This window comes from Ylistrum balloti, unplaced genomic scaffold, assembly GCF_031769215.1.
Source record: "Ylistrum balloti isolate Yb309-2 unplaced genomic scaffold, AGI_CSIRO_Ybal_v1 Utg369810, whole genome shotgun sequence".
Taxonomy (NCBI): domain Eukaryota; kingdom Metazoa; phylum Mollusca; class Bivalvia; order Pectinida; family Pectinidae; genus Ylistrum; species Ylistrum balloti.
This window is the reverse complement of record NW_026781983.1, coordinates 100,822-221,650: the sequence shown is the minus strand read 5'-3', so window position 1 is coordinate 221,650 and position 120,829 is coordinate 100,822. Positions and strand designations below refer to the sequence as shown.

The 120,829-nt window shown below is 34.8% G+C and overlaps 7 protein-coding genes and 1 long non-coding RNA gene across 8 annotated transcripts; 3 read left to right on the top strand and 5 right to left on the bottom strand.

Moving 5' to 3' along the window:
- Nucleotides 1-21,490: 21,490 nt before the first annotated feature.
- Nucleotides 21,491-25,707, bottom strand: LOC132544823 (uncharacterized). The gene is made up of 3 exons (XM_060208470.1): nt 25,344-25,707; nt 23,785-23,949; nt 21,491-22,923 (listed from the first exon to the last, which is right to left on the bottom strand). The coding sequence occupies exons 1-3, from the start codon at nt 25,705-25,707 to the stop codon at nt 22,637-22,639; spliced, it is 816 nt and encodes a 271-aa protein (XP_060064453.1). The 3' UTR covers nt 21,491-22,636.
- Nucleotides 25,708-31,716: 6,009 nt separating this feature from the next.
- Nucleotides 31,717-36,987, top strand: LOC132544852 (uncharacterized). Its single transcript, XR_009554018.1, has 3 exons — nt 31,717-31,889; nt 36,158-36,221; nt 36,490-36,987. It is a non-coding gene; the product is annotated as an uncharacterized LOC132544852 (long non-coding RNA).
- Nucleotides 36,988-47,485: 10,498 nt separating this feature from the next.
- LOC132544836 (HCLS1-binding protein 3-like) lies at nt 47,486-55,651 on the bottom strand. Its single transcript, XM_060208484.1, has 8 exons — nt 55,565-55,651; nt 53,262-53,424; nt 52,860-53,067; nt 50,174-50,300; nt 49,623-49,735; nt 49,177-49,324; nt 48,699-48,933; nt 47,486-47,994 (listed from the first exon to the last, which is right to left on the bottom strand). The coding sequence occupies exons 1-8, from the start codon at nt 55,588-55,590 to the stop codon at nt 47,794-47,796; spliced, it is 1,221 nt and encodes a 406-aa protein (XP_060064467.1). The 5' UTR covers nt 55,591-55,651; the 3' UTR covers nt 47,486-47,793.
- A 2,366-nt stretch (nt 55,652-58,017) lies between these two features.
- LOC132544827 (activator of basal transcription 1-like) lies at nt 58,018-61,588 on the top strand. The gene is made up of 3 exons (XM_060208475.1): nt 58,018-58,219; nt 59,665-59,833; nt 61,180-61,588. Exons 1-3 carry the CDS (start codon nt 58,021-58,023, stop codon nt 61,583-61,585), a joined length of 774 nt encoding a protein of 257 aa, XP_060064458.1. The 5' UTR covers nt 58,018-58,020; the 3' UTR covers nt 61,586-61,588.
- Nucleotides 61,589-63,676: 2,088 nt separating this feature from the next.
- LOC132544806 (mitochondrial nicotinamide adenine dinucleotide transporter SLC25A51-like) lies at nt 63,677-67,895 on the bottom strand. The gene is made up of 2 exons (XM_060208451.1): nt 67,788-67,895; nt 63,677-66,218 (listed from the first exon to the last, which is right to left on the bottom strand). The coding sequence occupies exon 2, from the start codon at nt 66,142-66,144 to the stop codon at nt 65,203-65,205; it is 942 nt and encodes a 313-aa protein (XP_060064434.1). The 5' UTR covers nt 66,145-66,218; nt 67,788-67,895; the 3' UTR covers nt 63,677-65,202.
- A 3,633-nt stretch (nt 67,896-71,528) lies between these two features.
- LOC132544829 (mitochondrial inner membrane protease subunit 1-like) lies at nt 71,529-82,641 on the top strand. Its single transcript, XM_060208477.1, has 6 exons — nt 71,529-71,657; nt 75,654-75,836; nt 76,942-77,030; nt 80,595-80,703; nt 81,182-81,292; nt 82,219-82,641. Exons 2-6 carry the CDS (start codon nt 75,726-75,728, stop codon nt 82,270-82,272), a joined length of 474 nt encoding a protein of 157 aa, XP_060064460.1. The 5' UTR covers nt 71,529-71,657; nt 75,654-75,725; the 3' UTR covers nt 82,273-82,641.
- Nucleotides 82,642-84,532: 1,891 nt separating this feature from the next.
- LOC132544807 (60S ribosomal export protein NMD3-like) lies at nt 84,533-97,848 on the bottom strand. The gene is made up of 15 exons (XM_060208452.1): nt 97,714-97,848; nt 96,261-96,395; nt 96,030-96,126; nt 94,918-94,998; nt 93,346-93,474; nt 92,967-93,057; nt 90,664-90,742; nt 90,260-90,356; nt 89,738-89,855; nt 88,818-88,963; nt 88,449-88,564; nt 88,211-88,283; nt 87,775-87,872; nt 87,182-87,252; nt 84,533-85,320 (listed from the first exon to the last, which is right to left on the bottom strand). The coding sequence occupies exons 1-15, from the start codon at nt 97,755-97,757 to the stop codon at nt 85,184-85,186; spliced, it is 1,512 nt and encodes a 503-aa protein (XP_060064435.1). The 5' UTR covers nt 97,758-97,848; the 3' UTR covers nt 84,533-85,183.
- A 15,688-nt stretch (nt 97,849-113,536) lies between these two features.
- On the bottom strand, nt 113,537-115,720 carry LOC132544835 (uncharacterized). Its single transcript, XM_060208483.1, has one exon. The coding sequence runs from the start codon at nt 115,718-115,720 to the stop codon at nt 113,537-113,539; it is 2,184 nt and encodes a 727-aa protein (XP_060064466.1).
- Between the last annotated feature and the right edge of the window lie 5,109 nt (nt 115,721-120,829).

Here is a 120,829-nt window from a genome sequence, read left to right as displayed (position 1 = left end):
ACGTATACGTAAAGGTTAATTGTGTATCCATTTCCATTGTATATAGTTGATACAAGTAAGATATGATCAAATCAATGTACTTACCGTTCAATTCCGCAAGATTACAGATGAAAGACTGTATCTGACTGTCGATAAATATCTCCGTCTCGTTTTTCGTTGTGGTTATATTTCCGTGCAACGTGGAAAGATTCATATGTGGCATCGGAACACAATTCGAAATGTTATAACCTAAATAAATAAAGGCATCCCTGTCTATGTATTTAGATATCTTTTAACATAATATCGTCGTCGAAAATCAATATCGCTTTTCCTTACCAGTTTCGATTTATAAGTCAATATGCTAATTTTGTTTGGAGGTAAATAAAAACGTCAACCTAAGACTGATGTAAAGAATCCTGTAAAAGTACGTTGAAAATAAAACCAGGTTATCCAGATGGGTAACAGTCGCTTGCTTCAACGACGAAACCCATCTCGTAAAACTTGGTCAATCAAACAATTAATATCATGTTCACAAAGTTATAACTAGTCCCATTGGTGTGCCAATAGCCTGTTGGAAGATCTTACTGTAAAAAAAGAAATGGAATATTTCCTCATGAGATTATTATGACGACCGTAAAACGTTTTTTCATTATATTCATCAATGTGCATTTCTCGAAACCTTGTGAGTTCGTCTTTCAGTTGGATATATCTTGATATTGGGAACATTGAATATCAAGTCAACTGCAACATGTAAAACAATTTGACCGGTCCCAGAATATTTTAAATACATATATTTGGTTAAGAATTTGTTAACATTTTCAGTGAATAGCAACTATGAGTTTGTCAAAACAATTTTCAAAAAAAAAAAACTTTGCTCTGTTGAATTTTTTATGAACAATTGTAATGTTTTCCCCAGTTAAACTTCCATAACTTTTATTTGTAATACTTGGGTTCAAAACATGAAGAAAAACTTTAGTGAAGAGAATGTGACTCACTTTAATGTTTTATTATATTTTTGAACACGTTTTTGGGTAAGATGTGCACCCTGGCTCACACCCATGACAAGGATCATTAAATAGATCATAGTACATCTAACAGATGACTTTTGAATTAATTTAACATACATTGTTAGGAGTTTACTGGGGTACTACAAATAACACAATAAAAAACAAATTCGGATTTGGGCAAAAGTACATGGACCGTGAAACCGTTCCTTTGGTGTTTAATGTAAAGTTATGTTCACTCTCTCTCTCTCTCTCTCTCTCTCTCTCTCTCTCTCTCTCTCTCTCTCTCTCTCTCTCTTAGGTATAGAAAATATATCAGCCAATGGTTGGACAAGATTCTTAAATTTGCGTTTGGTAAGACTTTTGTGGAGAACCTGCTGTCAAAAATATTTTTCTTGTGTAGATTATTACATTCTGTACAAAGAGGTTTTGTAATTGTTTTAGTAAAGAAAAAGTTTATAGTGAGAGTATTTCATCAGTTGATAGTACCTTTTTATATAAATTTGTGTAAATTCGCCGTGTTTTTGTTTACGGAGGACAACACGCATGTCACAATCAGCGGTAGCGTAAACATCATGTTATTTGTCGACCAATTCGTTCCAATCAAATATATTATTCCATAATAACATATCATAAAGCACTAATACAACAAGTGATCAGATCTATTCAAAGAATGTGCAGACCAATAAATCTCGCCGAACCTTCCAAAAGATATTGTCTGGTAATACAAACCTTAATTTTGTTGTATAAAAACTGTTTTTTGTTAATATTACTTAACCATAAGAATAATGCGTTTCATAATTACCACGAAAAACTAGGAGACTAAAGACAAGAACGAAGATTGTAGCGATAACTGTTCTCCAGTATGGCCACATTTTCAAGCGAATAGACATCAAAAGCAAGAATGCAACGTCAGTGCATCCCACAGCAGCTGCACTGCTGAATACAGCAACTACCATGGTAATTAGACAGATGATGTAGCTGGCGTCCATCGTTGTGTGTAAGAATTCAAAGTTGGTGGGAGGTTGTATCCTGAAAGAAAGATATAAGACTTAGTTGTATTTCAATTCCGTGTGGAAAGATTTCAGAAATTTAACACAATTATGTAAAGCTGTAGGGGACACCCGATCCCGTTCAAGACTTTTTAGTACAAAAAACCCCGTGCAGACTATATTGAAAATATAATAGATTTATAGTAAGCATAAAGAATACTTGCACAGTATATCAAAATGTCATGCAACAGGATTGTTTTTCCGTTAATGATTCGCCGTTCAAACTTTCTTAGACATCATGGTTTGTGTACATCTATTTAATCCGGAATCAAAGATAGCAATATAACCCGAGAGAAGGGTAACATCATAAGACCCTATATACAATTTCGTATAAGAATGTTATTCAAAGGCTAATACCTGTAAGAGCAGATGAGGGGAAAAACTCTCTTTCAACTTACAGAAAGGAACTTTATATATTCAAAACGATTAGTGCAACGTATAATAATCAAGGTATTTTTTAAAGCTCGCATAGAGGACGTTAAAAATGTTTTACTTGCCAAGACGTTTAGAATAATAAAAAATCCGAATAAAATTATTAAACAGTGATGTTTGGAACACCAAAATCTATATCAGTTTTAAAACATCATAGCTCTATAATGTTACCTTTAAAATGTTTCATATTTCTTTTTTCCAAACGACAAACCAGACATAAGTTCATTTTGTTAAGATAATACGTAGCTGCAAAATACAAAATTGTAAAAATTGTACATATCTATTCTGCTAAACCACCATTTTGTTTTAAATATGTGATGAATGGGAAAACATTCTTGAATATATTGTTAATTTCTTTAAGATTATTTACATACGGTTTATAGTATATTTATTCTTATTAAAAGGTCAATGTATAATTTTGATATTGTTTAGTATTCTGTTTTAACAAAACGAAACATAATTATTGAAATTTGGTATGCATCTCTGTATCAAATAGGTTTCTGACGAGTTTGACAATCGAGCCGATTCGATCGTGAAATACGGAGTTTTTTGGATAATAAAGGGAGACAAACATGTATGCTTTAGTTCACAGAAATAACTTTGGAATTTCAATCTTCTAGACAGAAGTAGCGTTGGTGTGTGTATAAATACATATATATATTATTGTCCTCACAATAAGTGGACAATGTGGGGTTTCATCTTTTTCAGGATAATATTTTAGCTTTGTGTTGGAGATTACTATTTGGGCAGTCTCGAATCTGTGTCTACGCACCAAAAACTAGCTTTACAGGAAGTGAAATTTTCATAGTGTTCACATGTGGTCATGTTATGAAGAATTTCCGAGTTGGAATTTGCTGAAATGTAAGTACTTTGTTACCATGACAGTGTTGTTGATTGTAAGATAGGTGTTTAGAATTAAATTTCTCCTAGAAAGTTGTAGTGTTGGGTTGGAATTAGCAGTATTTTTGCATTTTTAGCATTTTTTCAGTAGGTAACCATGACAATCAAATGTCAGAAATCAGAGGAAATTTTTTTTTTACACAAATTTCATCTCTCTACTGTTAATGTAATTGTTATATAGTTTATAAATATATATACATGTAATGATGTATTTTCCATAACCAATCTGCTATACCTGTATATCTCAAACATGACAAATAATTTCAGGAAAAATGCAAATCAACTGTTTACTGTTACCTAAATGGCGAACAACAAGAACAACCGTTTTTATTACCCAAGAAAACAAGAGTTCCAAACCAGGAACGATAACTCAAATGGACACATAAATTTAGGTTTCACCGCATAGTTATTAAAGTTCACATATCAACATGACCGATAGGTGTTAGAGTAATTATCAAGGGCTATTTCCACTAACAAACTAAGCAGGGGAAATCTCAACCTCGCACCTCGAACGTGGATGGTTATACTTCAACAATCATATCAGCTTGCAACAAGTGAAGTCCATATAAGGGGAAATCGGACGGAATCGGTCAAGATGCTATAAATAGAAGCTAGATTCTGGGGATAGGACAGAAGGGGTTTGGACATCCGACTGCATGGTCATAGATGGCTTAGAGAAGGGGTTTGGACATCCGACTGCACGGTCATAGATGGCTTAGAGAAGGGGTTTGGACACCCGACTGCACGGTCATAGATGGCTTAGAGAAGGGGTTTGGACACCCGACTGCACGGTCATAGATGGCTTAAAGAAGGGGAAGTGGTTTAGACACCCGACTGCACGGTCATAGATGGCTTAGAGAAGGGGTTTGGGCATCCGACTGCACGGTCATAGATTGCTTACAGAAGGGGAAGTGGTTTAGACACCCGACTGCACGGTCATAGATGGCTTAGAGAAGGGGTTTGGACACCCGACTGCACGGTCATAGATGGCTTAGAGAAGGGGTTTGGACACCCGACTGCACGGTCATAGATGGCTTAAAGAAGGGGAAGTGGTTTAGACACCCGACTGCACAGTCATAGATGGCTTAGAGAAGGGGTTTGGACACCATAGATGGCTTAGACTGCACGGTCATAGATGGCTTAGAGAAGGGGTTTGGACACCCGACTGCACGGTCATAGATGGCTTAGAGAAGGGGTTTGGACACCCGACACCCTTAGACTGCACGGTCATAGAAGGGGTTTGGGCACCCAAATAGAAGGGGTTTGGGCACCCAAATGCATCATAGATGCTTAGAGAAGGGGTTTGGACACTGCACGGTCATAGATGGCTTAGACCAAATGCACGGTCATAGATGGCTTAAAGAAGGGGAAGTGGTTTAGACACCCGACTGCACTGTCATACATGGCTTAGAGAAGGGGTATGGAAAACCTACTCCACAGTCATAGATGGCTTAGAGAAGGGGTTTGGACACCCGACTGCACGGTCATAGATGGCTTAGAGAAGGGGTTGGGACACCCGACTGCACAGTCATAGATGGCTTAGAGAAGGGGTTTGGACACCCGACTCCACAGTCATAGATGGCTTAGAGAAGGGGTTTGGACACCCGACTCCACAGTCATAGATGGCTTAGAGAAGGGGTTTGGACACCCGACTGCACGGTCATAGATGGCTTAGAGAAGGGGTTTGGGCACCCAAATGCACGGTCATAGATGACTTAGAGAAGGGGTTTGGGCACCCAAATGCACGGTCATAGATGGCTTAGAGAAGGGGTTTGGGCACCCGACTGCACGGTCATAGATGGCTTAGAGAAGGGGTTTGGGCACCCAAATGCACGGTCATAGATGGCTTAAAGAAGGGGAAGTGGTTTAGACACCCGACTGCACGGTCATAGATGGCTTAGAGAAGGGGTTTGGGCATCCGACTGCACGGTCATAGATTGCTTACAGAAGGGGAAGTGGTTTAGACACCCGACTGCACGGTCATAGATGGCTTAGAGAAGGGGTTTGGACACCCGACTGCACGGTCATAGATGGCTTAGAGAAGGGGTTTGGACACCCGACTGCACGGTCATAGATGGCTTAAAGAAGGGGAAGTGGTTTAGACACCCGACTGCACAGTCATAGATGGCTTAGAGAAGGGGTTTGGACACCCGACTGCACAGTCATAGATGGCTTAGAGAAGGGGTTTGGACACCCGACTCCACAGTCATAGATGGCTTAGAGAAGGGGTTTGGACACCCGACTGCACGGTCATAGATGGCTTAGAGAAGGGGTTTGGGCACCCAAATGCACGGTCATAGATGACTTAGAGAAGGGGTTTGGACACCCAAATGCACGGTCATAGATGGCTTAGAGAAGGGGTTTGGGCACCCAAATGCACGGTCATAGATGGCTTAGAGAAGGGGTTTGGGCACCCGACTGCACGGTCATAGATGGTTTAGAGAAGGGGTTTGGGCACCCAAATGCACGGTCATAGATGGCTTAGAGAAGGGGTTTGGGCACCCAAATGCACGGTCATAGATGGCTTAGAGAAGGGGTTTGGGCACCCAAATGCACGGTCATAGATGACTTAGAGAAGGGGTTTGGACACCCTAATAGATGGTCCCTAAAGCCCACCAGACCAGCTCACAGACAGGTTATACCATGATGGATAATATAAGTAGTGGGTATGCTAGTATATACCTAGAAGTACTGTTTTTATACAAGAACAGTTTTGATACAGAGACTGTTTTATGAGACACAATGCGAAGTGGTGTGAATATATGTATATGTTGATGAGTTGTTGCCTGTGTATATGACTATTATTTAACATCTAAATAAACATGACTATTACCAACAGTAATTTGTTGTTACTCTACTGTGTTGCAACGAATAAAAGGATCGCATTAGACACAATTACGTCATGTTGCCTTTTATGGTATAGGGGTGATGGTATAAAAGGGACACGCAGTATCGATGTATGACGAATTAGATATATTCCGTTGACCCTTGTATAGGTAAGATCATAAGTTCTACATACATATAGAAATGACTTTTTAAAAAATTCCATGATGTAATGAGTTAAACTATTAGTGGAGAAACAATTATAAACATGTTGATTAATCGGTCATCCACCATACTCATTCGAATCGACTTTAAATCACTATCATACTTGCCAGCCCTCCCTATTTAAAAGGGAGACTCCCGATTTCAGTACCATAATTCTGCTTTTATCATTAAGAGAACTAAACCTATATTCTAAAATCTAAAGCTTTAATTTGGATGAACAACCCAAGAGATGCCATTTACAATTGTTATATCTTTACTTATGTTTTATTTTTGCACAGTTAAATCTCCCCCATAACATTCCTTTTAAAGTTGGCAAATATGCAGTATGTAATTTAAACTACGTGCACAGTTTATTGTTAACGCTATCCATAACCGGCTTATCAATGGTGTATATATTTATACATGGCCTTGACAATCACGCCAACACAGTAACGCGTAATTTAGCTTTACACTGGTACTTACTATATTCAACTCAATGTAGGAGACAATAGTTTAATGCCAAATAAACTTTTAAATGTGTCTTTTTTATAAGAGAAAACTTACATTTGCTCCCCATCGACAATATTCACACAACAAAACCATCAGTCGTTGACGCTGTCGTGTTGGATGGAAGAATCATATTGTATTTAATTGTAATGAATACGTCGTATTTATGTCTTCATCATAGTCTGGTGTTTTGTCTTATCTTCTGTATACCAATAAATGCATAATTATAATATCTAATACGACCCCTATTACAGTATTGGATCAAATATACTCACAGTTTTCTGTGTCGAGTTCTCTCGCCAAAAACTATTTATAAATCTTGCGTTGTGCAACCTACGTGTAGCTATATATGACAATACCTGACGAGCGTCTACAACATTCGACTTGTTCCCGGTAATATTAATGTGTACTAGTGCTATTGTATAAAGGTAGTAGATCCGTTGATTTAGCCACGGAATATACAACCAAGTATATGGCTTAATTAACTATTAAAGTGGTGTGTAATTAAATGTCTATTATGATTCTATATATTTTCGATATGGCATCATTGACTATTTAAACCAATAATTAGAAGAAGATATTAATTTAAGTATCACAAGTATTTGACTTCATGGTTTACGTTATAAGATACACATGCACAATACGTCTATAATTTTATCTAAAATTCATACTTTAAAACATACAAGATAGCTAAACATAAAAAAGTGAAATGGAACACGTGTTTTTAGATCCGGTGGTGAAAGAAGTTTGAGAGTGTTTAGTCGACAAACCTCTATCATCGGTTTTTTCCATAACCTACCAATTACACCAAATGTCATATAACATACATGGTACATGGATTATATTTACTAAAATTGTAACAAATGAAAGACAGTCAAGGATGAAAGCATCCTGGTGTTGTCCTCCTGAGGTAATGACAGGAATCTGATACAAAGACATTCAAACAGATACATGCTAAAAAATATCACATGATTTTAAAACTGGAAAACTGGTATTACACGACTGACAAGTTTACCTGTAGTATGGTGTAGATCTAGAATTATTTTTGTCCTATAAAGATTTAATATGACACCATTGTGTAGTGAAATGTGAATTCTTCTCACTGGTGTCACCAGTATACCTGAGCTATATCTGGACAAACTACCCGTCTACTTACTTTATCTTCTGTGTAATAGTCTGATAATGTAACCATGTGGCATGCTGCTGTTAGAGATGAAAAGGGACCTGGAAAAGGTTGAAGACAGAAAAATCTTGGAACAGATGGTGAAGATCAAGCAGGAAATGGATAATCTGAATGTATATAATCACAGACTACAGGAATCCCTACAGGTCAAACAGAAGGAAACAGAAGAACTTAGGGGACCATCACAGACTACAGGAATCCCTACAGGTCAACCAGAAGATACAGAAGACCTTAGAGAACCATCACAGACTACAGGAATCCCTACAGGTCAAACAGAAGATACAGAAGAACTTCGGGGACCATCACAGACTACAGGAATCCCTACAGGTCAAACAGAAGGAAACAGAAGAACTTAGGGGACCATCACAGACTACAGGAATCCCTACAGGTCAAACAGAAGATACAGAAGAACTTCGGGGACCATCACAGACTACAGGAATCCCTACAGGTCAAACAGAAGGAAACAGAAGAACTTAGGGGACCATCACAGACTACAGGAATCCCTACAGGTCAAACAGAAGATACAGAAGAACTTAGGGGACCATCACAGACTACAGGAATCCCTACAGGTCAAACAGAAGGAAACAGAAGAACTTAGGGGACCATCACAGCTTACAGGAATCCCTACAGGTCAAACAGAAGGAAACAGAAGACACTACCAGGCGCGGCCATTAGTGTTAAAGTTTCTGCGAAGAGAGGCGAGGAACTATGTGATAAGAAGGAACTACGCAGGACAATGAGACTGGTGGATGACGTAACCAAAGAAACTGCTGGACTTATCAACAGATTGAAAACTAACAGTCGCATTGAGAATGCATGGTATTTTAATGGACAAATATTCGCAACTTCCGATGTTGTGAAGGAGCCGGTGGACCTGTTGACTCTATTCAGGATGTATTTGGAAGGAGGTAAACTCGTTGTGTAATGTTGTGTATATATATATATATAAATGATTTTTGACAAAAGAAGAAAGACGTTACATTGTGCAAAATGTAACGTCTTTCTTCTTTTGTCAAAAATCATTTTTATTTATAATTTACTCGCATCTCGTCAAATCAAGTTTTTTCTATATATATATATATTGTAAACATGTATGGGAATATATCATAGTTATCTGCAAATTATAAATGGAGATCTGATAGTTATTCTATGCACTTTTCATTAACCCTTTGTGTCTCCTTGTCCACAGGTGATTATTATTTTATGTTATACATCGGGTGCATATGGTATATAGTTCATCAAAGGGCAGCATACGTATATACATTAATGCCTGTCAATCTGACATTGGGTATTCTGATCAAGTATAATATTTGCTGGAGTATTCTGAAATTCTGAATTTTTTCCCATCTCAATATTCTATTATTCAGACTGTCTATTGATGACACCTGAGTATTTGGCTATCCCAGATGTCTAATCTGACATCTGAGTATTTGGCTTACCCAGATGTCTTATCTGACACCTGAGTATTTGGCTATCCCAGATGTCTAATCTGACACCTGAGTATTTGGCTATCCCAGATGTCTAATCTGACACCTGAGTATTTGGCTATCCCAGATGTCTTATCTGACACCTGAGTATTTGGCTATCCCAGATGTCTAATCTGACACCTGAGTATTTGGCTATCCCAGATGTCTAATCTGACATCTGAGTATTCTGATATTCAGACTGTCTATTGTTGACATCTGAGTATTTGGCTATCCCAGATGTCTAATCTGACACCTGAGTATTTGGCTATCCCAGATGTCAAATCTGACATCTGAGTATTTGGTTATTCCAGATGTCTAATCTGACATCTGAGTATTTGGCTATCCCAGATGTCTAATCTGACACCTGAGTATTTGGCTATCCCAGATGTCTAATCTGACACCTGAGTATTTGGCTATCCCAGATGTCTAATCTGACATCTGAGTTTTCTGATATTCAGACTGTCTATTGATGACACCTGAGTATTTGGCTATTCCAGATGTCTAATCTGACATCTGAGTATTTGGCTATCCCAGATGTCTAATCTGACACCTGAGTATTTGGCTATCCCAGATGTCTAATCTGACATCTGAGTATTCTGATATTCAGACTGTCTATTGTTGACATCTGAGTATTTGGCAATCCCAGATGTCTAATCTGACACCTGAGTATTTGGCTATCCCAGATGTCTAATCTGACATCTGAGTATTTGGCTATCCCAGATGTCTAATCTGACACCTGAGTATTTGGCTATCCCAGATGTCTAATCTGACACCTGAGTATTTGGCTATTCCAGATGTCTAATCTGACATCTGAGTATTTGGCTATCCCAGATGTCTAATCTGACACCTGAGTATTTGGCTATCCCAGATGTCTAATATGTCACCTGAGTATTTGGCTATCCCAGATGTCTAATCTGACATCTGAGTATTCTGATATTCAGACTGTCTATTGTTGACATCTGAGTATTTGGCTATCCCAGATGTCTAATCTGACACCTGAGTATTTGGCTATCCCAGATGTCTAATCTGACACCTGAGTATTTGGCTATCCCAGATGTCTAATCTGACATCTGAGTATTTGGTTATTCCAGATGTCTAATCTGACATCTGAGTATTTGGCTATCCCAGATGTCTAATCTGACACCTGAGTATTTGGCTATCCCAGATGTCTAATATGTCACCTGAGTATTTGGCTATCCCAGATGTCTAATCTGACATCTGAGTATTCTGATATTCAGACTGTCTATTGTTGACATCTGAGTATTTGGCAATCCCAGATGTCTAATCTGACACCTGAGTATTTGGCTATCCCAGATGTCTAATCTGACACCTGAGTATTTGGCTATCCCAGATGTCTAATCTGACACCTGAGTATTTGGCTATCCCAGATGTCTAATCTGACATCTGAGTATTCTGATATTTTAGATGTCTTATTTATTATTAATATGCCTTATTAATTTTTTCATGTTCTGATATTATATTTGATGTCCAAGTATTTTGATATTCCAGTTGATAAGACATGTGATGTCCTAATAGCCTAATTTAAAATTTGAGTATATCTTAGTGACATTATAGAGTGTTCTGATAGGTCTGTCTGTTGATATATTACCTGACAGAGGGATTAATTTTTACATTTTTGTCATGTTTTATTGTTTGATAGTGTTTATTTCCTTACTTATTTAATCTATATACATAAACTAAAATTAATTTGATGATAAATCAGAGTATGCATTGTAGTCATAGTAACCATGCTAGACCAACAATACCTCTCTAATGTGTTGTTTGGAATGAATGTAGTGTGAATGTGTTGAAACAGATATTGCATGTATATTAACTCATTAACATATCTTTTGCCAACATGTTTACAAGATATGAGGCAGGTAGAGGGTGGAGAGTAGATGAGTTACTCTGGGATTGGCTAGCTGAACACTGGGTCACCACTTATGTGGCTAAGTGTAGTATAAAGATAATGTCTATGAATGTAAGGGGACTGAACTCACACAGAAATAAGAAAAGAGATGTATTTCATGGGACAGAAAAGAAAATTGTTGAAATCATATGTTTGCAAGAAAACACATTGTGTTGACAATATAGAAAATATGTAGGAAAGGGAATGGAGATATAAATGTATTTTTAGTAATCACACTTCAAGATCAGCAGGGGTAGCTATATTTCTGAGAAATACATTTCAGTATGTGATAATACATGACAGCAGAATAAATAACATTGAAAGGCCTATTGTACTTGATCTTTCAATAAATCAAAACAGATTAACATTAGCAGATATATATGGGCCAAATCAAGATTCTTCAATATTCTTTGAGAACTTTCTGTCCACTTTACAAGTCTTCACCAATAGTTCCTTGATGTTTTGTGTTGATTGGAACACGGTACAGAACAGAGAAATCGACACACATAATATTCTTCACAATAATTACCCAAAATCTCAAGAAGCAATCAAAAACATTATTACTGCTACATATGACCTTATCAACCCCTGGAGGTGTTTAACCCAGATTTGAGAAACTTTACCTGGCGGCAAAAAAAAAAACACTTTTGCCAAGGCAGACTAGAGTATATTTTTGTTTCAGAAGACATTTAATCAAAAACAAAATATTCTGTTGAGGGTAAATGATCAACTATTTTGTGAGGTTTTATAGGTTAAAATTCGTTCACTCTCAATTTCTTATTCTATCTCAAAAGCAAGAAGTATGAGAAAACTTGAGAAAGATTTAGAGATAGAAATAGAACAACTGGAAAAACTGATCAATCAAAGTCCTAGTGATTGTTTATGAGGAGAATTCAATACCAAAAAACAGGAACTGGATTCTATTAGGAAAAGTGAAGTGGAAGGTCTTATTGATATGTAGGAAAGGGAATGGAGATATAAATGTATTTTTAGTAATCACACTTCAAGATCAGCAGGGGTAGCTATATTTCTGAGAAATACATTTCAGTATGTGATAATACATGACAGCAGAATAAATAACATTGAAAGGCTTATTGTACTTGATCTTTCAATAAATCAAAACAGATTAACATTAGCAGATATATATGGGCCAAATCAAGATTCTTCAATATTCTTTGAGAACTTTCTGTCCACTTTACAAGTCTTCACCAATAGTTCCTTGATGTTTTGTGTTGATTGGAACACGGTACAGAACAGAGAAATCGACACACATAATATTCTTCACAATAATTACCCAAAATCTCAAGAAGCAATCAAAAACATTATTACTGCTACATATGACCTTATCAACCCCTGGAGGTGTTTAACCCAGATTTGAGAAACTTTACCTGGCGGCAAAAAAAAAAAAAACACTTTTGCCAAGGCAGACTAGAGTATATTTTTGTTTCAGAAGACATTTAATCAAAAACAAAAGATTAAAAAATCATACCTGGTAACAGAACAAATCACTCTTGTAAAGTACCAGATGTAAATGTCAGTACAGCAGAACGTGGTAGAGGACACTGGAAACATAATACTTCTCTCTTAGAAGATTTATATACAATAAATCAAGGACTGCATTACCGAAACGACAGAAGAAGATATTGTTGATGGAAATATAAATAATGTGAAAAATATTCTGTTGAGGGTAAATGATCAACTATTTTGTGAGGTTTTATAGGTTAAAATTCGTTCACTCTCAATTTCTTATTCTATCTCAAAAGCAAGAAGTATGAGAAAACTTGAGAAATATTTAGAGATAGAAATAGAACAACTGGAAAAACTGATCAATCAAAGTCCTAGTGATTGTTTATGAGGAGAATTCAATACCAAAAAACAGGAACTGGATTCTATTAGGAAAAGTGAAGTGGAAGGTCTTATTTTAGAGTCGGACACAAATCAGTATGAAAAGGGAGAAGAAAAACAATTTTTTGGTGATTTAGAAAAGCCTCATTCCGATATAAATGTATAACTGAATTAATTACAGATGATGGGGACATATTGGATGACCAAGGGGAGATAACTGAAGCAGAGACAATATTTGTTAAGAATCTGTATACATATAAACATCATGATTTTACACAATTAGAATATTCACATTTTTTCAACATAATATGTGAATAGATAACACTGATCAGAAAAGTTGTGATGGGGGAACTGAAACTGTCAAAACTAGCTAAAGCATTAAGAAATGTCGAGGGTCAGTTAGTTTCAGTGCTGACTTTTACAATTTTTCTAGAGGGACATTGGTTTTTTTTTATACATAGATCACTTAATTATGCATAAAACATAGGTCAGTTGAAATGAATTATTTCTTTTATTCCAAAAGAGTAAAGGACAGGGGTATCTAAAAATACTGGTGACCCATTTCTTTATCTAATGTAGACTACTACTTATGACTTAAGGCAATATGACCCATGTTTTTCTTTCATTAAGTATCTAAAGGTAAAATGGATGAGAAGAATATCTGATGGTTCTAGGAACACCTTCATAACTTTGTGGAAAGATATTCTACCTTTTGAAATTGAACTTTTGTATAATCTGGATGGAAAACACTGAAATAAATTGGAAAATATCTCAAAAATCCTTTCTGGAGATATATGGTTGATGCCTTGTCAAAAATCCAATATGAGCACATTCTGTCAGAATATTACAGCAAGAGCTTAGTAAATTCTGTGTCAGTTGAAAATATACAGTTAGGTAGTAGAAGGAAAACACGAAATGGTTTAGGTACTGTTGGGGATCTTTTCTATAATTGTGTAATTAGAGAATTCAATTATTTAGAAAAAATTCCCTCTCTTAATTTTATTCAATACTATTCTGTTGTAAACATGATAGACAAACATTGAAAGCAGGCATACAGAAATGAGATAGAAAATACTGAAGTTATAGTACCTTGTTGTTCAAAACTGACTGGAAATTTGTTCAACCGGTAAGGGGCCAAGAGAAATGGAAATCTATTATAGAAATAGATGAGAATATTAACTGGCATGAGATATATGCCAATACATTTAAAAATACAATGGATGGAATATTACAAACATTTTAATATGAAATCAGTCATAGGATTCTTCCTATAAACGATATATTAGTAAAAATTCACTTTGTACATTTTGTAATAGGGAAACATTGGAACATATCTTTGTTCACTGCTATTATGTACAGAGTTTGTTTGAAGAGTTCAATTTATGGTATACCAAACATGATGATAGACATCCATATTACAACTTTTAAGACACAAATATTCTTCTCAGAGATCCAAAGTATGGACAACTATTACACCATTTTCTAATTTTAATAAAACATTATATATATTACTGTCGCATGAAAAACTCCATTCCATATTTTAGAAAATGCAAAATAATTTTTGCTTAAACTTATTTGGAGAAATATGTTTGGAAAAAAAATGAATCATTACTACTTTTCCAAAATAAATGGAGTGTTTTTGAACAATCTTTAAAATAGCATATGCTCTTAGGGAAAACAAAGGGATACTTAGTTTCTTCAGTAGAAAAAGTTCTATCCCCTTTAAGAAGAAAGTTAATATATATATATTGTTTTTGTGTTGTCTTATGTGTTATATCAGAGCAATATTATGTCAGACTTGTAAACAAGTATAAACAAATAATTGGTATTTGCCTTTGAATGTACCTCACTGCAGGGTCAATTAATATCAAGTAATAAAGTGTTTTGATGAATGAATTACAGAATGAATGAATGAATTACAGAATGAATGAATGAATTACAGAATGAATGAATGAATTACAGAATGAATGAATTAATTACAGAATGAATGAATGAATTACAGAATGAATGAATTAATTACAGAATGAATGAATGAATTACAGAATGAATGAATGAATTATAGAATGAATGAATGAAATACAGAATTAATGAATGAATTATAGAATGAATGAATGAATTACAGAATGAATGAATTAATTACAGAATGAATGAATTACAGAATGAATGAATTAATTACAGAATGAATGAATGAATTACAGAATGAATGAATTAATTACAGAATGAATGAATGAATTATAGAATGAATGAATTAATTACAGAATGAATGAATGAATTACAGAATGAATGAATTAATTACAGAATAAATGAATGAATTACAGAATGAATGAATTAATTACAGAATGAATGAATGAATTACAGAATGAATGAATTAATTACAGAATGAATGAATGAATTACAGAATGAATGAATGAATTATAGAATGAATGAATGAAATACAGAATGAATGAATGAATTATAGAATGAATGAATTAATTACAGAATGAATGAATTAATTACAGAATGAATGAATGAATTACAGAATGAATGAATTAATTACAGAATGAATGAATGAATTACAGAATGAATGAATTAATTACAGAATGAATGAATGAATTACAGAATGAATGAATGAATGAATTATAGAATGAATGAATGAATTACAGAATGAATGAATTAATTACAGAATGAATGAATGAATTACAGAATGAATGAATTAATTACAGAATGAATGAATGAATTACAGAATGAATGAATGAATTATAGAATGAATGAATGAATTACAGAATGAATGAATGAATTACAGAATGAATGAATGAATTACAGAATGAATGAATTAATTACAGAATGAATGAATTAATTACAGAATGAATGAATGAATTACAGAATGAATGAATTAATTACAGAATGAATGAATGAATTACAGAATGAATGAATGAATTATAGAATGAATGAATGAATTACAGAATGAATGAATGAATTATAGAATGAATGAATGAATTATAGAATGAATGAATGAATTACAGAATGAATGAATGAATTACAGAATGAATGAATGAATTACAGAATGAATGAATGACAGAATGAATGAATGAATTATAGAATTAATGAATGAATTATTGAATGAATGAATGAATTACAGAATGAATGGATGAAATACAGAATGAATGAATGAATTATAGAATGAATGAATGAATTATAGAATGAATGAATGAATTACAGAATGAATGAATTAATTACAGAATGAATGAATGAATTATAGAATGAATGAATGAATTATAGAATGAATGAATGAATTACAGAATGAATGAATGAAATACAGAATGAATGAATGAATTATAGAATGAATGAATGAATTACAGAATGAATGAATGAATTACAGAATGAATGAATGAAATACAGAATGAATGAATGAATTATAGAATTAATGAATGAATTACAGAATGAATGAATGAATTATAGAATGAATGAATTAATTACAGAATGAATGAATGAATTATAGAATGAATTACAGAATGAATGAATGAATTATAGAATGAATGAATGAATTACAGAATGAATGAATTAATTACAGAATGAATGAATTAATTACAGAATGAATGAATGAATTATAGAATGAATTACAGAATGAATGAATGAATTATAGAATGAATGAATGAAATACAGAATGAATGAATGAATTATAGAATGAATGAATGAATTACAGAATGAATGAATGAATTATAGAATGAATGAATGAATTACAGAATGAATGAATGAATTATAGAATGAATGAATGAATTACAGAATGAATGAATGAATTACAGAATGAATGAATGAATTATAGAATGAATGAATGAATTACAGAATGAATGAATGAATTACAGAATGAATGAATGAATTACAGAATGAATGAATGAATTACAGAATGAATGAATGAATTATAGAATGAATGCATGAATTACAGAATGAATGAATGAATTATAGAATGAATGAATGAATTACAGAATGAATGAATGAATTATAGAATGAATGAATGAATTACAGAATGAATGAATGAATTGTAGAATGAATGAATGAATTACAGAATGAATGAATGAATTATAGAATGAATGAATGAATTATAGAATGAATGAATGAATTACAGAATGAATGAATGAATTATAGAATGAATGAATGAATTACAGAATGAATGAATGAATTATAGAATGAATGAATGAATTATAGAATGAATGAATTATAGAATGAATGAATGAATTACAGAATAAATGAATGAATTATAGAATGAATGAATGAATTACAGAATGAATGAATGACAGAATGAATGAATGGATTATAGAATGAATGAATGAATTACAGAATGAATGAATGAAATACAGAATGAATGAATTATAGAATGAATGAATTAATTACAGAATGAATGAATGAGTTACGAAAGAATGTATGAATTAGAGAATGAATGAATGAATTACAGAATGAATGAATGAATTATAGAATGAATGAATGAATTATAGAAAGAATGTATGAATTGCAGAATGAATGAATGAATTACAGAATAAATGAATGAATTACAGAATGAATGAATGAATTACAGAATGAATGAATGAATTACAGAATGAATGAATAAATTATAGAATGAATGAATGAATTATAGAAAGAATGTATGAATTACAGAATGAATGAATGAATGAAAATGAATGAATTAATGAATTACAGAATGAATGAATGGATTTCAGAATCAATGAATGAATTATAGAATGAATGAATGAATTACAGAATGAATGAATGAATGAATTACAGAATGAATGAATGAATTACAGAATGAATGAATTACAGAATGAATGGCATACTAATTACAGAATGAATGGCATACTAATTACAGAATGAATGGCATACTAATTACAGAATGACATACTAATTACAGAATGAATGGCATACTAATTACAGAATGAATGGCATACTAATTACAGAATGGCATACTAATTACAGAATGAATGGCATACTAATTACAGAATGGCATACTAATTACAGAATGAATGGCATACTAATTACAGAATGGCATACTAATTACAGAATGGCATACTAATTACAGAATGAATGGCATACTAATTACAGAATGGCATACTAATTACAGAATGAATGGCATACTAATTACAGAATGAATGGCATACTAATTACAGAATGAATGACATACTACAGAATGGCATACTAATTACAGAATGAATGGCATACTAATTACAGAATGAATGACATACTAATTACAGAATGAATGACATACTAATTACAGAATGAATGGCATACTAATTACAGAATGAATGACATACTAATTACTGAATGAATGGCATACTAATTACAGAATGAATGGCATACTAATTACAGAATGAATGGCATACTAATTACAGAATGAATGGCATACTAATTACAGAATGAATGGCATACTAATTACAGAATGAATGGCATACTAATTACTGAATGAATGGCATACTAATTACAGAATGAATGGCATACTAATTACAGAATGAATGGCATACTAATTACAGAATGAATGGCATACTAATTACAGAGATCTGATGAATAAACTGATGAATAACATGAATAAATGAATGAAGGGAGGAGTGAAAGACAAACTAGTTAAAGAAAGATCTGATGGATGAATGAATGAATGTCTTTACTGAGGTGAATGAGAGACCTCTTGCATGAGGACATATTTGTACAGATGCTGAATCCAGGATCCCAACCCTGGCAGTAGTCTATGTTGACTAAAAGACAGAACTATATATGGCAATTTGATTCTCTTTAATGGAGATCTTGTACATGTAGCAGGTGTCATTTAAGATATCACTGTATATACTAACTAGCACTACCTCCATCTGAAAGGCAATATATTTACTAAGGTTCATAAGCCAATAATATAAGAAATGAGTTAAGAAAAATGATACAGATCAGAAATAGAGCAGGAATATTACTACTGCAGTCCATCCTAGAAAATTGTCAAGTTTGTGGTAGGCTTTGAAATTTAGTGCCAGATGAAGATCACACAATGCAATAACTCATATGAGACCTTGTTTTAAAAAGACTGCATACAATCTCATCAAAATCCTTTATTTACTCAGGTTATTGTGTTCATAAGATCCAGTGGTAAAAAATGTGAAGGGCAATAACTCTGTAAATTATGATCACATAGGTCCTATTGTTGAACTTATGAGATATTTTTGTTGCAATTGATGTAGGACTGTACACCAAGATTCATTAAAATCTCATCATATTCATTCTAGTTACCATATTCACAATGTACAATGGTAGTAAAATTATCAAGGGCCATAACTCTCTATATTACAATTGGATTGATTCCATTGTCAAACTCATCAGATCTTATCCATATAGGACTGTGTATCAAGTTCCATCAAAACATGTTTTCATTTCCGCAAGTTGTGACATATGGTCAGCTTAACTAAAGTGGAATCGAGAAAATTTGCTGACAAATTTTAAGTAATGCATCTCAAAATGATGGTTTTCAATACTGTATTGACAAGAGACCTGTAGGCCCTGTATTGCTCACCTGCTTTTGTTTGTTGAAAATAATTAACTGAAACTAACGTCAAAGAAGTTTTGAATACTAGTTTCGTGAAATAAAGTTAAGTAAAACAAAAACTGCAAAACAAATTATGATTCTTTGATTAATTTTATTTAAGTTCGTATAAAAATTATTATCTATTAAAAATAACTGATAACTTTATACAATAATATACACTTATACCAGACAATCACTGTCACACAAATCATTAGTTATTGATACAGTTGTTTCTGTATAATGTAAAATCATTTTCAATTTTCTTTGATATGTAAAATGATGTTAAGCTTGAGTGGACATCATAAGCATTGAACTTTGGTCACCCTGAAATCTGTTTCTGGATATTCATTAACTGTATTGCATTAAATTAAACATCTTTGCTTCTTGTAGACATCAAACTTGTTATCTTATCCAGTAAAATATGTTATTATCAATGAAATACCTCCAGACAAGGAGCAATAACTCTGTTTATTATCCGCAGTAATAATGTCCACTCACAGCTACAAACTACTGATATGATCATTTCTGCAATTATCAAATATACATTGACATTTTGAGAATATCTCCTGTATGTCATAGATTTTGTCCTGTGTCAGAGACATATCCATTGTGTTTAGGGATTCAAGTAAACAGAAGTATTTTATCAAGAAAGCTTGTGTCAATATATTGATTGAACTTAGTCACACACATACTGGTTATAGTGATCTTGCAAAATTTAATATTTATCAAAATTATGAAAAAACAGGGTAGGAGTGAATGACACAATATAAAAATCTGTCAGTTTGAAACTATTACTTACAGTCTGGAATTTTTCCTAAGTTTTAAAATCAAAGTAGAATATTACAGTAATTCTGTGTATTACGTATTTAAAACAATCATTTCACACCAGTACATGTTAAGTGGATTGAAAAAAACAAAAACTCTGGATATCAAATTTACGGTAAACATAATCAGTGTTTAGGACATAAGTCATCTTACACAATTGAAACAAGGAAAATTTTCGTTCCAAAGTTTGATATCAGCATTTACTATTTTGTAAAAGTACAAATAAAATTTTTTAGAAAGTATGCAGTATGCATTGTCCAAGTACAAATATATAGCCTTCATTTTTTAGAGAGATGAAATTGGAAATAGAGCAAATTTGAATTGCTCTCTTAAAAGAAATTAAAAATATCTTTGTTGCACAAATTGACAAGATACTTTATACATATAATTCAATTCAATGTACAGCATACATTTTCCAAAAAGTTTTAGTCTCATCATTAATATGATCCTGAAATCATTTTCTAAACTGTGTGTAACAACTTGGAGATTTTTCTTTAGCAGAAGTTGTGCAATAGTCTGGAAGACTAAGAAATTTCATAAATGGTATATTTATTTAAGGTCATCTGATAGAAATCCAAGATTAGATGGAATGCATGGAATAGTCATTGATAAAAAACATGGAATGTAAAATTAGATAAAATGAAAAATAATCCAATGATACTTATATACATGAAATATATACATGTACTTATTTACACAGTCTTGTGATTCTGTTCTAAACATTCTATACAAAGCTAAAATAATGAGGTTGAAGAGATGATATGCACAATGCTAAGATGAATTTATTGACATTTCTGAATATATACAATTAAAAGGACATGAATCCACTCAGGATTACATATATGAAATTTCAATACATTATTTTGCGTTATACATAAGAGCTACATATATTTCATACTAAAATGGCATCTTTTTAACTTTAACAAATATAAATCTATTTTGTACAGTTTTGGTCTTGTTCCGATTACCTCCCTTTGATAGATACAATACATTACAACAAAACATTGTGAAAAATTGCGAAAAATGTTTGAAATTATTAGGAAACTTTGTAAAAATCTATCAAATGAGAAGAGGATCAACTCCTGAGGACAGGTTTCCAAATAGCATTCTACTTTCATCCTTGGTGGTTTCAGACAGTTTCCACATTTGTTGTTAGTAACTTACTGATGACCTTACATTCTATTGTGGTAAACATGTGGCCTCCACTCTCACTGATAATTGCGTGATGGCCTGCTAAATGCTGAAAGATGTTAGAGACCAGCTGTAATCTAAGTAGCAGAATATCCTGTTTGGGAACTGCCTAGCCCTAGATATAATCCCGAAATCTAGTTTATGAACCACAAAATTTGGCAGGAAATTGCTTCTTGGAGAATTTCTTCAACTGGAGATCTTGTGATTGTGATTTTATTTTTAGAATGTGTTTGCCATAAGTTGATAAGTTTTCTAACTGGTCTATATTGTTACAACGTCCTTACCAGTTATTATTTTTTGGAAAATAGGTTTAATTTGCAACAAAAATGTTTCAGCACAAATACAAACACATAGACACTGCATCGCATTTAAAAATCACCGCCTGAACAATGGATTAAAAACATACCTGGCCTATACTTGGACAATATCTCTGCAAGATTGGCCCTGGAAATTTTATTAAAAGATTGTTGTATATATTAGATATTTATTCTACATAGCATAATCTTTGGATAGTCAAAGTTTCAGATGTAAGATAGTTTAAGTTAAATATTGAAATAAAAAAATGATCTATCTAGTGAAATCAGAAAACCTTAACAATGGTACAATTTTTAGCATTGTTTTCTTGTCTAGACACATCTACACATTTGTGTTAATAGGCAATAGATTAAATCAAAACTCCATCAGAAAAGTAACCAATATTTGCAGTAGTATTTCATTAAAGACTAAGCATATGATAATAATGAAATTACTGTGAAACTGGTGTGATGCCGATAAAAGAAAAATGCATCAATTAAACAAAAGATTCAGCCTTCCCAGTGGTAGTGCTTCCAAGTTGACTGACAGCTGGAGGGGGTGGGGGGCGGTGCTTGTCATGGACTCTGGTCACACCTCTCTTCTTCTTTTTTCGAATGTCTGTAGATTTAATGAATGATGCAAGCCCACCAAATGCTGAGAAAAACCCAGATAGGACATAAAATCCAAACGAAAAGGAAAAGTAGCTCAACCATGGTCTTGGCATCCAGTTTGGATCTTTAGCTTTCATGGCGAACACAAAGGAGCAGATAAGCACAAGAACTCCTAGAAAAGCAAAATTGAAATATGCAATATATTAATGGCACAAAGTATCTATATATCTCTACCTTTCAATTATATATATTTAATATAGTACCATGTATCAGCCATATTGTGGACTCAGATATTTGAGTCCATGACTCATACATTTACTGAAACTCACTCAAATTTTGAGAACCTACTACACTTCATAGTATTAGGAAAATGTGGGAATTGGTGTTTTGGACTCTCATTAAAAAATCCTACAAAAAAGACTGCTATATAATTATCTTTTACTGTAAGAATGAAAATTGAAAATTTCATTTTTTAAAAAAAGACTTTTTACAATGCATTCTGAATAAATCTTTCATCCACACATTTGATTTTTTTCAACTATTCAAGTGTAGTGATTTTTAAAACTAAGATAATTGAGTCTTGGTTCTTTTCCTGTGGGAATCCATCAACTTTTGAGAACTAATTATAGCTCTAAGTAATCAGGTTCATCAAAATGTTGGAAAATAAGTTCTGAACTCATCTGGAAAAATCATACAAAATTCGCTGCAAATGTTAAACACTTGAAAAAGTGATGTTCATAGAATGAAATTAAGAAGCTAACTATACTGGTCATATGACTAACTTGACAATTATGACGTCACAGATAACAATCAGTAGGGGCTAAGAATTTTTGGTACTGTTAGGAAAGATTTTGTGATAAAACAATCAAAGAAAGCCTAGGATACCTATCAATATCATTATTAAACCTACCCATCTGATCATAAAGCTGTTTGCTATGCTGGAATCATCTATAAAGACGCGATAATATGTTTGTGCTAATAAAATGTTCAGATACAGAAAAAAATAACATTTAGCATGTGTATATTAATTTACCTGAAGCAAAGAAAAGAACAGCAATGATTGAAAACATCTTGAGTTTTCGTGGTTCATAGTATTTCATCCTTAAAGACCCGCACATGTAGAAACTCAGGAGGAAGACAACAGCCATGCAGCATAGCAGTGTGAAGATGACCAGAGCCTGGACAGCACGGAACCATGCTGGTGACAAAACAAAAACATTACTAATATGAAAATACAACAATACCTTCAATTTTATCATTATACAGCACAACACTTGTTTGCTAAGATTTAGGTCTACAGGCCAAGCAATGTCATTTTTAAGCGGGGTTTCTTGGTAGTAGCTGGCGGATACCTCACTAAACATGATGCAGGAGGCTCGTCCCCTGTCATCAGATTAACATATCTTTCCCAAGGTAGGACAGTACAAGACAGTCTAACTGCATAATATCTCAGCTTCCAAAGAAATATAAACTGCCACATTTAAGCATTACCAATGAACACACCTTGGAGTTCACCCAAGGTTTCAACGGCTGATCGCTACTGACAGTGCCATCGTATATATGGCCTCACTGCACAATACAACTCATTGGAATTGCAATATCAAATGTTGATATATGAATGTGTTAATTTGGTTTATATTAACATAATAATTTTTAACAGATCATCAATCTCACATTCAGAGAATTTTCCCCCAGTAAGTTTTAGAAATGTTCTTCTCAGGGTTTTAAGATATTCCTTACTTCAGAATGTTCTCGGAGAGTATTTAACAATTTTTACTGTACAGGGAAATGTTCATCAGATCGTTTTTGCTAATAACTCATTCATGTATTTTTCATTTACCAGTATTTTCAGTAATATTTCAGACTCACATATTTTAATCTGGAGCTCATGTTTCCTGTCTGGGACTCACTCAAATTTTGAAGAAATGAATTATGGGACTCAAAACATTTCTGGACTCCCTTGTTAAAATTCTATAAAAATTATTTAATTAATTTTTGTTATGGAATGAATTTAATTAGTTAATTAATGTTGTTGGCCCATCATTAGCAAGGATAAGCAAATGCATATATCTCTTTAACAGATTTTATAAACTTGCTTTATTTTTAAAATTACTCTTATACTGTTCCTTCAAAACCTTATGAAATAACCTGATACTAATATTGTGTCATACATTGCACTCTTGAAAAAAAAGATAGGAAAACACAATTATGTTTGGTAATCTCTCGTCTAACAAAAGAGCAAAACAGCTATAAAAACAAGGACTTTGACATATACTTCATAAGTCTGTGATAATAGTGTATATGCAGTAAGTTAATAAATCTACACAATGTACAACACAATATCTAAACAATAGTTATGTCCCTTGGCATCACGACAAATGACTCATTGTGGATTTATCATTGAAATTTACTTAACGTTTTATTTTAATTAATTACGGAGATTAACCGCGAAAATCACTGCTAGTACCGATAAAACGGGAAATTATTTTGAGGAAGGAGGTATAAAAGAATATAACGGATGATTCATGAGTGACCTACATTTGATCTCAGGTGTGTACCTATTATTTACACCTGTACAGGTGTTATACTTACGGGGCATAATATCGTCAAAAACCTCCTCAAAGAAAGTGGAGTGTATCCACCAGCATCCCACGTAGGATCTCAGGTTAGGATCCCTTGGTTTCACCCATCCTGATAAACAAATCTGCCACATGCCTACATTAGCAAGCGGGCTGTGAACCCGTCCCCAGGATTTGAACCAATACGGTGAGGCGAACGCGATGAAGACCAGAAGCAGGGACGCGATAGCACAGACATAGGAGAACCAGTATACATAGCCTAACCCTGCTTCTCGAATTCGTCTCCTCTCTGATGCAGTCGTGGTAGCTTCAGTTACCACGGATCCTCCTACATTCGAATCGTCTCCCCAATCTCTTCTCCCCTTTACCATAGCCATTTTGTTATGTCTACCTGTTTGTTCCGTTGGACGAGTCGATTTTCGCACCTGTTAGCTTCCTGTTTCCGCCGTTCGAGTTCCATCGGGCCTTTTACCTGTGCCTTCGATGAGAAGGAAAATTCCCAAGGGTAGGCAGGTTCACTTTGCATGAAGCCAAACTCATTTAAGAATGAAAAAAATGGAGTTGTATTTGGGTAGTGAAACGGTTGAATGTTAAGATATATTTTAACTACGAAGAAAGGAAAGTTTCACCAATAAAACAGCGGAGGTAAAGAATTTCCTACTTGCGTTGTTGACATTCTTGGACCCTGATATCACCCTGTTTTCTCGGATCTCATCGTATCTATTATATACCTTGTGACTTACACTGTAACAAGATTTGGCGGTATGCGATGCGGTAATGTTGGATTTTATAATGATAACAACACCTTAAAATTAATTGAAATTTATTGAAAACAATGTAATTTTTTATATGCTATATGATTCACACGAATACATATGATGTATTTGTCTTACAGTAGGCAGAGGTACACATCATATTCGGTATGTTCGGTATCCGATATGCAAAACCGATGTTTTAGATTTATATCTTGGTATCCTACGTTCACAGTATTATCTCCCTTTAATTACTCCGTTGGAGATCGGACATTAATAAGCCTTTTTCATGAATAAATGAAACCCAGTTCCCGAAACCACAGCTGCTGTCATCGACCTTTTGTTGATATCATGAATCTAAATCATTGAAGAAAATACATTTTATCTTTATTTATTTATTTAAATGTGTATCATACATCAAAAACATCTCTTGATTTCGAAAACGAGAGATAACTCCGTAGACTTTAATTCATCCGCATTGTAGAAAACGCTTCATGCGTTTTATTTAATGTGTTCCCGCGGACTGAGAACTAAGTCCATAGGTCCACGGTGTTCCTGAGGATAGAATGGATCCCGGATTTCATGTTACGGGAGAGGCACTTTTTATGGAAAAACAATCACTTAAGTTATCCAATATAATACGGATCACATAGGTTAACACCACCAATTACTCTGGGAAAAAAGCGAAATATGTCTATATTTTAACTGTCTATTACGCACTAGTGCTTATTACATGCATAAAAAATCTCGCTTGTCAAATAAAAAAGGATAATGTTTTTTTTTCATTATTTAGAAACTTTTCATAGAATTTTATCGTAGTTTATCATTTTTGAAAATTCATATCTTATCTCAAAATATCTGAAATATGCTAACCAGGTCTTTAATTTTCTGTACGGTTTACTAATTAGGTACCAACTTCCGTTTAATATAATTCACGTCCATGCTTTCAATCTCATAACTCTGTTGTTGTGTTGAAATTGCACAGTCTCTCCAAGCTCGCAAATTAGTAATGGGGTAATGCTGATTAAATACTTTTATATTTAAATAGACACACATATCTTACACATGTTTGTCTATGAGATATCTGATGCAATTTATCACACCAGTAACCTGTTATCCGGTGAATTCTCCCATGTTGCATTTTTGCCTTTGTCACTAGTGTAATGTACATGGGAGAATTTTTCATTGGCTGTTGTGATGTCGTAATATAGACAATGATATTATGTCATCAATTGAATATGGTGCAACAAATGATTGACTCCTTTTTATCATGTCTTTCAAATTATGACTTTAAAACCTGTCAAAATATAAGTTTTCTATGTTAAGAGATAAAAAGTACGCTTGGGCTATTTTTTTAAATCGAAAACTCGATTCATAAAATCTCGTATATGAAATGAGAACTCATTCGAGATCCTATTTATAACATTTCAATACAGAATACAATGTATATCATATTTGTTAATTATCTCACCAACGATATATCTCGAGTACTGTACTCTTAGATCGTTTTAAAGTTATCTAAATATTACATAAGGCATCTTATGAAAAAGATTGATAACATTTCATATATTTTTAAACAATTTTCGTTATCAGATATCCCTTTAAATCATTTATGATACATCATGAAAAAAATGTAACAGACCTTGATTATTTTATGAAATCTTATGATATTTTGATTTGCCGCAAATTTCCCCTTTCCTACATCTGTTTATATTCCATTGGATATTTAAGCGTTTTGAGGTGCTAAATTTATAGTTTTTTTCATTCTATGATATTAAATATCCTTAGCATTCGCAACTGAATCATGATAAAATACAAAGTAGCTTTCGATGAGTTTTCAATGTCACTTCATCATTTCTTAATAAACTAATATTGTGGCATTTGTGTTTTGTTTTTATTAATACTGGGATGTGGAGGTAGTCATGCATGGGTGAAATATATGTAAATAACTATGCCTCAGTCAATATGCGTTTTACAAACCTAACTGAATTTTTATATCAACATCAAGTTTAAACCCGAAGGCGCATATATAGAACAATTAACGTGTAAATCATGTGCAAATGTCACGCTCTCGACTACAATGTAAAATAATTATCTGGTTTTCAACACCTATTAAAGGATAGACACGACTGACAATAATGAATAATGCTACACCATACAGCCGTTTGGTCTTTATAGGACTTCCAGAATAAAAGATATGGTAACTTATAGTTCCGTCTATTGACTTGAAATAAACACATAGTAGATTTGATAAAAGTATCTACAATGAAAGTCCCTGATAATAGCAGTATGAAATGAATTATGATAATGAAACATCTATCGTTATGGGACACATCAGGATAACATTTAAAGAGTATTCCGCACAAGTTCAGATTTCTTAAGATGCTAATGTGTTATATTTAGATGTTTAAATCTATAATACAAAAGTAACTGGAAGTTTTAACACCAAATTCGCCTTTCCAAACTGACCACAGGAGATAACAATGGTTTAAAAAGTCATTAGAATGAATTCTTAAAAGGTACGGAACAGTCGCAAATTTTGCAAGCAGACAGAATAGCTCTTTAAGCGACTAATAAAAGTGAGTGAGGTATATTCCGGATGATTCTGACGATATATTGGCTTTCATTGTTATCGGTTTCGACGTCACAGACTTCAATCAGATACATAAAGTCTACAGAACGTCATAAAAATTCTGACTCATATAAAGATGATATACAAATTGATTTTACGACGATATGTTCTATTTATATTTTGTTATTGATTAAAAGTGTACAACTACGACACAAAACCCATTTAAATTACTATTTTATTATCATCAATTGTCAAAAGCAACATATGCCAACACTAATTAGTGATACATAACACAGATATGGAAAAGTTATTTTAAACTACCATTTATCATATAATCAGCCTATTTTCAAACAAGTTCGTCAAATATTTTCATGATTATGTCACTAGTGTTATATACTTGGAATTTTTTTTCATTGGCTGTGACAGTAAAAATCGATTGTGTTGTCATAACTATGAACAATCACGTAACATCATAAATTCAAAATTACACAACAAAATACCCGCATCCTCCAAATTTTAAATTTCAAAATCTGTCAAAAAGTATTTTTTCCTAGTTGTGTGAACGAGAAGTACACTCATATGTTTTAGGATATGGGATAAATGAAACCTAATTAACGTAAATTAGAGTGAAAATTAATTGATTTATAACACTCTTTAATGGTTTCATTTTCTTTATAAAGAACTTTTTAATAACTAGATGGTAGCAATCCTCCTTCCTCAACCCATAATATTATTTCTAATGTTACAATAAAAGTCATATGCTGGATTTTGCCCTCATAATGGCGATTTCTGTAACAGATGTCGAAGGTGAGAAGTGAAGATGAAGGCTCAGTGATAGTGTTATGTTTGTGATAAGGTAATTTGTAATATCAACAAAAAAATACCAACATGTGAACAGAATCATAACCAAAACTCAAAGTCAACAAAACCTGGGCAAAACAAGGCCAAAAGTATTAAAGGAAGACTCATGGAAAAGTACAAAGTAAATAAGACCATGTTTACGGGAAGGATAAAGGTCCTCTGCTTTATGGACGACACCCGCCATGTAAAATAGTTCGAGGTGTTCCATGCTCCTTACCATGAGTACTTTGTGAATTTGGATAATGTGATATTTCTAGGATTGAATTTGATTGACATGCCCGGCATCGTCAATTAAGTAGAGGACGCATGTACTTCCAAACCACCATGCCTTATTCTAAAAATACCATTTCAATGGCTCATGTAAAATATTTTCTGCTATTCATACATTTCAATTTTAATGAAATTTTGAGTAAGACTTCTCTGGTTATGTAAGCAATGGATTGTAACTTTATTTAGGATTGTTTTGTAATAATTATCAAAAGAAATGCCACTTTAAATAACATGGAAGATTGCATCGATAATATATTCGTGCTGATTACATGGACATGCCACGAAATACATATACGTTTATATATAGATGTTTTGTTTTGTTTTAATATTTAGCGTCCTATAAACAACCATGGTCTTTTAAGGACGACCTCACCTGTATGCGAGCTAATTGTGTGACACCTGTGAGTATGTTTTGTGAGAGTCAGGTACGTTTGTATTTATCTTGTGATAGCGCGAAACAGATACTGAATTTATAGTGCAGCCACACTGAAGTAAACTGCCGAAGACACCCAGCAGGACAACACAACCGGTCAACTTTTTTTCTGATAACACACGGACTTGCCATTCCACTCGAAAAATACTGAGCTTTAAGCAGGAGTAGCAGCTTTTAATTTTTAACGAATTGATTTGCCTTTGGCCAGGGGACGGAACATTTAGCCTACAAAAGTGAGGTAGTGTAAAAAGGAATATTAGGAAGAAGAAACTTGTTAAAAAGAAGAGAAAAAAATAACAAATTAAGTTGTTTCTTACGAATCGTGCAATGGGGGACTGCAGGTACAATTCTGATACCATACCTACAGAATGTATAGGTGTTAGGTGTCAGATGGGCAAAGTAATAGGTGTGTAGGTAAATAGAAAAAAAATAAGGTGATACATCCAGTGAGGACAGCAATGACCGACCGCAAAGTATAGGGCTAACTGGGCATGACCTTTAGATAAGGGAAGATTGTTATGAATGTTAAAATCAATCACAGTAAAGAAATCGAATGATTGTTATTTCTTTATAAAAAATAAAGACCTAATTGTCTATTTTGATCAACGTTTCAAACGATTGGTATGTATTTTGTAAAGAAAGTTTTGTATAGCCGCGGAATGAAATCACAAATTATTTGCTTTCACATCCAGTTTGAAAACTGTAACTTGTTCATTCGTTTTCTAAAGATAAATCATTCCATGTTTATGTGAAAACCCTCGTTTCTTATTTTCCATGAATTGTACCCCGTTAAAGACTAATAAATGACTCGATGTAGGAGGATTTCATTGTCTGCACTATCGGATTTTGTTTCTTTACATAATTTTCATCATGGATAATGGCTCCGACTGTTTAAGTAATCATTTTTCATACACGAAAATGAATTTCATGTTTGAAAAGGACATTTTAATTCTATTGCACATACATTTATGTAATTTCATATAACTACATAAATGGCTTGTCCAATACATGTTTAAAAAACATAAATAAACGGATTATCATAAAGTAAGTGATACATAGACTGAATCAGTATATCAGAGTACAACTAACCTACACACACGTACAATTAATCAGCTTCATTCGATTCGGTCACTGACACGGGCTACAGCCGAATAAGGCACAGCGTTCATTACCCTCTCGCGTAAACCACATTGCTTTGTAGAGCACATTATGCGGAATTTCTACTTTGATGGGTCAATGAGCCCTAGTTACACCATGACATTGCCTACTGACATACATGCAGGCCAATAGGAGCTCGCGTCCTTAAATGACTCCTCCTAAATAACCCGCAGTTATCATTTACGGTATAGACTAATTGGAAACCCATTCGAGTGAGGGGCGTTTTGAGTTTTTTTATGCTATATTAGATATATCCTAAATATTTTACGTGATCTTTTAGTTGGTAGAAATACCAAGTGTGTGGAGTTGAGCGAAAAGCGTTTGACGCCAGCGATGACGGTGTAATGAGACAGTGAGGTAACTTGTAGTAACCAGTCTGGAGCAAGGTGCCCGGCCAGATTACCAACTGATTGGCCGGGAGGGGCAGTCCATCGGGGAGGAGCAGCATGTCTGCCGGATATGCCGAGGTGTTACATCTCGAGATGGAACTCAATTGCCCGAAATATGAATGTGGTGAGTATTACATACATCCTTTTATCGAAACGTAATTGCACGTATCTATTGAACTTCAGTTATGGATATGAAAATATTTTATTATTTCTTAACGATCGTGTTACTAAACCCACCAAAATATGACCAAATACATGATCTTTCTAATTTAGACGAAAAAGAAAATTCATGGACCAAGTTGTATGCTCTCCGTACAACATACGTCCTGTATTTTACCATCAACAAATTGTATATTTCATTAAGGTTAAATCAATCAAACATGATATTTGATATATTCATTGTTAAATAGCAAGGATCAGATGCGATGTTTGACATAGTGAATAACGCCTAGACGTTCAGCTGAAAAAGTAAGAACATACTTCCCTTCTTCTCAATCAAGGTCACTAAAAAAACGGACGCTACTTAACATCCGCCATTTTTATACGATATGTTAGAAAACGAACGCCTTGAACATCAATAACAGTTAAATTTTCCAATACAATGATTACCTTTACTACTGACAACTATATAATATAATGTATACCTTTGGAATATAAACCTGTACAACATATACTTATATGATGTATAGTTATGGCTATGCAATGTATATATATATATAAACAAATATACAATGTGTACATCAGAATATACAATGCATACCTTTACAGTTTGTAACTTTAGAATATATACATGAACAATACATACTTACACAATTTATAGCTAAGGTCTTACAATGTGTATACAGGTTTATATACAATATATGCCTTTACAATGTATATATATGCTGTACATAAGTCAATACAATGTATATATTTACAATTTATAACCAGAGAAAATATCACTAGTCAATGTATAACTATATAATATATAACTATACAGTATATATACATCTCTATGCATCGCACTCTTCTGTTACAACGTAATATTGAGGCAGAAAAAGTATATCTTCCAATTATCCAATATTTAATTCCAAAAATAATTGGTTTCTTTCCTTATTTAAAAATATACAATTTTAGAGGTATGTAGGACATACATGAAGCATAGGTAATTCTTTTATCGCCAAATATATTAGGAATTAAATATTTGATATGAAATTAATTTTGAACAAATCTTTTGAAATTCTTAGCTGAGCTAAACAATGCATTATCATTAACGTTTAGCTACAGCACTTCAAAATATCGGGTACTGAAATCATGAAAGTGACGCGTCCGTTACCAATACTTGACAATGCATTAACCCTCTTCATATATAATATATATACGTTTGTGAACTAGCGGTCAGTGACCTGTATATAAACTGAATCAATGTCTCCCCACTTCTGAAGACCTTCATAAACATATAAGAAATCACGGGAGGGCGGAACGCATATAACTGGTTATAAAAAATAATATGCATAAAGTGTACTACAGCAGGAATACATGTCTTTTGTGAGTGATCCATTAGGCCTATACCAACTAAGGTGAATGACCTGAACACGCTCGTCCTGTCTACAATACACATGTAAAGTACCATTACTATTAATAGCAAACAGATTAGACGTTTTCTTCATTAAATGATAAGCAGACAAATAGCAGGTTATTTTCTAACAGCTAACAAAGATGACAGATAATACTATTTTACAAAATTAGTTTACTTAAATCAACACAAAATAATTAAGAAATATTTGATACAGAGATATAGATTAAGTTAATGAAAAAAGGCGTCGATTACATAAACATCATTTAGATGATATGCTTATTGTGCAGCTGAAAAACTGGAACACATTGTTAAAGAAATAAAACATGGCGGTACTCCTGAAGTAACACTGTCAGTATCAACGTTGTGGCATAGTATAAAGCAGGTGACTGACCTCAAAGTGATCGATAATAGTCCCCAAACCAATGCAGCCGTTCACTCCTACGTAAAGGACCCAAGGAGAGCCTGACCCAGTTTAAAGCCCACAGTGGACGGTCAATAGAGTCGAGATGTAGATAGGTGAATGACTTCTGCTCCACAGCTATGGTATTGATATCCCAACATTCGTTAAACAGACAAATGGTTCTTCATTTGTTTTTCGCACATGTAATCTATACAAATACTACCTTATATGGGCATACTACTGCTTGTTATATATTAGGAATGGTAAAGAATTCTCCAGAATAAGGCCTGCTGAGGTGAATGACTTTGACTATTAATTACCAATGAAAGTAATAAGTGCTGGGGGTTTGATGGCACGCCAACAGTTGATTAACAAACGAAAACCTATAAAAACGCGTTATATCTTATACTGATGATGAAATCGAATATAAGTAAACGTATATAAAACAGACCCTCCAAATTGTATAAAATGGGATTATTTCATATACCGATTTGTTTCTTTTCTCAGCAGACCTACGATTAAACCAGAAAATTGTAATATTTCAGGGACAGAAATCTTCGGTATAAAAACGATGAGATCATCAAGAAAAAGCTCACACATCTAATAAAAGTATTTGATATACAATTTTACCCCTTTGTTCCTTTAAACGCTAAACTTGTTTTGCAGTGTAGCCATTTGTAAAATGACGCTTCCGGTGTGAATAAACTATTTTCAGTTCACAACCAAAGATAATAAAATCACCTGAGGTGCCATTTCACATAAAAGAGATTGTTTTTTTTTTAAACAACCGGCATATATTGATAGGATAAAAACATGAATAAAAAGATAAAAGAAAAGAAAAATGAATGAAAAATATGTATTCCACATAAAACACAATTCAAATAATCCATGCAGCAAAAAGCTATGAAGAAACCATACTGACATATTGTTACAAAGATAATACAAAAATAAAGAATGATTTGGGCAAGTCTGAGTAACATGTTATACATAGTGCCAGGATGGAACAGTCTGTGTTGACCGCATCGGTCAGTGACCCTCTATACACATACACTTTAAGTATGGATGCGATCAGTACACTACACGTTACTGACCTGTAAAGTAATCTTAGTTGACTTATATTCAAAAGAAACCAAGTCCAGTCTTGTCATTAAAATAAACATAGAACATAAAATCACTCTTGCAGTTGTCTTTTTTCTAAGAGGTTTAATTAATATTAAAAATAAAGAAAGAAAGAAAGAAAGGGAAAATTTAGGAAGTGTTTACAACACAATTAAGTTGTAAGCTAATACAAAACGTTGTCAGACCCTTTCTTTTCACAACCAATACAATATCAAAATATAATACTATACTTCTATGTAGAAAGCAGACTGCTATAAGATACAAACAATAACATAAGTATAAGCATGCTGCTGCTGGCACATAAGCCACGACTGATGTGGTCAGTGACCTCAAGCACACAATGCGCATGCGTACATAAACACTAAAAACGCCAATACACAGTCAGGTGAAGTCACAGAGCGTTCGGTTTAACTGTATTCTATAAATAACATCAGGGGTAGTATATATGAACATATGGGCGGATGACTTTGGAGTTAACTAATATTACCGAAGCCGTCGACCTAACATTGGACATATGTCAGTGTAAAGTTGGATAACGAATTGATATTCTTTTGGATTTTATAATGTGTACATATGTCACAGTGGATTTCTTAAGATGTAAGTAACTATTCAATACTTACTTCTACATTTGAACTAAAAACAGTGAATTTCAATATCTATTATGTTTACAAAGTTATATGGATGCAGTTAAAAAACGAAATAGTATTTCAAAGTTCATAATTACGATGGAAATGATATTTTATCTGTCACCTTATTTTGAATGTACATTTCAAGGAATCATATTATCAATATACTATCAATGACAAGGATTGAACTTGTATTATGATCAAGAAATCTGTTATAAACAAGGTTGCTAAATACAATAGAACTTAGATAGCAAACTCATAAGTAAAATCCCTGACCCTCTGTCCCCTTTCCCACTCTCGGGGAATCGCAGCAACAGCGATAGCTAAAACAATAAGGATTAGTGATGAAATGTCGTACTAACAACATAATGTCGTTGTAGTAATCATGATTAGAAACATATCATATAACCAAGGGTTGTAATGTAGCTCTTAAGACAAGGATTAGATAGACACTGTGTCATCGAAACAATTTTTTCGCTATGGTGATCGGAATTAAAGAGACAGGATGTTATAGCAACAATGATAATAAGGTCGTTATGGAGATCAGGATTAGGAGGGAGATGTCTTTATAGCAGATAAGATTACTTATCGTAGCATATTAAACAATATTTCAATCCCAATCAATGTCTAGCTGTCATTTTGCTTGTTTCAATTTCGAATTAATTATACAATATTTAATTTATTCTCAGATGACGGCAAAGCAAAGACAAGGAGCTGCGTCATTGGTCAGAAAAGATGCCTAAATGTATGAAAGTAAGTATATCGGTGTATGTACTTTTTCGCCGTAGTAATCATTATTTGTACATATCTTTTTCTATTTTAAACCAATTTGAAATAAGAACCCCACCCTTCTAAAACATAATTGAATTGCATTTGACATTTAGAAACAATAAGAACCTCACCTTTCTAAAACATAATTGAATTGCATTTGACATTAAGAAGCTTACACTTTGCAATAAGGCCATGATAATAACTGAGAAAATAAGGTATATTTGATGTCGAATTTGATGTGTTATTTCAGATCTAAAAATGACCCAAAACAGAATAAGGCCAAAGCTCCATCGAGAACAGAAATACATCACTCAGCTGACAAAATGTCGCTTCTTAACCACACTTACATCAACATTTCTGCTCTTGTCATACGAGTTAGAGTATGATTAACTCCTTCCAAAAATATGTGATTGATGTGTTCGGCTGCAGATATTTTGAAGTATGACTTACCAACGAGGCAAACTTTATACCAGAAAACAGACATTCATCAAATGTAAAATATTATCGAAGATATGTAAAGGACAACATACGAAGGGACAAGATCACATGTATCTACTTAAATTCATCTTTTATACCGGAGGATTTAGAATGAAGGATGGAATACCAGTCTTTCTCTCTTTTTCATGAGACATACTTAGATTAATTTTATGAGCGTTTTTATTCATCTTTATGATATCACATATCAAATTGATTTATTCGTATAAAATGTTTGAATCTCGATCTTATTTGAAAAATATACAAAATTTTAAATGCTATCTTATATTAAAAATATATGTCTATTGTGTATCATTTGTCTTTAGATAATTATTTTTCCTTTGATTTTATATTTTAACATGGTCTCATTTATTTTGGAATGTTAAGTATTTAATGCTGTGAACTGGTATGCAATTAGAGTTCAGTAGTTGTACCATAATCAACATCATAGGTTTATCACGCCTTTCAATTTGAAGACACCGAAAAAAATTTCAGAAAAGCAAAATTATTATCATGCTTTATAAAATGCACATTGACTTCAAATTCATGAGTATCTGAAATCATAATTTCTGTGTTTAATTGCATGTACGGAGCAAAACATCACAGTAGGAACATATAACACTGTATATAGACCTAAGGAAGGTTGTTGTGAGTGCATGTCAAGGTGAAGAGTGTATGTTTGATGAGAAGTACTGAACGTTTAGATGTGTAGTATTTTTTCATATGTGGTAAATAAACGAAAAAGCTACTGGTTCGGAATAAGACCGCCAGTAAAGTTGTGGATGATTTCCCGGTGATACTGTACATAATGCTGACTTTCGTGTTTTTATCTATGCAAACCCGTGTAGCAATGTAACTAGTGTAAATAATGGTCCAGCTGTCCAGAACCTTATCGTCTTAACAACTCGTATACAAAATAGGAACAATAATGTAACAAACTCCAAAATACAATTTTCGAGACGATATTGGAAATGTGTCACTTTTTAAACACTATTCTAAAGTATCACTTTGCATCTTCATCAAATATGATCGGTTTTTGGATTTCTTCTTTTTATGCGAAAAAATAACAATAACATTACATAGTCGTTAAGCAATAGGGCTGTGAACAAAGGATCTTAAACTGGCTGACAATACTCCATATGTCGTGATAATAATTATTCTGCTTTGTATGTATAGATAGATAGAATTTGTACGGAAGGAAACATATAACGGTGTGATCGATGAGTGGAGGAATATCGTAATTGACGTGTAGATACATATATTAGTATTTTTTCAAATAATCATACGTCATTTACATGTGATTGTTATTTTTGTGCCAAACGCATTTTGTATCAATAATTATTCAAAATGAAAATACTACTCGATATGTAAATGTATTATTTTCATTTTTGAAAGATTTACTCTGCTTCATTTTGAAACTAATTTGCATTTGAAACAGTAGCTGTTTTATTTTCAAATTTATTTTGCATAATATTTATGCTACAGTGTATAAATTGTATTGTTAATTAAATAGTGGTAGCATATATTATGATTTAATGAAAAGGACATATGACAATTAACAGTCTAGTATTTTAAAGATTTCAGAAAATGTCTCCTAAAATTGAAATATCTATCGACAAATTATGTTATAGCTAATGTTTATTTATTTAGAGTTTAAGCAAATCAAATATATTTAATTTTTTCACTCTTAATCTTTAATCAAATTCAGAATTACTCCTTCAAATCCTTCAGAAAAAAGTATGGGAAATTTGTCATGTTTGTCAAGATACTAAATGTGATTGTCATGTGTCCCTTATCATATCGCTTGATATGGCTGTATAGTTCATTAACGTTATTTCAAACGTTGTTGTATCTCAGGGGAATGGCTTTGTTCCATTCACGGATGAATTATCAACCCGGTTCTCTTTTTATTTGTGCCATTTTATCGTTAAGTATATGTGGAATAGTCGGTATGTGTATGTAAGAGCGAATGGTGAGAAGAGTAAATAAACTTATGTTGACGTGTTTATTGTGAGATGTAAAAGTAAGTGAATACTATTGATAGATAGAATTGTTTGAGATTGTTTCAATTCAGGTTTTAAGTATACAGTATACGTAGAACTCTTATTCAAGGATGTTCAGTTTGTCACAAAAAACGTGTGGAGTGAGACTTTTATTGAAACTTGGTTCAGTTCCTTAATTGGTTTTTTTTTAGATTTTAAAATTTTAAAATGCTTTTGTAAATTGTTACATTCGTAGTTGATTAGGAGAAAATATCTCGTAGCGGTGGCCTACTTAAACAAAATTGTGTTCTTATGAATAATTCCGATTTGTCACAGGAGCAACATGATTAGTTAGACAGGCGTGTTGTGCATGTACGAAAAAATGAACAAATGAAATGTTTAACAGGTGTAGAAATTACGATTTATGGATAAAGAATAAGATATCATACTCTATGATAGACATCACTACCACCACCTAGCTAAGGTGTGTGAAAGAGGAGACTACTTGAAATTTATTAGGGTGAATTCAGTATGATAATTTGACACATTCCGATAAAAATCAAGATTGAAAAGTCGGTAAAACTGAAATACATATGTATACACGTAAAGTGAGGTGTGCGTTAAATGTAGTTAGGTTGAATTGTAAAACCCGGTGAAATGAGTTGGGTATATTCAAGAAAACAAAATGTTACATTCCGGAGAAATGAACGTGAGCTTCAGTTAGACTAGATGTTAAATCCTGGTGAAATGAATGAGAGAAATTAGATAGGATAAGATGTTACAACCCGGTGAAATGAGGGAGAGGAAGGAAGTAAGACTAGATGTTACAACCCGGTGAAATGAGGGAGAGGAAGGAAGTAAGACTAGATGTTACAACCCGGTGAAATGAGGGAGAGGAATTAGGTTAGACTAGATGTTACAACCCGGTGAAATGAGGGAGAGGAAGGAAGTAAATCTAGATGTTACATCCCGGTGTCATGAGGGAGAGGAAGGAAGTAAGAGTAGATGTTACATCCCGGTGTAATGAGGGAGAGGAAGGAAGTAAGACTAGATGTCATAACCCGGTGAAATGAGGGAGAGGAAGGAAGTAAGACTAGATGTTACGACCCGGTGTAATGAGGGAGAGTAATTAAGTAAGACTAGATGTTACAACCCGGTGAAATGAGGGAGAGGAAGGAAGTAAGACTAGATGTTACGACCCGGTGTAATGAGGGAGAGGAATTAAGTAAGACTAGATGTTACAACCTGGTGAAATGAGTGAGAGGAAGGAAGTAAGACTAGATGTTACAACCCGGTGAAACGAGGAGAGTAAGGAAGTAAGACTAGATGTCTTAACCCGATGAAATGAGGGAGAGGACGAAAATAAGACTAGATGTTACAACCCGGTGAAATGAGGGAGAGGAAGGAAGTAAGACTAGATGTTACAACTCGGAGAAATGAGGGAGAGGAATAAGGTTAGACTAGATGTTACAACCCGGTGAAATGAGGGAGAGGAAGGAAGTAAGACTAGATGTTACAACCCGGTGAAATGAGGGAGAGGAATTAGGTTAGACTAGATGTTACAACCCGGTGAAATGAGGGAGAGGAAGGAAGTAAGTCTAGATGATACATCCCGGTGTAATGAGGGAGAGGAAGGAAGTAAGACTATATGTCATAACCCGGTGAAATGAGGGAGAGGACGAAAATAAGACTAGATGTTACAACCCGGTGAAATGAGGGAGAGGAAGGAAGTAAGACTAGATGTTACAACTCGGAGAAATGAGGGAGAGGAAGGAAGTAAGACTAGATGTTACAACCCGGTGAAATGAGAGAGAGGAAGGAAGTAAGTCTAGATGTTTCAACCCGGTGAAATGAGGGAGAGGACGAAAGTAAGACTAGATGTTACAACCCGGTGAAATGAGGGAGAGAAATTAGGTTAGACTAGATGTTACAACCCGGTGAAATGAGGGAGAGGAAGGAAGTAAGACTAGATGTTTCAACCCGGTGAAATGAGGGAGAGGACGAAAGTAAGACTAGATGTTTCAACCCGGTGAAATGAGGGAGAAATTAGGTTAGACTGGATGTTACAAACCAGTTAAATGAGTGCGAGGGTTAGCATAGATGTTACAACTCAGGGTAAATTGTGCAGAATGTTGCAAAATTGTACAGCCTAATGAAATATTTGAGGTTAAGTTTTACAAAACAAAACATTTAGCAATGTTTGATGTAGATATTGAATTATAATCCCGGTGAAATGAATGTAAAAGTATGTTGAATGATAACCCCGGTGAAATGTAGGTGAAAGCATGGTGATTAATAGCCCCGGTGAAATGTAGGTGAAAATATGTTGAACAATAGCCCCGGTGAAATGAATGTAAAAGTATGTTGAATGATAACCCCGGTGAAATGTAGGTGAAAATATGTTGAATAATAACCCCGGTGAAATGTATGTGAATGTACGTTGAATCGGCCCCGGTGAAGTGTAGGTGAAAATATGTTGAATAATAACCCCTGTGAAATGTAGGTGAAAATTTGTTGAATAATAACCCCTGTGAAATGTAGGTGAAAATTTGTTGAATAATAACCCCTGTGAAATGTAGGTGAAAATGTGTTGAATAATAACCCCGGTGAAATGCATGTAAAGTATGCCGGATGCCACAATCCTGTAAAATACATGAGATATCTGATGCGGCATGGAATGTATAGATTATACATATGTATGTATATGTGAAATCCCTTTTAAGATACGAAATATATTAAGGCTAATATGTGATATTATGTTCAGATGTAAATATGCTACGAGGATGAATATCCCGGTGAATCACCTGTAATAACAGGTTAAGGAAACTCTTTGCATGCATGTATGAATGTGATTGAATGGTCGAGTCGACGTTAATGAGAAGCTTGATATTAATTGCTAAATACTTTCTGTAACATTTATATGGTAGCAGATTTTTGGCATCCGATTACTTTGGGTTGTTGCACAACCATTGCGCAACAATTTGATGATAATTATTACAAGTTGTATTATTATTATAACAAACGACTTATGGTCTAATTATATCTTTCTGTAGAGAAAAGTCGTGTTGCTATAATCCGACTTGAAATAAGTTGATTGCAGAAATAAGCCACTATACATTTGTTAGATGAAAGAAACTATTCACGTGTATATGACATTAAATTGTTTTAGTCATTTAGTAATGTCTTCTAAACTGTAGTGAAAGTGTCCATTGAAATACTACAAACAAATATCTGTGATTATTAGAGGGTTTCCATGTTTTAAGATCCTCAGTGAACATGTTCTTTTAGTTCATGTCATTCCTTTAAATATTTAACATCGACTAATAAATAGTGTCGATAATCGTGTACATAAAATAGATGCTCATGTATCACAACCAATTTATGTGTGACGTTTTGGTGACTACACTGTCATTTTCACCCGACAAATGACCAGTTCGAACCTCGATGACTACATTGGCACCTTCATCAGACAAATGGCCAGTGTGGAGTATATTTGCAACAGCGGCATACAATGACTGAGATGAAATCGCACTTGTTATTTGTCAGGTGAAGGCGACAGTATAATAATTAAAACCTCCCACGTTTTTTCTGTCTAGTTGTGATACAAGAATATCAATATTCATTACCGACCTAAAGAAAATTCTCCGTGAACTGTATAAATTCGTCACGATCAGAAACTTAGATGTAGCTGGGAATAGATTGTAATTCACGGTATATGTAGAAATTATGTAAGGGTCGATTCCATGTCTCTGAATACAAATGAAAACTATGAAAGTGTGACGTCAGAGAGTTGATTGTGACGTCAGAGACCTGATTGGGCCATATTGTGTCTATTCCGCTACAAATACATTTGTACATAGTGATTCCCAAAGCTTAAAGATAACAATATTTGAGAAGCATTATAGGGTTGTATTAGTTTAGTTTTTTTATAATCAGAAAATCAGTCATTGACGACATATTGTAAATCATTTCTCATTGTGATAAAATTGTAAATATATATATATATATTAGTTATTCGAATTTGTAAGCTTGTTGATAATTTCAGTATATTTTAAAGTAGTTTGGAAATTCCTAATGTAATGAATTTAAACCTTTCTTCAAATAAAGCCGTGAATCTGACAGTAAAATTCAGTCAAAATGAAAAAAGTCAACGGTATTCATTTAAAGAGAGGTTTACATCGGTTCATCGGTAAATGAACACAACCGCGGATTCGAGACCAGTGCCATATTTTGAATCAGCAAATATAACGATTTAGCTGTGTACCTTATTCATCGTATGATGTTTTAAATGTGTTACAATGTCTAGATTATGCGTGTATCATTCACTTATATACATATTGAATAGATGCATAATAGGTAAAATAAGGAAACTATGTAATTACATATTGTAGCATTGACAATGACTTAACAAGACATTAATTTTGTTTGATTCCTTCCTCGAATAGGTTTGTCAATCACGTAATTATGAAAGCATTTTCTGAATTATCTAAAAGTTATGTATAAGGTTAATCGATGTTTTCAATTTCAATTCGTTCGATTCTAATGAAAATGAAATTTATATGACGTAAATAACACAGCATATATGTTCCATCAAGCAATTCCAGTGTTTATTTCATCAAGTGTTTTTCATACTGTGCTTCTTGTCATAATGAGTTTGAATTATGATAATGAAATATATGATAAAGATATTTGCGTCAAAATTCAATTACAATAATTGCCCTTATTTACATCAATGTGGTATTTGATTAAAAGTCAATAAAATCTCCAACATTTACATACATTTCTTTGTTGTCATTCTCGTTTACAAAATTCATTGTATGGTATATATACGCACCGTTGAAACGTTTTGGTTCAGTATCGTCTCGAATGGAGGATTTCTTTTCTTCTTAAGACAGAACAAAACAAGAGAAGACAATAAATGAAAGCATTTTACTTGTTGATCTTAAATGTTCTATTCCTGGGGATAGTTGTGCCGGTTTTAATCCAGACACATGAAACATCCTACTTTTCGAATTTTTTTTCTAAAAATTTCTTCGGCACATAGCTTTGAGGATAAACATTTCTCAAGAATATAATTGTACTTTAAATTCATGTTCATATTTAAATCTATCGTGGGATATTGGTTTTTGTGGATTAAGGTTACCCACAAAATTAACGAAAATAAACCCCAACGAAAATCAAATGCTTTACAGTTCTCTGTCTTCAGTTGGCCAGTTTCAGAAGGAGTACGGATATTGAAAAACATATTGGTCAAGCATTAGTTGAAGTAATAAAGAATTTTAAGACATGTTGCATGTATAACTGACTATTAACACCAAAGAATTCACACATATTCATAGCATGCCTATCCAAATAACATAACACCTATTAATTCTATCTAACTCCTTTTTAAACTTATGTCAACTGTACCGGGTTATTGAACTATTCGTTGTCAGATGAAGGTTACGATCCTCTTATTGTGAACACCAATAATTCAACACTGCGTGCACGTCATTCAATACCTTATTCTAGTGTAAATGGTGTTCTTATTACGTTTCTATAATCATGACTTGACCCCATATGTTTCCACCACTTCATCACGCCTATAGTATAACTTATAAACTTAGAACATATATTCATGGAATGTCACAGACCTGCCTAGTAAAAGACATCATTCAATTGGTAACACACAGTAGGACACAGTGGAATTTCTGTAAGTGTCCACAACGCGCTTGGCATTATCGGAGAAAGCAAACCAAGAATGATTTAAATTCTCAAATTTGATGCACCAGTCATCGTCATCAGTAAACTTTCTCGGGTAATAAGATGCGAGTAACTTGATCCTTCATTTTGCATATATTTGCCTTTTTTGTAGAACAGAGCAGAATTGCTCAGGTTGTTCATGTGTGATTTTTTTGCAGAGCATTCGTACTATGGCCCTTTGAAAAAGTCTCCTTGGATAAGCTTTGTTAGGTACGACAGGGACACAGTAAGATATTTTATTGTATCTTCAGTTCCCCCTTTCTGCTTGAAACACCTTAGATATATCCATATATGTGCATCATTCTAATACCTCTCCTCAGGCATTACATGTATAATATATATTACACTATGTATTTATAAGATACATTTCACTTTAAATGAAGTTTATTTAATATAAATAGAGTATCTATTAATACATTAATGTACATCTTCAATTTATGTTTTTTTAACATGAAAGAATTAAGGGTATATTTTTTATGTTACAGTTGCATATGATATTTGAGTGTAGATATCTCATTTGGTACGATTAATGGACAAAAAAGGGGATATTCTAAAAATGAGTACTACTGACGTAACAACTCCATCACCCTCTCTCTCTCTCTCTCTCTCTCTCTCTCTCTCTCTCTCTCTCTCTCTCTCTCTCTCTCTCTCTCTCTCTCTATATATATATATATATATATATATATATATATATATATATACTTGATTGGAACTATATTAATCACATGATTCATCAATCTTAACAACTTAAATTACATACCATACAATTAGACACATGTTTTCACTTTAAAACAGGTCGATAACTTTTACAAAATGATGATTTCCCGTCGTTTGATAGCAGAGACATATAAAATATTCTTTATCAAAGTTCCTACTACAGCCAACAAAAAGCCTCAAAAGCATTATGATGTTAAACTTAATGGATAATTAAATCTTACTTATTTAACAAAGTTAATAAGTTATATATGTACATGATGTTGTAACGATCATTCCATTTACTGTTCTTCCCTCAGCATAAATTCTCAACAACAATCAATCCAATACACCTCTTGAAGAGTTTTCACAGCAAACGAGCTTGATTTTTTTCAATAGAAAGAAAATCACATCTATTTATGTTGCCTCTCTGGTGTTTTCGAGTCTTTTTTCTTCCAACAAACTTTAAAACTGTTCCTCAATTATTGTGGCAAATCTTCTGCCGTCTTCCATCTTGTCAACAATTTCATATGGGCACATGCTTTTATGACGTCAAGGAAAGTCCCTCGTTTCTATATATGGGTACGAACTAGTATTGTTGGATTGATTAACATTATGTTTGAGCAATGTGGGAATGTTTAGAATCAACCAATCATAAAACAGAAAAACACAGTCATATAATAAATAAATATACAGTAATGATATTCATACTGGTGTATAAAAATATTATCTTGTCATATCATATCAAAATTTAAGGTTATTATATAATTACAAAATCCATTCAAGGAATAAATTACCCAACCATTAATGAAGTTCAAGGTCACATTACCTGATAATAAATGGAATTCAAGGTCACATATATTCAATAATTAATGTAATTACAGGTCACATTACTTGACAATTAATGAAATTCAAGGTCACACTACTTAAAAATTAATGGAGTTCAAGGTCACATTACTTAACAATTAATGGAATTCAAGGTCACATTACTTTAAAATTAACAGGATTAAAGGTCAGATTACTAAAAAAATTATGGAAGTTTATATCTTAATACTGAATATTAATAGTTGTTCTGATTTTACTATAATCACAGTCATAAAAAGATAACACAGAATTGAATAACTAGGAAACATTTCAGTGATCAAACAGATGTACTGACTTGTGTGTACTGTAATCCTCGTGAACTAGCTGAAAGGGGACAATAACAAAAAAGTGGCTTCTTAAAAATAAAATAGCTACTTACTTGGTATACATCTTGGTCACAGCAAACAACAGAGAATGTACCCTAAGATAAAGGTTACATTACAAAACATTAAAAGTCACATCAAAATTACTTGATACATGTGAACCTTAAGATCACTTCATACAACAGTTAATGTACCCCAATATCATATCATACCACTTTTAATGGACACCAATGTCCATCCCACCACTTTTAATGGACCCCAATGTCACATCCCACCACTTTTAATGGACCCCAATGTCACATCCCACCACTTTTAATGGACCCCAATGTCACATCACACCACTTTTAATGGACCGCAATGTCACATCACACCACTTTTAATGGACCCCAATGTCACATCCCACCACTTTAAATGGACCCCAATGTCACATCACTCCACTTTTAATGGACCCCAATGTCACATCCCACCACTTTCAATGGACCCCAATGTCACATCACATCACTTTAAATGGACCCCAATGTCACATCACACCACTTTTAATGGACCCCAATGTCACATCACACCACTTTTAATGGATCCCAATGTCACGTCACACCACTTTTAATGGACCCCAATGTCACGTCACACCACTTTTAATGGACCCCAATGTCACATCACACCATTTTTAATGGACCCCAATGTCATATCACATCACTTTTAATGGACCCCAATGTCACATTACACCACTTTTAATGGATCCCAATGTAACATCACATCATTTTTAATGGACCCCAATGGCACATCACACAATTTTTAATGGACCCCAATGTCACGTCATACAACAGTTAATGGACCCCAATGTCAATCTCAATATTGCACCAGTGTTACATCTGTAATGAACCTCAAGGTCACAATGTCACATCACACCACAGCTAGTTGACCTAAAGGTCACACCATAGTTAATTGACCTAAAGGTCACAATGTCACATTACACCACAGTTAATAAACCTCAAGATCACAATGTCATGTCACACTACACTTACAAATTAGAGTATTACTCAAGGATATATCATTTAAGTATTAATTAATTTGCTTTATACTACTAGACAATTAATGTTTCTTATAGAAAAATTATATCAAATTGTATTATGTAAATACAATTAATACCACTACATAAGTCACAATGTTGACCAGAAATCATATGACAAGAGGTTGGCAATGCTGCATTGAAAATGGCAATAAAATATTTATATAAGTTATAAAGATTTTCTCAGTGCCAAAATAATGTCACCTGATTCTCATGTAAAAGAATATTTAAAAATATTTACTCTTTGAATTTTGTTCGGACTCAACTAACACCAAAATGTTGTAATTGAACAGAATGCCACAGGATTATTGTACAGTGTCATATGATTCTCATATCCAAAAGCACAGTAAATTGATACAAAATGTTCTACATAAAATTATTGTAGTACCACCAAAGTTATCTCCCTTGTTTCATGAGAACAAGTCTAGCTCATCATCTTGTGTGACATTTTCTTGAATGTACTGCATGATATCATCTGTATCGAGGTTTTCAACTGTTTGTTTTTCTGGTTTTTCAGTAGTAGCTGATTGATTCGGTAGGATTGGTTTGACCTCAGAACTTGCTGGTTTCTTTGGTAATACTGGTTTAGGTGACAATCCAGGCTTAGGTTTCTACAATAAAATTTTGATATAAGTTTACAGTTAAATGAATTCTATGACATAGAAGTAAGAAATCTATGACTTAATGTCTTTACCTTTACAGAATAATAAGAAGATGAATAAGTATGATATATATGTATATCTATATTATACTGACCAGCCATTTTCTAAATCAAAATAACATTGACAAGAATCAAACCTGACCAGATCTATTAACCTAATTCCTTACTCTGTAGTAGGGAGACAGATTTACAATACGATAATGATCCCAGGTTTTTTTGTACTTTTTTTTTAAGGCATTTTATATTATAAACTGACTTCCTATCTCAACAACAAGTTCATGATGATTTATTATGCAATAAATTATATTTTATTGTTCCATAATCATTTTGTCACTGTCTTAATCTGCAGATTTCAAATTTTGATGACTTGTTTTTACTGGAAAATTTGTCAAAGATAACGCTATACTGAAAATTTGGTTAACTGCAATTAAGTTGATATCAAATACCATATCCAAGCATATCATCATTTGTTGTCTTTTTTAATTTTTGTTCATTGCCAAGGATATAATCTTCCTTTGACAGAAAAAGAATTTTCATTGATCGACATCTTTTAACATAATACACATTTTTATAATTCAGTTACTGGTATGAACTCATACTATGAACAGCAATATTACACATGTTTCTGGCAGTATTAATATATGGAGTCCTTACTATTGATGGCTTCACAGCTTGACACTCGGAAGGATTTGCAGAACTCTTTGGTTTCCGTGTTGCTGGTGTTGGTTTTTGTGTTGAAATTGTCGGTTTCTTTTGGGAGACAGGTGGTTTCTGTGGGGAAATTTCTGGCTTCTCAGACTTTTCCGGTGGAGGATGCGGAGATGGTTTTGGTTTGGTTTCAGGCTTTTTGGTTTCAATATTTAAAAACTTATCCAAATCATCATCAATCCTGGTGAAAAAGAGAAACTTTGAAAAAATGTTTCTAATGGCTTCTGATTTTCAGACTTTCATAGTTCAAGACTTTTACATTTAAATATTTCAAGATTTTTGTGTTTACGTATTTTCAGATTTTCATATTTATGTGTTTTTAAACTTTCATAATTACATATTTCAGAACTTTCATATCATAATTACATGTTTTAAAACTTTCATAATTACATGTTTTAAAACTTTCCTATCTAATATTACTTACTGGAAAAGGTCAGAGTTATCATCATCTGTAAACATACTTAAATCTTCTTTGGTTTTAGGGTTCTTTGCATCAGGAAGGACAAAGTCATTAGCATCATCCTCTGTAAAAGCTCCAGTTAAATCTTGGTCTTCAAAAAGCTTGGTATCTCCTGTTTTAGATAATAGTATAGTATTTGCTTTTGATTCAGCCAAGAGAGAAAACAAGTCCAGGTAACTTAGAGACTAATGCTTAGTGAGCAGAACTCTTACAGGAAAAATTTAACGAAAGTTATTTGTTATTACTGGGTATATATTACCAGGCATTGGCATATTGCCAAATAAATATATCAAAGTTATATTTAGCAATTAAAACCAAAGCATGAGAAAAATTTGAAAATTTAGTGGTAATTGATACTTTCACAAACTTTCTAAGTAACATGTGCAATCTAATTTATCAGAAGCTGTTACCTTCAAATCTGTTTCTATAGTCATCTCCAATTTCGATATCTTCTCCGACAGCATCTTCCTCTTTGGAGAAAAACTTATCTGTATTCTCCTCATCATCATCATCATCAAATAAACTATGAACCGACATAAGAAGTTGGTTTTATAAACATACAAACACTAAGATGTATGAATAGACATAAAATCCTTCGACAAAGGTTTGAGTTACTATCAGAGAGGTGAAAATATAGGTTTAGTACAAATTTTAATTACTAAACTTAGTTTTCAAGTTTCCGGAATACAAAATATAGTTAAACATTAGTACTAAGAATGTATTCAGTTTTTTTATACTTGTAAATGCTAGATTTTAAACTCTGAATGCTGGTAGGTCTAAATTTTGTGCTAATCTACTATTGAAGCTATAGGTTCTTGTTTATTCAAAAAGATTCTGAAATCTATAATTCAAAGTCCTGATTTGAATATATCTTAATTGTAGGCAATGAACAAGCTTTAAATGGAGTTCCTACATAAATATTATATCAACTGATCAAACCATTTCCTGTGGTAGAACTTGCCTTTGTTCTGTGTCCGGTGCATCCTGCAAGCTTGAATCATCTTGATCTTCTGAACTCTTACTGTTGCCTGGGTCTTCTTCAAGCTCTTCATCCTTTCTGTACTTTCCTGCTTTGATTCCATTTACACCTGAAACATACTTCAACAACTTAATCATAAATTGAAACAACAATATGAATAATGTCTGCATTAAAGTTAACATGTATATGAAAATAATTTGATCATCAGCTTTCTTGGATAGTTAAGTTTACCACCACTAACACAGTAGTCATTGGCATCCATCTACCATATTTATCTTACAATAAGACATGTCTAACAAAAATTATCACCCACATCTACTCTAGTTTCAGTAGCCTGTATAGTTTGAGTGAGAGATTATAAGTTGGCTCCGGTCTGATAATAAGAGTGCCTCCATAATTTGAGTCAGGGATCCTGTGTTGGCTCCTGTTCTGTAATAAACCTGCCTCCCTACTCTGAGTCAGAAATTGTGTGTTGGCTTCTGTCTGGTAACAAGCCTATCTCTATAGTTTGTGTCAGAGATTGTGTGTTGGCTTCTGTCTGGTAACAAGCCTATCTCTATAGTTTGTGTCAGAGATTGTGTGTTGGCTTCTGTCTGGTAACAAGCCTATCTCTATAGTTTGTGTCAGAGATTGTGTGTTGGCTTCTGTCTGGTAACAGGCCTATCTCTACAGTTTGTGTCAGAGATTGTGTGTTGGCTTCTGTCTGGTAACAGGCCTATCTCTATAGTTTGTGTCAGAGATTGTGTGTTGGCTTCTGTCTGGTAACAGGCCTATCTCTATAGTTTGTGTCAGAGATTGTGTGTTGGCTTCTGTCTGGTAACAGGCCTATCTCTATAGTTTGTGTCAGAGATTGTGTGTTGGCTTCTGTCTGGTAACAGGCCTATCTCTATAGTTTGTGTCAGAGATTGTGTGTTGGCTTCTGTCTGGTAACAGGCCTATCTCTATAGTTTGTGTCAGAGATTGTGTGTTGGCTTCTGTCTGGTAACAGGCCTATCTCTATAGTTTGTGTCAGAGATTGTGTGTTGGCTTCTGTCTGGTAACAGGCCTATCTCTACAGTTTGTGTCAGAGATTGTGTGTTGGCTTCTGTCTGGTAACAGGCCTATCTCTACAGTTTGTGTCAGAGATTGTGTGTTGGCTTCTGTCTGGTAACAAGCCTATCTCTATAGTTTGTGTCAGAGATTGTGTGTTGGCTTCTGTCTGGTAACAGGCCTATCTCTATAGTTTGTGTCAGAGATTGTGTGTTGGCTTCTGTCTGGTAACAGGCCTATCTCTATAGTTTGTGTCAGAGATTGTGTGTTGGCGTCTGTCTGGTAACAGGCCTATCTCTGCAGTTTGTGTCAGAGATTGTGTGTTGGCTTCTGTCTGGTAACAGGCCTATCTCTATAGTTTGTGTCAGAGATTGTGTGTTGGCTTCTGTCTGGTAACAGGCCTATCTCTATAGTTTGTGTCAGAGATTGTGTGTTGGCTTCTGTCTGGTAACAGGCCTATCTCTATAGTTTGTGTCAGAGATTGTGTGTTGGCTTCTGTCTGGTAACAAGCCTATCTCTATAGTTTGTGTCAGAGATTGTGTGTTGGCTTCTGTCTGGTAACAGGCCTATCTCTATAGTTTGTGTCAGAGATTGTGTGTTGGCTTCTGTCTGGTAACAGGCCTATCTCTATAGTTTGTGTCAGAGATTGTGTGTTGGCTTCTGTCTGGTAACAGGCCTATCTCTATAGTTTGTGTCAGAGATTGTGTGTTGGCTTCTGTCTGGTAACAGGCCTATCTCTATAGTTTGTGTCAGAGATTGTGTGTTGGCTTCTGTCTGGTAACAGGCCTATCTCTATAGTTTGTGTCAGAGATTGTGTGTTGGCTTCTGTCTGGTAACAGGCCTATCTCTATAGTTTGTGTCAGAGATTGTGTGTTGGCTTCTGTCTGGTAACAGGCCTATCTCTATAGTTTGTGTCAGAGATTGTGTGTTGGCTTCTGTCTGGTAACAGGCCTATCTCTATAGTTTGTGTCAGAGATTGTGTGTTGGCTTCTGTCTGGTAACAGGCCTATCTCTATAGTTTGTGTCAGAGATTGTGTGTTGGCTTCTGTCTGGTAACAGGCCTATCTCTATAGTTTGTGTCAGAGATTGTGTGTTGGCTTCTGTCTGGTAACAGGCCTATCTCTATAGTTTGTGTCAGAGATTGTGTGCTGACTCCCAGGCTTATTATTGAATAATCACAAATTTTATCAAAGGAGACTTAATAAGTGTGAACGTCACTTCAAGCACACCACCACGTTTTTGTATCAGATAGAGTAATATAGTGTATGTCATAAGTAAAATGCTACAGTGTTGGATCCTATGAGTGCAGAATTTGGGTCCAAACTATGATTTTTAGTCATGAATCAAATTTTTAGAATCAAGTAACTTACGGAACACGACTAGAATACCACAATGTTTTTTAATTCTGTTGTTGACTTAGTATGGAATTTCCATATATATCTAGTAGTAACACTTGCTCTGGCTGGATGCACTTTTCTCTCTTCACTTCTCACAACAAGAGGGCAAAACTGTGCTGCCAGCAATAGTGAACGTAACTCCTGGTGTCTCTAGGTGATGTTTTACCCGTAATAATTTTACAGCTATTATTTTTATTGACAGAAAACCTAATAATAATGATAAAATCTCTGAACATTCATACCTAAGAATTCCAGTAAGACTGAAGAAGTACATAGTTTTGGAGTACAAGCCACAAACTTCAGGAAAGAGTCAAGATTCCCACGTCTTTCTTTGGTCACAGCAGCATTGACAAGGAGGGTTTTCTTTGATAAGGGAGGTAAGACAGTTCCTGAAAATTTAGCACTTAATTTGGAGTGTAGATCTTCAAACTCAGCAAATTTCTTAGACACCTGTAAATAAAAGTATTCAAAATCATTTTTTACCAATTCAGTTTCCCAAAATAGACTCCTTTAAAAAAACAGCCATCACAAAAAGGATATTTGCTGTTTCCATTGGTATTAGTGTAATGCATTACATGCAATATAAAGATTTTTGAAATAAATTTACATGCAATATGCTGCAGAAAGTATATTATTCAACTCACCATATACTGGACAACATCAGTTGGTTTATGTTTAGCAGACTTGAAGAATGGTAAGGAAGACACAATGACCACATGGAACTCAAAGGTTGACTGAAGCAATCCTTTGGTTTCTTTATAAGTAGGCACTGTAATGTCTACTCGGGTATCTTTGTTCTTTAACTCTCTGGAAGTGCATGAAACAAGATTCTATTATTGACAATGCACACATACATGTAGATTGTATGTGACAAATGTGTCTATTCTTAATCAGCTAGTGAACCAGAGGTCCTTGGTTCGATATCCAGTAGAGAAATAGAAATACTGACCCAAGGGATTCCACATTTGGCAGAGACAGAAATGAAGAACCAAAACAGCTCTCATTTTGTTCCACTCTTCTTTTTGAGGATGTATTGAGGCCAAAGTTATAGAGTCTGAAAGATCTCTATTTTTTACACTAAAATTTATTGTAATCCAAGTCAGCGTATGTGAATGAATTTTGGTATTATATTATTATATACAATAAAACCCTGATAAGTTGAACTCATGAAGACCCTTTCAACAGTTCGAGAAATACCAGGTATTCAAGTAATCAGACGTAGGTCAAAGATCATCGCGTATCGCTCATCTGTGTCTGTGAATAATGCACAATATTCGATTTATAATTCATTAACCAGTCCAACTCACGATGATTATTAAGTTTTGATTGACTTATAACTTCATTTTGTTTACAATTTAATGTATAAAATGTATAAATATGGTAACATGGCACCAACATCTATTCTGCAGAAAAAATGTCGTAAACAATTATGGTTTCTAAAGCCATTCTAAGTCCCTGCTTAATTTCAGTGAATGTAGAAAATAAGACATGAAAAGATTTACAGCATTTTATATAAACTGATGAATGATTAGTACATAAAGCCATCGAATTACAGTTAAAGCCTTTGAAACTATGATGATGCAGAATATAATGTACCTAATATGCTTTCGGTAAGTTGAATTTGAAGAGTAAAAGTAAAGATGCGAAAAGTTTTTGACATGAACATACTTGAGCATTTGTGTGAAGAACTTGCATGCTATTAATATGTTATTAACATCCTCAACTTCAACAATTGATAAACTACTAAATGTAACATTGTCTTTATTCACTCATACCCTCTCATTGTGTAGCACTCCGAAAAATGGTAAATGAACTTTCTGTTTAACAAAGTTGATTTTTACATCAAATAAAAACAAAATTTATTAGAATGTCCTAATAAGACAATCAACAGATTTCAGTGCAAGTATGTAAGGTTGGTGTGCAGCATACCACTGTTAACCTTGTACTTATCTGCTGTCCTGCCAGACACTTGTATAAACACACAGAGGTGAACGCAATCATTAATCTGAAGTTGGATGTAGTCGTGTGTGATACAGGTAAATTTTGGCTAGCATTTCACATATTCAAATAAAGGTAGAAATACTAAGAACATATGAAGAGGCAGGGACAGAAATTAGTTCAAGGAATGCTGGGTATTTGAGGAATACAAGCTTAAATACTAGAAATATAAGGATACAGTTGGGACGAAATGGCCGATTTGACGATTACGGGGTATTCAAGTTATATGGCTTCAAGTTAGTGGGGCTTTATTGTATTTTGAAAAGCCATATAATTTGTACATGTACAAAAAAGTAGTTACAGGTACACATGTAGGTAAGATAAGGTATACATACAATGTTCTTTTGCAACAAAAAAAAAGGAAAGAAAAAGTCCAAAAAAAAAAAAAAAAAAAGAAAAGAAAAAATTGTCACCTTTTTAACACGACATGACACCATATATATTTCACTGACTACAGTGTTACAGGTATTAAGATCAATATTGTAAATGGCAGGTGAACACAAATTATTTGTGTTCTTTTTTTCTCTTCATAAAAAGCAATGGAGGTATTCAAGTTTGTGATTTTCACAGAAAGCAAGCCTGAATTATTCAGTTTTTGTGTAAAATGTACAATGTAATGTTGCATGGGTTATTTGGCCAAGTCAAAAACGGGATCTCAGGCGACTTTGTTGATGCAAACTTTGTTAAAGATCCTGTAACTGAGTGTAAAATATCAAATGTGGGACTATACTATATATGTACATGTACATTGTATGTTGTGCCTAATCTAACAGTCCCCGCCCCCGGTATGTTCCATACAGGATCGATGTACCCAAAGCAAACGAATTACTATTACGAATATAGTCGTGATCACCAGCCGATGTACAGACATCAAAGTGTCCAATGTGCTGTTGATGCGCTGTGGAAATTTGTTACAAACACTCAATCGTGCATCATAGTATCTATTTACCGTACTGTCACAGTTGCTGAAGGCATCCTGGATATGTTGTTTTTGTTGCTCTACTCTAGTAGAAACACGCCCACTTATCCATGGAAGCGGCCATTACTTTGGTGATACTATTCACCGCCTGGTGTCAGCCAAGTCAATGGGCGTCTAACAAAGCACTACTTATTGCGACCACGGACTTATATACACAGTATATAAGTCCGTGTTGCGACTAAAATAAATCTTTACATGTGATAATGTTCACTGAAAATATCTTTTAATAGACTGTAACCAGTTTTGTGGTAATATCATAGGGACGATTCTGCGGGACCATCTGCTGTTAAGTACGTAGAAATCATAACTACTGAATATTTTTTTTTTATTATTATTGAATAATAGTTTATAAATATTACTAATAATATCGTTTCGACATCGGTTCAGAACTGTTATGCATTTAGAACTGATCATTGAGCTATATACGTACACTATTCAACATTCAGAAAGGACTTGTGATTCAGTACATTCCACACAAAACGTTATGAGCACAGTATAAATTTCATTAGCATTTTTTTTTCTAAACACACACTTTTGCATGTCCAACCGTTATCAACCTTCAGAAATGACGAAATAACCCATCACTCAATGTCCGGATGTCAGTGTACAATTGTCGTCTGTCAAGAGAATAAAAATCGACCATTAATAATAGGTCATACCTTCTTGATTCTTTTCGAAATCCAAACGCCACGGCGCGCGGCACCAGTCATTCCTACAGAAGAAAAGGGTCAAGTGATATTCTACACCAAATTTGGAGAAAATCTTGTCATTCCCACAGGGAAAAGATCACCTTTCCCTTTTTGTGTCCCATCCCTCAGACCCCGGGGCATCCAAATCCACCATTTATACATAATTTATTCATCTTCACCCAGGGATACTTCTGAGCGTTTTGGTTAAAATTAGCGCCTTTGTTCATTACGTTAGTGCTTTCCAGGGGAAACTTGATTTTCCAACTAAACTGTCATCGAGAAAGCACGATCTCGCTATAATAAAGTCTTCTAAGTTTGAATGAAATCGGTTGAAAATTTGGGGACATGATCAGGGTAAACTGAGGGTAAACAGGTCTAGAAGAATTGACTTTAACTCTTTCAAAACTCACGGATTTAAACAGTTAATGGGAAGAACAGTGCAATAGTACATGTATTTGTTTTCAAAAGATTTTCTGGACTAGATTTAAGTGTTTAAAAACACAAAAATAATACATGTAATTAAAAAGATACCTGTCCACTTTAAAGAGATTTGTTGAAGTTGTAGGAAGGGATATCTGGACAAATAAACGGACGAATGACAGACAATGCTATACCATACTCGTCGTTAAATAAGTTTGACGAGCGCAAGAAAGTGAACATTCTCTAAAATTCCAGGAGTTAAAATCCTGGTCGTTAGTGATCATGATCGCAATCCCTGGACTTTCCTGGATGGAAAATGGACGACATTTAAAATGTTATAATTATCAGCACTGAATATTCATTTGTTTCAGAATTCTTAGATGTACACGTCCCTCTTGAATGTTGACAGGGATGAAATTAGATATCGCCAATACATGAGAGTTTTAGTGCTCTGGGACCTCTTTCTGTATTTCACTCGTATAGACCCCCAGTTGTCATTAATTTTGGACCTGATCTAACATGGACATATTTCCACCTGTGATTCCCACGCCTGAAATTTGTCAAATGTTATTTAACTACATTTTAAGTAAGAAGGACTGTTTAGTATGAAACTGGATGTTTGTAGTTTCGCACATGTGACCAAATGAGGAAACAGTTGATGTATATCAGTTTTATCAATGTATGATTTTTGATGCCGGATTAAATCACCGGAATTGTTGCTTGAGTTGGTAAAGAAATCTCGGATTATGAAGACAACCTTAGAGACTACAGATTTGTATTATCTTGTTTTGGATTTTAAACTATGCCAAAGTTGACATGGCAGATCTAGTGAGTTTCAGGTAGGGAGTTCAAACTTGATGTGTGTGAGAGAGAGGGTGTGTGCGTGTGTGTGTGTGTGTGTGTGTGTGTGTGTGTGTGTGCGTGCGTGCGTGTGTGCGCGCGCGTGTGTGTCCGTGTGTTACAATAGTAAATTTTATGTCTTATAAGTCAACACAATCGTTGAAATATGACAACTGGGCAACTCGGCGACCTCGGTTGATTTAGCGGCACAGCTTTTAAGGAAATAAATTAAAAGTAATCAAATATAGTGACCCTGCTCTTAAATTGATAGTTACATATTCTTCTTTAAAATGTAGACCATGTCTGTTTCATTATATTCTATTCGTTGGCATCAGAGCAATAAAAAAAACTTTAGACAGACAACTTTCATTTGGCAATATTTTACCAGTCTGTTCCTGACCATATGATCATATCACAGTGGTTATTTCTTCATCGGTAGTAGAGCCTCTTTTTGGATAAAAGGGGAATTCCCATCTCATGAAGAGAAAGATGGCCGACACAGAACAGACGAACGGCGACGACACTATGATATCATCTATTACAAAGCAGAAGAAGAAAGAAGTTGTCCCTGGGGTGATATATCTCAGTAGAATTCCCCCTTTTATGAGTGTGAAAAAGATACGCGATATATTCAGTGAATTTGGAGAAGTTGAGAGGATATTTCTTCAGCCAAATGGTAAACTTTATCAACATTCATTATATACTGTCTCTGTAAATATAAGTGTTCTTTATTTTATGTACGTGCTTCGAATGTATTTACATAGGGGCAACTACATATCTTCTTAGTGCACGTTGCATAGGCCTAGACACCGGTAACCTGGCCTATACTAATCCCTTCTGGGATTCCTCCTTGGGTCTCCTTTATGTCGAACGTCTGATATCAATGTTTCCATAGAAGAATCCCAGAAAGAATTCAGGTTTATAATGTATTTCGAAGTCCGAAGGGTTCTGATTATCAGCGATTGTATTTTTGTCGACTACGGCAAAGACAAACATTAACTCGCGGAGAGATAGTCATGGGATTCCTCCTTGAGGCACATTTATGATAGACGACGAGAGACGCTTTCAAATGTATGATATAAATGAGTTCCAAGGACGTTTATGATAATGTCCCTTGTCCGACGAGGGGAATTGTCTAATATCATATATAAGTGAGTCCCAAGGAGGATTCCCAGAAAGGATTAGCAGACCAGGAATACTAGTCTCCTGTGGTTCAAATTTTAAGGTGGTTTAAATTCTGATCCTTATTTTTCCTATGATACATCGTACACAATTTACCCTCAGAATTTCAAATACTTGTGGATGTTTGCATGGAGAAAAAGCTAACAGGCACATTGTATCAGCACAGTAATGTCAGATAATCAATTGGCTGATCATCGGCCTCTGATGATATAGTAATTACGCTTACAGTAATGCTGATTGATATTGCTCAAACATCACTGACGTTCATTGGTGAGATGATACCAGACAACAGGAGGAGTTGTGGAGACAGGAAACATGTAACCAACTAACTAATGAACACACATCAACAGCACTAGTATAGATGGTGTACAAATGTATGTTAAACATTAGAACTTCCTCAGAGCACTACAGGGACATGTATAGTTTTATATTGTGTGAATAGTGATATATACCTGCACAGTCTTTATCTATTGGTGTTTATAACATTGTGTGCACCTTGATATAACTAGGCTGTATACAATCATGTATATGTCTAGTTGTCTTATAGAAGTTGAAATATATTTTAGTTCCAATTTTGTATTTCATGGCTTTTAAAATTCCATCAAATGCTAACAAATAAACAAATTTGAATATAGATTTAAATTTCCTGTATCAAAGTACACAATACATATCAATCACAGGGTTTTCCATAAGAGCCGGGAGCCGGCCAATTTGACCAGCTACTTTGATGATTTGGCTGCCTACACCAATCCAGTTCCGTAATAATGTTCCCTACACGTACACGACAGGCCAGCCTCCTACTTTCACTACACAGCCTACTACTAACAAAATTATGGAAAACCCTGAATCATGAGTATATCAAAACAAAGAAAACATACAGAAATATACATGTTGATCACTCGCAAATAGTTTAGTTAATGCATATTGTTAAACTTACAGAGCGAGGAGCAAATACCAAGAAAGGTAGACTGTTCACAGAAGGCTGGCTTGAATTCAGCAACAAGAAGATTGCCAAGCAAGTAGCAGTAGCATTAAACAACACCAATGTTGGGGGTAAAAAGTCAAGTCAGTGGTATGACGAACTGTGGAACATCAAATATCTGCACAGGTAACCATAAACTTCCCCTGCATGTATTACCATCTTTATCTTTATAAATGTAATAGAAATATATAAGAAGTTGATTAAGTGTTCCTTCCCTTACATGAACACTTTTATTTGTTTTTCTGTAAAAGAGGATAATATCTTCCCTTTAATTGAAGTGTAGGCTCTTAAAAATTTGCTTACTTCATAGATAATTATCCTATACAATTTTCAACATTCTATCTCTATTTGTTAAATTGTTTTTTACATTTGTTACCATAAATTTATGCCAGGACAAATTTTACATTGAAAACTTTTTGTGTAAAATATTTTATTTTCAAAGTGGAAAAAGCACCCACTTTCCTTGCTTTGTAACTGCACAGTGAGCTGAAAGGTCAAATCTGTTAAATATGTATAAAATGTGAATCTTAATCCCTGAAGAGATTTGGCTCATCTTCTGTACAGTGCATGGATTTATATACAATATATATAGGAGTTCTCTAAAATATGGTTAATGCTGGTAAAATGGAAGAATTAATTTACTTACTCTTTTGAAATCAGTCAGGGAAGGAAAAAATATCAATTCAAAAGTTAATGTATGCATATTGAGATAAGCTGTGGCCAAAATAATTTAGAATAATATACTTTTGTTAAGCTCAAGTTTCTTGATTTAAAAAAAAAAAACATTTTTGTTGACATTTGATTTAGTACACTGGAAATCAACTTTAAAAATGATGCTATCTTTTCCTGGTTATCATTTCAAGGACATATAAATTATTCATTGATTTATATAACCCACAATATCAACCAAAATCAATTCCCTACTAAAATGAATGATTTAAAAATATTGAAGTCCTAATCCTAAAAATTGGGGAAAAAACTTGAATATACTTTATGGTGTATTGTGTAATAAAGTTATAAGTGTATGTTTGTAAGCTTGATATATCCATTAGTGTGTGTGCAGAAAGCTGAGTGTATAATCTTCATGTTAAAATCAATGTGTTTTTATGTATAGTATCTTTTTGTATGTGTGGTATGAAAGAAATGATAGTGTAAGAATGTTGTTGTCTGCTGAAATGAGAACCCACCTGTGTGAGGAAATATTCAGTGATGTTACATATCTTTTCATGTTTTTGAAGCAAAAAAAAAAAATTTCTGGACGAGAGGAAAAATACCATATGGTTGAGGACAAGCGAGTATGATTTTACATACAGAATTAGGTATCAATAATTGTATGTACTCTGGGTAGTAAATGTTGATTTAAAATAAGATCTTATCCTTATTTCATTTATCCTTCACACAAAATGAATTTTGTATTATGACACTAATATTACACCATCTGCTTATATTTAATGTCCATCTTCCTTATACAGATTTAAGTGGGCTCATTTAAATGAAAGATTGGCTTACGAGAAAGAAGTACGCAAACAGCGAATGAGGACAGAGATTTCACAGGTAAAACGTCAGGCCCAATTCCATATCCGTAATGCTGAAGGAGAAGAGGTTAAGAAACACATTCAGGAGAGGAAAAGGAAACAGGGCAAGCCTGTCCATGGGGAAAAAGATGGTAGTGTCACTGAAACAATTTTTGTGATAACACAGAAAGACACCGAGGAAGACAGGATGTTAAATAAGAAAAGAAAGTTAGAAGGAAAGAAGGACACTTCTATCTCAATGACAAAAGGAAAAAAAGAGGTAGTGAGGAAAAAATCTGCAGCAGCACATTCATCATTTCTCAAAAACATTTTCTCAGGAGGATTAGTGGAGGGGGATAGCTGAATTAAAAATGTGTAAAAAAAATATTGTTAGTTTTATTTTACTTCAAATACTTCTTTTGCACTCTTTATCAGAGATTTAATTAATATCTGTTTGATTTCAACAAGATTCTATTTCATCTTTTATTGGCATTTGTACCAAGAAATGAAGAATTGTGAAGGGCACTTTAAGTCAGATGTTTTGGTATATACTTTTGTTGTCTAGAGATGGTTGCTAGATCAATACAATCACAAGACAACTAATTGCAGTCCCCAACAGAATGCAAAACTGCAAAAGATTGCACTGCACGTGAACCCATACCCAAAGTTAGAAGTTCCGGTGACTGGTAGTGTAGGAGATGGAGTCCAGACAAACAATTTCTTTGATGTAGGTAAGAGGTCAAAATGTTGGTCAGAGTGACCTACTTTTGATACAAGACGCACTAGGATGAACCTACATGTACACACTTAGTAAAAAGTTCTAGGGTTAGAAGTGTTAGACCATGGACAAAGGTTTTCTTGGACATAGATCAAAGGTGAAAATTAGTTCAGAGTGACCTACTTTTGATACACAACACTTCAAATATAAGAGTCCTTACAGTTTTTTTTCTATGAAGATAAAGGTCAAAATGTAGGTCAGAATGCCTAACCATACCACATGAATTATGAAGAAACAGAAAATTTAGTCCTCCACAAGTTCTAATAGATATATTTAAATCAACTAGAGCAGGTTTAGCAGGTATAGATCTCTTTGAAACAGTGAACAATGAATTTAATATTTATCAACACATCTGTTTTTGTAAGTGCTGAAACTGGTGCCCACTATCATATGATCTTTTTTGGTTCTTGTTTTTTTCCCCTTCTTTTATTTCCTGATGATGATGATAATAAATATTGAGTTGCTAAATCCAATAAATTAATCACAACATGCTCAAGTGTTACCAATAATTGGGTTTGTTGATTTTATTTCAAAACCCTGAAAGACAGAGGCGACAATTTTCTTTGAAAACTAAGAAGGTTCCACTAGGGACCAGAAATAATCTGAAAATTAAATGATTTGTGAAAGGTCAACCCAGTGCTTTCCAAGAAACAGCAATAACTAAATGAATCTTTTAATGGGCAGCAGATTGATGATCAAATGGAGCACCCTTATTGTTCATTCATTGCTTTGCTCACCTGTCTGAAACAACTTCATTTTTAAAGTCAATGCAAGATAACTTGTGTACTACCAATCGGACTGCTTTATCCATCAAACTGTTGTTTGTTCTGTCATTTACTGAGCTGAACACTGCCCACAGTTAAGCAAGGATCATGAACTTGATGTATACATTGATCATAATAAGGCAATGTGCAGTGTACAAAATTCAGGGTCCACAACCCTTTAATTACAAAATTATTGCCCTTAGTTAAAATTTCTTGTCCAGAGCATAACTTTGCTTTCATTTAAGCTAGGACAATAAAACTAATGTATACATTGATCATACAAAGACAATATGCAGTGCACCTATGTTCGAGCTTTCAAACCCATAATTACAACGTTATTGAATTTTATGTTTGAAGCATAAATTTGCCTGCATTTAAACAAGGATAATGAAAAGAGATTTATACATTGGTTATACTAACTGTGCAGTATATCTAATTCAGGGCCTGCATTCCCTTGATATCAGAGATATTGCCATTTCTTACAAGTTTGTGTCCTGAACATTAACTTTGCTTGAATTAAAACAAGGATAATGAGACTTAGTAATCAAAATCAAAGGGCTTAATAAGGGACCAACAGAAAGCTACAAAAGTATCTTTAGATCCGTCCTTTCCTAAGAAAGAGTGGTAATAAAACTTTCATTGTCATTTACTGATGGTTGCTTGACAGCTTTCAGTCCACAAAGAGCTAGCTGCTATGGGAAACCTACATCAGAGAAACCCGCACTTTTCAGGAAATTGTGATAACAAGAGTTGTTTAAAGATGGACACAGGGCTAAAACAGCTCCCCTACCTTCCCGAATCTGATGATGGTGGGCTAAATATTAATGACTTGTGTATCTTAATGATGTTTCAAAAGATGAGTGATTGAATGGAATAATTAAAGTTAAACAGATAATAAAAACAGAACACTGTATTATATCTCACATTGAAATTTATTGAATATCTGAAATTAAACCATGGGCTCGTAGGACACATGAAATCAAAACATAGATTTACACAGGGAAAAACACAGGACCCGTTTAAAATTAAGCTTAAATGTTTTAATGCTTCAAAAATATCTACCTCATATGTAATGTCAATTGATAAAAAATAAGGATCATCTTCAAAAATAAAACAGCTGATTTTAAATTGTGATGCACATAGCAATGTCTGTTTATAAATCAGAGCCATGATAATTAATGTATATATATTTCTTTCACACTGTACGATGTATATAAATTTAAAGAGGCACAATTTTTTTGTGACAAGCTCACAAAGACTTGATACAATTCCACCCCACAGTCTATATGCAATTGTATATACATATGTATATGTAGTATATGTTGACCCTGATAGTTTATATATTTTCACAAGTATAATTTTGTATAAGTTCAACAATATTTAATTAATTTCGTTCAAACTGACCAAAGGTTTACCATAAACATTTGTATCATATATGGACTGTGGGTTGGAATTTGTCTTGTGAACAAGCTGATAGCAAAAATCTACAAAGTTGTGAATATTTTTCCCACTCTGTAATAAAAACAATGAAATAATTGTGATTTCTCAGCTATCTTTATGAAATCAGTGTTGTGAACTGTCTGATGTGAATATTTTTCTCACTCTATGATTAAATATAATGAAGTGATTTCTCAACTATCTTTATGACATCAGTGTTGTGAACTGTCTGATGTAAATCACCATCTATATATCCTAGCACCAGTCCGCACAACAGTTACCTGGTAAATATGTATATCATAATCTACTGTGACCTATAGGTATATATGTTAACTTGTATATATTAGTGAATATATAGTTGAAACAAAATAATTATACCATATTTTGTATCAAAATGTGTGGTAAGTATTGCATTTACATATCAAACACCTGCTTACATAGCATCATTTGATTTATATATTGATATTTGATACCCTGGTTAACATTTCAAGAACTTAATATAATTAATATCCATCTCACACTTTCATTTAAAGTATATTCATATCTCATGTACTTTAATGTTGTTTACATTTCATCAATATGACACGCTGTTTACATAGTATTTACAAGTATACATATAACTAACAAACATGCACGCAGCTTTTTCCACTAATTTGGGATGGGACCTTTTTGTCTCATTCTGGGAAGAAAATTGGTACATTGGGAAGGCAAAATTTGCAAGAGTAAATTGCAAATTTTAGGAATTAGGCTTACGTAAATTTAATATGATTTCAATTGGGAACAGGCCCATTATCAGCCCCTAACATCCTGATAAAAAGCCCTGACGACACATTTCCTTAGTAACTGAATTCTGGATGGATAGCTTCTATGAATTTTACTTGTACGGATCAGCAGAAGTCAAATCATAATAATTCTGCAAAAATACATTGGTATGTTTATTAGAGTGTTTTAAAATGCTTTCAGCTTTTGTCAGCAAGTATACCAACTTCTATAATCTTATTGCTAGGATTCATCGTTTCGAACAGATTTGTTAAATATATGTTTCATTAAAAGTTCATAGACTGCATTGTTGATTCCCCAAGTGATAAAAGATCGAGTGTAGTTAACATGTACACCACGAAAGAGCTTACGAACACTATAGTCACGTTCTTTAAGCACAATGGCAAACATTTCCCAGAATCCAAAGAATCGACCACCAAGATTTGACTGTACACGTACCTTGACAACATTTAAAGGATAGCATGCAGTGCTGATGGCTGCACCAAGAAATGCACCGCTAAAAAAGTTAAGTGCAATCTGTCCATACTCAGAGCTTGCCTGAGGATGAGCTTCCATGAAATAATCTCGTACCAGGAAAAAGGCAATGTTACTGGAACAATTCCGGTAGAGAATGGCAGACTGGCCACGATAGAATTCTTTCAACCCTAAAACCCGTACTTCCTTGAAAGCATGAATTGTGTTATTGAATCTACTATGATAGTTTCTATCCTGCATCAAAACCTGAACACGTTCAAAAGGTGTCAAAACAGATTCAAAAACTCCTGCCATGATGGCTGCAGATGATCGATTAATAGGCGTCCAAAGATTGGGGAACTCTTGCTTCAGATTCCTCTGTATTTTGTAGTATGAGCCAAACATGAGAGACATAGAGGTTGTTTTCTGTAGAAGTGGGGGAAGAAATCCCCGGTACAGGTTACGAAGTCCTTCCTTTTTTAGTTGTCCCATGGCTCGCCAGACCCGTACACCATACAGTTGTTGGCGAAACATGACTTTATTGATGGGAAAAGTTGTTGTAATATTGACAAGGGCAGCTCCCCATCCACATACAAACTCACTCTGGTCATGAACAAATTGGGGAATGATGAACACATGATCATATGGGCCTTTCATTTTCGTTAAAGTACTTTCACATTCTGCAGCTGCAGTCGTACTGCTAAGTTTCATGTTATATCTGATCCATACAACAGTACAACATCAAAATGCTCCCCCATCTTCCTCACCGACTAAGGTTGATCGTCCTTCAAAACAAAGCAAAAAACATCAAATTTTAAAACTTGTGATTCAAACATGTACATTATAAATTTGATCAATATAATCTGAAAAAGCTTATCTTGATCACTCTTGTTGGCCATGATGGAAGGAAACTGGTATACCCAGGGAAAACTCATGTGGTCGTGCAGGTGACCCAATACCTTTTAACATCCATTTGGAAATCGATCCTGGATGTATAGATGAAACGTGGGTGCATTACCACTGCACACCCCCATCCATCATCCTTGCTTAAATTATTTTGACTCATTAATAATTAAGGTGAGAGAGGTCAAATGTTAAAATCTTGGAATAAGTTTCCTTTCCATACTCAACAGACCAAGGATCATTAGTGCTATTTGGAAAGTTACATGCGGAAAGAAAGGTCTACTAAATTTATTTAAATGAATGACCTTGTCCCATTACTAAAGTGACAGTGTTAAAATCTTAAAACAACTTCCTGTCCACGCCAAGGTACATGATATTGGGCCAGTTGCATAATAAGGGCTACTAAGTTTATTCAATTAATGACCTTGACCCATTTTCAAGTTCAAAGGATTTATTTGAATTAAAATTTGCACTTTTCTATAATCAATAAGTCCAGGGTCATTGTATTTGACCATTAGTGTGCTGGGGAAGGTTTACAAGTTTCTTCAAATGAATGACCTGGGTCAACTTTCAAGGTCACATTGGTCAAATATGTTCAAATCTTTTAACATCTTAACAATACCTAGCATGCCATGGGTCATGTTATTTATGTAGTAGAACGCTTTGGAAATAGAATTTCAATTCTGCAAAAATTGACTTATTCGTTTTCTTTTAAAGCTGCAACACAGGTCAGGAATTCATGACCATGAGGAAGTGTTATATATTTCATGGTATATTTACTCAGGCTGGGAGGCATCAACGAATACTAAATTCATACAAAACAATGATTGGTAAATTAATTTGAGGCAGCAATCAGAACTTGACATCTGCTCCATGTGCCCAAAGGTTAGCAAGCTTTAATTATGTCAATGTATGTGCAAAATCTTGCAGCGAAATAAAATACATTAAGTTTTCCATTTGATTATTTATCACTCATAATATTTCAGGGTTGTACTGCTTATTTGGACCTGGATAATTCATACTACTTCAGAATTTAGTGAGCTTAAGTACTGCGTCCCATTTATATTTACATAACAACTTGTCTGAATGATATTTACTCTGTTTAAATATGAATACATCTTAACGGACACGCAGTTTGTCATGCTGTCTGCGGTTTACTAGACAGGGGAGATAATTCCAGAGCAATTCTCCCATAGTATTTTTTTTTTGTTTGTAACTTGTTATAGCAGACTATACTCTATACTTCGGTATATATCATAATGCAGTTTCCGTTATTTCAAAAGGTCAAGAGAAATATATCTATGTCACTTTTGGTCCGTAATATAACCCATGGTGACCTTGGATATGATCTATCGCATTCTTTCCACCAGACCCGTGAATGAATCTGCAGACTGAAGTGACCATGCAATTTCATTATATGTCACGCATATTTCGAACATTTTCATACATACATGCTTGTGTGACTGTGGTCGTTTTTTCAGACTTGTTATTATATTCGAGTTTGTGTATGCTGCTGGGAAACCGCCTCGGCGAACAGAGGAGCTTGTCATCGTGTTACCACCGGCTGTGACGCCATGTTTACATGTGTTCAAGGGAGGTTACTCGCGATCGGAGTAGCTATTACAAGTTGGTAAGCTAGGCCAAAATGAGTTCGACGCTCAGCAGGAACATTTTTTGTCATATTCATTTTATTCACTTTCCTTATTTCAGTTTAATAATAAATCAAAGTAGAAATAATACAGACCAAAAATGAAACACTTTTGGTTCCCCGTAAAATAATCCGTGTTGTATTACATGGCCACAAACACCGAATTTAACGCAGTGAAATTAAATTTATTATAGTAATTGTTATTGTCCTCTCTTATTTAATCAGCGAACAGTTTTGATAAACAAACTATACTAGTATTACGATATTTCAGCTGAACAATCACTTTCTGATGACTCGAGTATTAATAAAGATGTCAATAGATAAATAACATCAACATCACTAAAAACATCACTGACACGTATGGAAAAACTGCACACAGAAACCAAATAATTTGATTTTTTTCTAGGGATTTACGATTAGTTGGCATATACGCTCCTTTTGAAGATTAAAAGGGAGCTACATCAAAATTTCAAAACCGATGGATGTAATAGAGACGTCGATATCTCGATATGTAGATGAAATGGATGTATTAGAGACTTTGATACCTCGATACGTAGATGGAATGGATGTATTAGAGACTTTGATACCTCGATACGTAGATGGAATGGATGTATTAGAGACTTTGATACCTCGATACGCAGATGGAATGGATGTATTAGAAGCTTTGATACCTCGATACGTAGATGGAATGGATGTAAGAGAGACCTCGATATCTCGATACGTAGATGGAATGGATGTATTAGAGACCTCGATACGTAGATGGAATGGATGTATTAGACACTTTGATACCTCGATACGCAGATGGAATGGATGTATTAGAAGCTTTGATACCTCGATACGTAGATGGAATGGATGTAAGAGAGACCTCGATACGTAGATGGAATGGATGTATTAGAGAACTCGATAACTCGGTATGTAGATGGAATGGATGTATTAGAGACCTCGATATGTAGATGGAATGGATGGAATGGATGCATTAGAGAACTCGATACCTCGATATGTAGATGGAATGGATGCATTAGAGAACTCGATAACTCGATAACTCGATATGTAGATGGAATGGATGTATTAGAGACCTCGATACCTCGAAACGTAAATGGAATTGATGTATTAGAGACCTCGATACGTAGATGGAATGGATGTAAGAGAGACCTCGATGTCTCGATACGTAAATGGAATGGATGTATTAGAGACCTCGATACGTAGATGGAATGGATGTATTAGAGACCTCGATACCTCGATACCTCGATACGTAGATGGAATGGATGTATTAGACACTTTGATACCTCGATACGTAGATGGAATGGATGTATTAGAGACCTCGATATCTCGATATGTAGATGGAATGGATGTATTAGACACTTTGATACCTCGATACGTAGATGGAATGGATGTATTAGAGACCTCGATATGTAGATGGAATGGATGTATTAGACACTTTGATACCTCGATACGTAGATGAAATGGATGTATTAGAGACCTCGATACCTCGATACGTAGATGGAATGGATGTATTAGACACTTTGATACCTCGATACGTAGATGGAATGGATGTATTAGAGACCTCGATACGTAGATGGAATGGATGTATAAGAGATTTCGATACCTCGATACGTAGATGGAATGGATGTATTAGAGACTTTGATACCTCGATACGTAGATGGAATGGATGTATTAGAGACCTCGATATCTCGATATGTAGATGGAATGGATGTATTAGACACTTTGATACCTCGATACGTAGATGGATTGAATGTATTAAAGACCTCGATATCTCGATATGTAGATGGAATGGATGTATTAGAGACTTTGATACCTCGATACGTAGATGAAATGGATGTATTAGACACTTTGATACATAGATAGACTGGATGTTTTAGACACTCCGATACGTTGATTTAATGGAGGAACAAACAACGTGTTATTAATAACTCTTCTTTCCCTTTCCTATCTAATCTCTTTATCCCCAACATCATTTTCCTGTTCTTAGAACCTTTTTTTGTGATATTCACTTTACAACCATAATTAACATATTCTGTTGCTTCCAGTGTGAAATATTCCTGTATGTAAAGACTAAATGAGGTGATAAAACTTGTGTCAAATCCTTTTGATTATTTTAAATCTCGTTTAATAACGAGTAAAGTACACAATTTCTATAGATTTCATTGTTTTAATTGATGTATATCCAATATGATTAGAATTGTTATGAAAGTTTAACTTGTATTGGATAAGGAAAGTTAAACTATGGTTTTTCACGAAAGGAATGGCATGGGGTACGTATGTTTCTTAAGGTTGATTTTTAGTATTTATTTCTGTTAAAATATAGATCGATTTAGAACATAAAAAATATGTTGCCATGTTATGTCACCGTTTGCCCCGGGTCCCCTCCTTAATCCCCCTCCAAGTAAAATATCTCAGCATTAAAAAACTTGTAAGGGTTATCTCCCTTTAGAAAATTGATTTTGGAAAAAAAAACACAACTAAACACTATAACACGATGGGGAAATGTTAATTCAGCTAAATGATAAATACAATTGAATTCTAGATCTCTCGTTTTGGTTACTGTACAATTCGTGTTCTGTGTCTGTGTTATTGTAGGTACTGAGAAATTTGTCCGGAATCCGATCCGTCATTTACAATTGATTCAACAACATCCGGTCAATGTGACGACCAAGGACGGAGTCCATGCTCAAGGTTCGTGGATCGGCTTATGTAAGTCCTGACAAGCAATTGATATATATCTAATATGAATAGGCCTACCATGTTACAAAATAGTATGAAAAAGACAAAGCCTTTAGAGAGCGTAGAATTTGCTAAGTAACTATATACTATATTCCTATATCATATGTTGCATGTACAAGTAATTACCGAAACCGGCATATACATGTACAGGTGTCGGCTTAAATAAAGCAAAGCAAATAATAAATCTAATGTTCTGTACACTTCTGTATGTTTATATACTTATAATGCAGTGCTGTAACGGACACGCAATGAAGCGTGGGGCGAGGGGGATGCGTGTTACTTAATGTTACTGGGGGATCTGACTGCAGTCTCGAAGGTATCGTGCAGTTGCACATGCATTTGTACATGTATGTGTCGATATTGACGGGATTTTTCTCGCCAAGCAGGTTCCAGGTGTGGTACGGAGAAAGAATGAGTTATTGAATTCTCCTGTTCTTGCATCTAGAACTTTGTATCTCCAATTGTGGTTGTTTAAGGGAAAACTTGAAATCTTTTCGGGCGTGTAGTCGTCTTTCGGTGTTTGTTAGGCAACCCACTTCTCTGCTGCTGTAGCCACCAGTAATGAAGTTAAAGTCGTTTTGAAGTATTGATTGGCTATGTGGGATTTTTACTTGCATAACTGTGTTGTCATTTCACAAACAGACAATGTTTCTGTTGACAAGTACTTGGTTCTATTTCATTATTAATTGTTATTAATTGCCTTTCCTTATTGCATAATGTAGATGAAAGCAAAAATGTTAATTTCAGAAGTTGTAATTATACATGTACAAAAAGTGTATTTTACTTCTCTAATCAGGTTTACCCAGCCACTTGATCACTTTTTAGCATTGTCAAGAGTCTGGTGGAACAAGATCATTCCTCTACAGGAGGATTACTTCCAGTTTCAGGACCATCAAATATAAAGACTACAAGACACATGGAAGGAAGGAAGGTAACTCTGTCCATTCTCTGATTTCAAAACTCTAGCTTTTGAAGAACTCTACTGAGTGAACTGTGGCGCTTAAGAGCTACACTTGTACTATACTTGAAATATGATAAAATGCCAATCTGCTATTTTACCAACTTAATTGTCAAACACGAGTATTCTTAAATTGTCAACCTATTTGCTCAGTTTGTCTCAACAATATAGCACTGAACAACAAGATACAATTCAAGTCAATGTATAAAATATTTTTAGTCCTGGAGATCCATTCAACAAGTAGCATAAGTGTGTAATAGGACCTACAAAATGGGCTTGGGCTAGTTTCCTGTAATCAATTAGCGATTGAACATATTTGCATGGTACAATCAATTTACCAAAAGTAACTGTGATTACTTTAAACTATTTTTCAATTACACAAGTTTTGTCCTCCATTTTTAGTATGATCTTTTACACAGAATACACACAAACATTATAAACATTTGATTAATTCTCAAAATCAATGACAATAGCCAGATCTGTATTGTAGCAGGTGGTATAGAAAAGGGATAAGTTATGATACAATTGTTTGATAATAACATCATACCTCTAATGCATCACATTTGAATAGCCTACATCTATCAGACCTGAAAATCATGGTGTAGTTTGTGCACTGCTAGATATAAATGAATGGCAAGGTTTCATTTCAATTTTGTTTTGAAATTTATGAAGATTGAAAGTCTTCAGGAATTCCAAAGTGTGCCCTCAATCCTGATATTTGTATGCACAGTGCTTGTCAAGTGTTGTGGTAATCAAACACCTAAAGAGTGTTGCATGTCACCTGGATTTAGGGGAATAAGTATTGTCTGTGTTTCAATCTGAGTGTTTAGATTGGCCAAAACCAAACACCGAAGAGATGAATGTAGGTTATTGTAATATATACCATGGGTGTGAAAGTTCATAACTTGATATCAATGTGATGACCAATCGTACATACTGGCTTAATCTTAGGTAGTACAATATATGTGTGCATGCTACAGGATGTGTTGTACCAGCAACCATTTACTCTTCTGATGAAGAATTGTGTTTTTTTCAGATGCAGTAGCTAATCACAAATCAAGCTGATTAATTAATAGATATGAAATATTTCGGTTTGACTTGTGTTGTTTTGGCTCATTAGAAACACAATGAGTTGCCGTAAAAAGTTAATTGTGACACAACTGAAACGACTGTAATTGTAATTGTAACCACAAAAAGCAGTGTATTTATATGTAGATATGGCTGAAACAAAAGTATGGGAATGTTTTAACATTAGATGTGCTCTAGAATTGAAATTAAATCATGATGAAGGCAGAGTCACCATGTAAGGTTACAGACTGAATGTCTTATACAGCGCTCACTCAACTTTACATTTACTATCAATATTGATATATTTGTAACATGGTATTTTTTTATACTGATGAGCTTCAACTAAGCTTTTCATTCCTGAAGTTTTACATTTAAGCTGCTGACAAGCCAATTTGTCTGCATAAATGAAAAGGTCCTGGGTAGCTTTGTAGAGTTCATGAGATCCTGGATCATAACTGAAACAGACGTGGGATAATTGTAATTGTGTAATGGTAATCAGTTGTAATCAACCGTAAATTCTGAAGTAATCAAAAGAGCATGATATAGTAATGGATGTATTTTATGATGAGTGTTTCATGGTATATATTGTATTATATGAAGAGTGTAGCATGGTGTGGAATACATTGTGTGATAAGTGTATCATTTTTTTATTGTATTGTACGATGAGTGTAGCATTGTATCTATCATATTGTATGATGAGTGTAGCATTGTATCTATTGTATTGTACGATGAGTGTAACATTGTGTTACTTGTATTGTGGGATGAGTGTAACACTGTATCTATTGTATTGTACGATGAGTGTAACATTGTGTTACTTGTATTGTGGGATGAGTGTAACACTGTATCTATTGTATTGTACAATGAGTGTAACATTGTGTTAATTGAATTGTACGATGAGTGTAACATTGTATCTATTGTATTGTACGATGAGTGTAACACTGTATCTATTGTATTGTACAATGAGTGTAACATTGTGTTAATTGAATTGTACGATGAGTGTAACATTGTATCTATTGTATTGTACGATGAGTGTAACATTGTGTTACTTGTATTGTACGATGAGTGTAACCTTGTGTTACTTGTATTGTACGATGAGTGTAACCTTGTGTTACTTGTATTGTACGATGAGTGTAACATTGTGTTACTTGTATTGTGGGATGAGTGTAACCTTGTGTTACTTGTATTGTACGATGAGTGTAACCTTGTGTTACTTGTATTGTACGATGAGTGTAACATTGTGTTACTTGTATTGTACGATGAGTGTAACATTGTGTTAATTGAATTGTACGATGAGTGTAACATTGTATCTATTATATTGGATGATGAGTGTAACATTGTATCTTTTGTATTGTACGTAAACATTGTGTTACTTGTATTGTATGATGAGTGTAACATTGTGTTAATTGTATTGTACGATGAGCGTAACATTGTATCTATTATATTGGATGATGAGTGTAACATTGTATCTTTTGTATTGTAAGATGAGTGTAACATTGTGTTACTTGTATTGTACGATGAGTGTAACATTGTGTTACTTGTATTGTACGATGAGTGTAACATTGTGTTACTTGTATTGTACGATGAGTGTAACCTTGTGTTAATTTTATTTTATGAAGAGTGTAACATTGTGTTAATTGAATTGTACGATGAGTGTAACATTGTATCTATTGTATTGTACGATGAGTGTAACATTGTGTTACTTGTATTGTGGGATGAGTGTAACACTGTATCTATTGTATTGTACGATGAGCGTAACATTGTGTTAATTGAATTGTACGATGAGTGTAACATTGTATCTATTATATTGGATGATGAGTGTAACATTGTATCTTTTGTATTGTAAGATGAGTGTAACATTGTGTTACTTGTATTGTATGATGAGTGTAACATTGTGTTAATTGAATTGTACGATGAGTGTAACGTTGTGTTACTTGTATTGTATGATGAGTGTAACGTTGTGTTACTTGTATTGTACGATGAGTGTAACATTGTATCTATTATATTGTACGATGAGTGTAACATTGTATCTTTTGTATTGTATGATGAGATTAACATCGTATTGTACAGTGGGTGTAACTTGTTTTGAACTGTTGTATGTGCGTTGCTCTCTACCATATCGTTGTATGATGAGTGTAACATCGTATTGTACAATTGGTGTAACTTGTTTTGAATGGTTGTATGTGCATTGCTTTCTACCATATTATTGTATGATTGTATTTTATGCTGACCTCTGGTTGCACACAATAGTGTGACTGAGTGAACTAATAAATCTTGAATCTTGATAACAATGAACAATTTAGTCGAAGCTTGTCAGACAGTAAAATATGAGTAGTAGATCCACCCACATATCATAAACAAACAGCCGTGGTCCGAATGGTCAAAGTAATAAAGGGAAACGGCACATGTCACTGACCATGTATGTAGCAACATATACATTTGTGTAAACATTATAAAATGTTCTATAGCTGCAAATACTATGTTATAATTACAATAAGCTGATGTAGATTTAGAAAGATACTTGGGAGGTATAGTGTACTAAAATTAGAGTAACAGCAGAGGTCAGGTTAAGTTTTATGAAATAAAAGTGTTGCCTTCCAACATGTTTGAAAGAAATGTAGATTATGTTAAGTTACTGCTGCAAATACTGGTATTCATGAAACATGAGTTTTATTAAGTTGAACCTAAATTCACGATTTTTGCACTTTCTCAATCTCTTTGTTTTGATGATGTCACAGTAAGTTATTACACCTTTAATCTATATATATATATTCACATAGGAAGGTGATAAATTATTTTCAGCCAATCAGAGCTCTGATTACACGTGTCATAAAAATAATGTATGTAATGTGTGTATTTTATATTCATCACGAAGTAGTTATGTGATTAAATAATTTTTTGCAGGAACTGCTTCAAAAATTCAGTCATCTTTACTGGCTTTGAAAATGAATAACTTATAGATGCGAAAAAGAAGGAATGGCATCTGTACAGTTCAACTGGACCAAGATTGGTAGAAGAGTGTTCACATTTGTGAAATACGGCTGTTTTCTCCACTGTGTAACAGAGTATGTGGGAACATTAGCAGTAGTAAGTAGTTAGGGCTATAACCTACTGTATAGTAGATACAGTGGCGTTATGAATTTTACTAAATACACCGTACCAGTTAATATGTTCAGGAGCAATTACCAGTAATAACAATGTTGACTGTTTTTGGCCTTAGACCTTAATCAAATACAAGATTTTTTATGCTGGTGCTGATAATGGGCCCCATTCAAAATGGAAATTGTATCATATTTAAGTCAAAATTTGCAACTCACTCATGAAATTTATTTTACCATATTTATCAATTTTTTGTGAAAATGTGTGAAATGTGCTTTTGTGAAAGCAAATGAGATGTGAAAAGAAAAAGAAGGCCTTGGATCTATCTGCTACAACACTAATCACTGGCACACTTCATACTTGGGTTTAATTTGGTGAGACATTGTTTGTTAATTATCAAATGTAGGTCACTCTGACATACATTTTGACCTTTGATCTACATCAAAGAAAAGTTTGTTGAACATTTGGTGGGGGACGGTAATTTAATGAATTGTCTTGTATCCAGTTAAGTTCAAACTTCATATTGTGTAAATATACCACTGATAAGCTTCACATCACTGACTGTTACCTACAAAGTGGAATATTTAATGGCAGCATCTTCTTGTTTGGTTTGAGGACTAAGCTGGTGTCACTCTTACTGGATTTTCCTGGTTCTGGTTGTTTAGGTTTATTGCCCAGAGTGAACAGCCAGGATAATTTTGAGACAAGGTCTCCTTGTAGTAGTTGTAAGCAGCACATCCCATGCTATACAGAACAATAAGGTTAATAAGTCTTACCCAGGGGCACAACTATGTCACCACATACTAGTCTCTATTTCTTAGCTTCTTATGAAACAAAACCTTACTTACCCAGGTAGTAAATAGTCAAACCATGCTACTCAGATCTTCCTCCAGGATTATTTAGTCCATCGATCAGTTGACATAGTTATCACAGCCCATTTATAGTTCTCAGTGAGTGATCTTACAGGTCTGTAGCCAATATATATTACTGCTGAGTAAAAACACATGATAATTCTTTGATCTGTAATATTCTCAACCCCTGACATTCAGTTATGTGATATGTATAAGTAGTAAAAAGCTTTTATTTATTTCAGTGTTCAGGGGTTTCTATGGAGCCTACAATATATTCTGGAGATATTATCTTGGCTGACCGTTTAACCATTGCACAACGCAAGTTAGAAAAGTAAGTACATCACTTTACAGTAAAATAATGATGATAATAAAGTTGAGTAAACTTTAAAGTGTAAGATGAAGGATGTCGATGAATGATGGCAAAGTCCAATAATTATTGAAGTTGAAATAGTCTAATGTTAAGATGATAACTATTTATAAGATAATCTATGTAAGTAGGGCTGTTTTGGCTGAGTGGTTCAGATGTCTTATCGTCTTTATCACGGACCTCCACCTCTGGGTCATGGGTTCAAGGCGTACAAGGAGCAGTTGCCAGGATCTGGCAATAGGTCGATATTTTTTCTCAGGGAACTCCACCTTTTCTCCACCACCCAAACTTGGCACATTCTTAAATAACTCTGACTGTTAATAGGACATAAGTAACAATAAACAAACACCGTAGAAAGTAAACAAATGCAATAGTTCCAATAACATTGGAGTGAGATGTCCTCTAGAAGTTGTTCACCTGTCTTGTGCCCCACAATGGTGACCAGACTGGTCATGACCTGTTTAAATGGTCACTCCCAAATTGGTCATAACATGTGGATGGTATTTTTAAAGAGAATCTTATTTCAGTAATAAAATGAGAGAGAGAAAGAGAAAGGAAAAGTTTTTATTCTTACTCTGGAGAATATTGATAAGTTTGCCAATGCTTTTCATTGCTTCCTAATTTATTATAATAATTTAAAGTATATTTGAATGCATACAGGTGGAAAAAACAGATAATGAGAAATTAAAAAGCAACATATATATTCAGTATATCAGATTGAAATATTTGTAATTTAGTTCATTTCCAAAAAAACTTCTCATTTCTAATGAGGTATACTGCAGTCTTGAATTTTTCATTCCACTTTCCAACTCTTTAATTACTTAAACCAGGTGACGGTCAGTTGAGGTAGTAAGAGATTTAAATAATGTGAAATTTTCCTGAAATTGAAGGACACATTTAAGATAATATCATTTTAGGTATAACGAATTGATTATGAAAAATACACCATTACATGTAGAAACAAACAAGTCATTGTTGTGTATTTTCAGCTTACCTTGAAGAGCTAGAACTTAACTTGAAATTGTATATTGACATTTGAAAATAAATGAACTATCAATCAATATCAGTAGCATCACTGATTGATTGATATTAATGACTTATTTGACCTGTGACCTTTGGTGACCTCTTTGTTGACCTTTTACATAACTTTACATTGCAATACGACACAGATAGAAAGTGTATGATATTAATTTACATTGATGTCTTATTTGATAAAAAACTTTTCATTGTAAAAAGATGTGAGAATGAAATTTATATATTGATTGATAATGATGACTTATTTGACATTTGATGTGTGTTGACCTATATATTGACCTTGACATGTGTTTGTCATTTTAGAACACAAGCAATTGAAAAATATTGACTGTTTTGTTAAGAAGATATTAACAGAAGTAAAGAATAGACAGGAAGAGGATAGATTGATGATAAGTACCTCTGAATTTCCTCATTAGGAAACATTAAAATAGTTTATAAAGTTGATGAAACAAAATTTGAAATATGAACATGATGAACTATTAGAATCATGGACTCTGTGACCAAATCAACATGGAGTTGTCATTTTCATACAGATCAATGAATTTGTGATTTATTATCTTTTAGTGTTCTCCTTAAGTATTAACACAGAAATATATCCCATAGAAAAGTAGGTGATATACAGTTTCTGACTTATAGTGAAGTATGCCCTTAATTTCATAATTCAGGAAATAAGCACAGATTTGTGTCCCTTCACAAATACATGTATATTACACATATTATCCTTTCCACCTCCATGCTCTCTATTTTAACATAATATTAAGTTAATATGATCAAATACAAAAGTCACAGACAGACAAATCCACCAATAGTTGTTTTGTATTCATCAGTTCCACTGGTCCTCTCTTTTTTTCTTTCTTTTTATCAGTTATTGCATCTTGTGACTGACAGAGAACTTTTCTTGTTTCTACTGTAATAAATGTTGTTACGTATTTGATATTTATGGGATGTACAATTTAATACCATCTAATGCAATCAGTGTGCATTATTCAATATGGCTACTAGCTATGTAAAGTGATTTTGTTGTCAGAAATTTTGAAATATTGTCCAATTTCATGGTTTTATATGTAGATGTATGTGAAATATACATAGGTTTTTTTTAGCTATTATCACTGACAAAATGATTCCTGATTGGTAAAGATTTATGGATCATTCTACTGCAATCAAGTTTTGATATATATATATGTGTGTGTGTGTGTGTGTGTGTGTGTGTATTATGATATGGCAAACATTATCATAACTTTCCTTTGTCTTATTCAGGCAAGTTGAATGGGTATTGACTTCTGATAATTATAATCAAGAATTTTTCAGGTTTTGAACCAGTCTGATTTGTGGGTAAATTTTGCACTTCAATAGCACCCTTAATTATCCAGTTACCTGATTTGACAATATGGACACCACTTACTTGCTTTTATTATTTTTCATTTCAATCAAACAAATATGATACAAGTGTAAGTGTTTTTTGACCCTACAAAAACATAAAAAAAAAAAACTGACTTGTCAACAAAATGTTAATTCGAACTCGTATTCTAAGTATAGGGCAAAATATGACAAAGAGAAAGACTTACAAAGACACATGAGCACAAGTAGAAAAGGACAGATGTTCAAAAGAGGGTAACCATCCTCTGTATCATCTCACATGATTAATAATTAACAGAATGGTCACCTTAGTCTTGCTTCTGATTCTCTAGGTTTTATCTCAGTTATAATTGGTACTTAACATACTACTAACACTGCTCGGCTAGAAGTTCCATTCTCCTCATAATGACTGCGAGGATAGTCTGGAGGATTTGTGTAGCTTTCCCTACATATGGAAATGCATTTAACATTATGGGTTAATTCTGTTAATACCTTTTCTATGTTATTAGGTGTGAGTGGATTTATCAATAACTTCCAGTATTTTCCTTCTGATTCAGTTTTTTATATCTTTTTGCCTGATTTCCATACATTATGATTCACCATTTAGTAGAATCACTCAAATTAGATCACTTCCGGGTTTTCATGTCCTAGATTATCATCTAAAATTCTTTAAAACAAGCGAGTGAGGCCTATTCTGCCCCACTGCCACCACCCACCCCCTCGTTTTTTTTTAACTCGTTGATCAACTTTAAATATTTGAATTACACTTCACATCATCTTCTGATACATTTATTGTAGTAACATTTATTCGCCCTGTTAACATTAGTATTAGATATTACAGACTGCATGTCTAATGGTATCAAAAATAATCAAATTATGTATGATACGTATCGTGTAAGAGATAAAATGAATTGCTACAGCTCGAGGAGTTATGTACATCAGTCTTTTTCGCACAAAATAAATTTATAAAAGAGTAACCAAGACATATACAGTTTCATTACATTCATTACCATTCGAATACCAAAATCTGCTATTCGTTTCAGCTCTAGTTTCAGTAATATACAAACATTTCTAATTTTATTTATAGTTAAGGTCACCGATATGAGAGATTAAAGTGACATATTTCTTTGATTGTAGTGGTGAGATTGTGCTGTGCAAATCTCCAGAAGACCCATTTATGTATGTCTGTAAGCGTGTTAAAGGTATGGAGGGTGAAAGAATCTTGAACAAAGGAATATATATCAAAGTAAGTAACAAAATATGTGTTATTTACAGGTAAGAATGAAATTTACATATAGGTAAATTACGGACATACACTAGCAAAAAAAAATATATATAAACAAAATAATGTACACAAATAAGAATGTAACATGATAATCATGCACAGATAAATGAGGCAAAAAAACACATACAAAAGTAATATGCAAGATATTATCCTAACTAGATAAACAAAGCATTTTACACAAAAGTAGCACACTTAACTGTGAATGTCTGCAGGAGTTCTAAATTAGGGATTTGTTTTTAACAAAATAGCTATCTATTGCATCAAACCACGAGGAAGAGAAATAATGAAATTGAAGGTAGTAGCTGGCAGGATGATAATTTGTTAATATCTTGTTTGGATTTAAGAGCTCACATGTCTGCAAAAATTATAGATTTCAGAGAATTTATAAAAGCTATGTTCCTATCGTCTTCATCTGGTCATGAATGAGCTTTCATTTCAGATTCCAAAGGGTCATGTATGGCTTGAAGGAGACAACAAATCAAAGTCCCATGACTCACGTAACTTCGGCCCAGTACCCTATGCCTTGGTGTATACCAGGGCATTTTACAGGGTAGGTAATATATATATACTAACCTGTTGTTAATTATACCGTAATTGTCTTAGCTTCTTTCTCTGTCCTCATATCACAGTAGTGACCATCTCTATTTCCAGTAACATACCACCATGACCATCAGCTGCTAAAATTATCCATTTTTGTCCATTGTCTGATACATTGTCTATATCCCAATGTCTGCAAATCTTTGTGTCATTATTATGACCTTTTGTTGGAGTACAATTTTTAATGACTTTTCAATCTGTATCTGTGGCCGATTTCTTTAAAAACTGATATAATTTCTCGTCGTATAAATAATTTTGTTTTCCTGAATGGCATTTGTTTTTCTTTTTTAATATAAACTTCATTTATTTTACAACTACTGTGAAACAAGTTATTTCAACTTATACTAATTACTCTTGTTGGCCAGGATGTAAGCGTGTGAGGGGACTTATGGTGGGAAAAACCGAAGAACCCCCGGGGGAAAACCCACATGGGAATTGAACCCTGATTGGCTAGGTGAAAGGCGAGTGTGTTACCACTGTGCCACCCAGCCACCCATTTAACATATATACCAATGATTTGATTACTTCCTTGTATATATCTGTGAAATAGTCTCATAGTAAAACTCAACATTCAGACATATACATAATGATTAACAAATGTGTTTACTTTCTTAACAGAATTAGAAAAAAATTTCAATCTTTTTTACAGAAAAAAAAAAAAATACTTAAGTAAAATATATCAAAAATGATTCCCTAAGACACTTGTATCATATATCATAATGATACAGCTTTTCTAAATTTAGAAACATGAGGTCTGTATAGTTGTGCTGTTCTAGATTTAGAAACATGGGAGTCCAAATGTGTATCCAATCAGAACAAGGAAAACTCATGTAATAAATTTGAATATTTCTCTATCAAAGATTGTCCTTCTGTTTTCAGGTATGGCCACCTAATAAGATAGGTCATTTGCCCAAAGAATCAAGATACGGTTGATATCACCTTTTGAACCAGTCATACAAACTACCTCCAAGGGTTGAATACAATGACCACAAGATGACCAAACTCTTAAGTGGTGGCTTCCTCAAGCTACATGTCAGCTGGTGATGAAAGTGGATCAAACCACTATAGAGAGGAAAATGAAGTCGTTGCTTTAAGCTTTAAACTTCCAACAATTTCTGAGTTGTGAGTGAATCAGTCAATTTTATGTGGAAGGGAGTTTACTGACAGTAGTGAGTGAATCAATCAATTTTATAGAGTAAGGGAACCAAATATTCTTGATTTTCATTAATTTTTTGTTTCTTTTTGATACATGTTCTCAAAATTGATATTGTCAGAAAACTGTTTACATTGTTTTCACTTGAAATTCATGCCATAGACCTGTTGATTATGGGCTAATAAATGATTTGATTATTCACTATAAACAGGTTGTTTTTTGTGAAATTGTGATCAGCATGGATTTTCTTTTGTTTTCTTTAAAAATAAAACATGCTTTCAGTGGCCTTGGGTTTTTCGCAGTTGCCTTCAAATAACATTTTATTGTCCATGTGTTCCTTCACCTGTGTATGGGTTAAGTTCTGGTAACATGGTGTATTTGTCTGGGCCTATGGAGATGTTATCTCACACACAGAAATATGTTTTGTAATTTCTGTTTGCCGCAAAACAAAAGCAATCTAGAATTGTCATTTGGGGTATGATTTTGGCACATGGCAATGGCTGTTGCTGCTATACCAAATGCTATTGTTTCTTGACAGGGGTCAATTATGTCCTAGCAGCAATGACACACTAATCTGCTGCATCAAGCCATAGATATGTATCAGATTCCTCTGCTGTGGAAGGAGATAGTTCAGAACGTCGTGCCCATACATGGAGATTAACAATTTGGTCACTCTGAACCTTTATCTACCAATGCAAATATCTTTTGTCACAGCCATTGATTCTAAGGAATGATGCATTCATGACCAAAAGCTAATTGGCAGCAGGCTTTTTAGAGGTATCAGTAAACTGTCAATGGGAGTAAATTGGTTTCCTAGTTTCTTGAAATGTGGTTTGAGCTCATGATCTTGTCAGATTGTGATGGTAATGAGAATTCACATCCTTCGACCACAATATCAGTGTTGACAAAATTACCTTACTGCTTCTAAATTAGGTGGTGACATCACCAAGACACCATATGATTAATGACAATTGTTCATATTGAAACTAATAAGAAGATTGACAGGCTCTGTTAATTCTCTTTCAAATCCTGGTCATTTGGAGCGGGTCTTAGTTATCCATGTAAGATATCGAAACACTTCCTGGCCCTACTTTTGTGTCTGTGTAGGTAAAATATTCTAGAACCTGTTTCTTCAGATCAATAGAATGTTCATACTTCATATCACATCAAAGTTGTTTCAGAAGCTAAGTTTATATACTAAGACAAGGCCTTATAACTGAAATGATGAGCAGTCGTCTTATTATTGCTTCTTCTATGAAAGAAATGTCTTAAAAGTTTGTTGGGGTAATGTTTTGTAGCCTATCTTTCTGTCGCATCCAAATCCATTTTGTCATAAAATACCAACATGTCAACAGAATCATAATCCAAACTCAAATTCAGTTTTAGATAGAGCAATATCTAAACTACAAAAAACATCCACATGTAGGCTTTTGAGAAAGTACAAGGAGAAAAAGACCAGGTGTTCTGGAAGAGCAAGTGTCTTTTGCTTCATCAAATACACCTACCGTGTAAAGCTTGATCAATCCATGGATATAGTGCTACATTCATTAAGGAGAAGGCAGTAAACAACAAGGGAGCCAACAAGTATACTAATGAACATCAAACACTTCATTACTCCCTCCTTTTACATATATGGTGCCGTTGACCACTCCAAGAGTAGAAGCTATAGGAGACCAAGATGCTACCTCGGGGATATTGAACATTGGTTGTTGTTGACTTCAGGGCCAAGATTGGTGAAGGAAGTAGTACAGGAAGCCTAGCCTTGGCTGGTGGGAATTTCCCTCTAGTCAAGCGGTAGAGTATCTGGCTAGAGACTGAAGGGTTGCTAGATCAAACTCAAATGGTGGGAGAATGATTTTCATTACTCCTTCCTTTTACATAAATATGTCGGACCTCTGGAGTACTGGGTAATTGATTGACTTCAGAAGTAAATGCGTATGGAAAGATTGTAAAGATATCCCTGTTTCTGTGACAATTCATACTCATCACAGATGATGTTGTCAGTGGATAAGTTTTAAATAAAAACATCCAATGTTCAGCTGAAGTAGATAATTTTATTTTCAGTAGATGTCAATGATCAACCTGATTAAAGAAAATGCTCATTCCAGAGTTTGCATATTCCACAAAAACCAATTCACTGAATAATCACATTCAGTTTTAAAATAACATATTCAAATAAGTTGGATAAGAAAACCTATTGGCAAAGCTTCAAAAATATGTTACAAACTAAAAGAATTAAGTTATAGAAGGTACACAGAGCTTGATGTTACAATACATTTTAACACTACTGATAAAGCACTAACCTAGGAGGCATGCATTTTATAGACATTTTCCCTAGTGCGATCTTTACCTACAACAGCATTTGATCAATGAGTTTGGGGAATGAGGGGGTTATTACTTTATAACTTAACATAGGAAAACAAAAAGAGCAAAAGTTCTGTATTTTGTTTCACACAAAAGGGGGCATGAGAAATATTTCTTGAAGGTAATATGGGAGTTAGATATTATGTACACTGAAGTTGTTATGACTATAGGTATGCACAAAATTGAAATCAAAATATTTCAGTCATGTTTTTCTTCATTTTTATATCAAATCAAGTTCCTAAACCCACATATGAAGTCTAAAGATTTTTTAAACACTTTTCCATTATATCAGTTCTCTCCTCAGACATGAAATCATATTTTTAAATGTTATTCAATCATATCAGCTCCCTCCCCACCAGTGGCATCTTCTTCAATATGTAGATCATCAAGCATCTCTTGGAGACTGATCTGAGGCATGCCTTCATCATCAGTGTCATCTGCATCAACAGCAATCTTGTTGGCATCTGCAAAATGGTGTAAAGTGAATACAAATAGTGTAAATAAAGTCAAAGTAAGTACAGAAAGTGCCTATAGAGTCACATTATCACAGGAAGTGTCTATAGAGTCACATTATCACAGGAAGTGTCTATAGAGTCACATTATCACAGGAAGTGTCTATAGCGTCACATTATCACAGGAAGTGTCTATAGAGTCACATTATCACAGAAAATGTCTATAGTCACATTATCACAGAAAGTGTCTATAGTCACATTATCACAGGAAGTGCCTATAGAGTCACATTATCACAGGAAGTGTCTATAGAGTCACATTATCACAGGAAGTGTCTATAGCGTCACATTATCACAGGAAGTGTCTATAGAGTCACATTATCACAGGAAGTGTCTATAGAGTCACATTATCACAGGAAGTGTCTATAGAGTCACATTATCACAGGAAGTGTCTATAGTCACATTATCACAGGAAGTGTCTATAGAGTCACATTATCACAGAAAGTGTCTATAGAGTCACATTATCACAGGAAGTGTCTATAGCGTCACATTATCACAGGAAGTGCCTATAGAGTCACATTATCACAGGAAGTGTCTATAGCGTCACATTATCACAGGAAGTGTCTATAGAGTCACATTATCACAGGAAGTGTCTATTGCGTCACATTATCTCAGGAAGTGTCTATAGCGTCACATTATCACAGAAAGTGTCTATAGCGTGACATTATCACAGAAAGTGTCTATAGAGTCACATTATCACAGGAAGTGCCTATAGAGTCACATTATCACAGGAAGTGCCTATAGAGTCACATTATCACAGGAAGTGTCTATAGTCACATTATCACAGGAAGTGCCTATAGAGTCACATTATCACAGAAAGTGTCTATAGAGTCACATTATCACAGAAAGTGTCTATAGAGTCACATTATCACAGGAAGTGCCTATAGAGTCACATTATCACAGAAAATGTCTATAGAGTCACATTATCACAGAAAGTGTCTATAGAGTCACATTATCACAGGAAGTGTCTATAGAGTCACATTATCACAGGAAGTGTCTATAGAGTCACATTATCACAGGAAGTGTCTATAGAGTCACATTATCACAGAAAGTGTCTATAGCGTGACATTATCACAGAAAGTGTCTATAGAGTCACATTATCACAGGAAGTGCCTATAGAGTCACATTATCACAGGAAGTGCCTATAGAGTCACATTATCATAGGAAGTGCCTATAGAGTCACATTATCACAGGAAGTGCCTATAGAGTCACATTATCACAGGAAGTGCCTATAGAGTCACATTATCATAGGAATTCCCTTAAGCGTCAAAGTGGATACAGAAAGTGTCTATAGTCAAAGTGAAAACGAATTGTGTCTAGTGTCAAAGTTAATACAGTAAAATAGGACACAGAGAGTGCCTACAGTGTCGAACATGTTTTCAACACCGACATCAATTGCAGTTTCCACCATTTATTTTAACAGATGATATATTACTGTCATGTTATAAGACCACTATTTTTAATCAGAGTTGGGTCTTATTTAACTTTTTTTTCTTTAATATGTTGATTTTTTTTTTTTAACATTTCACAATAGTTAAGGCATATTATAATTTTTTTTTCTCTGAAATAATTTTGATCAGATTCTAAACTGTGTCACTATTCCAATGCATGACAATCCAACATTTATGTTACCACAAACTTTCAAGGACTATAAGCCCACCAGCAGTGTCTACTTACAATCTCAGATTGTACAAATGACAGTAGAGCCAAACTATCAACTATGATGATGTTAGTTATCACTATTTTTATATTCTGTTTTTATTTTACTTGAACAAGTTTTGAACAAAACCAAAACAAAAAGTACCAATAAATCTACCTTTATAGATATTGACGCCTTGTCGATAATTTGGGTCCTCTTCCAAATCTTCCAAGAAATCGTTGTAATCCCTAAAAAAGTGCAAAAATACCCACCATTACACCATTAATATCAAAGCCATTGGATCTGATGTACTTCAGACAAAGACATTGAACTAACTCTCTGTTTTATGATGAATCAGAAACTTAAATCTATTAATATACAATTTAATTAAAAAGTTTTTCCATCAGTCTAGAATAGTCTAGAACATGGAGCACTAGATACATTCACAATATATTGGGTAAAGACCCAAGTTTTTCCATCAGTTTCACAATAGTCTAGAACATGGAGCACTAGATACATTCACAATATATTGGGTAAAGACCCAAGTTTTTCCATCAGTTTCACAATAGTCTGAGACATAGAGCACAAGATAAAATAATTTTGTTACTCAAATGTTAACTATAAAGTAATGGATTATCCCCCTTCAATGTGATCACTTTTCTGTACATGGTAACCAGATCCTGCCTCTGGGTTCACATTTTTGGAAAGCACAATAATATTGCAATTTTCATTTTTTTCTGTGGGTAGGATGGAGGGGGTCTGTGTCTAACCTGTCATTTCCTGTCGTGTCTTCATGGAGATGTCTTAACTTCCATCGACGCTTTTTGTTCCTTTGTGTCTTGTCTCCAAACACCTTCTTGACAATCACCTGTGAGGTTTCACAAAAAAGGTTTACATTGCTGTATGATAGAAATAAATCAAAAGTTCATATCTACACATTTTGTTTAAAATTTATGTATTTGTGATACAAATTAAACCTCTCTGAAAGTTAAGAAAAATATCCAGGTACACTTCAATATTTGTGAAATTTTTCAAGAATATGTATTTTGAACAAAATATAAAAATTATTTTAAGACCCATATTTTTCTCTTTTATTCCAAAACAAATTACTGCATAATTCAGTTTATCTTACACTATTTCATTTTTTACAACCCAATTTGAAATTTTTGTTTGGTGATATTTTAATCATTTGGAGTATATACTTACAACATCTGGGATGTTCTCAGGTTTTACCTTCTCCAACTCTCGGTTGTTCAGATTGGCATTGGTGAAATCAAATCTGCAAAAATTGTATGAACAATACACTCGCATGGTCTACCTTTTGTATTAAAAATGCACTGGCAGATAAATTTAATTTCATTTTTTTTCCTTCGCATTTACAGTAAGATAGGGTGGCAAAGATGGAATTTCTAATTATACAAAATGTAGAGGACAACTGTCTTACCCTAGTACTGTATCCCCAGAGTTCAGCAAATGACCAAGGAAGGTACGACAGAAAAGCTGTTGATCACTTAGTCCAGAGCTGGTGATTCTGGCCAGCCATACATCAGCTAGGACATGCTGCCACCAAGAACCAAATCAGAAGATGAGTAAATATGAGGTATTATGATCCCAAAATGTGCTGGAATGCATACATATAATTTTTTTTCCCAAAACCTTAAGAGATATGTTGCTAGAGTGACGACCATAAATTGCAACAAAATGTGGCAAAATGACAGAGGTAATGCTATATGCACCATAAAATGGTTAGTGTATAAAAACGAATTGACAGCTATGTCAGTACTTATAGAAAGAAGGCTGATGTTAGTCTCACCTTGTTTGACACAGGAACCCGTCGTTTACTCTGATCCCTGTCTGATATGAAGTCTACTTGCATGACCATGAACTCCACCATCTGTTTTGGAGAGCAAAGGCTACTGAATGGAGACCTGAAGAACACTGATCCACTGATCTCTGCAACTGTGCCAAAAATAATTTTATAAAAATTGTTTTCCATTTCATCACAGTTTTACCCAGTTCTGTATCATTTACACTGTCTCAATAAATAAATATAGGAGATAGGGAATCTCATCTTCATTATGCCCTAGCTGTTCTGAGAACTGAACCCCCCTCTCCTTCCCTCCTCCGCCCCTAAAAGAAAACAGAAACAAACTCATGCTGCTTACTAACAAAACAAGGAGCTGTATACCATAGCTCTCCTCTCATGTCATTTGCTTTTTATTCATGCAGTTACAAGTCAAGCTTCAACTTGACAAAGTTACAAGACAAGCTTCAACTTGACAAAGTTACAGATCAAGCTTCAACTTGACAAAGTTACAGATCAAGCTTCAACTTGACAGAGTTACAGATCAAGCTTCAACTTGACAAAGTTACAGATCAAGCTTCAACTTGACAGAGTTACAGATCAAGCTTCAACTTGACAGAGTTACAGGTCAAGCTTCAACTTGACAAAGCTACAAGTCAAGCTTCAACTTGACAAAGTTAAAGGCCAAGCTTCAACTTGACAAAGTTACAAGTCAAGTTTACAGACAGATACACTGTAAAGTGTATATAATGAAGTGAAGTGAAGTGTGTATTTACCCAAGCTTCCCCCCAACTTTTATACCATACATTAAACATTTTGATTAACAAGCTAACATGACATTGTACAAAATGTGAGTTCATATGTGTATACAGACAGGAACCAAATATGTGTGCTGATGGAAATACATGTGGAAAAGTTTAGGAACTTACTCTGTAGTGTGTTGGGGTCTATAATGTGGACAGCCTGAGTCACTTTGTAGCAGACGCAGATAGGGTTGATATTTCCCAGCGACTGAGCCAGCTTCTGTGGCAGACACACTACATTATCCTGTAAGGAAAAACACAGATCATCATCAAGGGTCTAAAATATTTTTTTATAAAATAGATTCTATACCATGAACACATCAATATCCATGTATTAGGTTTGAAAGATAAATTTTGTAAAAGTTGATGGACGAACAATATATGAAGGACAGACAGACGACATGATTTACCTCAGTCTGAGCTACAATGGCCCTCAGGCCTAGTGATCTATTACATGTTCTTTAGGAAAACAAACATTGGTAACATAACTCAGTCATTTCGTTTCATGAGCTGCAAGTGTAAGGCACTGATTGATTGATTATAAATATCAAAAATTTTTTTTTACTTTCAGCTGGAAGTCATCCGAGTAATGATCCGAGCATGTCTTGAGAAAGTGAATAAGTGTGGCATGGTGTATGGCATGCTTACCTTACATATGGGTACAATGGACACAGAGAAAGTGTGTTTGTATGTGTATGTATTATTGTGTGGGTCGTGGGTCACAAGCTCCTGTGCTACATTGTACCTGCAAGACAAGAGAGACAACTCTGTAGGTTCATTTCAGTTACATCAATGAAATGCAAAGAAAACAGACATTAAACAGTTGGATGTAATCTGTAGCTATATCTCGTGCTTTCAGCCATTCTTATCACATATAATTTATTATAAATGTTGACCTTCCTTTGACCTTATAAGTTTGATATTACATAATTACATAATCCTGTGATAAACCCATCACCTGACTTGAAGTCTTCCAAAATACTGTCTCAATGTTTGCTGATCAAAGAGACAAAAACAGATTCAGTCCTGGAATTTACATTGTGACAACTTACTTGCAGGGTACAACTGTTTCTAGAAAATCAACCAACTTCCTAGCATCATTTTTATGACCATAGTAAAAGTCCAGTCCATCTGCAAATTTAGAATACACATGTAAGTCACAGTCTGACATAGGTTATCCTAGTTTGACATAGATTACCAATTTTTTTCCCCCAGATATTTTACAGTTTCATGATCAACAATATGTATTAAGGAAACACTATGCTATCAGCTGAAACAAAAATTCTAAAGCAGGACAATAAAACTGTATGGTGTAAAGCATGCGCCAACTGCATGAACACTGGTGTCTTCACTGTGTCTTCACTGGTGTCTTCACTGTGTCTTCACTGGTGTCTTTACTGTGTCTTCACTGTGTCTTCACTGTGGTAATGATTTTGTTTTTTCTTTTTTACTTTCAAATGTCACAGTCAAAGTCACATGGTCAAAAATTTTGGCACCCCAGAAAGGTCTTGTCACAAGGAATACACAAGCCAAATATGAAAGCCCCTACCTCATATGGTGTAATAGTTATGGGCAAGGGTAAAAACAGACAAACAGACAGCACAAAAACAATTTATTTTTGTTGATACCAAAGGTTCTCTAAATCTACGAATTCATATGCTCATGGACTATAAGAATTAATATAAAAACAATGAACTTTATTTACCCACGAAATCAAGTGTACACAAAAAAAACCCATTTTTTAAAAACCCTGATAATGGAACCCCATGAAAATATATACTTTTTAATCTGTAAGTAACATTGTAAATTACATCCTATATCCAATGTAGAATCATATGAAATTTACCCTAATCTTATCTATAAATTAATAGCATATATCTTGTAATTTACAACTTTGAATACTGTGTAAAATAAAATATTAGTGGGTTCTTCTTTTGTGGTTTACGTCCAATACATCCTTTCAGGTATATGTCACAAAAATGTACATTTAGTTTCTTTAATACGAAGATTTTTTAGTCTCCTTTAATTTTCATTTTTTTATGACTATGCATAGGAGATAATAATCAATGTGTTCCTATGAAGTGCCAAACTGGGGAGACAATTACATCCAACCTGTAGGAAATCATTGTTAGTAGGATACAGTAGGTTCATCTTACCATACAAACTGCTGGAAGCTGTTTAAGTTTTTACCTTAGGTTATGGGTGTGACCACTCTCAGATACCAAATTCCTGCCCTAATCCTTGGTAAGGGTGTGACCTATCTCAGATAGAAAATACCTGTACTAATCCTTGGGTTATAGGTGTGACCACTCTCAGATACCAAATTCCTGCCCTAATCCTTGGTATGGGTGTGACCTATCTCAGATAGAAAATACCTGTACTAATCCTTGGGTTATAGGTGTGACTCAACTCAGATACAAAATTCCTGCCCTAATCCTTGGTATGGGTGTGACCTATCTCAGATAGAAAATACCTGTACTAATCCTTGGGTTATAGGTGTGACTCAACTCAGATACAAAATTCCTGCCCTAATCCTTGGGCAATGGGTGTGACCTATCTCAGATAGAAAATACCTGTACTAATCCTTGGGTTATAGGTGTGACTCAACTCAGATACAAAATTCCTGCCCTAATCCTTGGGCAATGGGTGTGACCTATCTCAGATAGAAAATACCTGTACTAATCCTTGGGTTATAGGTGTGACTCAACTCAGATACAAAATTCCTGCCCTAATCCTTGGTATGGGTGTGACCTATCTCAGATAGAAAATACCTGTACTAATCCTAGGGTTATAGGTGTGACTCAATCTGGGATACCAAATTCCTGCCCTAATCCTTGAGCAATGGGTATGACCTATCTCAGACACTAAATTCCTGCCCTAATCCTTGGGCAATGGGTATGACCTATCTGGGATACCAAATTCCTACCCTAATTCTTGAGCAATGGGTGTGACCTATCTGGGATACCAAATTCCTACCCTAATCCTTGAGCAATGGGTATGACCTATCTCTGACAGAAAATTTCTGCCCTAATCTTTGAGCTATGAGTGTGACCTATCTTCGACACAAAATTACTGCTTGGTTAATCAAAGCATTAGGTAGACCCTTGAAAGTGTGTTTTTGACTCCAAATATGACTTTGATTCTTGGATATGAAGGAACATGTCTTTGTTCACAGATGTTTTTCACATTTATAAATTTGACTTCTAATACTGCCAAATGTCAAGAGTCAACTAAATGTGCTTGGTAGTCCTAATCTGAATCAGTAGCTATAACCTTCTCAAAAGCATGAATACTCAGACCCCAGCATCTATCTAAATCTTACTTATTTCTGTTTACACATATTTTCTGACCTTACCATGAAGAGGTTTGATATTGACAGTATTAACATGTGCCTTGTGCTTCAGAATCAGCTGCTCCAGATAATAAAATGTCTTCTTATGATCCGTCTACAAAACGCCAGAAAATGAGATAGATATAGCAGGATTAACATTATTTTTTAACACTTCGTGTTTATGTGTTTAACTTCATTAATGACAGTCAATAGAGCAGTATATAACAAACTTTACATACTGGTTTAAGTCTACCAAAATGAAAAGCTTAACAGAGAACTTAATTTCTATGTAGCAAAAGGTAAAAAATGTGCTTTTCAGGAAAGCGCAAATACCCTGTCCCCATGAAAATTTCAAAACAGATATAAATATTAAAGTTCAATTATCTAATCTTATGTACAGTACCTTCTGTCGTAGCTGTACGACGGCCCTCCAGAAATCTTTAGCCTCCACTCGATGGCAGTCATCACACATCTGATTATTAACAACAAACTCCACTACAAACACCTGCTGGAGTACGGCACTGTTCATCACCTAAACATAATGTCATAAATATTTTCTGTTGTTGTAAGATCTAACTTGGTGTCTCAAATACAATTCTTTTTGCTGTTTTGTTTAGTATGTGCCATTAATTTAGGTCTCAATCATATTGAACATATATTATAACCATGCTGAAAATTAAATCATGTGCTCAGACACTCTTTCTGTTTTAGATCTAAAATTTTTTAGTTACAAAATATCTTGACAAAAACCTTGGTACCTGAAAAAAAACCCTACTTGAAAACAATGTTGGTAAACGTTTCTGTGGAATCACTGGTACTAAGAATGCTAATGAAGTTGTAACGAGGGCCAGCCTACATGTACCTTAACCTCTCACTTCTTTCACAGGCTTAATAACAACATCTTTATTATGTATCAGATTCAATGCTTCCACTGGATCATGTTTTCATTGACTCTTCAGATTTTCAAGAAATTCATATAAAATATTTCCAGGTCCTAGATCTGTCACCAATGGACAAGACAGGTATAAGTTTACAAGCTACACTGTTAAAATATTTAGACCTTACACACGACTCTCACAAATGTTCAGTACAAGTTTACCATCTAAAGTGGTAACATATTTAGACCTTACACACGACTCTCACAAATGTTCAGTACAAGTTTACCATCTAAAGTGGTAACATATTTAGACCTTACACACGACTCTCACCAATGTTCAGTACAAGTTTACCATCTAAAGTGGTAACATATTTAGACCTTACACACGACTCTCACCAATGTTCAGTACAAGTTTACCATCTAAAGTGGTAACATATTTAGACCTTACACATGACTCTCACCAATGTTCAGTACAAGTTTACCATCTAAAGTGGTAACATATTTAGACCTTACACATGACTCTCACCAATGTTCAGTACAAGTTTACCATCTAAAGTGGTAACATATTTAGACCTTACACATGACTCTCACCAATGTTCAGTACAAGTTTACCATCTAAAGTGGTAACATATTTAGACCTTACACACGACTCTCACCAATATTCAGTACAAGTTTAACAGCTACACACTGGTAATATATTTAGGCCTTTTACACGATTCTCACCAATGTTCAGTACAAGTTTACCAGCAACACTGGTAACATATTTTGGCCTTACACATGACTCTCACCAATATTCAGTACAAGTTTACCAGGTACACACTGGTAATATATTTAGGCCTTACACACGTCTCTCACCAATATTCAGTACAAGTTAACCAGCTACACTGGTAATATATTTAGACCTTACACACGACTCTCACCAATATTCAGTACAAGTTTACCAGCTACACTGGTAACATATTTAAGCCTTACACACGACTCTCACTAATTGATTGCTGATCAGTCAACCATGCACTTAAATGGATATGCCCTCCATGTCAAGAAGGTAACAGAGAACACTGAAACAATTAACATCTGCAACATTAAATGATTTTATACCTCTTTCTGAACTGATAGCTTGACTTTTATCCTCTGTGAGTGAGGTTCTGTCCACACAAAGCCAGCATCTACCAAATGTATCTGGAATCAAAAAACAATAGAAAATAAATTCTCCTGAGCATTTTCATATGACATTTGGGAGAAAAATTAGTTTGGAGCATTTATGTTTAACACTGAAAAGTAAAATTTAAGTTATGTTCAAATAGATATTATTGAAAATTGAACTCATATTCATATTTTCTTGCCAGATCTTCAGAACATTTTTAAAAAGTATCCTTTTACAAATTTTGATAAGAAAGAAAATTCTGATGCAATTTAGAATTTTCTGATACCAAAAATCCTATTAGAGCTTTTCAAAAATTCTTTTGCACATGGCAAACATAATATTTCTTTGTACAGTTACCCACATGGCTTTGAAAGTGAGCCAAGAACATTTATTTGAACAAACTTTGCAGACTTTCAACCTATCATGCTATTTGCCTAAAAACATGACCTCACACCTTTGGGTAATATTATTGCGAAGTCATTTAAAGGGAAAAGTTGAAGCCAGACACTTTGCTATTCCAGCATGGGCAGGTTAGCTATAAACTGAAAATCAACTGAAACTGCAGCTACTCAATGTATTTACTTTTTTCAAACAATAATATTTTGTCAAATTGTGTTTTCCTTTCACTTAAAACTACAAAAATGCTTTATTCAACCAACAATACCCAATGGTAATTTCACAACAATTTGTAAATTATACATGATGCTTCAGTCCATGATAAAAACTGTGAATTCTCATACAATGTGTCTAGAATGAGAAAAAAATATATATATATATATGTACATGCACACTTGTGGTCAGGTGGCACACTGGTAACACACTCACTTTTCTCCTAGTCGTCTCGGGTTCGAATTCACAGTTAGACTCCCCCCTCCCCTCCCTGCACGCTTCCATCCGAGCCAAAAAAATGTGTTCAATATAAGCTTATAGCTTGTTTATACATAAAAAATACATGTACTTCTAAAGAATTTTTATACAATGTAGCTACAAAACATTGGGAAAATAATATAAATTTTTCTGACTAGCTATAGAAGGGAATGACTCAGATAAACACTGATGACCATACCTTGCTAAGACCAGCTTTTAATTTCTTCAGACATACAGATAGAAGTTCTCTGGACTCAAGAGCGGCAACGACCCAGTGATTTGGAGGTTGTAAATATCTACATGGAGAAAACATGTATTAAATCCATTAATATCATATTAAACAATTCAACTGATAATAATGAGACATAGTGAAATTACTGAGGTCTTTTTCTCTTCAAAGTAGAAATTTGTGATTGTTTTCTATAATCACCTCTCACAGTTTCTACAGAAGTACAGGACTCCTTGTTTGGGTATACCCTCTGTAATATCGACCTGGGTCCTTAGACATGCTACACACATGTTGGTAGGGTTGGGTTCTATCTGGGTTCCACATTGGCAGCATAATCTGAAATAATTTCACAAAGTCTATCAAAGTTATTCAAACTACGATCAAAAGAACTTTGAAACAAACACTTTTCATAAACTTTCAATGGTATAGTGCAAACTAATATCCCAGCATTGCAAAATAAGACGCTAGACATACAAACATTCCATGGCATCTAAGCTTGGTAGGTCTGGCCAGAATTTACAGATAAATATTTCCTTTGATCTGATATACAATTCACTATACACTATGCTGCAAACGTAAAACTGATGATAAAAACCTTCAAGAAACAACATGAAATGGCTAATTTTCAGATGGTCAGATGATATTATGTCTATAGAAGATATCTCTCTTATATTGCTAGCATGGTATACATGCAATTCAATTTCGCTCAGTATCAGAATCAGTTAGGTAAACTTTATTGTGTTTTTACATCCTTATGCATACCTAACAGCTATGAAACACTTTTCCGACAAATGAAAATTAAGCCAACTGCCATTTCGACAGTTATTAACTAAAATTTGACTAACAAATAAATCATTAATGTAATGTTTACAAAAATTGGCCCCATACCAAGTTAACAAAAGTTAACAGAAGTTAAATAATTGTAATAAACCGGTTTTGGCAAATGTCATGTTTTGGAAACTTGTGACTGAAACATGACTTTGGCATCCGCTTGTAGATAAACAACAGGTGATATATGCATGTCAAAATGACAATTTCTTTCCACAGTTATCTTTTGAATGCCAGCCCAAGTGCAGATTGCTTATTTTTCTCACTTTATATAGTTTGATGTTCACTGACTCCAGACCGACACAAAAAAGTCATTAAAACGTCAGAATAATTCGGACTAGGTAGGGGAAATATCACAAAATTGCATATAATATGCAAACATGACTGACTGTTATATGCCAATTGGGGTATGGATTTGAAACTAATATTGCCATTTTCATCTAGTCACCCCCTTCGATTATCTCATGGGTATATTGATATATAATAGGAACTTGTACAATATATATGTGCGGTCGAATAGATTAACGAAAACTGCCCATGTAGGTTCCTGGAGGAGTCGCGACTTTGCCAAATAATATGAAATTGACATAATGAGGAATTGACAACTCCATTCGGATGATGGATCGCAAGCTAGGTAAAATGGTATAAGCTTGAAAGTGTTCATACAACACTATCTTCAGTTTTCATCATTTTGATGAAAAATATAATATACCAAGGCCCTGCGTGAAACACGTCACTGCTGTCATCCCAATTATTTTCCTTACTGTTCGATAAATTGTCATTTTCTTCAGTAATTAGATGATAAAATAATGAGATATATACTTACATGAAGTTTACAGAACGTGTTTGATTTTCCCTCATGTACTCCATGTCTATAAATATGGGTTCTTTACATACGGAGGACAAGTACTCCCAACCACATGGAGCAGTTGTGAAATTATGCCGGAAGTCGTCATGGAATAGCTAAATAATTAAACGAAGAGTATGCGGGTTCCGGTTTATAAATAAGTCGTTAATCTTTATTTGGAATTGGCGAGTTTCCGTATCCTATATTTTGTTATTTTTTTTACTTAAAAAGAACGATCTAATTCATTGATGAGTAATATGGAAGTTGATAGTTGATTTACTGATTATAAAATTATCTTTAAAAATCGTTTCTTGATGGTTAACATGTTACTCAGTTGCCATTTTGATTATCGCGAAAGAATACTTCACACTATTTCAGTAACATGTAAAAGTCAATGTAAAATTTATACGTGTACCATGCGAAGAATTGTTTCTCTTGCCATATTGAGATTTAGATCTATTGAATTTAAGTTAACTTTTAGGTTTTGAATTTCCCGAAATTTAAATAATAAATTATATAAACTGAAAATAGTTTACCTTTGGAGGCGCTCGAATTGAATAAGGGCCGTTCGCCCCATACCCCCTTCTTCTAGTTTTGAAGACATTAGAAGTTTATTATTTGCATGCCACTGATTATCATCAACAAAGAGGACTAAATTGTATACAATCGTATCTTCGAATATTCTGAAATTAGAGTGAAAGAATTTTTAACAAATGAATTAAGCAATTATGCCAGCAAATTGACAATGAACTTACTTAAATCTTACCTATATGTATTTGATATGGATTCCTTTTAGCATATGTGTTGCCATCCTGTTGTGGATTGTTTCTTCTCTCCTCATTGCCCCTCTTATTCGTTAATCAAATACGTCTCATTGTAAATTCCCGTAATCTGCTTTGGCTGAGCTGGTATATTCCTCTTAACATCCTAACAGTCCCCCATGGTTCCCATATCTACTTGTACATCAGATGTTCATGTATCCGGTTTTGAGATTTAACTATGGGAACATATGAACAAACGAAAGATTTACATGGAGACTCCTGAAAAGGAGGTATGGTATTCCGGAAGGGAAAGCGTCCTATGCTTCATCGACAACACCCGTCATGTGAATTTTGGTCAATCCAAGTAAGAAATGTCACGTTATCGAATGAGAAAAAATATTCAACAACGGAACCAACAGGCAAAATAGTTTTACGTTTTGAAATGAGAAAAAAGTTTATAACAACGAAATAATTCCTCATCTGTGGATGCCATCTAGTCGCCATACCCAGCTGCACCATTTCTCTGCCATCTAATATGGATATTCCTCATGTACTTTCTTGTCTGTGCCCATGAAATATAGCACCGAGAACATTGTACATAGGTATGATGATGATGATGATGATGATGATGATGATGATGATGATGATGATGATGATGACGACGACGAAATCCCCGGCATCTATCCCAAATTGTAAGGCTCTGAAGCATAATTTGTTAATGTACCACACTATATTTTCTGATTTTCTAAACTCGCGCCGTTTTCCCCTGGGTAGTGATAGCTCCATCAAGACACTTTCCTTCCATCGTTATGGACATATGGCTTCAAACCCATTGTACCGTTCTACGACCTTGAGATTCGTTTGATGTAAATCCGTAACTCTCGAAGTATCGAGGACATGTCCAGAGGTGCAGAGAGCGAAAGTGACCGTCACTCTCGAAGTATCGAGGACATGTTCCAGAGGTGCAGAGAGCGAAAGTGACCGTAACTCTCGAAGTATCGAGGACATGATCCAGAGGTGCAGAGAGCGAAAGTGACCGTAACTCTCGAAGTATCGAGGACATATCCCAGAGGTGCAGAGAGCGAAAGTGACCGTAACTCTCGAAGTATCGAGGACATGTTCCAGAGGTGCAGAGAGCGAAAGTGACCGTAACTCTCGAAGTATCGAGGACATATCCCAGAGGTGCAGAGAGCGAAAGTGACCGTAACTCTCGAAGTATCGAGGACATGTCCCAGAGGTGCCGAGATCGAAAGTGACCGTAACGCCTGGAGTATCGAGGACATGTTCCAGAGGTGCAGAGAGCGAAAGTGACCGTAACTCTCGAAGTATCGAGGACATGTTCCAGAGGTGCAGAGAGCGAAAGTGACCGTCACTCTCGAAGTACCGAGGACATGTCCCAGAGGTGCAGAGAGCGAAAGTGACCGTAACTCCTGGAGTATCGAGGACATATCCCAGAGGTGCAGAGAGCGAAAGTGACCGTAACTCTCGAAGTATCGAGGACATGTTCCAAAGGTGCAGAGAGCGAACGTGACCGTAACTCTCGAAGTATCGAGGACATTTTCCAGAGGTGCAGAGAGCGAAAGTGACCGTCACTCTCGAAGTATCGAGGACATGTTCCAGAGGTGCAGAGAGCGAAAGTGACCGTAACTCTCGAAGTATCGAGGACATTTTCCAGAGGTGCAGAGAGCGAAAGTGACCGTAACTCCTGGAGTATCGAGGACATATCCCAGAGGTGCAGAGAGCGAAAGTGACCGTAACTCTCGAAGTATCGAGGACATATCCCAGAGGTGCAGAGATCGAAAGTGACCGTAACGCCTGGAGTATCGAGGACATGTTCTAGAGGTGCAGAGAGCGAAAGTGACCGTAACTCTCGAAGTATCGAGGACATGTTCCAGAGGTGCAGAGAGCGAAAGTGACCGTAACTCTCGAAGTACCGAGGACATGTCCCAGAGGTGCAGAGAGCGAAAGTGACCGTAACTCCTGGAGTATCGAGGACATGTTCCAAAGGTGCAGAGAGCGAACGTGACCGTAACTCTCGAAGTATCGAGGACATTTTCCAGAGGTGCAGAGAGCGAACGTGACCGTAACTCTCGAAGTATCGAGGACATGTTCCAGAGGTGCAGAGAGCGAAAGTGACCGTCACTCTCGAAGTATCGAGGACATGTTCCAGAGGTGCAGAGAGCGAAAGTGACCGTAACTCTCGAAGTATCGAGGACATGTTCCAGAGGTGCAGAGAGCGAAAGTGACCGTAACTCTCGAAGTATCGAGGACATGTTCCAGAGGTGCAGAGAGCGAAAGTGACCGTAACTCCTGGAGTATCGAGGACATATCCCAGAGGTGCAGAGAGCGAAAGTGACCGTAACTCTCGAAGTATCGAGGACATGTCCCAGAGGTGCCGAGATCGAAAGTGACCGTAACATCTGGAGTATCGAGGACATGTTCCAGAGGTGCAGAGAGCGAAAGTGACCGTAACTCTCGAAGTATCGAGGACATGTTCCAGAGGTGCAGAGAGCGAAAGTGACCGTCACTCTCGAAGTATCGAGGACATGTTCCAGAGGTGCAGAGAGCGAAAGTGACCGTAACTCTCGAAGTATCGAGGACATGTCCCAGAGGTGCCGAGATCGAAAGTGACCGTAACATCTGGAGTATCGAGGACATGTTCCAGAGGTGCAGAGAGCGAAAGTGACCGTAACTCTCGAAGTATCGAGGACATGTTCCAGAGGTGCAGAGAGCGAAAGTGACCGTCACTCTCGAAGTATCGAGGACATGTTCCAGAGGTGCAGAGAGCGAAAGTGACCGTAACTCCTGGAGTATCGAGGACATATCCCAGAGGTGCAGAGAGCGAAAGTGACCGTCACTCTCGAAGTATCGAGGACATGTTCCAGAGGTGCAGAGAGCGAAAGTGACCGTCACTCTCGAAGTATCGAGGACATGTTCCAGAGGTGCAGAGAGCGAAAGTGACCGTAACTCCTGGAGTATCGAGGACATATCCCAGAGGTGCAGAGAGCGAAAGTGACCGTAACTCTCGAAGTATCGAGGACATGTCCCAGAGGTGCCGAGATCGAAAGTGACCGTAACATCTGGAGTATCGAGGACATGTTCCAGAGGTGCAGAGAGCGAAAGTGACCGTAACTCTCGAAGTATCGAGGACATGTTCCAGAGGTGCAGAGAGCGAAAGTGACCGTCACTCTCGAAGTATCGAGGACATGTTCCAGAGGTGCAGAGAGCGAAAGTGACCGTAACTCCTGGAGTATCGAGGACATATCCCAGAGGTGCAGAGAGCGAAAGTGACCGTCACTCTCGAAGTATCGAGGACATGTTCCAGAGGTGCAGAGAGCGAAAGTGACCGTCACTCTCGAAGTATCGAGGACATGTTCCAGAGGTGCAGAGAGCGAAAGTGACCGTAACTCCTGGAGTATCGAGGACATATCCCAGAGGTGCAGAGAGCGAAAGTGACCGTAACTCTCGAAGTATCGAGGACATGTCCCAGAGGTGCCGAGATCGAAAGTGACCGTAACATCTGGAGTATCGAGGACATGTTCCAGAGGTGCAGAGAGCGAAAGTGAATTGTTTGCAAAAGTCTCCAGGTAAATAGTTCTTTGATTGATATTTTGTTCTCGATTAATGTTTTGTATTAGTTTGAATTTAAGGCCGTAACTCTCGAAGTATCGAGGACATGTTCCAGAGGTGCAGAGAGCGAAAGTGACCGTCACTCTCGAAGTATCGAGGACATGTTCCAGAGGTGCAGAGAGCGAAAGTGACCGTAACTCCTGGAGTATCGAGGACATATCCCAGAGGTGCAGAGAGCGAAAGTGACCGTCACTCTCGAAGTATCGAGGACATGTTCCAGAGGTGCAGAGAGCGAAAGTGACCGTCACTCTCGAAGTATCGAGGACATGTTCCAGAGGTGCAGAGAGCGAAAGTGACCGTAACTCTCGAAGTATCGAGGACATATCCCAGAGGTGCAGAGAGCGAAATTGACCGTAACTCTCGAAGTATCGAGGACATGTTCCAGAGGTGTAGATGTATTCGAAGTACGTTAGTGAGTTTGTTGCAAACTTTGTTCTCGTTTGAGAATGTGACATGAAATGTTTGCATCGACCTAGACTGACGTTACTTATTAATTGGAACCCCTGGTCTAATTTTCCTTGAATTGTTTGCAAAAGTCTCCACGTAAATAGTTCTTTGATTGATATTTTGTTCTCGATTAATGTTTTGTATTAGTTTGAATTTAAGGCTTTGTTAACATGTCAGTGTTTTCGTGATGTTGTACACATGTTTCATGGTAACCGTATACTGACCTTCAACATGTCCTGCTCTCATTCATACCAGTCAAATATGCTATAGCTTTCAGATAAAATTGTTGACAACTTGAACTAAAACGAAATAGATTCACGATAAGACATGAACAACAATACATGTATAGATAAATGTCAATTACACTTACAAACGAATATAAAGTTAGATTACCTACTTCCTTAACAACGAGAAGCAGTAACGTCATGGTATAAAATCACATGAATATCTATCGAACTATTGCTAGATTCTGACTTTAACATGGAACAGTAAACAAACATGGACGTTTTATAAATCACTGTGAAAGACAGACGAGGATGACAAGTCTGGTGTTGGGAATCTCCCCTTGTGGTAAGTAAAGCATGATAAAAGATTTTTATAACTAAATTTTATTCTTCTCCGATAGTCTTCTCCGATACTGATATTTGATAATGGACTTATAGAAATGTATATCATACGTTCGAGCTTAACCGTGTATGAAATAATGATATCTTTCCATAAGGAAATGAGAAATGTATATCAATATAAATGTTATTCCACTTGAAAATTAAGTTTATCACAGAGATATTAGTTGACACAACACTTGACCTATAAGTTTGTGGTGAACACTTCCTGGACAAATTACAGCAAACTTATGTTTTAGCTCACGATAATACTCTGAAAAGTAGTGAATGACACCGCAGTCAAGTAACACATGTCGTCCATAATATGACATTAATGTTTTCTGTTGGTTCAAAAAAGGGGAAACACCGGAAATAACGAATCTGACTATGGAGACATAATGCACTTACCTAGTGGTACCAATCATTGTGTTGATGACTGTTCATGGTTTTCAAACTTAGATTAGTTATCCTACATAACTGCAGAAAATAGACGTATTCTTTGTCTAATAAATGCCCCATATGTATTTTTATCTAATAGATGTCCAATATATATATTTATCTAATAGATGTTCCATATGTATTTTTTATCTAATAGATGCCCCACATGTATTTTTATGTAATAGATGCCCCATATGTATTTTTATCTAATAGATGCCCCATATGTATATTTATCTAATAGATGCCCCATATGTATATTTATCTAATAGATGCCCCATATGTATTTTTATCTAATAGATGTCCCATATGTATTTTTATCTAATAGATGTCCCATATGCCTTTTTATCTAATAGATGTCCCATATGTATTTTTATCTAATAAATGCCCCATATGTATTTTTATGTAATAGATGCCCCATATGTATTTTTATCTAATAGTAATAGATGCCCCACATGTATTTTTATGTAATAGATGCCCCATATGTATTTTTATCTAATAGATGTCCCATATGTATTTTTATCTAATAGATGCCCCACATGTATTTTTATGTAATAGATGCCCCATATGTATTTTTATCTAATAGATGTCCCATATGTATTTTTATCTAATAGATGCCCCATATGTATTTTATCTAATAGATGCCCCATATGTATATTTATCTAATAAATGCCCCATATGTATTTTTATGTAATAGATGCCCCACATGTATTTTTATGTAATAGATGCCCCATATGTATTTTTATCTAATAGATGTCCCATATGTATTTTTATCTAATAGATGCCCCATATGTATTTTTATGTAATAGATGCCCCATATGTATTTTTATCTAATAGATGTCCCATATGTATATTGTTCTAATAGATGTCCCATATGTATTTTTATCTAATAGATGCCCCATATGTATTTTTATCTAATAGATGTCCCATATGTATATTTATCTAATAGATGTCCCATATGTATTTTTATCTAATAGATGCCCCATATGTATTTTTATCTAATAAATGCCCCATATGTATTTTTATCTAATAGATGCCCCATATGTATTTTTATCTAATAGATGTCCCATATGTATTTTTATCTAATAGATGCCCCACATGTATTTTTATGTAATAGATGCCCCATATGTATTTTTATCTAATAAATGCCCCATATGTATTTTTATGTAATAAATGCCCCATATGTATTTTTATGTAATAGATGCCCCATATGTATTTTTATCTAATAGATGCCCCATATGTATTTTTATCTGATAGATGCCCCATATGTATTTTTATCTAATAGATGCCCCACATGTATTTTTATCTAATAGATGCCCCATATGTATATTTATCTAATAGATGCCCCATATGTATTTTTATCTAATAGATGCCCCATATGTATTTTTATCTAATAGATGCCCCATATGTATTTTTATCTAATAGATGCCCCATATGTATATTTATGTAATAGATGCCCCATATGTATTTTTATGTAATAGATGCCCCATATGTATTTTTATCTAATAAATGCCCCATATGTATTTTTATGTAATAGATGCCCCATATGTATTTTTATCTAATAGATGCCCCATATGTATTTTTATCTAATAAATGCCCCATATGTATTTTTATCTAATAGATGCCCCATATGTATTTTTATCTAATAGATGCCCCATATGTATTTTTATCTAATAGATGCCCCATATGTATTTTTATCTAATAGATGCCCCATATGTATTTTCATCTAATAGATGCCCCATATGTATATTTATCTAATGATTGTAACATTTCTAATTTGTTATTACTTCCTTGAAAATCATGCTTTATTACTAAATCAAAACATTTAATAAATCTCCAGTGTATACAGGCATCACATGGATCTACTTCCTTAACAGATTTAAGACTGAATGTACTAAAGATGTATTTAGTCATAGGGAAAAAGTTCAAAATAAGGCTGATTTGTGCTACCATTGAAATGTAAAAGAGCATGTAATTTCAATCTAGTACATAACATAAAATATTTTCGTGTTGTTTATGGTATCTCACTCGTCAAATGTAAAAAAAATATATTAACAGTGTGCCAGAATATTTTGCAAATTTCGGCAAATTCACACAAAGCTCTTTTGTTTTATAAATTTTCAAGTCGAGGTACTTGACTTCCCATCTTATCTGCATCACTTTTCAGGCATGGTCGTGAGGTCATATACACACGTATATAATGTTTGCAACTATATAATAGAATATGTGATAACAGGACCGTGTGCTTGACTGTTGCTTGTTATCTATATTTAAGAAGGGAATCAATATGTTCAAAGAGTACAGCGATGACACGACTACAGTAATGTTGATTTATTTCGATAGTTCGAATATGTTGCGGTTACCAAAAGCTTCAAGAGAAAAGGATGCAATTCACACAAAAAGCCATGACACGGACATCGTTCTATTTAATTCTTTTATTTTCAATGTATCTATTTTCCTCTATTACATTCTCTCATTGAAAACAACGAAAATAACACCCTTTATTATCACAAGGAAAATTTAAAACCGGAAATAATGTCTTTTACTGAATTATCACAAGGTAAAGTTAAACTCTAAAATAATGTCTTTTACAGAATTATCACAAGGAAAAATTAAACTCGAAAATAACACTCTCTCCAGTTTAATCACCAGGACAATTTGAACAGTTTTTATATCGAATTGAACGAAGAATAAACCATGGGCTTGATACCAACAGAAAGGGAAGCAAAATCATGCATTCGGAACACAATATCACCACCACACTATCACAACCACACAATCACCACCACACTGTCACCACCATACTATCACCATCACACAATCACCATCACACAATCACCATCATACTATCACCATCACACAATCACCACCATACTATCACCATCACACAATCACCATCACACAATCACCATCATACTATCACCTTCACACACTCACCACCACAATATCACCACCACACTGTCACCGCCATACTATCACCATCACACACTCACCACCACAATATCACCATCACAAAATCACCATCACACAATCACCATCACACAATCACCATCATACTATCACCATCACACACTCATCACCACAATATCACCACCACACTGTCACCGCCATACTATCACCATCACACAATCACCACCATAATATCACGATCACACAATCACCACTACAAAATCACCACCACACAATCACCACCATAATATCACCACCACACTGTCACCACCACGCTATCACCACCATACTATCACCATTACCTATCAAAACCACACTAACACAACCACACAATCACCACCACAGTATCACCATCATACTGTCACCAAAACACTATCACCACCACACTATTACCATTGTACTATCACAACCACACTATCACCATCACACAACCACCACCACAGTATCACCATCATACTGTCACCACCACAGTATCACAATTATACTATCTCAACCACACTAACACAACCGCACTAACACAACCACACTAACACAACCACACTATCATCACTACAGTATCACCACCACAATATCACCACCACACTACCATCACTACAGTATCACCACCACAGTATCACCATCATACTGTCACCACCACACTATCACCACCACACTATTACCATTATACTATCACAACCACACTAACACAGCCACACTATCAACACTAAAGTATCACCACCACAAATTCAATACCACACGATTACTATGAAGCAATCGCCATCACTTCACACTTACAAAATCACAATATTCCAACCACAACCAGGCTATCACTACATTATCACAATCACTCTATCACCATTACACTATCAACACTACATTATCACTACCGCACTATTATCCTCACACCATTACACCACATTACCATCATCCTATCACCAACCCACCATCACCATAACATCACCACCACATTAAAACCATCGTATCACCAACCCACCATCACCATAACATTACCACCATCCTATCACCAAACCATCCTCACCATAACATCACCACCACATTAAAACCATCGTATCACCAACCCACCATCACCATAACATTACCACCATCCTATCACCAAACCATCCTCACCATAACATCACCACCACATTACCACCATCCTACCACCAACCCACCATCACTATAACATCATCACCACATTACCACCATCCTATCACCAACACACCAACACCATCACATCACTACCACATTACCACCATCCTATCACCAACCCACCATCACCATAACATTACCACCATCCTATCACCAACCCACCATCACCATAACATCATCACATTAAATCCATCCTATTACCAACCCACCATCACCATAACATCACCACCACATTACCACCATCCTATCACCAACCCACCATCACCATAACATTACCACCATCCTATCACCAACCCACCATCACTAAACATCACCACCACATTACCACCATCCTATCACCAACCCACCATCACCATAACATCACCACCACATTACCACCACATTACAACCATCCTATCACCAACACACCATCACCATAACATTACCACCATCCTATCACCAACCCACCATCACTAAACATCACCACCACATTACCACCATCCTATCACCAACCCACCATCACCATAACATCACCACCACATTACCACCACATTACAACCATCCTATCACCAACCCACCATCACCATAACATTACCACCATCCTATCACCAACCCACCATCACTAAACATCACCACCACATTACCACCATCCTATCACCAACCCACCATCACCATAACATCACCACCACATTACCACCACATTACAACCATCCTATCACCAACCCACCATCACCATAACATTACCACCATCCTATCACCAACCCACCATCACTAAACATCACCACCACATTACCACCATCCTATCACCAACCCACCATCACCATAACATTACCACCACATTACCACCACATTACAACCATCCTATCACCAACACACCATCACCATAACATCACAATCACATTACATCACAACCCAGAAATTCCACCATCCTATCACCACAACACATCACCAAGTTATCTTCATTGACACAACATTTAGATCAGCCAACTGACATGTGAAGTTTGTTATTAACAAGATTTGCAATATGAATCAATGTCGAACAATTCACTGGTTTCTCCCTGTACGCCCGACAGAGTACCGCAAACGCCTCTTCATACTCCTGGAGCTGAATGTGACAGAACGCCAATAGGTTAAAGGCCACTGATTTCTCAGATATGTTAATTAGACTACAACACCACACCATATCGTCTCGGGCCCTCAGCTTCTCAATATTTTGATCCATTTTCATGCTGCACCAGAACTTCAGAAAACACAGGTATACGAGTGGATCTACAAGGATGGTTGGTTTATGTACGGGCAGTGTATCAACTTCCGGTCTACCTATCAGAATCGGGTTCAGTTCAATTTGAAGCGGGTTAGGGACGGTATCCTCTACTATTTGCAGAAATATCAAATCTGATATGTTTGATACCTTATCAGTAGTCACAAGTAAAAAAAAAGTTAAATACTGCTTCGTATAAGTTGAAAGAGGAATGAGTTGCGACAAATTCTGAGACTATCTGCCTGTTATAAACCCTGCTTTTTTGAGCCGTGAGGAACTTTGATAATACATTGTGACATCTCATGTAGCTTTCAGTAACTGCAAGAAAGTGGCATTTGAGAGCGATGTTGTTCATGTCCTTTACGTCTTCATCGGTAGCAAGAGCATTGGCAGCAAGGAAATTCTCAATGTTTGACGACAGATATCCCAGACTACAGATCTTAAGCAATCGCTTTGCGACATGATGTATCTGCTTTTGAATTATCTCAACTTCTTGTCTATATTTATATGTGTTATTGTTGCAGAAATCCGCGATTCCCTTTATCAATGTCATAAAGTACATCGCTACTTCCTCTGTCGAGTCTTTTTGTGATAGCTGAAATTGTAGACATAAACATATATGATGTTTGACGACCCATAACATCACATTAGGGGACATTACTTCACAGAACATGTACAGCCAATTACCAGAGTATTCGAAGGGCAGATGATGGGGCGTGTGTAGGAAAGGTATGATGTTAAAGAACGGGGGAGTTTGACACAATATTTTCATTGGATTGCGCCTGGCTTCCAAACAAGTTTGCAAGACCATGCTCTTATTCGAAGGAGAACATCTCCGAATCAGCAAGTTACAGGTCCTGATGAAGTAATGTGGACAGAAGCCGTTCTGTATGAACGTGATCAATTTGTTCAGGCACACTTTAACTGCCGTTAGCAATCTGCGTCGTTGCCACAGATCTGGAGATGATTCCTCTATAGTCCAGAAGACTGTTGTCTTGATGAATTTTGACTTCAAATAAGAATTTCTTAAGCTGCCGAAACAATAATAAGCAGTTCAAATGGGTTTCATTCATGTTGTGGACTATTGATTGTTCGATATGAGCAAACGAAATTCTCCAATCTAAATGTGTTTGTTTGCATTCTTTACAACCAACTGGAATTACGTAACAACTATGAATTCCCGTGATGGAAATCCGCTGAACCTCTCCCGCGATATCCATTCCATAGCCGCTGATTGCCATTCAGGACACTCTATTCCTATGACCATGTCCAAGTCAATAACAAAACCTGTTTTCGGAAACATGGCCGAGTTTGACAAGGTCATGCAAGGCCCCGAATTGACGATTTTGGTGTAGGAATCTCTTACCTTGATATTGGGTAAAAATATAAATGCAGCTGGTAACTGAGAAGTTATACGTCCGATTATGTCATTGGTAAGATAATGGCAATGATATGTTTCATCATATTCAAATAATGACGCCGTGTCAAAAAAATTTAGATTGAAGAGTTTGACGTTTCCCTGGTGTTTTAGGCTGAGCTTAACATATCCAGAATTAGTTGTACAAGGTTGTATTTGAAAGAGCCAGGTTGATACGGGAACTTGAACAACGCGTTGATCATATGCGAGAGAATTGTTGCTTACAACCATACCATCGCAGTCATTTTCTGTTCCAGTAAAGAAACCAAAGTAGGCCAAACCTCTCCTACACTCCCAAGTAGTTTGACCTCCTTTATCCATCCATGTGTTCCGAGAATTATCATTGCTGCATGAAAAATCAGCTTAAATAGATCATAAAATTCTCGACATTTTTTTTTATGGTTTTTGAACCTCCTATACAATCCATCATTGCCTGAAGAATTAAGCTGTCTTCCTTGTCGTTGGTCGCCATAGTAGGGATCTGAAGTAAAACATGAAATGTTCAAAGAGGAAATGTACCAAACAGACTTGAAACAGACATAATAACGCACGAGAAAAAAATGAAACGAATGCCCATTAAAAATTATTTTTATAGAATAGTCGATTGACATAGGCAAGTTTTGCGATTTTAATCGTGTTCATAGGGATGTTTTAGCAAAGATGATACACAGAAATACCGTAAACAGAAAATGTTTGTACAAAAATCTACATATGTGATCTATCACTTGTAATTATTACGTATGCTACGTATGCAGAAAAGTTATATCACTAGAACAGTTTGAATTCAACATTATTTTTTCTAAAAACTTATGGAAATTGTTCCCATATAAAGCCAAGGGTAAGCATTGTCTGTTTGTTCTTTTGATTAATTTGGACAACACTGTTTAATGTCTTGGTTATGAATCACTGTCTTATATCTTAACGTTATAGCTATTTTGTATTATGGCACTCATATCAATATCTAGTAAACTCCTTACCAAATAACTGCCTGTCATTAGAATATTTGAATATATATTCTTTTAATAAGTATATACGTGTATTAATTAGACACTTTATACTATATAACATGTATCATATCGTATATATATAATAACCCGTCACTGTTTAATGTAGACCTTAACGTATGTAGTTATTCTTCTGCACATTGTGATGGTTCAGCTAGGAACAATCTTCAGCAGATATTTTCTAATAGTGATCGGCAACCTAGCTTCCTAATCATATATACTGTGACCTCTCAATGACGTCGGAAGTAGCCAATTGAACTAGGTGCTTCAAATTATCTAAATATGTAAGTTCTTTTGCATAGGAGGTACATTTCTTCCCATGGTAAATATCAATTCATACGACACTGAATCTTACGAATTACAAAATGTTGCATTACACACATTCTATTACGTCACGTCTAAAGTAGAATAACATGTCAATCATTTAGTATCACAATTAAATTGTGTATTTCTTGAATTAGCGAGAAAAGACAGTCATGTTGAGAAGGCATTCTAATCAATGTAATATGTATTTGGTTAATCAATGATATGTTCAAAACCCAATTAATACTGAAATGCAAGAATGTGAACAATGTATATATATATATATATGCATATTATAATGCAACTTCGCAGCTTCATGACTGCCTTGTGAGGGGCAGAAATACATAGAATTTGTCCGTTTTATAGTATCGCTTTACTAAGAAATGAAAAATTCCCTATATTATCATAAGTACCTGTACATTATTTACCTGCATGTAACATGACATTTTACACGTTAAGGTGAAATTTACGAGTACGATTACTCCTGTTGGTGTATCTGTATGAATCATTGTTAACAATTTTAAGACTACACAGAATAGCTTATCTTTCCGGAACTGATCTCCTTTTTGTGCCTGTTTATTGTTCAAGGACTACTGTGTACATCTTTCCTTTGTCATTTTTTCTGTCCTTTTTCAATTCTAGTATACTGTTATAGAGGCCTTCGAAATAAGGCCAAGAAACGATTAACTGTCATCATACTAATATACGTGTATCAATTATTTCAACATTCTGATATAAGATTCTGTAATATTTTTTCGCGGAGACAATATTTCAGTAAATCGCAATACATTAACGTGATCTCGAAAATTCAAAACGTCAAACACTGTATTTATTCAATGTCCTTTAGAATCCACATATCGATGTCGTAAATGCATTGGAATATAATTCGATAGTTTTAAATGTCGATCCGACAAAATAGCCAGCTATACGTAAAATTTCAACTGTGTTTACCAGGTGATTTATTAAGTTTGGTATATGTAGTCCATTTGACTGGTAGTATTGCTGAACTGGTGCATTTCTGGCTTAAATTCTTATTATAGTTTAGATTCATTTTGTCACAAAACAAAGTTTTTTAAATCTCTGTCAAGGAAACTAATCAAAATGTTGTTTCGTTTCTAAATAGATATTTTTAATGTTTTTACTGTACGCTACCTGCATGGGAAATCGTGTGGAAGTAGATTATTTCACTTATCAATACTTAAATACCTCTCTGCGTAGTTAACTCATAGAGACATGAGAAACCGGAAACAATTTTCTTTGTAATACATATTATGTTACACCTTCCTGGTGACTGGTATCTTGTGGTTTTGTAAAAAGTTTCCTTTGTAACCGGAAGAGTTTATGAAGTCCCCAGAACGGAAGTAAGACACAGGTGGTGTTATTTTTTCCAAGTGACTGAGGAATTGTCTTATGTGGTTTCTGTAAACAACAACACAATACCGACATGCTAGTATCAAATGTCTATATGAAAATAAACAAAGATGGAAAATATGTACCAATTACAGATTTTACGGGTCTCTTGATAAAGTCACAAAAAGAATAATTCATTTTATTTCGGAAAGTAAAGTGAACAATGAGTTGATAATGAATATAACAGGTATATCAAAGAACATCCTAACACATCAAACAGCAAATCGCACTGGGATTTAAATTTGTAGAAAATTTTACATATAGATGAAAATAATGATTAGTAAACATTTGAAGATTTATAATGTCTCTGTTGTATACATTTATCACGGAAATCGTGATATTTTTATCAGGGACATGCATTGTCTTTGTTATTGTTTTCTTTTGAAGTATCGTATATTTCTCTGGATGTCAACAATATCCCCACCCTATCACCACAACACTACCTTCACATTGACACAGCATTTCCGTCAACAAACTTACATGTGAAGTTTGTTATTAACAAGATTTGCAATATGAATCAATGTCGAACAATTCACTGGTTTCTCCCTGTACGCCCGACAGAGTACCGCAAACGCCTCTTCATACTCCTGGAGCTGAATGTGACAGAACGCCAATAGGTTAAAGGCCACTGATTTCTCAGATATGTTAATCAGACCACAACACCACACCATATCGTCTCGGGCCCTCAGCTTCTCAATATTTTGATCCATTTTCATGCTGCACCAGAACTTCAGAAAACACAAGTATACGAGTGGATCTACAAGGATGGTTGGTCTATTTCCGGGCAATGTATCAACTTCCGGTCTACCTATCGGAATCGGGTTAAGTTCGATTTGAAGTGGGATTGGAACAGTGTTCTCTTCTATTTGCAAAATTATCAAATCTGTTATGTTTAATGTTTTATCACTGGTGAGCAGTAGAAGAGCATTAAACATTGCTTTTTTAGTGTTGAAATCAGATCCAGTAGCGATTAATCCTTGGTGTATCAGCCTTTTATACAATGTGTGCTTTTGAGCATTGAGGAACCTCGAGAGTATATCATGGCATCTGCTGTAGTTTTCAGTAACTACAAGTAAGTGACAGATGTTAGCGATGTCATTCACATCCTCTTCATTTACATCGTTAGGAAGTGAACGGGCATCAAGCTTACCTGTCATAAGCAGCCGTTTTACGAATTGATGTATCTGCTTTTGAATTATACCCACTTCCTGTTTACATTTACCTGTGTAACTGCTACAGAAATCATTAATCTCCTCTATCAAAGTCATACAGTAAAGCTGTACCTCTTCTGTCGAGTCTTTTTGAGATAGCTGTAACTGTAGGCACAAACATATATGATTTATTATGAACTGTGTCATCAGTGACGGACACGCTGTTGCAAAGAATTCTTCAATGACGTCGAATACCCACTGCTCAGAGTATTCTGAGGACAGTTGATGTTGCGAGCGTTGGAGAGGTATCTCTTGTACGAACGGAGGGGTTTGACACAATATTTTCATTGGATTGCGCCTGGCTTCCAAACAAGTTTGCAAGACCATGCTCTTATTCGAAGGAGAACATCTCCGAATCAGCAAGTTACAAGTCCTGATGAAGTAATGTGGACAGAAGCCGTTCTGTATGAACGTGATCAATTTGTTCAGGCACACTTTAACTGCCGTTAGCAATCTGCGTCGTTGCCACAGATCTGGAGATGATTCCTCTATAGTCCAGAAGACTGTTGTCTTGATGATGTAAGAGGTAATCACCTTCGGAATTTTGACTTCAAATAAGAATTTCTTAAGCTGCCGAAGCAATAATAAGCAGTTCAACTGGGTTTCATTCATATTGTGGACTATTGATTGTTCGATATGAGCAAACGAAATTCTCCAATCTAAATGTGTTTGTTTGCATTCTTTACAACCAACTGGAATTAAGTAACAACCACGCGAAACCTGTTGATCTATGAATTCCCGTGATGGATATCCGCTGAACCTTTCCCGCGATATCCATTCCATAGCCACTGATGGCCATTCAGGACACTCTATTCCTATGACCATGTCCAAGTCATCTTTAGGTCCCATTTTCGGACATACGCTAGCGTTTGACAAGGTGATGCAAGGCCCCGAATTGACTATTTTGGTGTAGGAATCTCTGACCTTGATACTAGGTAAAGCAAAACACATATTTTGTACCAGCGGAGTTGCATGCGATGTGAGTTCATTGGTTAAATAACTACTATCCGATTGTTTATCATATTCAAATAATGACGCCGTATCAAATAGAGTTGTATTGAAGAGTCTGACGTTTCCCTTCCTTTTTAAGCGGAGCCTGACATACCCAGAATTAGATGTACAAGGTTGTATTTGAAAAAGCCAGTAGGATAGTGGAACTTGAACGCAACAGTGTTCATACGCGAGAGAGTTTTCGCTTACCATCATAAAGTCGCCATCACTTTCGGTGCCAGTAAACAGACCAAAGTAGACCAAACCTTCCCCTACACTCCCAAGTACTTTGACCTCCTTTACCCATCCACGTATTTTCGAAATTATCGTTGCTACATGGAAAACAATTGGAAATAGATCAAACAGTTGTTCTTGCATGATTCTTGTTATTTTGGAAGCTGCAACAGAATCCATGGTTGTATTGAGGACCAAGCTGTCTTCCTCGTCTTTGGTCGCCATGGCAGGAAAACTAAAGTGAAATATGAATTGTTGTTACAAGAAATTAACCAAAAATACATGAATTCGTGCTACGTCCTGTTGCATAAGAAGAAATGCAAGAAAAATGTTGAACTCGAAAAGTCAAAAGACGCCAATGATTTTTAGGATTTTTGATTTTTGGACAGGTATAGGTTTGATGACTATTAGTTACATGATATACGATAAACTATTATGCAATATGTGTGTGACCAATCAGAGGATGAAAATGAAGTAGATAGCAAGATTCAGATGTGATAGAAATATAGATGTCTGTGAATATGTACATATGACTCACAAGTGAATGACACCTTTCCGTAAAATATTATAATTAGATACTGTATGACTAAATTTTAAATTAACCACGTCATAAGACTTCGTCATCTTTATGGGACTCAATGATGCTTAAAATTTTATTGAAACACAGAAGGCTAGTGAGGAAAATCAATATTAGTGTACAGAAATGTTGAAATAAAAAAGATTAATTAAGTTCAATGACCTGAAAATTTTAACTTCAATATTGAGAGCGATTTCAATAAATAATTGTTTTTAATCCGCATTTATAGTAAACTCAAAATCTGTATTTAAATCCATATAAAACATATAAACTTTTGATATATATGATTAATAGTAAATGGACTAGTTGTAATAATGATTCTATGTTGACAATGTCTTACGTACCTTCTCACTCCTTGATGTCACATTGAAATGGTTCAGATTAAGAAACGTCTCCAATAGATATATTGTAATATTCATCGGCAACTTAGTTACTGAAACATTTGTAATGTAAGCACTCTATGATATCAGATTTTTTGATTGGACAAATGACCAACAGCTGGATGGGTTTGATCATATGTCCTTACTCATTATTTAACGACTATCTTCCTTTTGCATGGGAGGAGCATACACTTATCTTCCGCAATTACTCGTGTTTGTCTACGACAAGTACAAACGCATACAACTACGAGCGTTATAAATTATAAAATGTATCATTATTGGCATTCTATGATGTCACTTTAAAATAAAGCCAACAGCCAATCTTTTTGTACCACTAACGTGAAACTTCCTTCTACGAGTTTGTTGTGCTAATACCACTTTATTATCTATGGACAATTACGATTTTGTTAATCACGGTGATAGGGCACCTCCTTAGCTTGATGTTGGCATTTCTCTCGATCATATGGATTTTTCTCGTAGGTTTAAAATTCAGGGTCTTCAAATCACTGGAGAGTCAGAGAGGGATGAAACAGCTTTGTAATACAGTATAGTTAATAATATAGCTCTTTCGTATATAATGTTCACATATATGTCTTTTGTGCTATTCTGTGTGATAAACATGTTTAAATTAAGTACGCTACTGTAACACCGGTCAACAGATGAAAGACTCTTGGTGTATGTTTAGAAATTTATTGGTCCGAGGAGAAAGACCTATAATATAAATAAAAGACTTCTCACGATCACTTCCATACAGTTCATACTCGTTCTTGCACACTAGATCTCGCACCACTGATCAGACAAAATCGAGGTAAGAATTCTGCTGTGTACTTACCAGGGTCTGTGCTGGGGGTCCAGAAATATCAGATCGCGTCCGTCCACCAGCATAGGCAACGTAAGAGTGAAGCCTATACTGGTAGCGTCACTTAGGTGGCGGGAAAGGGTGAAAGGGTAACATGCGTCCAATCACACGCTCACAGTACATATATTCCTATGTGCACTGGTGACCCTACGACCCGAATATATTTAACCCAGGTTACACTACGAATTGGTGACATAAAAGAAATATCATTTATATTTACTAGATGGACGTTGACCGCTTTTCATAAAAATAAAGCATTCCCCCTTGTAAGTCCCGTGTAAACCTGCGATCGGTTAATGTTGTCCACTATATTTCTCTTTGCTGATTAGAGTATATCGGTATTCTGTAACTTATAGAAATATAATTTCAATGTCCTTCTTCCTCATAACACTGCTGGTTACAATTAAAAATGTTTTGCAAACCTTAACTTATAATATCGATGTTCCAGGTGGTATATCTAATTTTAGAAAAATTTCCGGTTTCAGAAATCTCTTTTCATAAACTACAGAAAGACTTGTTTAAATATTTCGATGGAAACATCCCAGTGTTTTACACGTACGTAAGATTTAGGTCTCCTTACTTGGCTTTCAGTTTGGATTTCCACAGTGTCGGTAAATAGGTAACGATAATGATTCCACGGAAAATAAGCAAGTTGGACCGCTCCTTTTCTGGTAGCAACATTTTTCAAAATAAAGATATAAAAGATAATCTGTTGTCGGGCTTCTTCATCAACACCTTTTCTATGAGTGTAGATTCTACCATGCGTCCACCTTACCATTCCTGTTCAAACACAAGCTCAATACTCCGTATACATGTATACGTGCACATGTGTATGTGCAGTCGAGCTCCGCTGTACAGTGCAGGTATCTAGTGGCCATAGCGACTTGGAAACTTGTTATATTCTATAATCTAACTCCGTATATTTATGATTTAGCGTGTGTAGTTATTGGTTGTTTCCCTTTACATACCTATGGCTGACATTTTAAATATTTTGGGAAGAAGAGGAAAAGATTTATTCCTCTTTTTACATGTGTTATTTTTAATTGATCTTCAATCAATTTTGATATATTAAAATGCTGCTTTCAGTTTTATGATAATTTCCGTCACTAAAAATTTACAAATCCTGTTTCCATACCCTTATAAAGGCTCTCTCCTATTTAAACCGAGGAAGATGATTAAATCGCTTGATCTTTTTATTTTGGCCTTACCTAACCTGTGTCTTTATGAATTTGGTTGGTAAAGGGTAAACAATGATTAATAAACAATGGCCTTCAACGCACCAGTTTTGATCCCTGTTTACCTGTAATAAATCGTCAATTCCCCGTGGTATCAATCGACCTATTCATTTGTGATTGCAGACATAGCCAAATATTATAATTGTAAGAGATGTTGGCACCCATCATGGGTTGTATCAGGATCTAATACAGGTATGAAGATAGCGATAACAAATAGTCGTTGTCTAGGCTAATTTGGAATTTGACAATGTTATTGTCACTTGTTGATCAGGATGCAGTCTCCTCAGACACCAAACATTACCTATAGTTTGAGAAAAATTCTCCCAGTACTTCCCGAGAAAGGATATTTGAAGGATGAGTAACTGACACAGGGTGATTTATATAATTTGGAAAACACTGTTGAGGACAGACATCATAACAAGACACAAGTTGGCCAAATGATCATTGCTCCAACCATCTCAGTTTTCAAACCATGAAACAGTTTAACTTAATCATTCGTTATTAATGTTTATTGTTTTTTTATTATCACATCAAACTGAATCTTTACCAACATTGTTGATAATTGATGCATTTGTCTGTATTTTGGCTCTTAACAATCGCATGTTCCTTTTTCTTTCAATGTAACAGCCTGTCACAATGACCAAATAGTGAATATTTTTGGGAGATTCTTCAGAACTTCAATACAATGTACATGTACAGGTTATCAACAAAACACAACCATTTTCAGACTTCACAACATATAATGTGTATTAAATATGAAATATAATGTTCAGTCAGTAAACTATTTTTTGAGTAATTTGACCAATGAACAAATTCAGTAGTAAACACACTACTATTATATACGTCTTATTCGGGAGTCGCAGTAATCAAACCTCATGTGAAATAGAAATATTCTATCGAGTATTCTCAAAGTAAAGGACTCATTAGCATATGCATGTTTCAGGCATTTGGAATAAGAGCTCTTTGCTGAATTATGTAACATGCAACAGTAAATTTTTGGGACTTTTTGAAAATTCTATATGTCAATAATAACATCATGAGAAGCCAAAGAACAAAACTGAGTTCAATCAATCGCTGATTCAGTCAAAGGTTGTGGAGAGAAAGGTCCCGGTCGAGGTGGAAGTGATGGCAAATGATCCTCAGTCACAGACTGTGGTGAAGTGACAGTTGTGAGCTGGTGACCGGACTCCTTCGTCCCTGATAATTACAAGAAGAACTCCACAAAGGGTGTGAGATTATATGTATTCCGGTGTTTGCCTAAATGTTGCGTTGTTGTATACCTTGTTCTCATTTGAGAATGTGACATTTCTTACTTCGATTGGCTAAGGCTTAGATGACTAGTGTCCTCAATGAAGCAGACGACGCTTACTCTTCCGGAACACATGCTTTTGTCCTAGTAAATTTTAGGAGTCTCCGTGTAAATATTTCTTTGGAGTTTGGATTATGATCATGGATACCATGAAGTCGGCGTAGTCATTAAAAGAGTACTCAATTTCTCGGGCACCACTGCTGGTGAATTAATATTTCTTTTCCTTGCATTGTGTGTATATTTACATTCATCTTCGTTAACATAACTGTCATCAAAGACGGATTAGGATTTTGCCATGTTAATTAATTTTTCTACACCGGCTTGAGTCAAAGTATCAAGTATTTTCTCCAAGCGTGTATCTTCGTCTCACTTGATAGGTTTCTTGGCCTTTAGTTTTGACTTAAGTGAAGGTATGTATCCACTTGAATTTGTTTTTAAGGTACAAAGTTGATTTGCTCTGTCTTTTGGATTTTTTTCGAATGCAGCTATACTCTTCTCGATTTGATATCATGTAATTAATATAAATAAAATCTGATAAGCTCATTCATTTCATAACAGGTAGAGACACAAAGCCTAACACATGTGTTTCAAATTATAAAAGGCAAGTGATGAAAGAATGCTTAGTTTTTCTGAGTACAATATTTTGTTACTACCATCAGTACATCATATATTTCCTTTAGACAATTTCGTTTTTGTTGTATCTCATAAATTACAATAAAAGGCAGCTACCAATAAAGTAAATAAGTATACTTAAAACATACACAAGGACTTCATATAAATGTTTTGGCTGTATGTGTGAAGTTGTGATTTAAACAAATATGGGTCACACCATGACCACGTGTAACTTTATACAATATAAGGTTACAGTGGATATACAACATATGTGTGCAACTGGTAACCAATTTACTGTGTTACTTATTTTACTGTATACCATTATATGGACATTTGTTAACCAGTCTTTTACACTTGGTTAT

What these genes read in the sequence shown, in the direction of transcription:
- LOC132544827 (XM_060208475.1), top strand. Translation starts at nt 58,021, where the DNA reads ATGAAGAGAAAGATGGCCGACACAGAACAGACGAACGGCGACGACACT. An exon ending in GATATTTCTTCAGCCAAATG is followed by an intron (nt 58,220 to 59,664) that starts GTAAACTTTATC and finishes TTAAACTTACAG; the next exon opens with AGCGAGGAGCAAATACCAAG. An exon ending in AACATCAAATATCTGCACAG is followed by an intron (nt 59,834 to 61,179) that starts GTAACCATAAAC and finishes TTCCTTATACAG; the next exon opens with ATTTAAGTGGGCTCATTTAA.
- LOC132544836 (XM_060208484.1), bottom strand. Translation starts at nt 55,590, where the DNA reads ATGCCTTCAGCAACTGTGACAGTACG. An exon ending in GATAACTCTGACCTTTTCCA is followed by an intron (nt 48,934 to 49,176) that starts GTAAGTAATATT and finishes CTTTTTCACCAG; the next exon opens with GATTGATGATGATTTGGATA. An exon ending in AAGCTGTGAAGCCATCAATA is followed by an intron (nt 47,995 to 48,698) that starts GTAAGGACTCCA and finishes ATTTTATTGTAG; the next exon opens with AAACCTAAGCCTGGATTGTC.
- LOC132544835 (XM_060208483.1), bottom strand. Translation starts at nt 115,720, where the DNA reads ATGGCGACCAAAGACGAGGAAGACAGCTTGGTCCTCAATACAACCATG.
- LOC132544806 (XM_060208451.1), bottom strand. Translation starts at nt 66,144, where the DNA reads ATGAAACTTAGCAGTACGACTGCAGCTGCAGAATGTGAAAGTACTTTA.
- LOC132544823 (XM_060208470.1), bottom strand. Translation starts at nt 25,707, where the DNA reads ATGGCTATGGTAAAGGGGAGAAGAGATTGGGGAGACGATTCGAATGTA. An exon ending in TTTTGACGATATTATGCCCC is followed by an intron (nt 23,950 to 25,343) that starts GTAAGTATAACA and finishes TTTTGTCACCAG; the next exon opens with CATGGTTCCGTGCTGTCCAG. An exon ending in TGTTCTTTTCTTTGCTTCAG is followed by an intron (nt 22,924 to 23,784) that starts GTAAATTAATAT and finishes TTGCTTTTCTAG; the next exon opens with GAGTTCTTGTGCTTATCTGC.
- LOC132544807 (XM_060208452.1), bottom strand. Translation starts at nt 97,757, where the DNA reads ATGGAGTACATGAGGGAAAATCAAACACGTTCTGTAAACTTCAT. An exon ending in TCTGGGGATACAGTACTAGG is followed by an intron (nt 88,284 to 88,448) that starts GTAAGACAGTTG and finishes CAATTTTTGCAG; the next exon opens with ATTTGATTTCACCAATGCCA. An exon ending in GACACGACAGGAAATGACAG is followed by an intron (nt 87,253 to 87,774) that starts GTTAGACACAGA and finishes GCACTTTTTTAG; the next exon opens with GGATTACAACGATTTCTTGG.
- LOC132544829 (XM_060208477.1), top strand. Translation starts at nt 75,726, where the DNA reads ATGGCATCTGTACAGTTCAACTGGACCAAGATTGGTAGAAGAGTGTTC. An exon ending in GCACAACGCAAGTTAGAAAA is followed by an intron (nt 77,031 to 80,594) that starts GTAAGTACATCA and finishes CTTTGATTGTAG; the next exon opens with TGGTGAGATTGTGCTGTGCA. An exon ending in ACAAAGGAATATATATCAAA is followed by an intron (nt 80,704 to 81,181) that starts GTAAGTAACAAA and finishes CTTTCATTTCAG; the next exon opens with ATTCCAAAGGGTCATGTATG.